This window comes from Oncorhynchus mykiss, chromosome 13 (assembly GCF_013265735.2).
Source record: "Oncorhynchus mykiss isolate Arlee chromosome 13, USDA_OmykA_1.1, whole genome shotgun sequence".
Classification (NCBI taxonomy): Eukaryota; Metazoa; Chordata; class Actinopteri; order Salmoniformes; family Salmonidae; genus Oncorhynchus; species Oncorhynchus mykiss.
Genome location: NC_048577.1, coordinates 42329639 through 42466799, shown reverse-complemented (window position 1 = coordinate 42466799; position 137161 = coordinate 42329639). Strand labels below are relative to the sequence as shown.

The 137161-nt window shown below is 43.4% G+C and overlaps 5 protein-coding genes and 1 long non-coding RNA gene across 19 annotated transcripts; 4 read left to right on the top strand and 2 right to left on the bottom strand.

Moving 5' to 3' along the window:
• Positions 1–9804: 9804 nt before the first annotated feature.
• Positions 9805–13706, top strand: LOC110486413 (RING-box protein 1). Its single transcript, XM_021558006.2, has 5 exons — positions 9805–9962; positions 10649–10727; positions 10804–10874; positions 13169–13254; positions 13481–13706. The coding sequence occupies exons 1-5, from the start codon at positions 9885–9887 to the stop codon at positions 13491–13493; spliced, it is 327 nt and encodes a 108-aa protein (XP_021413681.1). The 5' UTR covers positions 9805–9884; the 3' UTR covers positions 13494–13706.
• Positions 13707–24756: 11050 nt separating this feature from the next.
• LOC110486412 (hsc70-interacting protein) lies at positions 24757–31555 on the bottom strand. Of its 2 annotated transcripts, XM_021558003.2 has the most exons (13): positions 31364–31555; positions 30917–31051; positions 30432–30480; positions 30256–30340; positions 28181–28254; positions 27883–27949; positions 27681–27765; positions 27478–27588; positions 26519–26621; positions 26298–26414; positions 26161–26212; positions 25738–25940; positions 24757–25632 (listed from the first exon to the last, which is right to left on the bottom strand). In XM_021558003.2, the coding sequence occupies exons 2-13, from the start codon at positions 31024–31026 to the stop codon at positions 25501–25503; spliced, it is 1188 nt and encodes a 395-aa protein (XP_021413678.2). In that variant the 5' UTR covers positions 31027–31051; positions 31364–31555; the 3' UTR covers positions 24757–25500. The 2 variants fall into 2 exon arrangements, with proteins under 2 accessions (XP_021413678.2, XP_036798357.1); XM_036942462.1 differs by lacking the exon at positions 30917–31051 and having other exon boundaries at positions 31364–31544.
• Positions 31556–31638: 83 nt separating this feature from the next.
• On the top strand, positions 31639–40424 carry LOC110486411 (xaa-Pro aminopeptidase 3). Of its 2 annotated transcripts, XM_021557999.2 has the most exons (10): positions 31639–31967; positions 32493–32615; positions 32822–33229; positions 33455–33639; positions 33715–33777; positions 33897–34010; positions 34189–34274; positions 34384–34567; positions 39281–39401; positions 39804–40424. In XM_021557999.2, exons 1-10 carry the CDS (start codon positions 31895–31897, stop codon positions 39968–39970), a joined length of 1524 nt encoding a protein of 507 aa, XP_021413674.2. In that variant the 5' UTR covers positions 31639–31894; the 3' UTR covers positions 39971–40424. The 2 variants fall into 2 exon arrangements, with proteins under 2 accessions (XP_021413674.2, XP_036798348.1); XM_036942453.1 differs by having other exon boundaries at positions 33455–33777.
• Positions 40425–41891: 1467 nt separating this feature from the next.
• Positions 41892–70998, top strand: LOC110486410 (histone acetyltransferase p300). 10 transcript variants are annotated; one of them, XM_036942418.1, is made up of 29 exons: positions 41892–44169; positions 47585–48174; positions 49496–49672; positions 50229–50526; positions 50848–50961; positions 51137–51361; positions 51552–51645; positions 52121–52243; positions 52460–52577; positions 52731–52914; positions 54695–54772; positions 54904–54989; positions 55159–55308; positions 55417–55911; positions 56165–56395; positions 56560–56752; positions 57043–57194; positions 59489–59728; positions 59917–60005; positions 61522–61632; positions 62178–62234; positions 62509–62586; positions 62868–62944; positions 64417–64567; positions 65212–65472; positions 65696–65861; positions 65995–66168; positions 66405–66569; positions 66667–70998. In XM_036942418.1, exons 1-29 carry the CDS (start codon positions 44076–44078, stop codon positions 69838–69840), a joined length of 8145 nt encoding a protein of 2714 aa, XP_036798313.1. In that variant the 5' UTR covers positions 41892–44075; the 3' UTR covers positions 69841–70998. The 10 variants fall into 10 exon arrangements, with proteins under 10 accessions (XP_036798313.1, XP_036798316.1, XP_036798314.1 ...); XM_036942421.1 differs by having other exon boundaries at positions 52451–52577; positions 61552–61632; XM_036942419.1 differs by having other exon boundaries at positions 52451–52577; positions 62868–62935.
• A 62-nt stretch (positions 70999–71060) lies between these two features.
• Positions 71061–89506, bottom strand: LOC110486408. 3 transcript variants are annotated; one of them, XM_021557994.2, is made up of 6 exons: positions 88971–89506; positions 87832–87875; positions 84869–84934; positions 84712–84778; positions 73314–73644; positions 71061–73202 (listed from the first exon to the last, which is right to left on the bottom strand). In XM_021557994.2, the coding sequence occupies exons 1-6, from the start codon at positions 89037–89039 to the stop codon at positions 72529–72531; spliced, it is 1251 nt and encodes a 416-aa protein (XP_021413669.2). In that variant the 5' UTR covers positions 89040–89506; the 3' UTR covers positions 71061–72528. The 3 variants fall into 3 exon arrangements, with proteins under 3 accessions (XP_021413669.2, XP_021413670.2, XP_036798352.1); XM_021557995.2 differs by having other exon boundaries at positions 73314–73626; positions 88971–89505; XM_036942457.1 differs by having other exon boundaries at positions 73332–73644; positions 88971–89503.
• Positions 89507–109554: 20048 nt separating this feature from the next.
• On the top strand, positions 109555–116272 carry LOC118938459. The gene is made up of 3 exons (XR_005035740.1): positions 109555–109637; positions 109730–109908; positions 115469–116272. It is a non-coding gene; the product is annotated as an uncharacterized LOC118938459 (long non-coding RNA).
• The last annotated feature ends 20889 nt before the right edge of the window (positions 116273–137161 follow it).

The window sequence follows — 137161 nt, the reverse complement described above, 5'->3', positions numbered from 1 at the left end:
ACAAAAGTAAAAGATGCAAAAACAAAACTTAAGAACGGGAAGCATAGAAATAACACACATAGAACAGATCTACTCAAGATAGACCACTGCTTGGTGTTTACAAAGGGAGCAAATTCATCATAGAGGGCAGAACAAGCAACATGATGGGCAAAGCCATCATAGTGAGATCCTATTGGCATATTTTAGCATGTATTTGCATATTTCCGTTAAGGAACACCTACTCTGTGAAGTGTGTGTGTGCAACAACTCAATTCACCTTTGCACTCCTTCTGAATAACACAATTGTTTTGAAACTTTGGCAAAGTAAAGTCTACAAAATTTAGTCCACTCTGTTTGTAACATATTCTAGTTTTCTATACAAAAAAAATTGAGATCAAATGTTTAATCTATGAGAAAATTCTAAGAATGTTGACCAAAATCCATCTCGCATCATCTTCTCCCACTGCAGGCCACTAGGCTTCCTCTCATCATCACATTTGCTAGTGAGTGGAAATGTCAACCGGTTGCTTCACATTTGTACATCTGGTGAAATATCTGGCTCATTGTTCTATCTGATGATCTACCGCTTCTTAGACTTGTTTTCAAATGAGAATTACAGATCTATAACTGCATTTCACTGTTAATTTGATCATCACCCCAAATTTTGCCATCATCTGTTTTCATGACTTTTTACGATATAGTCAATTATGACATTGTGGCTGAACTATCTAGTGGAAATGTCATCAATGGGTTGCATGGTGCATTCTGGGTGATTGTTGGACAAGGAGAGTTCTCCTTCAGTAAGTGAATAGATGCTAATTGGGCGATAGCTAAAACAAAAAAACATTAGGATGAATTTCGTCAACAAGAAGTACAACATTGCAAATATTTTCCTAGATGTGAGATAATTCACTTGTTCTCTGTAATATCATATAGCTTTGGAATCGTGACATTATGTACTTCCTAGGAAAATAGACAGGTTTCTCAACTCTTGGTGCTTTTAAGACAACTGGAAACTCTGGGGGAAAAAACCTTGGTCAAATCATGACGTCAGTGATTACCTCTTTGGACTGTCGGAGCTCTAGAAAGATGCCTGAGTTTCCTCAAATCAAATTTTTATTGGTCACATACACATGGTTAGCAGATGTTAATGCGAGGGTAGCGAAATGCTTGTGCTTCTAGTTCCAACTATGCAGTAATATCTAACAAGTAATCTATCAAATTCACAACAACTACCTTATACACATAAATGTAAAGGGATGAATAGAATAAATACATATAAATATATGGATGAGCGATGGCATGCGGCATAGGCAAGATGCAGTAGATGGTATAGAATACAGTATATACTGTACATATGGGATGAGTAATGTAGGAAATGTAAACATTATTAAAGTGCCGTTATTTAAAGTGACTAGTGATACCTTTATTAAGTCAATTTATTAAAGTGGTCAGAGATTTGAGTCTGTATGACGGCAGCAGCCTCGCTATGTTACTAATGGCTGTTTGAGAGTCTGATGGCCTTGAGATAGAAGCTGTTTTTCAGTCTCTCGGTCCCAGCTTTGATGCACCTGTACTGACCTCGCCTTCTGGATGATAGCGGGGTGAACAGGCCGTGGCTTGGGTGGTTGTTGTCCTTTATCATATTTTTGGCCTTTCTGTGACATCGGGTGCTGTAGATGTCCTGGAGGGCAGATAGTTTGCCCCCGGTGATGCGTTGTGCAAGACCGCACCACCCTCTGGAGAGCCTAGCAGTTGAGGGCAGTGCAATTGCCGTACCACGTACCACGTATACAGCCCGACAGGATGCTCTCGATTGTGCATCTGTAAAAGTTTGTGAGTGTTTTAGGTGACAAGCCAAATTTCTTCAGCCTCCTGAGGTTGAAGAGGGGCTGTTGCTTTTGCGCCTTCTTCACCACGCTGTCTGTGTGGGTTGTCGTGACGTTGTATCAGTTAATGTGACGACTGTTGCTCATCGAATGATTAAAGGTTTCTAATTGCATGATTAACTGAATCAAGCAATTATTAACTCATTAACCTGGGGCACCATGGGAAAATTTGTTTTATTGAGTTTCTATTTCCCAAATTAACTCAAAGAATATCAGAATATCGATTTTACAACAGCCGCTAATTAATCAGTTTCCTCTACAGTCTCGTTCTGAACGTCGCATAATCCGGGAATCTGCACAGACCCGGGTCTCACCAATGAGTTCGTACCACACCAATCTTAGTTGAGTATTTATTTACTAGAAAGCTAAAATGATGATAAAAGATACATATACACAGAAACACTCTAGGCTATTGATTAGAACTTAGTGTAACGGGTCAACACACCATGGTGCGTGTTACCCAAAATGGGGATTTAAAAGAGAGAGATAAAGAAAGTACACGAGAGAAATATACATTTGGGTGAATTTGTCAGCTATGCTTATTCTAACCCTAGCCTTGCCCCAAACTGCCGCTCTTATGGGTCAGAATATAATGATGTAATTACGTGTGGAAGGTCTCCGTGGACTCCTCGCGTGGACCGTTTAGGCTGCTCAATGACGCACTTCTCCGGCGCAACTCTCTGGTTGTCCTCACGATGTCAGTGTCCTTTTGGCTTAGGGGTCTGTTCCCTCGCTCTTGCTCTGGAAGGGCTCTTCTGAGGACAGACAGCTCTGTAGCTCAGAGCTCACAGCATAGGAATTAAACAGTGTAGATACCACGATTCGATGTGGAGTGGAGGCTAGGTGGTCCGACTTGAATTCACCCGCTTAGACACAGCTACTCATCCGTAGCTTGGGTAGAAAAATATTTCTTTGTCTTCAAACTTGTGTTGCGTTTTGGGTTTGTTTACTTTTTTAGACCTCGGCTGCAGCTTGGGTGACTTAGTCTGATCTGTTAATTCTTCACTCACAGGTTTTATACCCTCGGGTCAGAAGTGACCGCCTTTAGGGCAATTCTCTGGGCGTACCAAGTTAAGGGCAAGGTCTAGATTTGACTCAAATCCAATTTTAGACAACTAACTTCACATTTCATCTTTACCAAAACATTCTCTTTGATTTGTACATTTTCCACACAACGTACAATGTATAAACATCAAACATATACTAGGAAAACTCTTAACGTTACAATGTTTTCGTAATAACGTCATCTATTAACCTTTAATAACAAAACAAAAATGACATACATTTTCATATTCCATTTATCGTCATGACCACCATTGTGGCTGACGGAAACCATTGTTCCGAAGTCCCTTTATTGCATGTTTAATGTTCTGAGGGTGGTTCTCCATATTGAGGGGACACAGGAATGTTGTGTGGCCTAAGATTTACCAGGGGCGTGAGGTGTCATAAAACCCCCACATCTTCAGACCCCTAGATCTCTCCTCCTCTGTTGGGGTTGAGACATAATCTGTAGGGTTGTGGTCTCCTGTAACCTGACCTGATCAGGACAGTCATGACAGGGTTGACCATTTCAGTTTGTCCGTGATGTGTACACCGAGGAACTTTAAACTTTCCACCTTCTCCACTACTGTCCCTTCGATGTGGATGGGGGGTGCTCCCTCTGCTGTTTCCTGTAGTCCACGATCATCTCCTTTGTATTATTGACGTTGAGTGAGAGGTTATTTTCCTGACACCACACTCCGAGGTCCCTCACCTCCTCCCTGTAAGCCATCTCGTCGTTGTTGGTAATCAGGCCTACCACTAGTTTCGTCTGCAAACTTGATGATTGAGTTGGAAGCGTGTATGGCCACGCAGTCATGAGTGAACAGGGAGTACAGGAGAGGGCTGAGAATGCACCCTTGTGGAGCCCCAGTGTTGAGGATCAGCGGGGTGGAGAAGTTGTTTCCTATCTTCACCACCTGGGGGCGGCCCGTCAGGAAGTCCAGGATCCAGTTGCACAGGGCGGTGTCGAGACCCAGGGTATCGAGCTTAATGACGGGTTTGGAGGGTACAATGGTGTTAAATGCTTAGCTGTAGCCAATGAACAGCATTCTTACATAGGTATTCCTCTTGTCCAGATGGGATAGGGAAGTGTGCAGTATGATGGCGATTGCGTCATCTGTGGACCTATTGGGGCGGTAAGAAAATTGGAGTGGGTCTAGGGTATCAGGTAGGGTGGAGGTGATATGATCCTTGACCAGTCTCTCAAAGCACTTCATGATGAAGTGGGGCGATAGTCATTTAGTTCAGTTACCTTAGCTTTCTTGGGAACTGGAACAATGGTGGCCATCTTGAAGCATCTGGGGACAACAGACTGGGATAGGGATTGGTTGAATATGTCCGTCAACACACCAGCCAGCTGGTCTGCGCATGCACTGAGGATGCGGCTAGGGATGCCGTCTGGGCCAGCAGCCTTGCGTGGGTTAACAGGTTTAAATGTCTTACTCACGTTGACCACGGAGAAGGAGAGCCCGTAGGCTTTGGCAGCGGGCCATGTCAGTGGCACTGTATAGTTCTCAAAATGGGTAACTATGACACAATGGACACAATGATCACTTGGCTACATAGCTGATGCCTGCTGGACTGTCCATTAATCACGGTACTCCATTCTGTTTATTTCTGTTTTATCTGTCGGCCCCAGCCGCGAACTCAGGCTCTGTGTGTAGTTAATCCGACCCGCTCTGCCTAGTCATCGCCATTTTACCTGCTGTTGTTGTGTTAGCTGACTAGCTGTTGTTGTCTCACCTGTTGTTTTAGCTAGCTCTCCCAATCAAGACCTGCGATAACGTTATGCCTTGCTGTATGTCTCTCTCAAATATCAATATGCCTTGTATACTGTTGTTCAGGTTAGTTATCATTGTTTTAGTTTACAATGGAGCCCTAAGTTCCACTCCTCATACCTCTGATACCTCCTTTGTCCCACCTCCCACACATGCGGTGACCTCACCCATTATAACCAGCATGTCCAGAGATACAACCTCTCTTATCATCACCCAGTGCCTGGGCTTACCTTCGCTGTACCCGCACCCCACCATACCCTTGTCTGCACATTATGCCCTGAATATATTCTACCACGCCCATAAATCTGCTCCTTTTATTCCTTGTCCCCAACGCTCTAGGCGACCAGTTTTGATAGCCTTTAGCCGCACCCTCATCCTACTCCTTCTCTGTTCCTCGGGTGATATGGAGGTAAACCCAGGCCCTGCATGTCCCCAGGCACCCTCATTTGTTGACTTCTGTGATCGAAAAAGCCTTGGTTTCATGCATGTCAACATCAGAAGCCTCCTCCCTAAGTTTGTTTTACTCACTGCTTTAGCACACTCTGCCAACCCTGATGTCCTTGCTGTGTCTGAATCCTGGCTTAGGAAGGCCACCAAAAATTCTGAGATTTCCATACCCAACTGTAACACTTTCCGTCAAGATAGAACTGCCAAAGGGGGAGGAGTTGCAATCTACTGCAGAGATAGCCTGCAAAGTTCTGTCATACTTTCCAGGTCTATGCCCAAACAGTTTGAACTTCTAATTTTAAAAATGAATCTCTCCAGAAATTAGTCTCTCACTGTTGCCACCTGCTACTGACCCCCCTCAGCTCCCAGCTGTGCCCTGGACACCATCTGTGAATTGATCGCCCCCCATCTAGCTTCTGTTAGGTGACCTAAACTGGGATATGCTTAACACCCCGGCAGTCCTACAATCTAAGCTAGATGCCCTCAATCTCACACAAATCATCAAGGAACCCACCAGGTACAACCCTAAATCCGTAAACATGGGCACCCTAATAGACATTATCCTGACCAACTTGCCCTCCAAACACACCTCTGCTGTCTTCAATCAGGATCTCAGCGATCACTGCCTCATTGCCTGTATCCGCTATGGGTCCGCGGTCAAACGACCACCACTCATCACTGTCAAACGCTCCCTAAAACACTTCTGCGAGCAGGCCTTTCTAATCGACCTGGCCCGGGTATCCTGGAAGGATATTGACCTCATCCCGTCAATTGAGGATGCCTGGTCATTCTTTAAAGGTAACTTCCTCACCATCTTAGACAAGCATGCTCCGTTAAAAAAATGCAGAACTAGATATAGCCCTTGGTTCACTCCAGACCTGACTGCCCTCAACCAGCACAAAAACATCCCGTGGCGGACTGCAATAGCATCGAATAGTCCCCGCGATATGCAACTGTTCAGGGAAGTCAGGAACCAATATACGCAGTCAGTCAGGAAAGCAAAGGCCAGAATTTTTCAAGCAGAAATTTGCATCCTGTCGCTCTAACTCCAAAAGGTTCTGGGACACTGTAAAGTCCATGGAGAACAAGAGCACCTCCTCCCAGCTGCCCACTGCACTGAGGCTAGGTAACACGATCACCACCGATAAATCCGTGATAATCGAAAACTTCAACAAGCATTTCTCAACGGCTGGCCATACCTTCCTCCTGGCTACTCCAACCTCGGCCAACAGCTCCGCCCCCCCCGCAGCTACTCGACCAAGCCTCCCTAGCTTCTCCTTTACCCAAATCCAGATAGCAGATGTTCTGAAAGAGCTGCAAAACCTGGACCTATACAAATCAGCTGGGCTTGACAATCTGGACCCTCTATTTCTGAAACTGTCCGCCGCCATTGTCGCAACCCCTATTACCAGCATGTTCAACCTCTCGTTCGTATCATCTGAGATTCCCAAGGATTGGAAAGCTGCCGCGGTCATCCCCCTCTTCAAAGGGGGAGACACCCTGGACCCAAACTGTTACAGACCTACAGTGCCTTGCGAAAGTATTCGGCCCCCTTGAACTTTGCGACCTTTTGCCACATTTCAGGCTTCAAACATAAAGATATAAAACTGTATTTTTTTGTGAAGAATCAACAACAAGTGGGACACAATCATGAAGTGGAACGACATTTATTGGATATTTCAAACTTTTTTAACAAATCAAAAACTGAAAAATTGGGCGTGCAAAATTATTCAGCCCCCTTAAGTTAATACTTTGTAGCGCCACCTTTTGCTGCGTTTACAGCTGTAAGTCGCTTGGGGTATGTCTCTATCAGTTTTGCACATCGAGAGACTGAAATTTTTTCCCATTCCTTCTTGCAAAACAGCTCGAGCTCAGTGAGGTTGGATGGAGAGCATTTGTGAACAGCAGTTTTCAGTTCTTTCCACAGATTCTCGATTGGATTCAGGTCTGGACGTTGACTTGGCCATTCTAACACCTGGATATGTTTATTTTTGAACCATTCCATTGTAGATTTTGCTTTATGTTTTGGATCATTGTCTTGTTGGAAGACAAATCTCCGTCCCAGTCTCAGGTCTTTTGCAGACTCCATCAGGTTTTCTTCCAGAATGGTCCTGTATTTGGCTCCATCCATCTTCCCATCAATTTTAACCATCTTCCCTGTCCCTGCTGAAGAAAAGCAGGCCCAAACCATGATGCTGCCACCACCATGTTTGACAGTGGGGATGGTGTGTTCAGGGTGATGAGCTGTGTTGCTTTTACGCCAAACATAACGTTTTGCATTGTTGCCAAAAAGTTCAATTTTGGTTTCATCTGACCAGAGCACCTTCTTCCACATGTTTGTTGTGTCTCCTAGGTGGCTTGTGGCAAACTTTAAACGACACTTTTTATGGATATCTTTAAGAAATGGCTTTCTTCTTGCCACTCTTCCATAAAGGCCAGATTTGTGCAATATACGACTGATTGTTGTCCTATGGACAGAGTCTCCCACCTCAGCTGTAGATCTCTGCAGTTCATCCAGAGTGATCATGGGCCTCTTGGCTGCATCTCTGATCAGCCTTGTATGAGCTGAAAGTTTAGAGGGACGGCCAGGTCTTGGTAGATTTGCAGTGGTCTGTTACTCCTTCCATTTCAATATTATTGCTTGCACAGTGCTCCTTGGGATGTTTAAAGCTTGGGAAATCTTTTTGTATCCAAATCCAGCTTTAAACTTCTTCACAACAGTATCTCGGACCTGCCTGGTGTGTTCCTTGTTCTTCATGATGCTCTCTGCGCTTTTGACGGACCTCTGAGACTATCACAGTGCAGGTGCATTTATACGGTGACTTGATTACACACAGGTGGATTGTATTTATCATCATTAGTCATTTAGGTCAACATTGGATCATTCAGAGATCCTCACTGAACTTCTGGAGAGAGTTTGCTGCACTGAAAGTAAAGGGGCTGAATAATTTGCACGCCCAATTTTTCAGTTTTTGATTTGTTAAAAAAGTTTGAAATATCCAATCAATGTCTTCATCCTCTTCATGATTGTGTCCCACTTGTTGTTGATTCTTCACAAAAAAATTAAGTTTTATATCTTTATGTTTGAAGCCTGAAATGTGGCAAAAGGTCGCAAAGTTCAAGGGGGCCGAATACTTTCGCAAGGCACTGTACGTCTAGTGTTTGAGCCGTTGAATTCCGACTCTACTTTGTCTCTTTACTGACGTTTTGCTTGTTTGATTGCCTCGCGCATTCAATATGATGATATAATTTCGGGAGAATTGATCTTAGGTTTGCTTTGTTAAAATCCCCAGTTACAATAAATGCAGCCTCAGGATGTATGGTTTCCAGTTTACAAAGAGTCCAGTGAAGTTGTTTCAGGGCCGTCGAGGTATCTGCTTGGGGGGGATATACATGGCTGTGACTATAATCAAAGAGAATTCTCTTGGAAGATAATGTGGTCGGGCATTTGATTGTAAGGAATTATAGGTCAGGTGAACAAAAGGAATTGAGTTCCTGTAATGTTGTTGTGATTACACCATGAGTCGTTAATCATAAGGCATACACCCCCGCCCTTCTTCTTACCAGAGAGATGTTTGTTTCTGTCGGCGCGATTGCATGAAGGAACCGGGTGGCTGTACTGACTCTGACAACATATCCCGAGTGAGCCATGTTTCTGTGAAACAGAGAAGGTTACAATCTCTGATGGCATGGGAACTCGTGCCCTAATTTCATTCACTTTGTTATCTAGAAATTGGACATTGGTGAGTCTGACCAGTAGGCCTTCTGAGTCTGACCAGTGGGCCGCTCCGTTTGCCTCTCCTGCGGCTACTGCGTTGTTTTGGGTCGGCCTCTGGGATAAGATCGCATGTCCAGAGTGGAGGCCCGAACAAAGGATCCTTTTCGGGAATGACGTATTCCTGGTCGTAATGATGGTAAATTGACATCACTTTTATATCCAATAGTTCTTCCCAGCTGTATGTAATAACACCCTAGATTTTCTGGGCTAACAATGTAAGAAATAGTACATAAAAAACGAATAACTGCATAGTTTTCTAAGAACCTGAAGCAAGGCGACCATCTCTCTCGTCACCATCTTGCAAAGGGACTTGGAATCCCGAGTTGGATGACCCTTCAGAATGATTTTCCATAGTTGGAGTTCGTTTTTTCCGAGTTCCCAGTTGTCTTGAACGCACTGAAGTCGCAACTCAGATGTTTCTGGTTCCCATTTGTTTTGAACAAGGCATTCCAACTCGGGAACTCGGGCCTCTTGCCCCGTTCACAACAATTGGAACTCGGTAATCTCAGAATTCAGCGCATTTTAAACAATTGGGAACTCGGAAAAAATGAACTCAGACTGGGAAAAATGTATTTCAATGGTAATCCAACTCGGAATTCCACTCGGGCCTCTTTCTAGAGCTCCAATTTCCGACATGAAGATCACTGACGTCATGATTTGACCTCTATTTTTCCAAGTTCCCATGTCATGTTCAAAACAACTGGAACTTGGAAAAATACAAAGCCAAATCATGACGTCAGGGATCTTCAGTTCTGAAATTCGTAGCTCTACAAAGGTTCCCGGTACCCCGATTTTGAGAAGGGATTACGTGACGATTAATTTAGCTACTGTGTGACGCAGCATGACAACGTCAGCACGATTGGTCGACATTCTGCTGGGTGGGACGTTACGTCAATCTAGTCATATACCAATGGGATGTCTATCTTCTTCTTTCTCTAATATCTCTGTTCACACGAAAGTTCGATTGTCAACATGGCGGCAGCGATGGATGTTGATACCCCAAGCGCCACGAATAGTGGAGCAAGCAAGAAACGTTTTGAAGTGAAGAAGGTATTTATTTTTCAAATAAATCATAGCAAAATGTTAGACATACTGTAAGGTTCGATATTATCATATGGTTAATACGGGTTTGGGTACAATCTCCGCGCGATTAGTTAGCATAACTTGCTACCTCGCGAGCTAGCTGAAACTAGACAGAGTCCCTGTTTGGCTGTATTTAATTTTGGGGAGTGAGTTTGCGTTTCACTTGTAGGGCTGATCGCTACCTAATCAGTTAACTAATCTCACTGTTTGTGGTAATAGTAGCTAGCCAACCACTACTAAGTTCAGCTTTAGATGCATTGACATTACGAAATCAATGACTAGCTAATTTGCTCAACTGGCTAAAGTTAACGTTAGCTTCCTAGTTAGCTTGCTAAAATGACAGGGCCCAGTTGCACTTGTGAGGTTGTCTATTTATTGACACTGAATGAGTGAAAAACTATGAATCAAACACTAACAATTTCACCCTGGCATTGTTTGTGATCAATGTGGATAGTAAAATAGGCCTAACTTGTCTGATCAAATGCAATAGTGATTTGGATGACAAAATGTCTCCTGACACCAGATTAACATGAATAAATTGTGAATAACAATATGCTCCTTTTTTAATACATATTTGAAACAACATCAATATCAAGCAAATACTAACTGCCAGTGATATGATCATAATTTCATGTGACTCTTCTTCTTTACAGTGGAATGCAGTGGCACTTTGGGCCTGGGACATTGTCGTGGACAACTGTGCCATCTGTAGGAATCACATTATGGATCTCTGTGAGTATGCCATTAACATTATTTGACTACTGGGTTAATAAAGGTGTGTGTTACACATTTCTCTTGTCCTCCATAGGCATAGAGTGCCAGGCTAACCAGGCCTCTGCCACATCAGAGGAGTGCACCGTAGCCTGGGGAGTCTGCAATGTGAGTCAGACTTATTTGCTTTTGTATATTTTTCCTACATCCTGATCAGTTAGATTGTAAAGTTCAGTTTGAGAGTATTGAAAGAACAACCGCATGATCTAAACTAATCTGCATTATATTGAACTACCCAAAAAGTATAGGATTTTTGAATGTATGTTTTGAGCTGTGTTCGAATACTCATACTAACCCACTAACCATACTATTGGTGACATAAATTGTGTATGTAGTATGCTTATTGGTCATAGTATGGATATAATTCCTGGATGTCGTACTACATTTGCAAAAATACAAATTATACAAGCAGTGGACACTCTTTCTGTGCTTTTTTGGCCCTACGGCAATTCTTCAGAAAATGGGCGTGGCTTCACAGTGTTTTCAGATTTGAAGAAAATGGCAGGAAAATATGCAGCCGAAGTTCGAGAGCGTATATACAAGTTCCTTGCTTTAACTAATTATCACAAATGTTGAGCAATGTAATAAAGTCATGACTTTTCAAAAAAGTTACGTGTTCCTATTTCGCAACAAAGCCTCCACTCACGCTGCCAACATACTCTCGTAAAACTGACTATCCTACCGATCCTCGACTTCGGCGATGTCATTTACAAAATAGCCTCCAACACTCTACTCAGCAAATTGGATGCAGTCTATCACAGTGCCATCCGTTTTGTCACCACAGCCCCATATACCACCCACCACTGCGACCTGTTTGCTCTCGTTGGCTGGCCGTCACTACATATTTGTCACCAGACCCCCTGGCTCCGGGTCATCTATAAGTCTTTGCTAGGTAAAGCCCCGCCTTATCTCAGCTCACTGGTCACGATAACAACACCCACCTGTAGTTCGCGCTCCAGCAGGTATATCTTACTGGTCATCCCTAAAGGCAACACCTCCTTTGGCTGCCTTTCCATCCAGTTCTCTGCTGCCAATGACTGGAATGAATTGCAAAAATTGCTGTAGTTGGAGACTTTTATATCTCACTCACTAACTTTAAACTTCAGCTATCTGAGCTGCTCACTGATCTCTGTAGCTGTACACAGCCCATCTGTAAATAGCCAATCCAACTACTTACCTCATCCCCATATTGTTTTTGTTTACTTTCTTTGCTCTTTTGCACAACAGTATTTCTACTTGCACATCTATCACTCCAGTGTTAATTTGGTCATTTATAATTACTTCGCTGCTATGGTCTATTTTTTTGCATTACCTCCCTACTCCATTTGCACACACTGTATATAGACTTTTTCTGTTATTGACTGTACTTTTGTTTATCCCATGTGTAACTCTGTTTTTTGTCGCACTGCTTTGCTTTATCTTGGCAGGTTGGTTAAATAATGGTGAAATAAAAAATTTTTGTCTGACAATTTTTTAGCTACACTATACTTAGGCACAGCATAGCATTACAGCAGTATGTAATGGTATGTTAGCTAGTTGGCTACTAATACATCGATCTTGCCAAGCAGTATATTAACTATAATCTAACGAACTACACAATATTTGACTTGATTATTCACGTAATTCTTAGCTAAGTGTTATAGTCGTTGTGCGTTCTCAATGGACATGGTTAATTCTGGCTATCTTCTCCTATTTCAGAGCACTCTGAGTGTGCCAGAGCGCAGAATAACTGATGAATTTACAAATGCTCAACACCTGGTGAATATATGGCCAGTGTCAGTAAACGTCCGGGGGAAAAAAGCGTAATTAAATTGTTGCCAGCAGCACATTTAGTCACCAACGCCTTGGATAACATGAAAACAGCCTAACCAGCTCTGCTATGCCGAGTAACATGGTCAGTGAGGTGTTCTCTCATTTGTGTCTGGAAATGGCTCACAAGCTAGCCACCGTTTTCCAATCAGCTTGTGTGCTTGACTGCCGTTGTGAGTTCAGAAGGCTCGGATCAACCCTATTCCTCTGCCAGAGCGTCCAGTGACACGCTCCGAGAGCGAAACGCTCTGAATTTATGAGCGGACAATCTGACAACGCTCTGATTTTTCGAACACCCAGAGGGCACTCTGGCACTCCAGATTGAATTCACGAACACACATGAAATTGTAAAATGTCAAGCTAGTCATTTGTTATGCTAACAAGCTAGCGAGAGGTGGCATAGCAACTGCATCAACTTCCGAGTAGAGAGGCGAAGCGCGAGTACGCTCAACTGAAAGAATAGCGTTCGTTTACAGTCTACTAAAATGAACTAATAGTGTATGTGCTCATTAAGTATGTAGTATACAGTATGTGTATTCAAACACAACTGTTGTCTTGGTTTGCTGTTATGTTAATAATATCTTCTCTCCCAGCATGCATTCCATTTCCACTGTATCTCTCGTTGGTTGAAGACCAGGCAGGTGTGCCCCCTAGACAACAGGGAGTGGGAGTTTCAGAAGTGAGTGTCAATTTGATTCATAACACTTATTCAAAACACTACTCCATGGTCCTAGTGAAAATGCTATCTATCAGAGCTGCAGTATGCTTGCCTTTTTGGGAAATAGATGGATGATTAAAAACAACAGCCATGTGTCCATGTTACTGGTGCTAATGCATTATTCATTGTAGATGAGTTGTGTATGTCAAACAGTTAATAACTAGCACTCCCTTTCCCTCTCTTACAGATATGGACACTAGGTGCAATACTCTGGACCATTACTTGGGCTTCTGCAAGTTTCATGCTTTCTGTTGCTTTCTCCTTCTTCGTATGATAGACTCCACTTTGAGTACATTGCAAATACTGAGGACATCTACCCCCACATCTCATTGTTTTAGGCTTGCTGGAAAACAGTATTTTTTTAAGTTGAATTTGCAATGTTGTAAATTATAAATAAACAATGTTCTGTGTAACTGCCTCGATTTGGAATTGAGAACTAGACATGGAAATACAATTTTAGAAATACCATGTAGGCCATCATTGTAAATAAGAATTTGTTCTTAACTGACTTACCAAGTTAAATAGGTTAAATTAAGGGATTTTTCTAATGATTAGATAAAAATCATTAAAAAAATTGTGTTTGAAGTTACAGATCATTGGCTGAAAGACCAAATTAACTAAACATTTTTGTAAGATGAAATTATTCATAACTTAAAGTTGCACTATGCACAAATCGCTCTGCGTTTCCTGGTTGCTAAACCCCTAATAGTTTGCTTAATTTCAGTTAGTGGAAAAACAAGTTAATATACTGTAGATAAATATTGTACCTTCTAAATCGCTGTGAAATATTTTCCATAAGCAAAAATAGTTTCAGTTGTGTGAAGCTAGTGTACAAAATTGAAAGTAAGACACAACTTAAGAACGGGAAGCATAGAAATAGCACACATGGAACATATCTACAGCTTCTTAGACTTGCTTTCAAGTAGAATAAAACATCTATAACTCACATTTCTTCGAATTTGGTCAGGCCACCCAAAAAGTTACATATTGCCACTTTAACACAAATGACCACATCCAGCACTAGCTTGCAGTCCCATTTTCTATTTGCTATGTTTCTTTATTGTGAATGACAGTCATAATGCCACATTGATTATACTTTAGCTGCTGAGACTATAGTAGTGGTCGATGTGGTTTGTTATCGGACTGGATGGAGGGTAGACCTTTCCAGAACCTCTCATCCCCAAAATGGAGCCATTTATTGCGGGAGGCAATTTTGAAGAAGATATTTCATGGAGTGAGCATGCACTGTGTGAGGAGCTGACCCACTATTGGTCACTAATAATCACCGGCAGAAGTTGACCTTGTGAGACCGGGCTCACAAGATCTTGCACACTAATGAGATGCTATTGAGCCCAGACTACTACACTGTCTGAGCCAAGCACTAGATGCTTTCTGGTAAGTTTTGATTACAATACTGGGTGGGGTGAATATATTTTATATGACATACATTATTTTTTGTTAACTAGTAAATAGTAGCCTACCTGAGTGTTAATTCATTCAATGTTTTCATACATGTTTCATTTTAAAACATTTATCTTACGAAGTTGTTTAATCCAACTGCTTAACTATTTATCTGTACATGGAATTGTATTTTTTTAAATTTAAATTAGCTCCCTTTTTTCTGATCTTCACAGGAAAATGCCATGGGCACTATCTGATGTGTGGAGACATTTCACTGCAGCTAATGTAGAAGGAAAAGCTGTGTACATTTGCAAGTACTGTGCCAAATCATATGTGAAGAATACAACAAAGATGCAGAATCGTCTGGCCATGTGCATAAAGTTCGCTCAGCGCTCACAACAAGCAACCTCTGACAAAAGTCCCTCTACTTCTATTCAAGGTGAAAATTATGAATCAGACACCTTATCGATAGCAATGGCTCATGGTCCTCCTGGAATCAGACACCTTATCGATAGCAACAGCTCATGGTCCTCCTGGAATCAGACGTTTTTTTCTACTCAATGTAGGAACGTAGTCAGAGAAATGCTGATGAATGTCTTGCTCGAGCTGTGTATGCAACTGGTTCACGTCTGATGCTCACAGGCAATGTGTATTGGAAGAGATTTCTGAATGTTCTTCGCCCAGCATACACCCCTCCAACCAGACATGCTTTATCTACTAATTTGCTGGATGCAGAGTTCAACAGAGTTCAAGTGAAGGTCAAGCAAATCATAGAGAAAGCAGACTGTATAGTAATCATCTCTGATGGGTGGTCGGATGTTCGTGGGCAAGGAATAATTAACTACAATCTCCACCCCTCAACCAGTATTCTACAAGAGCGCGCAGACACAAGGGACAACAGACACCAGTCTCTACATTGCAGATGAGCTGAAGACAGTCATCAATGACCTTGGACCACAGAAGGTATTTGCACTGGTGACAGACAATGCTGCGAACATGAAGGCTGCTTGGTCTAAAGTGGAGGAGTCCTACCCTCACATCAAACCCATTGGCTGTGCTGCTCATGCATTGAATCTGCTCCTCAAGGACATCATGGCACTGAAAACAATGGATACACTACAAGACAGACAATGAAATGGTTAGGTATGTGAAGGGTCATCAAGTTATAGCAGCAATCTACCTCACAAACAAAGTGAGAAGAATAAGAGCACCACATTGAAGCTGCCCAGCAACACCTGTAGGGGTGGTGTTGTCATCATGTTTGACAGTCTCCTGGAGGGGAAGGGGTCTCCAAGAAATGGCCATATCACAGTCTGCCGATATGGACAGCCCCATCAAGAGGATCCTTGATGGGGCTGTCACCATAGCAGCACCCACCTGTAGCACACGCTCCAGCAGGTATAGCTCACTGGTCACCCCCAAAGCCAATTCCTCCTTTGGCCGCCTTTCCTTCCAGTTCTCTGCTGCCAATGACTGGAACGAACTGCAAAAATCACTGAAGCTGGAGACACATATCTCCCTCACTAGCTTTAAGCACCAAGACAAAGTTTCTTACTTCTAAATTCCTTGAAGGATGAAACTACGAGTTTTCATAGCTTAATATTATATTACACCATGATGACAAACCCAGTTGGTCAGATTATCATCATTTTTCTCTGAATGATGCAAAGCACACATTGAGCAGTCTTCATTTGCATTGAAGACTGTAAACAAAAGAGGACCACATTTTTATGCATTGTTGACACATTTAAAGACACTTTCTGGAACCATTAGTTCTAATGGTTGTGCTTCAAAGACTAAATCTGTCCCTCACAGTTGCACGCTACATTGTTCTCTCGCTGTCTGTGCTTTGCCCCCTCCCCACGCCCTGTAGCAAACGGTTCCCCAAAGATCGTTTTTCTGCTTTACACAACCGATTGGAGCCAGAAGTTTACCTGAAAACACATAGTCAACTTGGTTGTAAGCTACTGTAAGTCTGAGAATTTCCCTCCTTTTTTCTGTGTTTCCTGTTAGCCTAATAAAGAATTGAAATAACACCTCCCCTAATGGCTAAGACATAAAAACAGCAAGGTTCCATGAGATCACCATGTGGGATTTAGAAATATATGTAACATGAATTACAACAACCACAGTAGGTATATCAAACCTACATCAAAGTACATTAAACCTCCCAAAATGTATTTTCCAGTATCAGTATTTCCTTTTTCGGGCATTTTTTCCTGAGGTAATAGATTACACTGTTCAACACTTACAGCCAAATGTTTTATACCCCTGTTATTCTCAGAACACATTCTGGAAAGGCTATAGATACACTGGTCACTTTATTAGGTACAACCCCCTTTGCGTCTGGAACAGCGTGAATTCAAAACTGTTGATTAAACTGAGTAAGGAGATAGACTGTTCAAATTTTTAAGTCCAGTTGGAGTTTACTACAGTCAGTACAAGTTGAGTGTTGGAATTATAAAAAATAAAAAAACTTTTTCTGAGTTACATAAGACCATCACAGACTGTGCTGTCATTTTGCACACTCTAAAGTTCAAACAAACAGTAACAGATTATCTGAATACTTCTCTGCATGCTTTATTGTCTAGCAAGCCAAGACCACTGGACTTGGTGTGTGTAGGAGCAATGTATTTTTGTGAATAGGGTGGTGATCCTAATAAAGTGGCAACTGAGTGTAGATATCACAAACAAATCATTTTGAGCAGTGTGTGTCTGTTATACGTTAGATCAATGGGTATAATTGTAAATCTGATCCCCAAGGTCCTCATTGGCTCACTTGGATATATAGAGTTGAAGGTAAAGAAATAATTATATTCAACAAGGACATTAAAACACTGACAGAATTCTTTCATCCACATCCAGTCGCATAAATATGTATTTTAAAGTATAAATACCCTTCTAAGACCACTGTCTTTCTGGACGTTTTAAAAGGTTTGCAAATAGTTCTTTCTGCAAGGAACGTGAATTGAAAGGGATTTGGTAAAAGCTATGTAGGTAACGTAGTTTCTACACTGGTATAATGGGTATAATGTGTGGCAGTTGCACACCTCCCTGCTGAATTATGTAGAGCTGATTTGGGCCAGTTGATTATTTTGTTTTCATGATCTTTTGTGAAAAACCTAATTTTCACTTAGGCTTTGTACTAGCAGTTTAAGAGAGCAAATAGCATAGGGACAGCCTGGTTGAAGTCCTAGTTTTTAATGGTTAGTTTCAGTAGATTGCAGAGGGGTTCACATACAGTTCAGAGGCAAATAATAATGTATACATCTTATCCACCCGCGGGTATCTTTCAATACCCATGCTGAAATAATACAGTGGGGCAAAAAAGTATTTAGTCAGCCACCAATTGTGCATGTTCTCCCACTTAAAAAGATGAGAGAAGCCTTTAATTTTCATCATAGGTACACTTCAACTATGACAGACAAAATGAGAAAAAGAATCCAGAAAATCACATTGTAGGATTTTTAATGAATTTATTTGCAAATTATGGTGGAAAATAAGTATTTGGTCAATAACAAAAGTTTATCTCAACACTTTGTTATATACCCTTTGTTGGCAATGACAGAGGTCAAACGTTTTCTGTAAGTCTTCACAAGGTTTTCACACACTGTTGCTGGTATTTTGGCCCATTCCTCCATGCAGGTCTCCTCCAGAGCAGTGATGTTTTGGGGCTGTTGCTGGGCAACACGGACTTTCAACTCCCTCCAAATATTTTCTATGGGGTTGAGATCTGGAGACTGGCTAGGCCACTCCAGGACTTTGAAATGCTTCTTACGAAGCCACTCCTTCGTTGCCCGGGAGGTGTGTTTGGGATCATTGTCATGCTGAAAGACCCAGCCACGTTTCATCTTCAATGCCCTTGCTGATGGAAGGAGGTTTTCACTCAAAATCTCACGATACATGGCCTCATTAATTCTTTCCTTTACACGGATCAGTCGTCCTGGTCCCTTTGCAGAAAAACAGCCCCAAAGCATGATGTTTCCACCCCCATGCTTCACAGTAGGTATGGTGTTCTTTGGATGCAACTTTGTCCTCCAAACACGACAAGTTTAGTTTTTACCAAAAAGTTATATTTTGGTTTCATCTGACCATATGACATTCTCCCAATCTTCTTCTGGATCATCCAAATGCTCTCTAGCATAACTTCAGACGGGCCTGGACATGTACTGACTTAAGCAGGGGGACACGTCTGGCACTGCAGGATTTGAGTCCCTGGCGGCGTAGTGTGTTACTGATGGTAGGCTTTGTTACTTTGGTCCCAGCTCTCACCAGACATCACCAGCAACAACGTTGCCTATGGGCACAAACCCACCGTCGCTTGACCAGACCGGACTGGCAAAAAGTGCTCTTCACTGACGAGTCACTGTTTTGTCTCACCAGGGGTGATGGTCGGATTCGCGTTTATCATCGAAGGAATGAGCGTTACACCAAGCGGGATCAATTTGGAGGTGGAGGGTCCATCATAGTCTGGGTCGATGTGTCACAGCATCATCGGCCTGAGCTTGTTGTCATTGCAGGCAACCTCAACGCTGTGCGTTACAGGGAAGATATCCTCCTTCCCATGTGGTTCCCTTCCTGCAGGCTCATTCTGACATGACCCTCCAGCATGACAATGCCACCAGACAATGAACCTTCCTGTCTCAGCCTCCGGTATTTGTGCTGCAATAGTTTATGTGCCGGGGGGCTAGGGTCAGTCTGATATATCTGGAGTATTTCTCCTGTCTTACCCGGTGTCCTGTGTGAATTTAAGAATGCTCTCTCTAATTCTCTCTCTTTCTCTCTCTCGGAAGACCTGAGCCCTAAGACCATGCCTCAGGACTACCTGGCCTGATGACTCCTTGCTGTCCCCAGTCCACCTGGTCGTGATGCTGCTCCAGTTTTAACTGTTCTGCCTACGGCTATGGAACCCTGACCTGTTTACCGGAAATGCTACCTGTCCCAGACCTACTGTTTTCAACTCTCTCGACACAGCATGAGCGGTAGAGATACTCTGAATGATCGGCTATGAAAAGCCAACTGACATTTACTCCTGAGGTTCTGACCTGTTGCACCCTCTTCAACCATTGTGATTATTATTATTTGACCCTGCTGGTCATCTATGAACATTTGAACATCTTGGCCATGTTCTGTTATAATCTCCACCCGGCACAGCCAGAAGAGGACTGGCCACCCCTCATAGCCTGGTTCCTCGCTAGGTTTCTTCCTAGTTTCTGGCCTTTCTATGTAGTTTTTCCAAGCCACTGTGCTTCTACACCTGCATTGCTTGCTGTTTGGGGTTTTAGACTGAGTTTCTGTACAGCTCTTTGTGACATCAGCTGATGTAAGAAGGGCTTTATAAATACATTTGATTGATTGACCAGTCATACTGCTCATTCTGTGTGTGATTTCCTGCAAGACAGGAATGTCAGTGTTCTGCCATGGCCAGCGAAGAGCCCGGATCTCCATCCCATTGAGCACGTCTGGGACCTGTTGGATTGGAGGATGAGGGCTAGGGCCATTCCCCCCAGAAATGTCCTGGAACTTGCAGGTGTCTTGGTGGAAGAGTGGGGTAACATCTCACAGCAAGAACTGGCAAATCTGGTGCAGTCCATGAGGAAGAGATGCACTGTAGTACTTAATGCAGCAGGTGGCCACACCAGAGACTGACTGTTACTTTTGATTTTGACCCCCCCTTTGTTCAGGGACAGATTATTCAATTTCTGTTCATCACATGTCTGTGGAACTTGTTCAGTTTATGTCTCAGTTGTTGAATCTTATGTTCATACAAATATTTACACATGTTAAGTTTGCTGAAAATAAACGCACTTGACAGTGAGAGGACATTTATTTTTTTGCTGAGTTTAGTAGAACTCGGCTAGGCGAGGACAACATCTGTGCCTCGCATACTCCCTGTGTAGTGCTAGGGCAAAAAACAAAACGCTTGGAACCCCGGGGACAGAGTTTGGGAAATCCTGGTCTATACTATTGGATAGAGAGCAATCACTGCAGCTGTTCAAGCCATGTTAGTGGCCAAATGAACATCTTCAAATCAAAACCCAACCTTAATTTATCCGTTGTGAGACACAGATGTTCTAAAATCCGCTTTAGATGAGACTGACTTTGTTACCAAAATGATTTTATTTACACGTTGTAGTCAATTTGGACACTAGAATAACTGTTTCTGACTCAACTCGATGCAACATAGGCCGTTTTCAAATGGATTCGTTGCTTTTCAAAAGGCAGTCCTTTAAAAAAAAATGAAGTGGCAATATTACTGTGTCCCTCTTGCGATGACATAGCAACAACATAGTTTCCTCAAAATAGTTAATCTAAACTAAATCAGGAAATCTGTAATTCGTTTAGATGTTTTGCCGACGAGGTCTGAGAAGCGAAATTGTACATCTAACTAAGATGTTTGGTGCAGTATTTCTCAAATGGAAAAATGTGCACGAAAACTCGTCTTCTCATTGAATGAATTACAAGAAACAGTTCATTAAAGAATCCTGTACATATTTCCCACTGAGGGAGTTATATTACTCTGACCCAGGTTGAACCGGGCAATGGCCTGTCACGTCATTGGTGCGGAAAAAGGGAGGGACTGGGCACTTTTTAAATCAAACAGTAATCTGCGCCCGCTCGGTCATATTGTCAACAAGGCAGCATGGTGCATCTTCCAGAAACATACATCTCTTTTACATAAAATACATTTTGCATTTTCAAACTACTTTTCATTGGGATGGCAGATTAAAGCGTTTTTTTCATGTAAAAACACAGAATCCTACTCATCACTCAATGTGCTTAATTAAGTCACTTTTGTTTTGAGACGATTTTGCTGTCAGCCAGAGTGGGCACCTGGCTCACGCCCAGGAGGCAAACCCGTTCCAAAACGAATGCAATCACTTTTCCTACTCAGAGTAGTTTAAACCGGAAAATTATGAGTAGTTTAAACCGGGTGAAAAGTGATTGCGTTCGTACTCCTACTCGGAGTAGTACTATTGACCAGTCACCGAGGAAGCGGGTAGATTTCAGCTATCGAACTTCGTTTTGCATCAACAACAAACAAAAAAGTGTGTGCACGAACAGCCGACAAAAAAACAGAAAAATGAACAGAAACGTCACAAAATGTTGTCTTAATATTTTTTGCGAACTGTTCCGACTGGGAATCATGCAACAGGCTTTAGACACTGGTTCCACGTGACACAAGATTGTAATCCACAACAGGAAGACAAATAGCCAGGGGAAATTAGTTTTGGTGGCCTTAACTTCATGTTGTTTTGCAATTATAATATTGACAAAGTTCCAGTGAAACTTTCTGCTTTTCATCGGCAGGTTTTCTTGTCATGGTCCTTAATTTATAAACACAATTTTCTCCACACAGATATTATATATGGAATAATCGGGATATATTGTATAAAAATACCTATCTGTTTTTAGAATATTGGTTCCGAAATAATATCCTATTGGTGAGCCAACTGGTAAATGCAGAGGGTCGTTCACTCAGTTATAAAGAATTCTTATCACTTTACAAGGTCCCTGTAACACCTAAAGATTTTGCAGTTGTTTTAGATGCCATTCCCTCAGGTATTACTATGTTATTCAGGAATGTGTCAAGACCTGACCCTCAGAGCCTACCTTCTATTGACCCTGTTGACTCATCAGTAGGAAAGATTTGTTTCTCTTGTGGCCCGGCCCATTCAACAACAGAGCGATACGATCCTTGTTTCAGCAGGATGTTGTATACCTTATGTCATGCCTTATTGGAATGGATTTATTGATAATATCTGTTGGAAAAAAGTTTGGATGTTGCCACACACATACATACTTGTTAACAAAATTAAGGAAGTTTCCTTTAAAATTATTCATAAATATTATCCTGCCAACCACTATATGAAGAAGTTTAAGGAAAACATCAACTCAAATTGCTCCTTTTGTAATGACCACCCAGAAACAGTGTTGCATCTTTTTTGGCATTGTATGCGTGTAAGAAAACTGTGGCAAGACATCAGTAGGTTTATAATTGAACACATTTATGAAGATTTTACACTATTGTGGAGAGATGTACTGTTTGGATTCTTTACATACAATAGAAATAAGCTGAAACATTTTTATGTAATTCATTTCATTATTCTTCTGGCCAAATTTCATATACACAAATGTAAATTTACAAACAGAAAACCACATTTCCGTACCCTACAAAAAGAAATTGAACTGTATTTTAAGACGGTTAAATGCTCTACTAACAAAAAAGCTGTTTGAATTGTAAGTATATGCATGTCCCTTAAGGTCTTTGTGTAATTGTAATGTGATATTGTACCCCCTAGCTCGATTGTCCATTGTTTGTAATCTATGTATGCTTGTGTTCCCTCATGTGCTTTATGTATTGCTTTGTTGTTAATAAAAAATAATAATAAAAAAAAAACAGTGAAAATTATCACAGCAGCCTGTGGTACAGGCTGGAGGCCACAAGGCCCAATTAGTCAGTGGCTAGGTTTCCATCCAATTGACTACAGATATTCATGTTTATATTCTAAAATCAGCATAAAGAAAATATGCGCATTTTCCCACCAGCAACAAGGTTTCCATACAACTTTTTTTTTATGTGAGTAAAGTCTAATGATAGGCCTGATGGAAACTGAAAATGTTACGTTAAACTGTCCAAATGTCGACAAAAAATATGGGATATTTTTCTGTTGGTAAAATTAATTGTGCGAGAAATGTCGGTGGAAACGCTTTTATGTACAAATATTAATGAAGTAAACTTGGAATCACGTGATGACATGTTGTGTGGTCCTCCAACTATGACTCGCCGGGAAAGCATGCAGTTGATTAGGCTACAGATTAAATAAAGTATGTAGCTAATAGCCTACATAATTTGACTATTATGGATAAGAGTAATACTATTTTATTTAGTAAATAGCAGTCAAGCATCGATCATCATCTCACCAGAATCAGAACCTCAATATTTATTGGAAAGGAGTATGAATATCACCGTGCACATTCAGCACCCTTTGAAGTTCATCATAAATTATTTCATTTTATCCTAATAAACTGCATGGTTTATTGGGTCGTAGTGGGAGGACCACACACCGGATCATCGTGTTTCCACGTTTACTTTGATGGTTTTTATATCATTTTTTGCGCATAAAGGCGTTTCAATCGCCACTAGCAATTTATCGGTAGCATTTTTACAATTATACCGAAACCTGTTTCCATCAGAGCGGTCTTTTCTTCATTTTTTTTTTAATACATAAAACTGTGGATGGAAACATGTTATAGAGCATCAAAACTGTGATCTATCATGGGTGAATTGGGACCGACTGACTTATCTACAAACAATATTAAATAGTTATTTATGATGCAAGGTGATTTGTTAATGAGTCAGTCACGCCTTGCTTTTAAAATCGTCTGCAATGACGAACGCGCCCAGTGATTGCCACTGCCTTTCGAAGCATTATGGAGATAACAATTGTCTGACTTGCGCCTGCCTACATGTTTGTTAGGGCGGAGGCAAGCCATCTATCTAATCATTATATACAGTATCCCTGCAAGTTTCTGCAGTTGCTCTTCAACAACTTCATTCTGCAGCCATCGCCTGCATTGTGGGAGGTTCTACTGTCAACCAATATGTTAGGGTGTTTGTTTGACCCACGTGACCAAATGCATGACTGAAATGGGAACCAACGCGATTCATACAGTGGTTATCAGTGGAGGCTGGTGAAGGGAGGACGGTTCATAGTAATGGCTGGAATGGAATCAAACACTCCATCCACAAATTACATTTCATCTACTCCATTCCAGCTACTACAGCCATCCTCTACTCACCAGCCTCCACTGGTGGATATATACAAATAAATGTGATATGCATTCTGATTGTAGACAAAAATGTACACGCCTTGTGCCTCTTGACAAGTAGATTAATGATACATTATTGGGAATTAATTGACAAATGCACCAAGGGCATTCAGAACTGGTGAAATGAAACAACGTTTTCCTAATGCCATGATCCGTGTTCACTATGGGGAATAATGGGAACTTACATTTGAATAACCAACTCATCTGATTAAAACAACCATGACAAAATAATTTGCAACAACCAAATATTTATTGATTTGAATTGATATTTCCATTACGGTTTCAAAATCAAACAAAAGAGTAATATACTTGTTTTTTGCATTTGGAAGGAGAGTCAGACATGAAAAAAAATGTACGTTACAGTGAAAGTGAGTAAAACAGAAAACCTGAGGGAAATAGTTTTACCACATCCACTCTTGATAGAAAACAAATATCCATAGTTTTGATTGGCTCAGTAGAGAACACAGAAGATGATAACTCCATATAATAATGTCTCTAAAATGTTCCTCAGAGCTGGTGTCTAATGTGTGAGTCCTGTTTGACTATTCCAGATTCAGGTAAAAAACAACAAGGGATGGGGTGGGTGGCAATAGAAGTCAATGGGAATTCTAAATGAGAAGGCTCTTTTGATTCCCCATTATTAACCAGTAGTGTTCCCATCAGTGTCCATGAGTTTGCTTGAGGAACCACTAAGAGCTAACAGCCCCAAATAGGTGGGCTCCCTTTAAGAACATACAGTATAAGAGTTGCTGTTGAGCACCCCTCCACAAACCCTTGTCTAGTGTAAAACTTGCTGCATGCCTCTAGTCTCCTCTTTACCCATCTGCCCATCAACATTACCCATTTGATCCATACACAGTGGAATAATCTCAAGTAAGCTTTTTAGCTCTCCCAACACCTGACAACATCCATTTGCTACTCTCCCGCCACTCGTTCTTCTTCCCGCTCCCCTCTTTTTTCTTCACCTCTCCTCTAGGGCGAAGGGCTCCCGAACTTGGCACTCAGCTTGGTGATGAGGGCCATGACCTTGGGGTTACCCTGGTACTTGGCGATGTTAGCTGGGTTCTGAGCCACATCCTGGAAAGCTGCCATCACCTCAGGGTCCTTGAGAAAAAAACACAGGAGAGATGGGATTAGATATGGATACTGACATGGAATCCAAGCGCTAACTGTAAGACTGCAAACACTTCAATTTAAGGAGCGTCGTACCTTCATGGCGTTGAGCACCTCCGGGTCGTTAAAGAGCTCTCCCAGACCAGGCATGCCGAAAGGAGAGCCTCCAGCCCCCCCTGGGAAAGCGCCAGCACCCCCTGGGAAACCGCCAGCACCCCCTGGGAAACCGCCAGCACCCCCTGGGAAACCGCCAGCACCCCCTGGGAAACCACCAGCACCCCCTGGGAAACCACCAGCACCTACAGCATGAGACAAGGAACCCAGGATTAATGCGATTACAGGGCTCCAATGGACCCTTGGGCGATGGTCAGATAATGTAGATCAGTGGTCACTAGCCCAGGTACTGGAGAATTACAGGGCCAGGGATTACAGGCCTTTGTTCAAGCCCTGCACTAACAAACCTGATTGAGCTAATCGACTTATCGTCAAGACATTTCATGAACCCATATTCCCTATTACCTGGGAAACCTGGGAAGCCACCTCCTCCTGCTGCTTGTCGAGCCTCCTCCTCCTATGCAGAGTTTAAAAAAATGTTTATGTTGACACATTATTTTGAAATTCTTATTCTCCTCTCTGTTCTTGCACCAAACACTCACCCTCTGAGCTTTCTCATGTTCTTCCCTCGCTTTCTTTACCCTCTCCTTCCTGTCCTTGATTTCTTGCTCCTCCCTCTTGCGCTCATACTTGCGCCGGTGCTCAATGATTTTGTTAGCCTGAGTAGAGAAATAGCATGAGTTGAAAGTCAGACCAGAACACACTGATTGACCAGACAACCTTGAAACTGCTCTGGTTTAAAAGACAGTTAGTGGCTGGGTACCTTGGGCTGGACCTCTTTCAGCATGGCACTGGCGTCCTCGTCGTAGTCCAGTTTGCAGGCAGTGGCCAGGTCCTTCGCTGCCTCCTCCCAGTGCCCCAGCAACCTGACACACAAAGAGGAAAGAGACTCAAAGTATTGTATTATGGGTGTGCCAAAATGGCCATACTCGTAATCGTATCTGTAAATTGACAGTTGATAGTCGGATCGGATGATACCCGTGACCGGAAAAAATAGAAGTGTTTAAATATTTTATTTACCTATGGACTTATTAGATGTTGACAAAATACCTCCTTACACATTCACTGCAAAATAAAGCTGCAGATTAGGAGCAGCACACGGAGGTGTGTCTGTCCCCAACTTGCAGCGGGGAGCCAAGTTTGCTGACACTCAGTCAGAATGCCCATCAGCGTTTCATATTTCCCCCTACCCATGCCTCGCATGTTAGATATTATGCACATAGATAGCTTGATAGCAAACGTCCTCGCCATGTGATTTATCATAGCAGGAAGCAGCAATCTAAATTATCAGACCGAAAAATATGCAAGGAAAACTGATCTTTATCAGAACGAAAAATATGCAAGGAACACTGATCTGGTGAAATGATGACGTGAGTGGACAGAAAAATACAGCTTCACTCTATCCAATCAGAGCAGCATGATCAACGTACAGCCATCTCTTTTCTTTAGACAGACAGCCAGTTGAGCTATTTAGACCATGTAGAACCTTGCACATTACTGACTAACTTGAGAAAGATGTGTGTTGACCCTCAAATTGATTTTTTTCCGATCACAGATTATAACAAAATACTCCGATCACAATCGTATCCAGAAAATTGCCCATATCCCTTACTATCCTCATTTTGTCCGAATACTCGGCACCCCCCTATATTGTATTACTTATAAATCATATACAACTGCATTGTGTCGGAGTTTGAATATGCAGCCTATCTAGCAGCATACTTGTGAGCTTTCCCCCTCCACTTGTAGGGCTGGGCAGAATCTGGGTTGATGTCAATGGCTCTGTCGCAGTCCCGCTTAGCTGCATTGGGTTTCTGCATCCGGATGTAGACGCTGGCAAAGAACATACTGTATGAATACTACGTGATCATGTACTAGAGCACATCATGTGGTATGGCATTGTTAAGTCTAGCAGTGGGACTCACCTAGCCCTCTTGGCATACATGATAGCTACCCGTGGATTGAGTTTGATGGCTTCAGTGAAGAGGTCCAGGGCTTTCTGCAAGTCACCTGTATTTGACAGCACCAAAAAGTGATACTTATAACCACTGGTCATTAAAATGTCTTCCCGATTTACTACAAGGTCAGTGCAATGTCAATGCAAGAACCTTAGAACAAACAACGCACCTTCTCCTAACGCTTCGATAGCTCCCATCTTCTTCTCGTTGGCCTGGTCCATCATTTCATCTGTCACCTAAAGGAACAAGAACACACTATTTATCTGCAAGACATATGAGATGCCAAGAGGTCTTCTGCTTTTTCTGGTAAATTTCAAGCAGTCTTCTTCAGGGCTTGCATGCTCACTAGATGCATTTCTCATTAGTTCTCATCTGCAGAAACTCCCCAAATGAAAAGCACTTCATGCACTCTCCCATCCTTATGTTATATTTATAACGGATGTCTTCAGTAGAGTAAATATTCTCACCTCCAGATTTTCTAAGTCTCCCATCTCCTGAGGTTCGTCTGTGTCTGGCTCAATCACCCCATCTTGGTCAATCTCTGAAGAAGCAAAGGGATCCACCAAGGACTTCAGAATTTTAGCAGATATGAGAGACTTGCGCCTCTAAAGCTTGCGCCTCTAATTCCGTTATTGTATGTTGTATACAGTGGCAACCCGTCATTCAGGAGGGGAGGGACAGAGCCCCACCTATTTTAATCCCCACATTTTTTTGTGGGCTTGCCTGTTTTGCATGTTATTTTGGCATTAATACGAGTCACATATCAGTTTGCAAACAATGTCAAATAAATATATATATATATATATAATTGAGTTAATAAAGCCACATACAAATATGGTCTTTCAGCCTAGCTCAGTGCTTTCTGTGGCGGTGGGGCAAGCCAAAAAAATAGGAGCGTTGCGCCGTGATTGTCTCAGTGTTCTGTCACTCATGGGGACACTAAGTCACACCCAAGTAGTAAGAGTAGACATCGAAAATTCAAGCCCTTTGGCTCCTGCTAATTACATTAGTAGTGCCCTTCCAAGAAGGCTCAAGGTCATTGGCCACAGATAAAATCACGTCAAATCATGACATGTACAGTAGCTTTGATTGGACTGATCATGTCAACATCTTACTTTCAAAATCTTATCTAGCAGTCATCAATTAGACAATCTACAGGCAAATCCTTTTTAATCCTTGTCATATGAAAATAAATAATGGAGAAATTATAGTTAAATGTATTTTTTTTAAATGTAAACTTAATTTAATAGATAAAATGCATCGGTGCTCATTGGAAATCGCAAATTCAACAATGAGTGGTTTGGAAGGAATTTGTGACAGTGGCTAACTGCAAGAATTGCAACTGGGAAGTCGGGAATAAATGAGCTCAGACTGGGAATATACGTTTTGAACGGTCATCCAAATCCAACTCGGAAATGTAAATCTGGCCCCTGTCTTTTTTTGATGACAAAATGTTCCTGCGAAGGACCTTCCTGTTCAAGTGAGCACATCACAAGTCCAAAAATGTCTTATATGCTGCTGCATAAATTATGTAATATGCCAGGGAGATATGTATACTGTAACTAGGAAAGTAATACTAAGTATATGTTGCGTAGTAAACTGTTAGTAGACCATGTGCCTCACCCTAATAATTTGGTCTATTTTCACCTCTTAATTTCACCTAACTTTACTGTTCTGACTCAGTGGTGCACATGTAGCCTATAACCTGTTTGAGAAATGTCATCATTGAATATTGTAAGAGCTTTCATTGTGTGCTTATATGCCCCCTTTATTTATCCTATGGTTCTGATTTGGTATACAGGGAAAACACTAAGAACAGCCCATGTTCTGAATTATGTCGCTATACATTTCAAAAGTGCAGAACAAATAGTTATATTGACTACATCCGTCCTGGTTCGCTCATTAATGTCTTAATCGAAATTATAGATGACCTCTTATCCGCTTGTCGTCCCCTTATGCCATAGTTTGTACATCTCAATTGTCAGTAGAAACCACATTTGTTTAAGCAAGTCAGTCATGTCATCTGTTTATTTTTATTTTTAAAAGGCAGTAAACGAGGCTGAATGAACTGTTTCGCTGCCAGACAAGGCTCCGCTAGTGGCCAAGTATAGCAGTGGTAAGGTGTTGGAACTGCTGTAGGGACAGCTTTATGTAGGTCTTAACAGTTTGTGGGCACCGTGTCACCGTTATAGTGTAATTAATTTATCGTTTAGTGGTGCAATTATATATTTTTTTCCCCACCAAGATTTACATGCTATAATCGCCACTCTTTGTATAAGCACTGCTCAAGAGCTTAGCAATCAGTTTATAAGGCAGCATTACAAACTGTGTGGTCATGCAAAGTATTGTTTGTTATTCACTGTATCACTGAATGTATTAGATGGAATGGAACTGTAAATGTCTGGGTGATGATTTATTGGTATGGTGTGTGAGTCGAAAAAATAATTTCCTTTTGGCCTGTGTACCCATTTTCTTTACGAACTCAATGGGTGACTGTGGGAAAATGTGTGGGCCAGGTGTGAGAAAGCTGCCATGGACATACCTAATTCACTCTCCTCACTCTCAGAGGGGGCATGGGGCTCAGGAGCAGAGGCATGGGGAGGAGCTCCAGCACATGGACACCCACCCTGAAATGAATTAGTTTTATTGGCTGAACTGTACTGGTAGGCAGTCAAATATAGCAACTGGAAGGATATATGAAACAAGTCATACTTATACCTTGCATGAAGAGTCATTTTGGGGGGCTTGTGGAATTGTTGCTCCCATTCTGAAAAAAAGATCATCTTCTTTCAAATTTGAATTCTCTCCAATATGAGCCTTTAAATTTTGCCAACTGCTGCCAGTTCATGTTGGTGTATTACTTAGTACAGTAGGAATTCCTATATTTTATTCAATTAATAAAGTACTTTGTACTGACTTATATCAGACAGAGAGAAATATGCCTGATATTTAGCAACAGTGAGTGGGTGTGACTGCGGCGTTCCCGTTCAGGGTAGTTGGGGAATTGGCAACAAAAATCACACGAAATTGCATTAACAATGACTTCATTCAATTAATTCTAATACTATTGATATCCGGGGAATAAACCGGGTTCTTAACATGGGTTGATCTGACTCCTAACAGATAGTGGCCCGCTACTTTTGACGATAAAGAGCAACTGCACGCTTGACGCTGTGCGATAAACAGAAGGATTATCAACTGACCCTTGTAACCAGGCCCGGAGGAAGCCGAGCTCGGGAAGGTGCAATATGGAGGGATTTTCGTCGCACAACTTCACGAAGGCCTTCAACTCATGCACTTTCCGCGGGTCCATTCTCACTTCACAGTTCCAGCACACGCTACACAACAAGAAAGTGCGAGGAAGTAAAAATGAAACTGCTAACTAAGTATGAGCATTGATAGCATACACATGTGCTGCACAGCCTCATTTAGTATTATTAGTAAACTATCTAACTCCTTTATCTCAGAAAACAGTTTGTCCCAGGGCACGTGCAGAAATGTAGCATGGATTGTGAGGATAGAATATTCTGGAATTTTGTCGAGTTAGTCATGCCGTGGGGATTATATGAATGCATGATAAAATCAGGGAAAACAAACCAGAAAGGTGAATTATTTCCAATAAAACAACGTATGAGGGTTAGATTAGCTACCTGTATGACCAGACAGATCTTCAACGAGTGGTAGCTTCGAGTAGAGGGATGCAACCAAGCCGCCACAACAATCGCTATAAATTACTAGTCGATGGTGTATGTTGTTCCGTAGATGTTTTTAACGCAGGCATTAATTAGATAGAAACATATGACAAACAAAACAAGCGATGAGGTCCTGCGTAAAGGGATCAAGTCGCAAACAAAAGAGGTCATATAATTGCTATCCAATCAAAAAACCTAATATTGTACTTCCACCAATGGTAACGATTGTCTTACAGGGGAGGCTGAAACTTGTCACCTTACAAGCACGGCAGACAGACGCATTTATCGACATGATAGTCACAAATTCCTACATGTTGGCTGTCGTATGAAGAGGTAGTCGTTTTATATAGTTTACGTTTGATGTTTAGTCTGCTAAAGTATTTATATTTTATGTAATTGTGTATACCGCAATACAATTTAGCGCCACCACTTATGGACATCATGATGATGGGAGTTAACTGTCGCTGATAGTCTGACCGACTTGCAACAATGTTGCCCTCACTTAACATTTTGACCAGATCCACTACCCAATTGGTGTCACACTCAAAGTTTTGGAGTCAATGTGAGTGGTGAAATATTTGGTTATTTTTATTACAATGGTAGATTGTCATTTTTATATCTGGCCACTGTCCAGACAAATGAGTTTATCTAACTACTGTAGTCAGGGTCAAGATCACAATTGTGTACGCATTGACGTCCTTTACTCAAATCCTATTGGAGGAGAAGGTCCGAGGGGCGGGACCTCTTGCTTTCTCATCCAATGAGTTTTAAAAGAGGACGCGTGGAGAATGCAATTGAGATCTTCCCTATGATTTATGCAAGCTAATTTCACATTGTATGTTTGTATAACACAAATGCTTGCCTCAGCAAGATGGAAGGTATATATATGCATGTTATTCCCCAATGCATGTTATTCCCCAATGATAATGTCATACTTTTATTATAGGATCAACTTATAATGTCATGTATAAATCTTAAATCATGTAGATTTGTATGGCCAGCTGATTGTGGAAGATTCTGTAAGACCTAGGTGAAAAATAACTGAATTTATTAGCAAACTTTTCCCTCACTGGTAACCTCTCTGCAGGTCATCTGTGGTGCCCATGCCGGAATGTCTCCGTTATACCAGGAGGGTGGAAACCACGGAAGGTTCCACCAAGATACCTCGGCCAGCTAAGCCCCTTCACTCATCCACACTTCATAAAAAATGGTGAATGTACTCATGGGCATACAGCTATGTCCCATTTCTGCCAATCAGTTACTCTACATAATTTACCCGATATCAAAGCTCATTGTTATCTTATTCACAGCAGCAAACTATGGGTATGAATACTGTTGTGTAGTACAGTGCAGTCGCTTCAGGGAGTTTTGAATGGTGGGTTTATAGCTTCTTCCCCTTCTTGCTCTCTGTCACAGGTGAGGTGACCCCTGGCTTAACCCAAACAGAGTTTGATCTCCGTCGGCAAAGACTGGCCTCTCTCATCGAGGTTCAGGCAGATCGGCTGGGACCCACTGCTTCGTCCAACAAACACCTCGTCATTGTCCTGTCCCACCCAATCTGCTACATGACCAATGACATCCCCTACCCCTTCCACCAGAACCAGGACTTCCTCTACCTCACAGGCATCCTTGAACCAGACAGCGCCCTGGTTCTGTGTGGTACTGGCCGCCCGGACCAGGCCATCCTCTTTGTACCCCGCAGGGACCCGGCCAGTGAGCTGTGGGACGGGCCCAGGTCAGGGAAGGATGGGGCGGCAGCGTTGACCGGGGTCGAGAGGGTCCATTGCACAGAAGAGTTGGGACTTGTACTCAAAAGCCTTAAAGGTCGGGGGTAACTAGGGGAAAGTCATTCGAACATACATATTTTAGAGTAAATGTTACTCTTTGGATGAAAAATTAGGGATTAGAAGCCTGAGCAACGTAGCTCCAAATTGTGGATCAAATTTTAATTCCAAAAACAAATGCAACTGTTTGAACCATTTCAAAGTGATGTAAAGAAATTAGACAAACTATATCACTAACAATTCTACTTTGATTGTTCCTTCTCAGGTAGCACTGTGTGGTATGATGGCTCCAAGCCCTGCCACCCTGGGCTCCACCAAACCCATGTTCGGCCTCTGCTGGAAGGGGGCCCCATGGTGCGCTCTCTCAGACCCCTTACACACTCCCTCAGGGTCCTCAAGAGCCCAGCCGAGGTGGCTCTCATGAAGGAGGCTGGTCGCATCACAGCACAGGTGAGTCACCTCACACACGCCATGAGTGAAGCACTCTCAACTGTTCACATAAACCCTCTGCATCCCCTCTTTCAGGCATTCAAGAAGACTATGAGTATGTCTCAAGGGGATATTGATGAAGCTCTACTGTATGCTAAGGTGTGTTACAGGTCTTTAGACACATAATTATGGTGTGTTGTCATTGAAAATATGGTTTAACACCTATGGTAGCAACGATAATGATGAAATGTTAATGTGAATCTCTTTCTCAATCCCAGTTTGATTTTGAGTGCCGTGCCCATGGAGCCAATTTCTTGGCCTATCCTCCTGTGGTTGCTGGTGGAAACCGAGCCAATACACTTCATTACATAAACAACAACCAGATTGTCAAGGTGAAGGGACATATGCAATGTTGCTGCTGAATGTGGGCCCATAATTCTGAGGTCAGAAGATTTAGAATTCTTAACACCCCAGCATTGCCACAATGGCACATACTACATCTACCAGTAACTCTGTCTGTGTCCAGACAAATAAGACTTTGCCCAATTCCTTGTCTTTTCTTTCTCTCAGAATGGGGAGATGGTGCTACTTGATGGAGGGTGTGAATACTTTTGTTATGTCAGTGATATTACCCGCACCTGGCCGGTGAACGGAAAGTAAGTTGCATCAACAGAGATACCATTTTGGATGTTCGCTCCTTCTCTCCTCTCTCCCTCCTTTTAATGAAGTCTCCTTTTCTACCCCTCTCTTGCATGGTGAGCCCAGGTTCAGCCCTGCCCAGGCAGAGTTGTATGAGGGGGTGTTGGAGGTGCAGAAGGCCTGTCTGTCTCTGTGCTCCCCAGGAGCCAGTCTGGACCACATCTACAGCACCATGTTGGCTCTGCTGGGACGCCAACTCAAACAGCTGGGTATCGTGAAGGGCTCCACCAGTGATGCTGATACACTTAAGGTACGTTCAGTGTCGCTGTGTCCTTCTGCTCAAAGTAGTTCCATGGTTGGAGAAAATAACTCCAGGTCCAGGTTAACTGATAATGATATCAAATGCATGCATAGATAACTGAAGGGTGTTTAGCATCAATGTAAATGAGATCGCTTACTTACTCAAATGTTTTAATAGTAATATTTAATTGAAAGTAATAGGTTATATTTTGTGGCTTAAGGGGACCATGGAGACTCAATGGCTAGGAAAGGGTATTAGAGGTTAATGCTGTGTATCAAAAAACCTATTGGATAACTAATACTAATAACGATCAGTAATAAACCATATAGGTCCTTTATAATCCTAAATTATTACATTTATGTGTAGAAACTTCAGACCATTGACCTTTTTAATTCAGATTGGTAAGAAATGTCAGGACCTGAGTTAGATTGCACATTTCCTGACAGTAAAAGGGCTCCCGAGTGGCACAGTGGTCTAAGTGCCAGAGGTGTCACTACAGACCCTGGTTTGATTTCCGGCTGTATCACAACTGGTCGTGATTGGGAGTACCATAGGGTGGCGCACAATTGGCCCAGCGTCATCTGGGTTAGGGTTTAGCCGGGGTAGGCCGTCATTTTAAATAAGAATTTGTTCTTAACTGACTTGCCTAGTTAAATAAATATTTTAAAAATCAGCAAAAATAATGTCAAGTCTAGATCGGGTTTTACATTTTGATTCAGACAGTACAAGAATCAGTCTTTAACGCCACTGATTTCAAAATGCGTACAGTCCAGAGACATGGTTAATTACCGACAGAACAATCTAGACATGTAAACGCAAGCGTGCAGTTTCTTCCGTGTCGAATGTGAAAAACAGGAAGCGTTCTCTAGTGCAATACCCAGGAAAGCGTATACAGTGCCTTGCGAAAGTATTCGGCCCCCTTGAACTTTGCGACCTTTTGCCACATTTCAGGCTTCAAACATAAAGATATAAAACTGTATTTTTTTGTGAAGAATCAACAACAAGTGGGATACAATCATGAAGTGGAACGACATTTATTGGATATTTCAAACTTTTTTAACAAATCAAAAACTGAAAAATTGGGCATGCAAAATTATTCAGCCCCTTTACTTTCAGTGCAGCAAACTCTCTCCAGAAGTTCAGTGAGGATCTCTGAATGATCCAATGTTGACCTAAATGACTAATGATGATAAATACAATCCACCTGTGTGTAATCAAGTCTCTGTATAAATGCACCTGCACTGTGATAGTCTCAGAGGTCCGTTAAAAGCGCAGGGAGCATCATGAAGAACAAGGAACACACCAGGCAGGTCCGAGATACTGTTGTGAAGAAGTTTAAAGCCGGATTTGGATACAAAAAGATTTCCCAAGCTTTAAACATCCCAAGGAGCACTGTGCAAGCGGTAATATTGAAATGGAAGGATTATCAGACCACTGCAAATCTACCAAGACCTGGCCGTCCCTCTAAACTTTCAGCTCATACAAGGAGAAGACTGATCAGAGATGCAGCCAAGAGGCCCATGATCACTCTGGATGAACTGCAGAGATCTACAGCTGAGGTGGGAGACTCTGTCCATAGGACAACAATCAGTCGTATATTGCACAAATCTGGCCTTTATGGAAGAGTGGCAAGAAGAAAGCCATTTCTTAAAGATATCCATAAAAAGTGTTGTTTAAAGTTTGCCACAAGCCACCTGGGAGACACACCAAACATGTGGAAGAAGGTGCTCTGGTCAGATGAAACCAAAATTGAACTTTTTGGCAACAATGCAAAACGTTATGTTTGGCGTAAAAGCAACACAGCTGAACACACCATCCCCACTGTCAAACATGGTGGTGGCAGCATCATGGTTGGGCCTGCTTTTCTTCAGCAGGGACAGGGAAGATGGTTAAAATTGATGGGAAGATGGATGGAGCCAAATACAGGACCATTCTGGAAGAAAACCTGATGGAGTCTGCAAAAGACCTGAGACTGGGACGGAGATTTGTCTTCCAACAAGACAATGATCCAAAACATAAAGCAAAATCTACAATGGAATGGTTAAAAAATAAACATATCCAGGTGTTAGAATGGCCAAGTCAAAGTCCAGACCTGAATCCAATCGAGAATCTGTGGAAAGAACTGAAAACTGCTGTTCACAAATGCTCTCCATCCAACCTCACTGAGCTCGAGCTGTTTTGCAAGGAGGAATGGGAAAGAATTTCAGTCTCTCGATGTGCAAAACTGATAGAGACATACCCCAAGCGACTTACAGCTGTAATCGCAGCAAAAGGTGGCGCTACAAAGTATTAACTTAAGGGGGCTGAATAATTTTGCACGCCCAATTTTTCAGTTTTTGATTTGTTAAAAAAGTTTGAAATATGCAATAAATGTCGTTCCACTTCATGATTGTGTCCCACTTGTTGTTGATTCTTCACAAAAAAATACAGTTTTATATCTTTATGTTTGAAGCCTGAAATGTGGCAAAAGGTCACAAAGTTCAAGGGGGCCAAATACTTTCGCAAGGCACTGTAGTTTCTCCCAGGATGCAACATGGTAAAAACACTAAAATCTCTCCGTGTTTATGGGGCATCGGTCCCTAAATTCATCATCCTCAGTGTAAGAGTCTAGGGTAGACAATGGCAACATGTTCGTTTGTAGCTTAACGATCAATGTGAGAAATAGCCATACTATTTTCTAAGACTCCGATTAAAAATATTAGGCCTATGAGGTTGCACAATAATCAGGCCTTGATGGTAGTTGGGAGAAGACAGAAAGGTCGGGGCCAAGGGTTGCAGCACGCCACAGGAGTAGCCTAGGTATCACACCGGCTTGTGTTGGGAGGCTGGGTAGGAGAGAAGGCAATCAGCAAGACCGGCGTGTGGTGGAGGAGCTTTCAACAATGGCACCGGAGCGATTGATATCGGTTTGCTTTCTCGATTTATAGTTATTTTATAAATGTTTAGTGACCAGTGTAATTTCTCACCAAAAGATGGACATGCCATTGCCATGTTAGGCATTCTAGCAGTACCAGATGGTCTCAAAATGGCCTAGAATAGGGGTTCTTAAACTTTTTTGGTCTGGGACCCCATTTGGATAAAAAAAAATGAAAATAAATAGTGACCCCACCATGTAAAAAAAATAAATAAAAGTGATGTAATCAACGGCCAATGTTTACTTTAAAAAGTTTTGGCTCAGTCTATTACAAATCACTCTGACAGTATTTTTGACAGTATTTCAATCGGTATGGTTTGAAATGCATCAGAAAGGTATTGGGAAATTCAGAAGATTATCACGCAATAATGTTGTATGATCTTCTGTGTAGAAAAGAACATCACGCCAAGTCTGATTTAGTGCCTAATCTTGTCCACTCGGTTGTAGTAAGAAAACAGAAACCGCTCTGTTCATTACTGCATTTAGCATCAGTTACTGATGCATCAATTACTGATGTAACCCCAGTTCTATGAACTAAATGCAAATTCTCTCGTGACCCCACTACAAATCAGGTAACCAGGGGTCGCAACCCCTAGTTTGGGAAAACCTGGCTTAGAACATGTTAAAGTTAAAAGAACACAACACAGGATGTTTAAGGAAATATATTGAACATTTTATTCCAAAACCATCACACTGTTGTAGTAGTGTGATGTACTAATGTTTGAGTAATGATTAATAAATGGTGAGCAAACTGTTTAAATGCCTTGTAAATGGTTTGTTACTGACCGTTATTATAAAGTGTTAAGCCTACCCATGATGGCAGTTAGCCTAGCGATCAGAGCGTTAGGCCAGTAACTGAAAGGTCGCTGGTTCAAATAAATGAGATGACAAGGTGAAAAATCTGACTGCCCTTGAGCAAGGCACTTAACCCTAATTTACTCCAGGGGTGCTGTATTACTATGACTGACCCTGTAAAACAACACATTTCACTGCACCCATCCGGTGTATGTGACAATAAATATATGTCAAAATGAAAGGCAGACACAGAACTGAAAGAAGGGACCCTATAAGTCACAGTTAAAATATTTTCTGGGCAAAGAATCCTGGAACTTTGGATATTTTATGTTTGTGCTCTCTCGAATGGTCTGTGGTCAGGAAATGACATTAACGTCTTCTGGCCCATTTTAAACTGTAAAGTAGTGACCTAATTACACCCTTCGCAGAGCACAATATCCCTGTGTACTACCTATAATCGAGGCATCACTTTTCTGTAGCAATTCAACTCGGGGGGAGAAATCAAGCCAAACCAAAGTTTAATATACATTTGATTGAGCAGCTGTGCTCTTTCAAAAGTTTTAGATTGCGAATTAAAGTGTAATAAATTACTGAAATATTTACTAACAATCCTGACTAGCAAATGCCTCAATATTGAGATTAATAGTGTACTCCAATCCAAATGTTGTCCAGTTAAGCAGGTATATTTAGAATATATGCTCATTGAATAAGAAAGCTGTGGTAATTTTGGTAGATACATTTTTATTTGTACTTATGGGACCAACACAGTCCTTCCCTCCTGAAATACAAATTTTAGATGTCATTGATAGATAAAAGTAGATGAATACCAGCAGTAATAAATTAACTTACATTTCTCAAACTGAAACTTGACCATAGATAAACCTAGATTTGTAATGGAAGGTAACTTTATCACCACATAGAATGCATTTTCCGTGAGATATTGGAACATTGAGTGCAGAGCTTGAGCATGCAGTGTACTTTGTTGCTTCGGTGACCTGTATTGCTGCTTCTAGGCGGCGCGGCGCTACTGCCCCCACCATGTTGGTCACTACCTGGGCATGGATGTGCACGATACCCCTGAGCTTTCCCGCTCTCAGCCCCTCCAGCCTGGAATGGCAATCACAATAGAGCCAGGTACTGTATACATGAGCAAGGGTACAATCTCTCTCTCACTCACACAGTTCAGTTCTTCATATTAGTCATATTCAACTGATTGACAAACTGAGAAACTGTGCACTTTTTAGGCTGGATTAACACTCCACTAGGGGTATTCTGCCTTAGAGGCAACACTTTATTACTGCACCACTCACCACACGCACAGTGGGCTCCACATAGTTTACATGGTAGAATGTAACTTTACACAAGTATCATTTATGTTTAGCTAAGGAGAATGTTGTGTAGTGTAAACCCAGCCTTCCCAGTGAAACAGCCAGAGATTCCTATACAAACACTGAAGCACTACTGTTCCAGTGTTTAATGTATGTGTGTGCATGAATGCATCAAGTGACTACACTCCAGTCCATCTCTCTCTTTAAGGGCTGTACATATGTGAGGATGATGACCAGGTTCCAGAGCGATTCCGTGGACTTGGGGTGAGAATAGAGGACGACGTTGTGATTCAAGACGAGATAAACCCCTTGATCCTGTCCTCTGACACACCCAAAACCATTGCTGATGTTGAAAGAGCCTGTGCACAGAGTTAGGGCTGAGAGAGACCAGACATGGGGAGGGTATATACCTTGCTCCCAACTGGAGTGTGACTGTATACACTCCTCAAAATGCTGAGTGTGAGCAAGAGTGAGTGTTCATCCCTCTCGAGTGACTGGTCACATTTCAGTGGGTTCTTCTTCGGTATTGGCGATTGCACAATTTAATGTGCATCCTGCCAGCTACTGTGCGGGATGGAAACAGGGTTTCCCCAAAAAGCGTAACTACCAACAAAAAATGAACAAACTACCAAAAAGAAAATATCAAAACAACTTCACTGTTAAAAAATAAACTGATCTGATCCCTACACAGGCTCAGGGGGAGCCTGGGAGGGCGGGCTGTCTTCCGGCGCCAATATCCCTTCGAAGTGCTTCAGATGTATACTAAACAAAAATATAAAGTGTTGGTCCCATGTTTCATGAGCTGAAATAAAAGATCCCCGAAATGTTCCATAGATGCAAAATGCTTATTACTCTCAAATTTTGTGCACAAATGTGTTTACATCTGTTAGTGAGCGTTTCTCCTTTGCAAAGATAATCAATCCACCTGACAGGTGTGGCATATCAAGAAGCTGATTAAACAGCATGATCATTAAACTGGTGCACTTTGTGATGGAGACAATAAAAGGCCACTCTAAAATGTGCAGTATTGTCACACAACACAATGCCACAGATGTCTCAAGTTTTTAGGGAGCGTGCAATTGGCATGCTGACTGCAGGAATGTCCAAACAGAGCTGTTGCCAGAGAATTTACTGTTAATTTCTCTACCATAAGCCGCCTCCGACATCGTTTTAGAGAATTTGGCAGTACATCTGACCGGCCTCACAACCGCAGACCATGTTTAACAATGCCAGCCCAGGACCTCCACATCTGGTTTCTTCTCACTGGGGGATTGTCTGTAATAAAGCCCTTTTGTGGGGGAAAACTCATTCTGATGGGCTGGGTCTGGCTCCCAAGTGGGTGGGCTTATGCCCACCTATGGCTGTGCCCCTGCCCAGTCATGTGAAATCCATAGATTAGGGCCTAATTAATTTATTTCAATTGACTGATTTCTTTCTATGAACTGTAACTCAGTGAAATATTTGAAATTGTTGCATTTTTGCGTTGATATTTTTGTGCAGTATAAAATCCTTAAATCCCCAAAACGTTTCTGCTGCCGCCACAATCTCCAGTTTCTTAGACTTCTTTGAGAGTTGAGCCGCAGTTTATAACTGTGGCAATGAACACCACAAAATCTTAACACATTTTAACACAGGCTATCTTTTGACTGGCAGAAAACATTTACCACAGGCTGTGGTACATCCACTACCATGTATTCACTAGCATCACTTGTTTTCCCAATTATTTATATGGGTTTCTGGAGGACTGCTTGATTATTCCTCATGGATCTGAATGTGGTAATGTTTTCATTGTCTTTTCTACTATAAAAATAGAAAATGTCTGTTCTCACAAACTAATACAATTCACAGGTTCCTTGCAGGATAGGAGAGCATTAGATAATGGCTCTATTGTGCAAGAATCATCTCATTTATTAGGAATATTGGGATTTGAGATGAGTTTATTGAAGACAAATGTATATATGTGTGTGTTAGTTTTTATACATAGTCATGTCTAATTAAATGCTGTTAACAGAATATTCAGTTATATTATTTCTAACAGTTGGTCATAAATCTACTTAAATGAGACACCTGATATAGCCTATATGAGCATCGTTTGCCGCAATGATAATCTTATTTGTATCGAGAAGTGAAGCGCCCTCTTAAATATATTCTGATATGTTGGTGGAACACGACTGCCCCCTACAGATGATAACACTAGTATTGCCACTCCGAAAAAATACGAAATGATTTTCCGGGCAATCCCGAGTACCAACCCCCTTCACGCCTAATATTGCTGTACCTCAACCATCCCCCGTGTCAGAGGAGTAGAAACAACAAGCCGCCATTTTGTTTGTGCGGACAGACCGAAAGAGGCAGGAGATACCGAGAAAGAAAGCGACTTCAGCGCGGATAATAGCGACTCCGAGACCCGCCGGTGAAAGAGTGGCGATGTCGTGTCGGTGCGAAAAGAGGGATAAAAGTAAAAACAAAAGATAAGGCAGAAGAAGAATGAGGGAGTGAAAAAAGGATATTATTTGAAAATCCAAGGAAGGGGTGTTTTTACGGAGCGGAGAGGAGAGGCGGAAGAAGGCAATATATTTAACGAAGAAAAAAACCTGCGAGCGAAAGAAAAAATAAAACACGAAAAAAAAATCATAATTTACCCATCGCCACAGATGAAAAAAATGCCCGCATAGACAAATATACCGATAAATGTATATTGGGTATTTGAGGGGGTGTAAAAGGCAGGTTTAAAGGAAAATATAAATTAGGATAATCGTGAAGGGGGGGCATTTACCACCACAAAGACTCAATGAAAGGATTTTGTGGACCACAAATATGTTTGGGGGTGTTGCTATCATTATCTTATGGACGAAGCTTGACACTTTTCTAAAATAGCCATAATATTGTTGCGACCCCCCCTCGCTTTATCAGATTTTCGCTCATCGCTGTATTCTCTTGTTCTTGGTCGGGATTTTTTTCGTCACTTGCATTGCAACCTAAATCAGCATACGCAGTGACCGATGATTTCTTGCAATATTTATCAACCAATTTAATCTTTCTAATCAATGTTGATCTTATTGCAGTGGGTTATATGATTACATTTTGAAGACCTTTCTTGGGTAAGCTTTAAATCGCAAACACTTGGGCAAGTAAACCAAACGTCCTCTGCAAAATAAAACTAGGACTAATTGAATCAATCTGATAGGACATGAATTGGCACATTCTGGGCTAGAACTAAGCGATTTTTTGCCTTAATTAGCCTAAATTATTTTTCAGGACAAACTAATTGCTCAAAATTGTATTGCTTCAATTTAACCTCATTGCATGTAATTGGCATAATCGCGCAAAGGGGTGCAACATCCAAATGTGCATTCAGTGTCCGTTATTTTTTCCAATTTAGTGCCGTGCATTGACAAACTAACAAAATAATGACACGATGTAGATGTTAAGGGAAATGTATTAAGTGCATCGAAATAATTGATCGAATAGGAGCCCATAGGTGTAGTACAGCCTATCCTATTGGAGAACGGAACTTGATCAGTCAGCTTCACTGTATTTTTTTTCAGATCTGAATTGCACCCCTATACAATTGTATTTATCTAAAAGACAATGCGAATTGTTTTCAGTGTTGAATTCGAGGTTTTTAACCGATGCTTTAAATGCCTCTTAAACCACTATCACTCATTGGGACTGGGTATCCCGGTTTCATAGCCCAAAATATAGATAAGCCTATCAAGTTATTGTTTCTTGACGATCCCAATTTACGTATGGGGATGATTTTGATATTCTGTCACTGTGGGACACATTAATCTGTGGTTTTTTTATTAGACTAAGGACCTAACGCCATAATTGTATTATTTGACAACTCATTACTTTGTGGTAATGTTGGGATCAAATTGCATTAACTGCAATGGCAAATCAGACAAAGTGGAAGATTTCTCCGTTTTCGGGTCCCTCATAACTGTTGCATGAGACGAGGCCCCCCCAAAGCTACCACTGGGGTACGGTTCGCTTGTGTTTATCGCGTTTCCCATTTTGCTTCCCTGGACACGACCCCTCAGCAGAGTGCTCTAGAATTAAACACTCGATTTCGCCGGCGACTATGGCGGAAAAGACTGATGCTGCTATGGAGGACAGGTCTTGGGACAATTTTTCCGACTCAAAAGAGGCTAAATGAGATTGTCGAAGGCCTACTTGCTTGTCTTTTTCATCGACTCCACCTTCCCTCCTCCTTCTAAACTCGGAGAAATCTGTAAAGGAACAACATCTCTGACAGGGGAGGGGGATTGATAGCGACGGATAAGCATAGATCGAGAGTTGGAACGCTGAAAGGAGGAAGAGTGTATCGCAATTTCCTCTTTTCCCCCTACCGTCCCTAAACGGTGGGGGAAGAATCACAAACATTTACAGAAGGGAAGTTTGAAAGAACTCGGACGCAAACAAGGGAATAAGCCAATCCTTTGTGGATATATAGCTATTTTTTAATTCGTGAAAAAATATGGCCGATAATGTTCTGGAGTCAGGCCCGCCTTCAGCCAAGAGGCCTAAACTATCATCCCCTGCTCTCTCAGTCTCCACCAGTGATGGAAACGGTAAACATTTTAAATGCTATAACAGTCCTGCCTAGCTGTTCAGGGATGTTATACTACCTAGCAAGTTAACCAGCTTGTTTTACTAAGTTCCCATGAATGAGCCACATCCATCATCAGCCAAGTTGTGATGCCAACGTTAGCTACCAATTAGGTGGTAGTAGTAAAGGTTTGCTTGCTACCCAACTGGTCAAAGTAAAGTTGACTGGCTAATTGCCCTCCCAGTGTGATGGTCTGAAGTGAAAGTTTGAAGTTATTTGCCCGCTTGAAACAATGGGATAGTCCACGTAGAGCAAGTTGTGAACTCACAGTATTGGAATGTATTAGGTAGCTAGTTAGCCAATTTAGCTAGCTAAAGTTACTATAATTTAACTATCTGAAGATTGCTACCATTTATGGATAGCCAGCTAGTTAGCTAACGTTAGATATTTAACTTAAGCGTTGCAAGCAATAAAGATGCATGCTTTTGATGTTTGGGTCTTGCTGAACGTTAGCTCTTATCAATCTTAGGTAAGGTGGCATAGCTAGCTTATCAGATAGGTGACACCATGTACATTATCAGTATTGGATTGGTGTAGGGGTTTATTTATTTGAACCTGTTCAGACAACTTCGCTGTAACATGGTGTCTGAAGTGTTATTATACTTACGGCAGTTAGTTAGCGTTGTGACCGAGCCATCACCACTTCTGTGTGTTGTGTACTGCTGCATTGTTGTCTAGTGGCTACACTTGCTAGCGAGAGTCAAGTTGCTCGTGAGCAGACGAAAGTTGTAGTGCCTTTTGTCGCCACATATGTAGCAGCGTAGTGTTATTTTATGCGTTTGTATGCATGTGTCCAGCTTTTTCATACCCTTTGTTTTAAAGTCTGAATTGTTTGGACTGACGTTATTCCTACCATTGAGTTCTCTCGTCGTATTTTGCCCCTAATTTGCAAGACTGCTACAATGTGAACTTCTTTGAATACTTTGATAACATGGTACAAGTTAAATGTCAAGTTTAAATTATTATAGGCCAGATTGAAAAACAAATCAGATTTCCTAATTGTGCAGACCCCACTCCCTGACGAATGCAATTCATATTTATTCAATGGGTAGGCTAAATTAGCTGCCTTGGCTGGTAGTTGGCACTCACGATTCCCCATTTTGTTTGTTTCTCCATGTTATGTCTGTCATCAGGATGCTTTTATTCACAAATTAAACAATTCAGGATTGCCCAAATACGTTTTAGCTTTCGTTTCAATGCAATTTCTCACATGACACAAAGTCTAGATGTAACTTTTTTTGGAGCACTATGGCTACAATTCGGCAAAAGATCAGAATCTGTACTCTACTAGCTCAACCAAGTCGCCATTTCACTTGAAGCATATGCCTTGTACAAGCATGTTCTCTCTTAACTTACAGCCCTGATTTAAGTCTCATCCAAGTTCTGTTGTACCAAGCAAGTCATGACTGGAATTCTAAGAAAGGCTCTGCACAGGTTTAACAAACCACTCTGTGGTGAAAAGTTGATTCTGTTGGAAGGGAAGAGCAAATGCAACATGCAACCCCCCTCCTTTTCTAAAAAAAAATATACTTTTCACCCTGTGAAGGATCAATAGGTTGGGCTGTGAAAATGGTGGATGTCAAAGAAGTCAGTCCAGTAAACCTCTGCTGTCTGTTGCCTCCCATTGTGATGGGAGTCTGAGGCATCTTGTGGACCAGGTGTAGCTCACAGTAGCATTTGCACAACCAAGCATTTGCAAAATCACTGCTTTAGAGGTAGCTACTGACATCATCCCCCAGTCATAACACAGACACAAGTGTACACAGCTTACCATGTGTTTCATTGGACATGGTGGGGGGTGTATTAGCTTAGATCTTCATTTTAATAAGTCAGGGGATATAGGAGGTAAATTGAGAAGGCTCTCTTGTTTATGAGACTGACGGGTACAGCTCTTCTGTCTTAAACTACATGTACGGATGTTGTATCCATGCGGTGCAGAAGAACAATTTGAGTGTTCCCTGTGCTATAGTCACTGCAACTTGGGGGATAGTGTAGAAATATTAACACACCCACCTGTTTCTCTAAAAGTGAATCAAGCTTGACTGAGGATGCATGCTTGCATATTTTGAGTGGATCAGCTCTTGTGGGTTTCATGGAAGATCCCCCCCCCCCTTCTAAGATTGCTGCAGTCTACTGCTGCTCTAAGCTAGAGATTGCAAGAGGTGAGACTGAGATGCTTGGCGTTTCAAGTCTCTGCCAAGTACTTCCTCAACCTGGTGTCATAAATGTACCACTTGCCCCCCGTTTCTGAAGTTCTATATCCAGAGGTGTTTGTTTGCCAAATGATGGTCATAAAGTACATAAAGGTTTGCCTTAGTTTGATATCCACCGTGCACTGTAAGTGAATGCACGTGTCTCAGCCAGGGGCAATTCAAGTAGATCTTGCAACTTAGCAGGTATGTCTGTGCACTTGCTATTTCCCTTTCTCTATGAAGAGGCAGAGAAATGTCCTCTATACACACACATCCACCTGCTACTCAGTCAGTGTTTACTTCTGTGGCTTCGCACTCTGACCCTACCCTGTCCACCTGTTTGGCACCCCTTCAAACCACAAACTGGCTCAGGAGAGGAAGCTCTTGGGTGGGAGGCTGTAGCCAGCCACTGCACTGACTTAGGGTCCAGAAAGGGGAGGGATTCATTTAGTTGGTTGCAGCCAGCCGCTGCACTGACTTAAGGCATCCGCTTGCTTCCCACCCGAAACAGTTTGTGCATATATTATGACATTTTGTGATGTTTTTGTGTTCGGCAAGGTTTTTTTTTAGCTGTTTGTGCACACCACATTTTTTTCATGAGGCAAGCTGAAGTCCTGTAACCTAAGTCTACGCCCCTTTGTCGGTAATTGGTCAACAGTACAGATTCTTCAATAAAGTGTTTGTCATTCAACGAGAGACGACTTGTTTTCATGCATGTTTTTTCACTTGCAAAATAATGCAACAAACATCTTAGTTAGATGTGAAATTGCATGACTAAGACCACCTTGGCAAAAACATCAAAGGGAATTATAGATTTCTTGAGTTATCTTAAATTAATTCAGACCATTTTGAGGAGGTGTATACTGGCTAAGGTCTTTTTAAAGGATTATGCTAGGCACAGACCTTCACCTAGCCAGGTTTTGCTAGGAGCAAACGGAACGTAGTATGCAGTCGCCGTTGGGATCCAGAAAGAGGAGGGAGTAATTTAGTTGGTTCTTTTTAGATGGAGTTATTTCTCTTTCCAGAATGAATTATTGCTGCACGTACATTTTGAAGGAGGTTAGAGCTTTGTTAGTGAGCTTGCAATGTCAAGGGGTACAAGTGCATTTATTTGCTACTGCTCTCAATGTACACCTCAGGATATCCCACTTACCCTGCCCTCTCTTTCCTCTTACTCCCTCCCAGATTTCAGTTCACTCTTTGACCTGGAGCACGACCTCCCCGACGAGCTCATCAACTCGTCGGAGCTGGGCCTGGTCAACGGAGGGGACCTCAGCCAGCTGCACACCAGCCTGGTAGGAGGAATGGGAGGAGGCCAGGACGCTGCTGCCAAACACAAACAGCTCTCGGAGCTTCTCCGGGCTGGAGCGCTGCCACCCTCGGGTCAACAGGGAGCCACCAACAGCACCGGTGGCTCCATGGGACTCCTGGGCAGCATGAATGCCTCCCCTGGGCCCCAGAGTATGGGCCCCCAGGGGCAGCACACCTCACCCCAGCAGGCTGGCATGATGCAGCAGGCGGGCATGGTGGGTGGACTGAACAGGGCCATGATGGGGGCCCAGAAGGGCAACGGACAGCAGCAAGGGTCCATGCCCCAGGGCATGATGGGAGGCCAGGTGATGAATGGCTCACCCCGAATGGGTTACCAGGTCAACCCAGGCATGGGAAGTAACAGTAACCTGCTGGCAGAAACCCTGCAGCAACAGGGCGGGCAGCAAATGGGGGCAGGGGGTCAGGCTGGGATGAGGCCACAGCAACCTGGAGCACTGAACAAGGTAAGACCTGTTAATTGTTTTGTAGATGGACTTGTGTTCATAAATGTCTATAGGAGCAGGATCCTCTTTTACACATATTGACGTTACTGCACTTTTGCTCTGTGCTGGTCTTGGTGTTCAGTACATCTGGCTATGCTAGCTGTCTTGACAACAGTGAGATGCTATGTTTAATATGTCATTAGATGGTTTCAAGATTGCTCTGAATGAACACCAGAATCGAGAAGAGTATTTAGTGTGTGAACCGTGAAGTGCCTCTTTCTGAACTGATCAAGTATGTCTGACGGCAGCAGAGCAGATTCATCAACCTTTACCCTGTTACTGTGTATCCCAGCTATCATGTTGCCATAGGCTAATTTTAAATACGCACTTCACATTGCTATGAAAATAATTGGATCAGTATGTCGGTGCTTTTCAGTTTAAATGCTTGTTTGTTGGTGCTGTATATATGACAATCCAATCATTTGTCAGAGCTGTTTTCATGAGGGCCGGGGATTGCTGGGTGCAGTGGGATGCTGTCATGTTCAGGCTGATGTTGCTTTGCTTAACACCTCCAGAGCTGTAGACTGGCTGAGGCTAAAAGCACAAACCATCAGTGCATGTTCTCTTTTAGTGTTTGGGCAGCTAAGAACATAGATGTTCATTGTCAGATGGGCAGTGTGTACATGCGTTTCCATAAGGTGTCTAAAACAGTGGGGAGTAAGAAGGGTGCAGACTTACAGCCGTAAAGTTCCATCCAGAACGATCCTGATGGGACCCAGCTGAGCAGTGACCAGCTTATTTATCTGTTGGCCGTATCTGTCTTTTGTTGGAAGTAGTTGATTACATTCCTTTAGGCTGATTATATTTTGTAAGGATAAGGGTTAATTTTTAACAGATGATGGAAAGCTGCTGGAGTAAGAGCTGATTTGACGTTTCTCCCCCTTAGCAAGCAGCTGTTCTGTCATTGTCACCCCTAGATCACTATTGTCTTCAGCAGTGCTTGGTGTTTGTGTGAAAATGCTAGGAAAATTCAAGCTATTTGTGCTTTCTTAACAACCTCTGTGAATAAGACCGGACTGACTACTGCTCAAAGCAATGTAATGCCTAATGGTTCAGAGATTGAACTCTAATGTTATCTGTCAACAAATTATCTCAGGTTGCTAGTGATTTTAAAGTTAATGAAGCTTCATTAGTTTCGTTTAATCTGCTCTAAAAAAAAAAAATCTGGCAATTATTTATTTTGGACCAATAAAGAACCAGGAACATGAGTGTAAACTAGATCTCACTCACCTAGCATTCCCTTAATTTCTCCCCATCTCTTCCTCTGCCCTCTCTCTCTCAGATGAATATGATGGCTAATGCGGGCCCCTATGGTGGTCCGTACGGTCAGTCAGTAGGCCAGGGTCTGGGTGGTGCTGGGCTGGGCCCACAGCACCAGAACAAGGCTGGTCTGGCCAACAGCCTGGCCCAGTTCAACCTGGACAAGAAGACACCTCCTATACAGGGCATGGCTGGGATGGTGAGGGCATGCTCCTTCTGACTTCTGTCTTTTTCTGTTCCTCTTATTTTAGTGAAAAATATAGGACCGGGACAATACCAGTATTGTGATACTTGTTTGTATCGCGGCAAAGGGAAAAAAACACAAAGTGGATTTAACTTCTTTAGGAAAACAGCCCTAATGTTGGAAACAAACATCATTATGTTGTCATCCAGAGTCACATGTATTTATTTTCCAAGCTTTAGCACACAATATTTTACATACAGCAGGTTTTTAAAGAACTAAAGAGTTTGATCTGCTTCGTGTTTTCATTTTTGCCATGGAAAAAACATTGCGATACTGGTATCGTCAGTCCTACTAAAATACTAGATTAAAGACCCTCTGGACTTAAGTGGTAATCAACTCACAACCCACTGCTCTTAGTTCGGCCCATCCCACCTTGTCAACTTGATCTCCCTTTTTAAAGGCCCTCCCTTGTCTTTAATCCTCCATACAGCCCCTCTATCCCAGCCATCTTCCTTCTATATCCCCCTATCCCCTCTGGTTAACTCACTCTCTTTTTGCTCTGTGTCATCAGGCCTCACAGCAGGCCTCGGCAGTAGGGCCAGTGTCGGTGGGTGGAGCGGCGGTTGGAGCCGGGGCCCAGGCTGGCCTTGGTACTGTGGCAACAGGTCCGGGGGCAGCGCCCCCCACGGCCGACCCGGAGAAGCGCAAGCTGATTCAGCAGCAGCTGGTACTCCTGCTCCACGCCCACAAGTGCCAGCGGCGGGAGCAGGCCAACGGGGAGGTGCGCCAGTGCAGCCTGCCCCACTGCCGCACCATGAAGAATGTCCTCAACCACATGACCCACTGCCAGGCTGGCAAGTCCTGCCAGGGTGAGTTCATGGTCCTTTTCAATACTGCTATTTTTGGTTTGTTAATATTCTGAAGTGGTTCCACTCTCTCCTAGAGGAAGTAGAGGAAGCCACTTTAGACTATTGAGATGCATCCTTCCTCTTGGTTTGAGATTTATTGAATTCATGTTTCTGTAGGTTGCTTTTCAGCAATCAGGCCAATCATGCTCTGGGGTTTCCCTTGTTTTTACAGTTAGATTTCCCGCCTTACTGCTGACATTAGGTCTTTACTGGGACACTGTCATTGTGTTACGCTGTCAGTTGTCTCAAGTTCTCTCCTTCTTTCTCTCTCTTCCCCCTCAGTGGCACACTGTGCCTCGTCACGACAGATCATCTCTCACTGGAAGAACTGCACTCGGCACGACTGTCCTGTCTGCCTGCCGCTCAAGAACGCTGGAGACAAAAGGAACCAGCAGTGTGAGTGTGGTTTGTATTGAGCTATGTGTCTGTCCTCTGCATTGTGATGTGTTTGAACCAAGATGGCTACTTGTTCAACATCGGTTCCGTTCAACATCGGTTCCCATCATCGTTCATGGCAATTTGATTATCTCTCCCTCACTACTTTCCCTCTCCTCTCCCTCCTTCTCCACAGCTCTACTAAGCAGTGCTGTGGTTGGCCTGGGCAACTCATTAGGAGCAGTGCCAGGGGGTCAGCCCAGCACCCCTAACCTCACCCCGCCCAGCCAGATCGACCCCAGCTCCATTGAGAGGGCCTACGCTGCCCTGGGCCTCACCTACCAGGGCAACCAGATGCCCCAGCAACCGCCTCAGTCCAACCTGCCCAACCAGCCTGGCATGAGGTCGCTAAACGCCATGGGTGAGTGGGCATTGACTCCTCAAAACAGTGTTGAGGAAGAGTCTAGAAAAATTAGCAACAACCAGGGGCAGTGTAGCAGACTTCTTAGTTTAGTCATTGAATGAGCAGTAGAACATTTTTAAAGTGAATGGTTGTGATTCCGAGGAAAGGAACTGCTTTGAACCTGTCCTCTCTATATCTGCCCCTGTAGGAGGGAACCCCATGGGGATGAATGGAGGGGTGGGGGTGCAGCCCCCCAATCAGCTACCAGACGCCATGCTTCACAACAATATGAATGTGCAAAGGTACAACAACACACTCATACCCTCCCCCTGAAATCAAATATTATTTGTCACTTGCGCCAAATACAGCAGGTGTAGACCTTACCGTGAAATGCTTACTTACAAGCTCTTAACCAACACTGTACTTCAAGAAATGGCGTTAAGAAAATATTTACTAAATTAACTTAAGTAAAAAAGAAAAGGGGGAAAAAAAATAATCTAGTCAATCAAAGTAACACAAGAAATGTACATAACTGTAATGAGGCTAAATACAGGGGGTACCGGTACTGAGTCAATGTGCGGGGGTACAGGTTAATTGAGGTAAGAACCTCCTATTCTTGGAATTCAATACAGATTTTTATGGTCCTGCCAGCTCTAAAGACTCAACATTATTCTACACAGCAACACTCACAAGTTCACAAAGTTACTTAATTGACTACCTTGAGCAAAATTATAGCTTCCAGCTTGTCGTTTCTGTCCCTCTCTCTTCATCTCTCAGTTTGATGAACGACGGCAGCCTAGGCTCCATGCCCATGGCGACCCCTCCCTCAGCCGCGGGCATGAGGAAGAACTGGCACGAGGACATCACCCAGGACCTGCGCAACCACCTCGTCCACAAGCTGTGAGTCTGCCCTGACTGCACCAGAGTCACAGAGGGGGACACGTAGGCCACTGCAGTTTTAACAAAAAAGTGTTCTTCTGCTGTTGCTATTAGACGAGTACTCTGTATATGTGACTCTGGACTGCACCCACACCACACAATTATGGTTCATTGCAGGCTGTCAGTGTCTTTTGGCTTATCTCTCTGTATCTCTTTATCCGTCTGCTGGGTGAGCAGTGTGCAGGCCATCTTCCCCACCCCGGACCCGGCTGCGCTGAAGGACCGGCGGATGGAGAACCTGGTGGCTTACGCTCGTAAAGTAGAGGGGGACATGTACGAGTCGGCCAACAGCAGGGTGAGAACTGACTCCTCGATGTTGTGGGTGAAGACTGGTATTACAGTAGTATACCAGAAAGTTTAAATCACCGTATTCAATAACTGACCACAACAAGTAATGGTGGACTAGAGGGTGTATATAAATATACTGAATTTCCTAAATCGCTACCAGGCGGAGTACTACCACCTCCTGGCTGAGAAGATCTATAAAATCCAGAAGGAACTGGAGGAGAAGCGGCGGACAAGGTTACAGAAGCAGGGCATGATGCCCACGCAACCCGGCATGCCCCCCTCAGGCCTGCCACAGGGACCCCTTGGCATGGGCCAGTCACCTCTGGCCCCCGGACAGCCGTCCAGTGAGTAGACACTTTAAACACACACACACTTGACAACATAGGTGTGATTAGCACTGCTTGATCCCAATTGCATTGCTCTATTTACTTCAATAGCTAGATTTCCATCCAATGGGCTACAGATTAGAAACTAAATTAGCATTCTCCCAGCAGAGGTGTGTGTCCATCAAACTTATTTTATTCCTCGTGTTTTTTTTAGTTGTATTATTTTTTTAAACTCTTTATCATTGGGAAGGGCTTGTAAGCAGTCATTTCACTGTAAGGTCTACACTCGTTGTATTTGGCGCATGTGACATAAAAATTGATGCGTGTGTAATGACAGAGTGCATATAAAAATGTAAAAAATGCGGTTAATTCTCAGGTACTGTATCTAGTAACAGAAGATCAATGTGTTTCAATCACATTTTCAACACTACTGGTTTTGTCACACAAACTGTGACAATTGTGCTGGTAAAGTGGACAGGGTTATATGATATGAATAAGAACAAGATCCTTTTATTTGATAATTGGCAGCCAAGCACTAATCATCATGTCACCAACATTCAAATAATGGCCTACCATAAATTTTTTGGGGGAAATTTGCATGATCACCGTGCACTTAACCACCATGTGAAGTTCATCATAGCTTGTTTAATCTGCCTATAAACTCTTCATGCTTTTCCACGACGTGGTGGTAGGCCTACAATGTAACATATCATTGCGTGACTCCCAAGTTTACTTCGATATGATGGTTATTATTAGAGGTCGACCGATTTAATCGGCATGGCGATTTAGTTGGGGGCGATTTCAAGTTTTCATAACAGTCGGTAATCTGCATTTTTGGACGCTGATTACATTGCATTCCACGAGGAACCTGCATTGCAGGCTTACCACTTGTTACGCAAGTGCAACAAGGAGCGCAAGGTAAGTTACTAGCTAGCATTAAACTTATCTTATAAAAAAACTATCAATCTTCACATTGTCACCAGTTAACTACACATAGTTGATGAAATTACTATGTTAACTAGCTTGTCCTGCAATGCATATAATCAATGCAGTGTCTGTTCAGTTATCACCTAATCACAGCCTACTTCGCCAAACGGGTGACGATTTAACAAAAGTGCATTTGTGAAAAAAGCACAATTGTTGCACGAATGTACCTAACCATAAACCTCTTTTGCTTTTCTTAAAATCAATACAAAGAAATTAATGTCAGTTTCATACTTCCTATAATAACTGCAACCTAATATTTCTTTCTTTACTGGGAATATTGAGCCACCAGCTTTCATGTGTTCTGAGCAAGGAACTTAAACGTTAGCTTTTTTACATGGCACATATTGCACTTTTACTTTCTTCTCCAACACCTGTGTTTTTGCATTATTTAAACCAAATTGAGCATGTTTCATTATTTATTTGAGACTAAATAGATTTTATTTATGTATTATATTAAGTTAAAATAAGTATTCATTGTTCATTCAGTATTGTTGTAATTGTCATTTATTTTCTATCTATATAGAAAATCGGCATGGGCTTTTTTTGGTCCTCCAATAATCAGTATCGGCATTGAAAAATCAATCGGTCGACCTCTAGTTATTATATCAATATTTCTGCCGCAATTGTCGCATAATCAGTTATCCACCCTTGTCTAGCGTATTTTGTTTTTGGACATGAGGACATTTTACCGACACATTTCCTGTTTCCATTAGGCCGTCAGGTAATTCATCCGCATTAAATGATTGGATGGAAACCTGGTTACTGAAGCCATAGATGCAAAGCTAATGAATGCGTTTCTCTTCACTCTCAGATGGTTCTCATGCTGACCCCTCAATGATTCGACCCACCGGACCCAATCAGATGGTGAACAGGATGCAGAACCCTGCAGGTAAGTTGTTCCTACAGTCATGCATGCTCAGCTCAGTTTGCTGCTTGGCACAACCCAAACCAGTCTGAAGGGTGTACATATAATGGTGGCTTAATGTTTGTTACTGGTTTGCTCTCTCTCGTCTGTCTAAGGCATGAATCAGTTTGGACAAATGGCTATGCAGTCATTAGGTCAGAGGTCAACGCCTCCCCTCCCACTTGGTGGACCTCTAAATCAGGTTAGTCGCCCTCTCTCATTCCCAATGTCCAAATGAAGTTGGAAAGAACTGCATTCAATATTGACTGAAATTGATTATATTTCAACATTCCAATCACAGTGACTATAGAAAATAACCATGGTCTCATTAGAACAAAATTGAATCATTTATCTTGTTCGGTCTCACTCAGATGGGTATGGGGCCAACGCGGATGGGGCAGCCCAATGTGGCCCAGCTCCAGAACCAGTACCTCCCTCCTGGTCAGTTCCCTGGGTCCAGTCCTGGCCTCGGGGCTGGCCCAGTCGGCATGAACCATCCAGGGCCACAAGGTGTGACACAGGTAAATAGAAACTGGAACCAATGCTGTAAGTAAAGGGTGACAGTAAAGTAGTTGTTATATTTGATGTTGGGTATAGACTCTAACCATCTCCTCCATGGTGTTTTCCAGCAGGCCCAGATGCCCACGCCGCCCTCGCTCCCGGTCAGCAGCCCTGCACCCCAGCCAGGCTCAGTGGCAGGATCAGGGCCCTCCCAGGGCTCTATGGGGCCAGGCAGTGTAGGTGGAGGCCCTCCTTCCAACCTGCAACTGCCTAACTCCAACTCCTCTCAGCCCAACTCGCACCCGCATTGCCCCCCCATCCGACAGAACTCCCCCTCCCCGGCACCCAGCCTCACGCCAACCCCTCATCAGACGCCGCCTGGTCTGCCAGGTTCGCAAACCCCCCAGCCTCACACGCCCAACCCGCCCCAGGTTGCCGCTCCGCTCCCGCAGCAGCAGCTAGAGTCGTCACAACCAATGGGGCAAGGAATGAACTTGGAGAAACCCAGTCAGCTCCAGCAGCAGACAAACTGTGGTGGAGCTTCTGGAGGCCTCCAGACGGGGCAGGCTCAGTCTGTGCCTACCCAGAATGCCCATGTTCCAACCCAGCTTCCGCAAACTCCAGTGAGTAGTTTTCCCCGTAGTCTCACTAACTCCTCATGGTTGTCAGAAGTGCTGTTCTTTGGATTTCTAAGCTGATCCATACGTCACGTCTCTGAGATTTCCCTCTTTGCCTGGACAGACACCATAGTCATTCTCTTGCTATCCATTCCTTGTTGGTCTACGTCTCTGGCTGTTCACTCTTTTCACAATTTTTTTTGTCTGGATCTGTTATTCATTTTTATTTCCGTTAACGTTTCTCTCTCTGTCCTCCCAGCTGTCTCAGAAGTCTTCTCTGACGGCAGACGGCCAGGCTTCCACTCCGGCCTCGGTGAGCAGCGTGGACCCTAGCTCCCAGCTGACCTCGTCGGACGCCCCTGCCCCAGCTGAGCCCAAGATGGAGGTGAAACAGCAGGACGATGAGGATGCCGAGGACCAGGGAGAGGGGAAGGCCTCTGGGAAGATGGGCAAGGGACAGGCAGACATCAAGTCAGAGGAGAAACCTGAGGTGAGGCTTCCAGTTTTTCTAAGGCAGGGGTCCAAAAGCAAAAGACACAGTGCTCGCTAGCCAGCGGGGTGAAGATTATTTTACACACAGCTAACAGATTTTATTACATTCAGGATGATGTCTGGAAATGTGTATAGGATATTGAACATGATGTCCCCTCTCAGATTAAGAAGGAGAAGCCTTCAGGCGACGGATGCAAGGGCGAGCCTATGGACACATCGTCATCGGCAGCAACGCCGAAGATGGAGGACAGAGACAGGAAGCCAGAGGTGAAGACTGAGCCCAAAGACGAAGAGGAGAGGTCGGGGGCATCGGGTACGCACAGCTCCCCCGCCAGCGCTCAGAACAAGAGGAAAAGTAAGACCCCCACCCCTTACTCTTTCCTCTCTTCTTCAAAGGAGTAATGTACCTGTCCTGATCTTCATATGCAAGCATTCCTCAACATTTGTTTCGGACCTAAGTCAGACATGGTGTATAGATCTAGGCTATGAATCTTTGAAGCTAAGTGTATGTTCACCTGTAAACAGCCTAATCAAAAACAATTTTTCCCATCTTTCTTGATCCTCCTTTTCCACTACTTGCACTGCCAACATCCCCACTTCCTCTCCTCTGTCGCTCCCCCTCTCCTCCTCTTTCCACTAACCCAGTCTTTAAGCCTGAGGAGCTGCGTCAGGCTCTGATGCCCACCCTGGAGGCCTTGTACCGCCAAGACCCTGAGTCTCTGCCCTTCCGCCAACCGGTGGACCCCCAGTTACTGGGAATACCCGTACGTATTCGAACTAGTAACAAAACTAACCTGGTAAGGGACTGCGCTGGCTTCCATTTTGCTTCCCTCTTAAAAACGTTCTTACCGTTCTTTTTAGTTCATTTTTCTCATCTCTTTTTCCTTTTTCTTTCATCCCTCTTCATCCTTACCACTGCCACATGTGTGCAAGAGTGGGGTGAGGGAGTGACTGTTGGCAAGGGAGTTGTAGCGATACTGTGTGTGTGTGTTAGTGAGAGAGAGCTGTCTCAATCCTGAATTTGAGTGTTATGTCTTTGCTCAGGTAGAGTATACTATACATCAACCATAGGTCAGTTGGTTTTTACTCTAGGTTCTTGGGTAGGTGCCTGTGTGTATATGTCAGTGTGTGTGTCAGCTCATGCTTGCTTCTCTCTACTTCTCTTACACCACAAAAAAATGTACATTTTTGAAAAACTTGTTTTGCTTGTTAACCAAGTCAAAAGAAATCAATAAGTCTGTCAGTAATATTTAAGAGATGCAAATTTAAACCTTTCTGCCTGTTGGAATTTAACGAAAATATTTTGGGATTGGTTTCTACCGGTCAGTTTTGATTAAGATCAACACTTGAGAGGTGGTTTGGCCCTGGCCATGAATGTTAGACCCCTGGGCCTTGTTAATGGCGGCTTGTGTTTCTGCCTTTCATCAGACTTCAAAAGGCCGAAAATAAGCTGCCATTTTATCAGTGGCACATCACCGTTCTGCATTTAAAGTAACCTGCCCTTAAAGGGAAATTTACTAGTCAAAAACGTTCATAGCCCATGACTTTCTTTTATTTTTTCAACTGATTTCTTTTAATTGCATTTTTTTAATGCGTTTACAATTCTAATTTGGATATGATTTAGCATTACATTTTTTTCTCCCACATATGCCTATTCATAGTAGAAGCTTTCTAGACAGTTCCTCGCCAGTAATCAGTATTGTTGAAGTTGATTGTGAGTTATGTGAAGAGTTGTGCCAATGCCTGTATGCAGCAGTAGTGTGACTCAGATAATGCTAATAGCTAGCAAATCAAATATCTCAGACCTCCTATTGAACACCTGTGAAGAGATACCCAGGCAATGTCTGGCACTAATTACAATAATTGTTTGTACGCCATTGTACACAGGCAGCCCAATTCGGATATTTTTGCCCAATTATTGGCAGAGGAGCTGATTGGTCATAAGACCAATTAGTAGAAAAAGATCAGCACTATAGGCTGACTGTAAATGCAGCCTGAGGGGGACTTGATATCGTATGGTCCTCACCATAGTTTTAATTCTCCTCAAGCAGTGCTAGGGCACACTTACTCCATTCTCAGAGGTCATTGGCACACTTCTCCTCAGTAACCCTCAATAGCCCCAGTGATGCACCTGACCCCAGAACACCACCTGGGTATTCAACATGGACACTCAACCAGGTTCAGGAACTGCTCAAATAACCAACAAAACCACACTTTTATGAGTGTAAGGATTTATCTATCCACAATGGGATTATCACATCTCAATTTCCAATACACTCATAGAAACAGCACTCATAGTTGTTGTAATTGAGCTCAGATGAATGGAATGCAGCATACTATGTGCCATGTGTTCATGCATCACAGGCTGTTGTGTCCTCTGTTTGTCAAAGTGAAGGGTCTCATTTCCTGTTTGTGTTTCCCTGGAGACGGAGAGAGATCCTTGGCTTTGCCCCTTTGTCTCAGTGCTCTTGGCTTTGACTGTGCCGTGTTGCCAACCTCCATGCTGCCAGTTTACCAGCGTGTGTTGTTACTGCCTGACTGTTACTGCTCTGTTCACCTCAGCTTTGCACCCTGACTCATGCCCTGAAGATGCTCTCCTTTAGGAGAGTCTGTAGAGGAGGAAGCGGTTGCACTGGAACCGTCTCACTGCTTGAAAAACAAACACACATTTACAGTGCACAACAGGTGCTTTTCCTGTAGTTTCTGATATCTGTTGGATGTAACAGTTGGTCTGCCTTCAGAGTTCTAATCTAGCCTTGATTTGAGGAGAAGTTTGAATTTGGGCAGAATGGGAGGGGACAAGCCTGGCCACCCCAGTGTCCTTCCTTGGCCTGTTCCCCATTTTAATGTAGAAATGGTGCAAAGTTTGAGTGGTGAAGGGGAGAAGCTGTCATGTCTCTCTGTGTGCATGTGAACTTCTCTGCAGCCGTCAACATTGTCCACTGCACCCTCTTCTCTCCCCTGCTCTGGTTCCACCTGGATGTTCACCACAACTTCTGCTACTTCATCGATGACCACATCCCTTTTCTCCCCACCTTCCTTTCCGGGCTGAACCGTACCCTCGCTGACACCTGGACTTGGTCCCCTCCAGGACTACTTTGACATTGTAAAGAACCCCATAGACCTGTCGACGATAAAGCGTAAGCTGGACACGGGACAGTACCAGGAGCCCTGGCAATACGTGGATGACATCTGGCTCATGTTTAACAACGCCTGGCTGTACAACCGCAAGACGTCCCGCGTCTATAAGTACTGCTCCAAGCTGGCCGAGGTGTTCGAAGCTGAAATCGACCCGGTCATGCAGGGCCTGGGCTACTGCTGCGGGAGGAAGGTGAGTGGAAGTGTGTGTAAATGGATGTGTGTAACATCAGTCATTGAAGTCAGCACAGCTTTCACCTTTTCTCCTTACCACTGCCTGTTAAACATACTATCGTACAAAATAAAAAAAATAATTGGGTTCCTGGATAAGTATTTTTCAGTTCATAGACTGTCTCTTACTATGTCCTCTTATGTTTGCAGCTTGAGTTTTCCCCTCAAACACTATGCTGCTATGGGAAACAGTTATGCACCATCCCGCGCGACGCTGCTTATTTTAGCTACCAGAACAGGTAAGGGGCGTACAGAAGCACTAACATACTCAGACACTGAAAGGAAACAGGGTCATTCATACCCTCAAGTGTTCTCTCTCTCTCACACACATGCACACAAGTCATGTTTTCTGCATATTTTATATAAATCTATATTTCACAAATCTACTTGAGTGATTGTCTTATTGTGATGTTATTGTGCATGCTGATATTCTCTGCAATATAGCATTGTTCAATCACAGATGAGTTAAGTTTTAATTTGCTTTAAATGGTTACACCCTGCCACCGTTTTCATCTTCATCCTTCACCCAATTAATTTTTACTTTTGACATTTACAAAGTGGGTGCCCTGTTTTGAGATTATTTTGAAATCTACACTTTTCCACTAGTCTACTTAGAATGCATAGAGAAATGTATTGATCAATTACAGGTAACTAATTGAATCAAACTGATAATTGGCAAATGGATAGATAATTCCTTTTGGACACAGTACTTCAGATAAGACGCAGGGCGATATTGCCGCACAGCTGTAGTGAACACTTTGATCTGCAGAACATTTCAGTGAACAAAGCTGTGGAGCTGATTGGCTTGATTCATTTCACCGTGAGGACAGAATCACTATAGTGTAGTTACGTTAGGGCAACATGGTATTAACAACCTCGCTAGATGGAAATGAATTATCATACAACACAAGAAAGGGACCCTCTTTATAAATGGAGCAGAAGGATGATGGGTCGCTGTTGCACTACCACTTGCTTTTCCTCATCCACACTGTTTTTTGATCCCCCCCCCCTTTGTTACTGTGCTAAACTAAAGGGATACTTTGGGATTTTGGCAGATGAACTTGTGGATACCATTTTATGTTTGTCCAGTGTGAAGGAAGTTAGGGAGATTTTCATGAGGTAATGCTAACTAGCATTAGCACAATTACCCACTTTCTTCCAGTCATTGCTCTAACGCTAGTTAGCAATTGCGCTAGTTATCTTCCTTAAAACCGCACTGAGTCATAAAAATGTTATCCACGAGTTCATCGGACTCTGGGGAAGTAGATAAAGGGCCTCACTTCCAAAATCTCGGAGTATCCCTTTAATGATGTTTTTGTCCACGGACTGTCTGTGACACTAATCTGTGCTTTGCATTGGATCTCTGTCCTCGTTGGATGTTATGTTCTCCATGTTCCTCACTCTTCCCATCCTATTCATCCCTCCATCGTCCTCGTCTGACCTGTAACGATTTATTTCACGCTTTTTTAATATTCATTTTGCCCTCCCTTCCCCCATCTCTTCCCTTCTCTCCCTCATGTTTTAACGCTTGTGATGTCTGCATTGGCCTGCTTTGGTGTGACCAATCATCCACTCCAAAATTTAACTGCAAAATCAAAACACCTGCCCACACAAAAACCCTGCATCATGATTGGCTGCTACCTGGCGACGACCTTGCCCTCTGCTCTTCTCCTGGCCTGTCCTGCCCTGCCCTGATTGGTGACTGCTTCCTCGTGCCTTCTCTGTGATTGGCTGTGCGGTTGGCGAACGGTGTAGTTCACCACAATTTGGGCTTCTTGCTGACAGGTACCACTTCTGTGAGAAGTGTTTCAACGAAATCCAGGGCGAGTGCGTGTCCCTGGGGGATGATCCTTCTCAGCCTCAGACGTGAGTACCAGCCCCCCCCCCCCCCATCCTAAACCCCCCACCATGTTAATACTGACATGGTTCTTCTATTGCTCATTTTGATGACATGTAAATATTGTTTGGTTCCTTTTGATTTAGAAATACTCTATCAATGCGATTGAGAAATGTTTAAGCTCTTCAATGGGACTTCTCTTTCTCCCCATCACTGAATACCTTCTCAGTCTCTCCCTTAGTGAAATAGTCAAACTTTTAAAAATCAAATGTATTTCTCTCTCCTCTACCTCTTAAGGCAGCAGTTCACCTCAACTGCCGTCTCCATCCTTTTACTTGATTTCTGCCTCTTCTCAGCTAAAACCCCAACATACTGAGGGCTCCTAATGTTCTGGAAGTGTTAGATGATGTTTTTGAAATGGCTGAGTCCTAGCCTGTATAAAGCCGGAGCCTGCTCTTATTGCTTGTGACTTCTTTATGGCTGTAATATAGTACATTGCATTTCTGGCCCAGTGATTGGCTTGAGTCTGTTCTTACCTCCCACACTCCTGGGCCTCTCTCCCTCCTCTTCACAGGTCCATCAGCAAAGATCAGTTTCAGAGGAAGAAGAATGACACGCTCGACCCAGAATGGTACCTACTCTTTTTCCCCTTTACATTTGATCTGTGCTTGGTGTCAAACCATACATTTTCCATGTGGTACATTTGCATAAACTTTAGATACTGTGAAATATTTGTTAACTAATATTTCATTTTTACTGTGTTTTAGTCAGTTACCCTAGGGCCTGTTTAGGTTATCGTCATGGCCTTTGTGTTTTGAAATGTTCTGCTAATAATGACTATTTTCGTGTGTGACACATGGTATCAATAACCCGTGACTCTCTATCAACCTCTCTCTTTTCTGTAGGCTTGTGGAATGTACCGACTGCGGGCGTAAAATGCACCAAATCTGTGTCCTGCATAATGACACCATATGGCCGGCAGGGTGAGCCAACTTGTGTACACATTCTGTACATCTTACGTTAATGAGACTGTTAGAACTGTGAAACCGCCCACTTTATTCCAAGGTGCAGTTCCAGGTTCAATCTTGCCGTGGTTGTGTTGCCCGTTTGCCATCATGACCCTCAGCAATACCTTACATCATTCATTGCTGCCAACTTCTACAGTAGGGCAAAGAAGTGAAGCTGAAGGCCACTGAGAAATGATAAATAACAAATGCATGTATGATGTATTTGAAGTAAAGCGTGTTCCTTTTCCTCTCCACAGCTTTGTATGTGACAGCTGCCTTAAGAAGGCCAATAAGACGCGGAAAGAGAACAAATACGCGGCCAGAAGTAAGTGGAGTAAGTGACAAACGGGGGGGCGCTCATCTACCGTCATCTTCATCCGGGGTGTCAGTCTGTGTCTCCCCTCCCCTCCCCTCTCCAGTCACTCAGCCGTTTCTTTTCGGTGTTCTCTTTATCCCTCTTCTCCTTTGGTGCTGTTACTGACACATACCGATTTCCTAAACGCACATCCCACAAGTATAACACCATACTTTCATGTGAAGAGCAAACACACAATTTATTTTTTCCCCCCTTCAAATCTTTGTTTAAATTTATGATTTGGTGCACTGTTTTTTCCAAATAATTTTCTTCTTTCCTCTGGTTTAATTCCCTACGCCCTGATACACTACTCGAGAGGACGAGTGTTCCAGTTAACACACATTCTACCTTTTTTCCATGACCCAACCCTTTCGTATCTCCCCCTCCCTCCCCAGTGAAAATGTTATATGTAACCAACCCTATTTTTGTATTTCAGAAGCCAGTCCTCAGACAATAGTTGCCGCTGCCATTCTGCTGCAGCTTTGTGGTTCGATTACACTCTTATCCCAGGCCTGTACACACTGAAGGACATGGCAAAACATGGTCATTTAGGGGTTCTCGGTTTATAGTTTGCTGTTTTTAAGGTTTGTGGGTCACCGGGGCAAAGACTTTTTTTTATCTTGTTGGAGCCTTATTTATGTCATCCTCTCACAAATCTCTTTTTCCTCAGTGGGTGTCCACTGTCCAGAAATCTACTTGAAATCATATTTTGGGTAAATTTTTTTCAGTTTGCAATGGCATCGATACTCGCGCTTTTCCCCCGAACTTTTTGACAGTTGTCGCGTGCCTACAATCCTTCCACGTGTGGAAATTCTTACCTCCCCCATCCCATTCTCCACACCCTCAATGAAGGCAGAGTTTTTAGGGAGCCACAGGTAGGCGAGCAGGCGTGCAAATTAAAAGGACCAACTGGCCTACACTCATACAAGGATCTCAATGAAATATGTATTGAATGGAAGAGGGGGAAATGTCCTTATATGGTGTCAGATCCAGTTTTACACCTTGTCATCTCTTCTGATTTATTGAGTGCTCAGAGCAGAGGATTAGTCCAAGTCTCAGATATGCTGTTAGTTGCCAAATTGACAACGCTATCAGGGCATTTTAGACATTGATTGACAAAGTGCCTCAGACTGACTTCAGAGTCCTCTAGAAGCAGTCAGTGGTTGAGTTTATGCTTCTGACTTGCCTTTTTTTATTAAAAAAATGTTTTAACTGTCAGATTAGAGCCCAGTGGTTCTTCTGTCTCTTAATATCACCAGTGACAATCTCTGCTCTGAGCTACTTATCAGACAACCCCCATACACACCCCCAGACAGGTTGGCTTTAACTGAAACCATGTGACCTTTCCTCTAATTGCCATCACCCATTTCCTTTCTTCCTTCTGTCCTACATTGTTTTATGATTTCTCCCTCCCTCTCACATTCTATTCTTTCCATACATCATTTTCACAGGGCTCCCCCAAACTAAGCTGGGAAGCTTCCTAGAGGGGCGAGTGAATGACTACCTCAGGCGGCAGAACCATCCAGAGTCTGGTGATGTCACTATCCGTGTGGTCCATGTCTCCGACAAGGTGGTGGAAGTCAAGCCAGGCATGAAGTCCAGGTGAGAGTCTTGAGGGCACAGGGGGGTAGTGAATCTTTAATATGGAGTCAAATATAGACTACCAAGGAAGATGTCAAATTGATCCTAGCTTCAATGGACTCAAGGTTCATGTGGGCTTTCAATTAGTCCCATTTGTAGACTAGAGTTGAGACTTATCCTAATGTTATCTGTTCTCATGAGACAGTGCCTACACAGTGTTTGTGTGGATGTGTCTACTTAAGCTCTCCTTTAACTGATACGTGTTTGTGTGGGTGTCTACTTACGCTCTCCTTTAACTGATACAGGTTTGTGTGGGTGTGTCTACTTACGCTCTCCTTTAACTGATACAGGTTTGTGTGGGTGTGTCTACTTACGCTCTCCTTTAACTGATACAGGTTTGTGTGGGTGTGTCTACTTACGCTCTCCTTTAACTGATACAGGTTTGTGTGGGTGTGTCTACTTACGCTCTCCTTTAACTGATACAGGTTTGTGTGGGTGTGTCTACTTACGCTCTCCTTTAACTGATACAGGTTTGTGTGGGTGTGTCTACTTACGCTCTCCTTTAACTGATACAGGTTTGTGTGGGTGTGTCTACTTACGCTCTCCTTTAACTGATACAGGTTTGTGTGGGTGTGTCTACTTACGCTCTCCTTTAACTGATACAGGTTTGTGGACACCGGGGAGATGTCAGAGTCCTTTCCCTACAGGACGAAGGCGCTGTTTGCGTTCGAGGACATAGACGGTGCTGACGTCTGCTTCTTCGGCATGCATGTGCAGGAGTACGGTTCAGACAGCCCTCCGCCCAACCAGAGACGCGTGTATATCTCTTACCTGGACAGCGTGCACTTCTTCCAACCTCGACATCTCCGCACGGGCGTCTACCATGAGATACTCATAGGGTACCTGGAGTACGTCAAGAAGTTGGGGTAAGAGCCAAGGCCCCTTTTTTTTTTTTTTTACTAAGCTCAACCTATTAGTGGGTATAGACTCCTGAGAACACGACTTGACCTCATCACTAAACATAGTGAAATGATATGTACTACATTTCTAAAGTCTCTGTTGCAGATTTCATTCTACTTTACTGTTCTAATAAGATTCACTCTTTCCAGTTGCTGGTCTGATTCTTCAACTATTCCTCTCCCATGGCAGGTTTACAACAGGGCACATCTGGGCTTGTCCCCCAAGTGAAGGGGACGACTACATCTTCCACTGTCATCCTGTGGACCAGAAGATCCCCAAGCCCAAGCGTCTACAGGAGTGGTACAAGAAGATGCTGGACAAGGCCGTAGCTGAGCGCATTGTGCATGACTACAAGGTGACTACAATCAGTTTTGTTTTGTCAGACATTGTGCAGGCTGTGCCAGGCACATCCAACTGCTTTCTTCTATGAGGTAATTGTATGCGTGGAGCCCCCCCCCCCGACACTTCTTATTCATGCTCTGTTTCAGGACGTCTTCAAGCAGGCCACAGAGGACCGTCTCACCAGTGCCAACGAGCTACCATACTTTGAGGGGGACTTCTGGCCCAACGTGCTGGAGGAGAGCATCAAGGAGCTGGAGCAGGAGGAGGAAGAGAGGAAGAGGGAGGAGAACAGCACCTCCAGCGAGAGCGTAGATGTGAGTGTAAGGACTTCAATACAACAGGAGAGAGAGGAGTGTTTTTGTGAATATGTTACAGGATCTGGGATATATCGGTGGTCCTCAATAATAACATGATAGGTTTAGCTGTTGTTAAAAAGTATTGCTTAGAGGATAGATATTGAACCATTGCTAATTGGGTCAATTTCGAGGCTGCTTCAGATTCAGTGCTTAATGGAATGTATTGGAGTCGATTTTAATCTGGTGTTCTCCACACACAGGCCCCGAAAAGTGACAGCAAGAATGCCAAAAAGAAGAACAGTAAGAAGACTAGCAAGAACAAGAACAGCAGCCTGATCCGAGCCAATAAGAAGAAACCAGGGATGCCCAATGTGTCCAATGACCTCTCCCAGAAGCTCTACGCTTGTATGGAGAAACACAAGGAGGTATTTGATGCTGTCGCCATCTTCTAAATAAAGCCACATACACAAACACACATATTCTCAGTCCCAGTGCTCATCCTTTCTTCTCTGCCTCATACAGGTGTTCTTTGTGATCCGTCTCATCGCCGGCCCCACTGCCAACTCCCTGCCCCCCATCACGGATCCGGACCCCCTAATGGCCTGCGATCTGATGGATGGGCGTGACGCCTTCCTGACGCTGGCCCGGGACAAGCACCTGGAGTTCTCCTCCCTGAGGAGAGCCAAGTGGAGTTCCATGTGCATGCTGGTGGAGTTACACAATCAGAGCCAGGACCGCTTCGTCTACACCTGCAACGAGTGCAAGGCCAGCGTGGAGACACGCTTCCACTGCACCGTCTGCGAGGACTACGACCTGTGTATCACCTGCTATAACACTAAGGGCCATGAACACAAGATGGAGAAGCTGGGCCTGGGCCTGGACGACGAGAGCAACAACGCAGCGGCCGCTGCCACTCAGAGCCCCGGGGACTCCCGCCGCCTCAGCATTCAGCGCTGCATCCAGTCCCTGGTCCACGCCTGCCAATGCCGCAATGCCAACTGCTCCCTGCCGTCCTGCCAGAAGATGAAACGTGTGGTGCAGCACACCAAGGGATGCAAGCGCAAGACCAACGGTGGCTGCCCCATCTGCAAGCAACTCATTGCTCTGTGCTGCTACCATGCCAAACACTGCCAGGAGAACAAGTGCCCCGTACCTTTCTGCCTCAACATCAAGCACAAGCTCCGCCAGCAGCAACTCCAGCACCGCCTCCAGCAGGCTCAGATGCTTCGGAGAAGGATGGCCAGCATGCAGAGGGTGGGCCAGCCTGCCTGCGGTGGAGGAGGACCTCCTGGGGGGCTGCCATCACCAGATAACAATGGCACCACAGCCCCCAGTACACCCACATCAGGAGGCACCCAGCCCCCAACACCACAGACACCCACCCAGCCCAACATGCCTTCTGGGCCCCAGCCAGGGATGGGTGGTGGAGGAACTTTGCTGCTGCAGCAGCAAGGTGGGATGCCTCAGCAGCACCACCAGCTTCACCACCAGTTCCAGCAGATGCCAGGAGGAGGTGGGATGATGAACTCCCCCCAGCAACAGCAGATGGTTCCTCAGGTCCAGCAGCAGTCCCAGGCCTCAAACCCCCCACAGCTCCAGCAACACCCCAACAGCCTGTCCCCTTACACCAACAGGCCTCCAGGCTCCTCACCGCACCCTCAGTCCCAAGGCAAACCAGGCCTGGGACCAGCCACACCACCTCAGCAGCAACCACCACAACAGCAGCCCAACCCTGGCCAGCCTTCTATGCCCCAGCAGCAGCAACCTCCTTCAGGGCCTCCTCCAGCGGCTGTGGAGATCGCCATGAAGATTCAACAAGTGGCAGATGCACAAAGGAAGATGGCCCTGCAGAGGCAGGCGGCGCAGGCAGCTGGCATGATGCCTCCGCACCCTCACCACCAACAGCCCCAGGGCCAGATGGGCATGGCCCACCCTGGGGTGGGCATGGTGGGGGCCCAGGGGCTGCCTCCCCAGGCTCAGGCAGCTCAGGCTGCTGCCAGGGCTCACATGGAGCAGCAACAGCAGCAGGGTATGATGGTGGGCCCTGGCCCCATGCAGCAGCAGCCCCAGCAGCCTAACCCCCAGGGCCAGCTGCCTCCACAGGTGCAGCAGCAGAGGGTTGGTCCCCCGCTTCAGATCCCCCAGCAACAGTGGGCCGGCCAGGGAATGCCACCTCAGAGGCAAGCCATGATGGGACATCCAGGCATGGTGGCACCTCAGCAGCAACAACCGCAGCAAGTGCGGCAGCAGGCTCAGGGACCTGGTGGGTTGATTGGTATGGTGCAGCAAGGTGGTACAGCTGGGGGTGGGAACCTCCCGCAGGCTGCCCTTCAGGAACTGCTGCGCACCCTTCGCTCCCCCAGCTCACCCGAGCAGCAACAGCAGGTGCTCAACATCCTCCGCTCAAACCCTCAGCTAATGGCTGCCTTTATCAAGCAGAGAGCCTCCAAGTATAAGGGGGGCCCAGGACCCCCGGGAAACCCTGGCGGGCCAGGTCCAGGCAGAGTTCCAGGAGGTATGGGTGGCCAACAGGTCAATGTGAATGCTGTGGCTGGTCAGCCAGCTATGCACATGGGTCAGGGAGTCAACATGCCCACCATGACCCAGCTACAGCAAGTACAGCAGCTACAGCAGCAACAACAGCAACAACAACCGCAGCAGCAGCAGCGTCCTATGCTTAGTAGTTTGCAGCAGCAACAGGTGGCAGCACTTCAGCAGCATCAACAGCAGCAGCATCAGCAAGGAGGGATGCCAGGCCAGCAGGCACCTAACATGGCCAACATAAACCCCCAGTTCAGAGAGCTCCTTATGAGGAGGCATCTCCAACTACAACAGCAACAACAGCAGCAACAGATTGGGAACCATGCCCAGTTCCAGCAGCAGGGCTACATGGGCCAGCCAGGCATGGCCCCCCAGCAGCCTGGTCAGGGCCAGTCTGGACTGCAGCAGCAGCCTGGAGCCCAGCCAGGGCAGCAGCAGCAGGGTTACCCCAGCACGGTGGCCCAGCAGCAGGCTGCTGCAGTGCTCCAGCAGAGGCTCCAGCATCAGCACCAACTCCAGATGCAACAACAACACCAGAATGCCATGGTGGGCCACCAGACTGCTGAGGGGGGTCCGGGTACTGGAGTAGGCGGCCCCCCTCAGCAGCCCCAGCCCCCGCAGGGCACCCCCCAGCCGCAGTCCTCCCAGGCTCTGCTCCAGCAGGCACTGCACCAGAGGCTGCTTCAACAGCAGCAGCACCTGGGTGGGGGCTCTCCTGCCCAGCACAGCAGCCCCATGAGCCCCCAGCAGCAGATGGCCCAGTCCCCTCACCTGCAGGGCCAGACGCTGTCCACATCCCTCAGCAACCAAGTGCGCTCGCCCCAGCCCTCCCCGCGACCCCAGTCCCAGCCACCACACTCTAGCCCCTCCCCGCGCATGCAGCCCCAGCCTTCCCCTCATCATATCTCCCCACAGACCCAGACGGGCTCCCCGCACCCGGGCCAGCTACCCCAGCACCACCCTGGTATGGTGGTCCCCTCTCAACAGCCGCCTCAGCAGCAGAACTCAATGGACCAGTTTGGGTCAGACCAGAATGCCATGCTGTCTCAACTCAGTGGGATGGGTGGTCTCCATGGGCCTGGAGGACCTGACATGCTGTCTGGGAACAGCCAGGACCTTGGGCAGAACATTAATCATAACACTTTAGACATGTAGCCTCGCCGTGCTTTCGGGACTGCACCTGGGACAGTGTTAGCCTTTTTTTTTACTATTAATATTATTTAATGTTTTCAATAAAAAATACATTGAAGTGAACTTCCTATGGGAGATGCAACTATAAATCAACACGTCGATTAATTAATAAATGAATGGTAAGTTATTGCTGTTAATATATTTTTTGCCAATTGTGTACAAATAGGGGGATGGTATCTCCCTTAGAGAATACGATGCAGGTAATATTTTTGGGGGTTTGGGACTATGGGAGTATTTGCCTTTTTAAGAAATGTTTAAGATTTGAAAAAATTTTAAAAATGTAAGAGCAAATAATTGAATGCAATGGACTTATTGTAATTTCTCCATAAATCAGTCATCAGTTTTAGTGATTTGGATTAATATTATTATAAATCCAAACATCATGCATATCTTTATTTTAAAAGTTTGGGTTTACTTTATTTATTTTCATTTTTTGGCAGTGTGTTGGCATATACCCTAAGACTGCTACAATTCACATAGAATATATTTTTTTTATTGAAATGGGGGTGGGGTTATTTCATTTCACTGATGTCTGGGTTGGGCTTTCAATCTGGAATAAAATGAGTGTTTTTTGTGGTTGAGGGCCTGCTGCAAGTTTCAGTGGCCAATGGAGACTACATTTGAAATGCCGAACCATTGGACATCAGTACTAGAAGGGCCAGCCCTCTCACTGACCACACATGCCCTCCCTCACCCTCAAATGTGTGAGCACTCCTGTAAGACACTTGGTGTGGGGGGGGGGGGGGGCACATACCTATATGCCTGTAAAGTTTAGAGTGTATTGGGGGGGGGGGGGGGGGGGGGGATCCGCCAATGTATAGGACATTACTGTTCTTGTAAAACAGAGGGAATAGATCCAAATGAACTGTGCTGCATAGAACTGAGGAAGGGGAGAGACGTGACCAGTCGCTCTCTGCCTCACCCTTACTTTTCCCTCTGGACTTGAGCCCAATGCACTGGTCTCCTTCTCCTGCCCCAGAATAATTGCTGTCCCTCGTCCCAAACCCAATTTATCTTTCTGCTCAGAACTTTGAGAGTTTAATTTAATATTTTTTACTGTACAAAGAACTGTGGACTCAAACTGTTTTTTTTTTATATATAATAAAATGAAAATGAAAGATGTGCTGAATAATTTTGCTTGTAGCTAGTCAAATTAGTGTATTTTTTTTATTTTTGGGGGGTTGGGGTGGATCGACCTAAGTACATGGTTCCCTGAGGAGACTGACCCCTAGTGGTGGTAAAAGGATGCACAAGTTGCTGCACATGCATTTCCAAAAAAGCTGCTAAAATGGACCAGTGAGGACACTTCTGTTACTGCTAACATGTTTTATTCCATGCTAAAATGGACCAGTGAGGACACTTCTGTTACTGCTAACATGTTTTATTCCATGCTAAAATGTTGAGGTTATATGAATCTCAAGCACAAGTAGATTTGACACTATATATATTTCTAGGCATATGGTATAGAGAAGACATTTGACATGTCATTGTGACCAAAGATACATTTTTCAACACGTGACATTTAATTTAGCTTTTACATGTGACATGCGATAAATACAACCGAGAACATTTGCTTCAGTTTACACCATTGTTGCAGTAGGATATGTGCAAGCTGATATCTCCTCTTCAGAAATGCACAAAGGCTTAGTGAGAGGGGTGGACTATCAATTGGTAATACAAGAATATGCCTTTTTGTTTTACCTGGAAGTAAAAGCAATACTTCAACGTAGCCAGCCTTCATCTTGGAATGCTGAACTTCTATCCTTCCAGGAATTCCTTCTTTCCTTTCTATTTTTGTCATAGAAATAAACATTGAATGAAATGAAGGACAAGGCTGTGCGTGATTGACAGGAGACATGCATAACTTACTGTAAACACTGAGGAAGACAGTCGACTTTATACAAATGCGTTAGAAAAAGGAGTAACTGAAATGAGACTTAAAACACATTTGGGAATGAGTGGTGTAAACTGATATCCCCTCTTTAGAAATGCACAAAGGCTTAGCGAGAGGGGTGGACTATCAAATGGTAATAGAAAACTAGAATCAGGTAGGCTCTTAATTTGAGAAGTAAAATAAAGAAAAACAACAATACTTCAACGCAGCCAGCCTTCATCTTGAAATGCTTAAACTTCTATCCCTCCAGGCATTCCTTCTCTCCTTTCTATTTCTTTGTTATAGAAATCTAACAAATTGAATGGAGGACAAGGGTGTGCATGACATACAGGACATGCACAACTTACTGTTAATACGGAGAAGACGGACGACTTAATACAAAAGCGTTAGAAAAAAGAGCAACCGAAATGAGCCTCCTAGAATAAGAGAAGTTGGAGAAGTAGTAATGTTATAAATATGACATTCAGGAGTCAACTGCTCTCTCCCTCATCCATCTTTCCTCATTCTCTCTTACTACCCATCTTTCCAGAACCAAACACAATGTGAAAATTACCACCCAATTCTCTAAGGTACAATACCTCACCAAAACCCTAGTAATTGGTATCAATTTACTCTCATAGGCTTTGTAAACATCTTTAATGACAAATTATATTGTGGTTGTTTATCTAAACATGTTCCTAAGTGGTAAATTCAACATATGGGCTGCATTTCATGTATAACCTCACATGTTCTCTAATCCTCTCTCAGAACTCTGTCCTTCAGCTCTTAAAAAACCCTTCAGCTGCCAAGGCCTCTTTGAAAGTTACGGTCAAAGAGTTGATAGTCACATAGGTCACAATCACTTTGCCAGGATTCACTTCTGCGCCACTACTGTCTGGACACTGTGTCACAACCTCTTCACCTTGCTGTTTTGTGTCATTCTCCACCACTTCCTCTGCAACCTCAACATCGGTACAGACCACTGAACCATCAGCCATGGTTTCATCTCCAACATCCACCACTGAAGTGCTATCCCTGTCAATCAGAATATGTGTCCCCATCTCTACCCTGTCAATAAAATAATCTGTCCCCAACCCCTCTACCCTCTCAATAGCATTAGCTGTGCCTAACCTTTCTACCCTGTCAATCAAGGTATCTGTCCCCAATTCCACTTCTGTGTCACTGTCCACTAACCTATTGCTAATGTTAAGGTCTTCTGGACCCTCTGCAGAAACACAGCTCTCTGATTGATCAGTCCTATCCATTTGTTCCTGTCCAGTTTCAGAGGTCCCACCCTCTGACCTATACCCTGCCCCTGTCACCCTCAACAAGGCCCCACGCCCCAATGTCTCATCTCCAGAGCCCAGTGTGGAACCACAACTCTCCACTCTGTCAGTCGTCGACTCCACCTCCTGCTCCATCATGGGATAGCTGCACTCTGACCGGCTATGCCCTTAAGAGAGAAAGACACAGGAAATGAGATCAATATACCACGAATAGGACCAATCCTGACCTTCAAACCGAGATAAAAAATAGATGATTAAATGTTTGATAGAAAACAAACTGAATAGACTGTTTTCACGTGTGTCTGTTGTTAACTCTGATTCCGGTCTCTCCTCTGCGCCTTGCCATTCATGCTCCATGGGGTCCTGTATGCGGGTCAGTGGTTGAAGGGAATTGTTGTCAGACACAGGTTTGGACACCCTCTGCTTGTTCTTGCGTCTTGCCAGGCGGGGGTAGACGCTCCCTCCTTCCCCCGCCCTGTATGGCAGACTGCCCTGGTCCAGCTCGGAGCCCATGGAGCGGGTAAGGGAGAGGCGCAGACGAGGGGTATCTGGGACTTTGTGTGCACTACGGAGGTCCATGGCATAGATATTCTGTAGGAGAAGAGAAGACTAAAGCCGATGTCACACGTAGCAATCTGGACGCAATTTCTGTTGATTGCAACAAAGTGGCATCAGTGATGCTCAGTGTGTCACCCCTTAAATTGCCTGCAACATGGTTGAAATCAATCCTATGTCACGCAACTGACTGTATGCAATGTCCAATCAGGGTGCAGAAAAACGTTTACATGAGTGGTCATATCGTTCCGTTCGGAACTCCGACCCAGTACGCTAATGGTCAATCTTCAAAAAGGGCTTTAGTCTTTGAGATACCGCTACCCGAGGTATAACAAAGCACAACCATGTTTGTCCATATCTCTAAGGTCTTCCATACAATTCCTTCGATAAGTATTCAGACCCCTTAACTTCTTCCACATTTTGTTACAGCCTTATTCTAAAATGTATTAAAGAAAGAAAATCCTCAGCAATCTACACACAATACCCAATAATGACAAAGCGAAAACAGGTTTTTAGAAATGTTTGCAAAAAATAAAAACAGAAATACCCTAAGTATTCAGACCCTTTTCTATCTGACTCAAAATTGAGCTCAGGTGCATCCTGTTTCCATTGATCATCCATGAGATGTTTCTGCAACATCATTGGAGTCCACATGTGGTAAATTCAATTGATTTGACTGGCACACACCTGTCTATATAAAAGGTCCCACAGTTGACAGTGCATGTCAGAGCAAAAACCAAGCCATGAGGTCGAAGGAATTGTCCATAGAACTCCGAGACAGGGTTGTGTCGAGCAACAGATCTGGGGAAGGGTACCAAAGGTCCCCAAGAACAGAGTGGCCTCCATTCTTCTTAAATGGAAGAAGTTTAGAACCACCAATACTCTTTCTAGAGCTGGCAACCCAGCCAAACTGAGCAATCGGGGGAGAATGTCCTTGGTCAGAGAGGTGACCAAGAAGCCGATGGTTACTCTGACAGAGCTCCAGAGTTACTCTGTGGAGATGGGAGAACCTTTCGGAAGGACAACAGTAAAAGGCACATGACAGCCCACTTGAAGTTTGCCAAAAGGCACCTAAAGAGTCTTAGACCATGGGAAACAAGATTCTCTGGTCTGATGAAACAAATATTGAACTATTTGGCCTGAATGCCAAGCGTCACATCTGGACAACACCTAGCACGATGAAAACAGAGCGGTCAGGAACCTCAGACTTGGGCGAAGGTTCATCTTCCAACAGGACAACGACCTAAAACACACAGCCAAAACAACCCAGTATTGGCTTCGGGACAAGTCTCAATGTCTCAGCCAGAGCCCGGACTTGAACCAGATCGAACATCTCGGGAGAGACCTGAAAATAGCTGTGTAGCGACGCTCCCCATCCAACCTGACAGAGCTTGCGAGGATCTGCAGAGAAGAATGGGAGAAATTCCCTCAATTTTTAATCTCACCTTTATTTAACCAGGTAGGCCAGCTGAGAGCAAGTTCTCATTTACAACTGGCCAAGATAAAGCAAAGCAGTGTGAATAAACAAACGTACAGTCAATAACACAATAGAAAAGCCTATATACAGTGTGTGCAAATTAAGTAAGATTAGTGAGGTAAGGCAATAAATAGGCCATAGTGGCAAAATAATTACAATATAGCAATTAAACACTGGAGTGATAGATGAGTAGAGGATGAATGTGCAAGAAGAGATATTGGGGTGCAAAGGAGCAAAAAAACTAAAACAATATGGGGATGAGGTAGTTGGGTGGGATATTTACAGATGGGCTATGTACAGGTGCTCTGACAGCTGATGCTTAAAGTTAGTGAGGAGGATATGAGCCTCCAGCTTCAGTGATTTTTCCAATTAGTTCCAGTCATTGGCAGCAGAGAACTGGAAGGAAAGGTGGCCAAAGGAGGAGTTGGCTTTGGGGGTGACCAGTGAAATATACCTGTTGGAGCGCATACTACGGGTGCGTGCGGCTATGGTGACCAGTGAGGTGAGATAGGGTGGGGCTTTACCTAGCAAAGACTTATAGATGACCTGGAGCCAGTGGGTTTGGCGACAAATGTGAAGCGAGGGCCAGCTAACGAGAGCATACAGGTCGCAGTGGTGGGTAGTATATATGGCTTTGGTGACAAAACAGATGGCACTGTGATAGACTGCATCCAATTTGCTGAGTAGAGTGTTGGAGGTTATTTTGTAAATGACATCTCCGAAGTCAAGGATCGGTAGGATAGTCAGTTTTACGAGGGTATGTTTGGCAGCATGAGTGAAAGATGCTTTGTTTTGCGAAATAGGAAGCTAATTCTAGATGCTTGATGTGAGTCTGAAAGGAGAGTTTACAGTCTAACCAGACACCTAGGTATTTGTAGTTGTCCACATATTCTAAGTCAGATCCGTCCAGAGTAGAGATGCTAGACGGGCGGGCAGTTGCTGGCAGCGATCGGTTGAAGAGCATGCATTTAGTTTTACTTGCATTTAAGAGCAGTTGAAGGCCACGGAAGGAGAGTTGTATGGCATTGGAACTCATCTGGAGGTTTGTTAACACAGTGTTCAAAGGGCCAGAAGTATACAGAATGGTGTCATCTGCATGGAAGTGGATCAGAGAATCACCAACAGTAAGAGCGACATCATTGATGTTTTCAGAGAAAAGAGTTGACCCGAGAATTGAATCCTTTGCACCCCCATAGAGACGGCCAGAGGTCCGGACAACAGGCCCTCCGATTTGACACACTGAACTTTGTCTGAGAAGTAGTTGGTGAACCAGAAATACAGGTGTGCCAAGCTTGTTGCGTCATATCCAAGACGAATCACTGCCAAAGGTGCTTCAACAAAGTACTGAGTACAGGGTCTGAATACTATTTTTTTTATTAGCAAAAATGTCTAAAAAAACATTTTTGCTTTGTCATTATGGGGTAATGTGTGTAGATTGATGAGATGGAAAAAACGGTTTAATAAATTTCAGAAAAAGGCTGTAACCTAACAAAATGTGGAAAAAGTCAAGGGGTCTGAATACTTTTTGAAGGCACTGTATATGAAATGGATGGTTGTGTAAAAATATTTTACTGCAAAAGTAGTTACATTTATAGATGTTGGGACACACCCCCTAAACTCAAACAGGACAGAATAATGCCTGGCTGGAGGGATGGTGGGCCACAAGCTTATTTAACCCAATATTGCAAGCTCTGATATTGCTCAAATATGGAATATGAGCAGTCAATTGTCTGCCCTACATACAAAAAAAACCATTAGGACATTTGACTCCAAATCCATTTTCAAACACATTCATCCACAAAGACCATTGAGGTTTTCCAATGCCTCGCAAAGAAGGGCACCTATTGGTAGATGGGTAAACATCGTGGATGGTGTTTCATCACACCGAGTCACTACAAATATAGAGTAGTCCTTCCTAACTCAGTTGCCGAAGAGGAAGGAAACCGCTCAGGGATTTCATCATGAGGCCAATGGTGACTTTAAAAGAGTTTGAGTTTTACTTAATCTTGAAATCGAGTTCTTACTATGCTATAAGTAGTAAGACAAAATAATAATTTTTAACTATGAAACCACCCAAGTCCCGTCTTGGCCACTGCAGGCAGTGATTGGCCCCTCCCCAGAGGGTATAATACGCACTGCCCTGCCGGAGAGTGTTACTCTTGCCTTATTCAGCAACTGCTGTTTATCAAAGCCACCATTCGTATCATCTGTAAATTCATCTATACTTATTTTTCGTCTAAACTGCTCAATTTCAGACGGCCTACAACTTCGACCGAGCGGCGAAAAACATACAGTACCAGTCAAAAGTTTGGACAAACCTACTCATATGGAATCATATAGTAAACAAAAAAGTGTTAAACAAATTTAAATATATTTGAGATTCTTCAAAGTAGCCACTATTTGCCTTGATGACATCTTTGCACACTCAGGGCATTCTCTCAACCAGCTTCATGAGGTAGTCACCGGGAATGCATTTAAATTAACAGGTGTGCCTTGTTAAAAGTTAATTTATGGAATTTCGTTCCAATCAGTTGTGTTGTGACAGGGTAGGGTGGTATACATAAGATTTGCTAAAAATTTGCTAAAAATCAAAGTCCCTTTTATGTCAAGAACAGCTCAAATAAGCAAGCAGAAATGACAGTCCATCATTACTTTAAGACATGAAGGTCAGTCAGTGCAGACAATTTCAAGAACTTTGAAAGTTTCTTCAAGTGCAATTGCAAAAACCATCAAGTGCTATGATGAAACTGGCTCTCATGAGGACCGCCACACAAAAGGAAGACCCAGAATTACCCCTGCTGCAGAGGATAAGTTCATTAGAGTTAACTGCACCTCAGATGGCAGCCCAAATAAATGATTCAAATAACAGACACATCTCAACATCAACTGCTCAGAAGAGACTGCTTGAATCAGGCCTTCGTCGGTGAATTGCTGCAAAGAAACAACTACTAAAGGACACCAATAAGAAGAAGAGAATATTTTGGGTCAAAAAACACTAGCAATGGACATTAGACCAGTGGAAATCTGTCCTTTGGACTGATGAGTACACATTTGAGATTTTTGTTCCAATTGCTGTGGCTTTGTGAGACGCAGAGTAGGTGAATGTGTGGTGCATGTGTGGTGCCCACTGTGAAGCACGGAGGAGGTGGTGTGATGGTGCTTTGCTGGTGACACTGTCTGTGATTTATTTAGAATTCAAGGCACACTTAACCAGCATGGCTATCACAGCATTCTGCAGCGATACACCATCCCATCTGGTTTGCGCTTAGTGGGACTATCATTTGTTTTTCAACAGGACAATGACCCAACACACCTCCAGACTGTATAAGGGCTATTTGACCAAGAAGGAGAGTGATGGAGAGCTGCATCAGATGACCTGGCCTCCACAATTACCCGACCTCAACCCAATTGAGATGGTTTGGGATGAGTTGGACTGCAGTGACGGAAAAGCAGCCAACAAGTGCTCAGCATATGTGGGACCTCCTTCAAGATTGTTGGAAAAGCATTCCAGGTGAAGCTGGTGGAGAGAATGCCAAGAGTGTGCAAAGCTGTCATCAAGGCAAAGGGTGGCTACTTTTAAGAATCAAAAATGTATTTTGATTTGTTAAACACTTTTTTGGTTACTACATGATTCCATATGTGTTATTTCATAGTTTGATGTCTTCACTATTATTCTACAATGTAAAAAATAGTCAAAACAAAGAAAAACCCTTGAATGAGTCGGTGTGTTCAAACTTTTGACTGGTACTGTATATTTTGTTATTTTCTTTAGATTCCTTCAACATCGGTCCGTTTAGTAGCCTGAGTCAGCTAGCTTGCTAGCCACTCTTAGCTAGTGGTCCTTCTAGCTAGCTAGCTAATGCGTCACACTTGCAGGAGACCAAAGATTCTGGGGTCATTATTTAATAATGGCCTCCCCAATCACACTCAAAGAGTGTTCTTAAGCTTTGAGTAAAGGTACCAGACGGATTCCATTAGGTTTTTCTGAGTTTGAATGATTTTTCTCCTCAGGCCGAGATGACGTTCTCTGCCAGGATAAAATAGTAATTCAAGTGCAAGGCACACATGTCGGGGAGGGACGGTCACAGAGACTACGCCCGATGGCTTGGAACAGAGCACGGAGGTGGCTCTTACAGACCCCTTCTTCTGTATCCACTGCTCCGGGGTTCCCCTGCCTTCCCTCCACCACCCAGCTCCCGGGAGCCTACGGACGAGTGGGTGAGGAGCAGCTCTCCAATACTCGACAGAGCCTCCACACCTCTGCCCTTCCCCAACCTGCTGCTTATTTCGAGGATGCAGCACACCTGGAGCTGAGAGACTTCCATGCCAGTCAGTGGGATGCCTATGGAGATCCTGGCTCAGATGAAAGGGCTCAGATTGAGGGTGACGATCTCTGACAAGGACCCTTACAACAAGGAGTTCATGGAGGTCCTGGGCAGGGCTGTGACTAAGCTAGGCCTGTCTTGGCCAGATCCACAACCAGCCCCTGAAACCATACTGGCAGGGGCTTACTTCCCACCGTCAGTCACCCAGTCTCTGGCATGATAGCCAGCCCCGCCCTAGACCCCTCCCCCTGTTCTCAGATGTCAGGAATGAGGTGAGGCAATCCTGGGAGAATCCACAACAGACAAGCTCTCCCAACCAGAGCTTCGACACAGAGCCTCAGCTGGGATATATATCCATGCCCCTGCTCAAAGAAACCATAGCCTCACACCTCTCAGCAGTCTCTGCGGCAGTGAAGCCGCAGCTATCATCCAGTCTTACAAGGCAGCCGGCCAAGTCAGCAGCCACGTTAAACACCATGGCCATCGTCCAGGCCTACCAGGCCCGGGACAGGGAACAGCAGGCTACTGCAGAGATGTACGTTGAGCTCAGGAAGGCGACAGACTTCGCTCTACACATGACAAGGTGTGCTGCCCAGGACACGGGCAGAATCCTGGGATTCTCGGTCGTGGTACAATGTCACTTGTGGCTCAACCTCACCCAAATGTCAGAAAGGGAGAAGAACGTGCTGCTAAATGCTCCTGTCACAGTATCTGGGCTCTTCGGGCCTATCAAAAATATAAATCGTCAAACTGCACAGCAGCCTCTGCCTGTAGCCCAGTTAGCTATTCCAAATCAAATGACAGCCCTGCCCTCTCTAATAGAAAGAGCAGACCTGTCCAGCAGACTGAGTGTATGGAAACATGCATGCGCAGCTCCCCCTTGTGTACTGAATACAATTTGGAAGGGTTACGCGTTGCAGTTCGCTGGTGTCACACCCACGACAGTTTCAGCTCAAGTGGCCCCTATTCTAGAACAGGAAATAACCTCCCTTGGAGGAAAAGGAGCTATTCGCCCAGTTATGGAAGCAGACAAAAACACGGGTCATTATCAGAGATATTTTCGAGTGCCAAAGAAAGGCAGTGGCATGAGACTGATCTTAGATTTGAGGGTGTTGAACAAATCATTACGAAAACTACCTTTTCGCATGTTAACACACCGCTGTCTATTCAAAGTAGTCAGACAGACAGGATACGGATATTGTGCTATCTAGACGACTGTCTTATAATAGCGAAGTCGAGAGAATTGGTCGAGACACACACCAGGATAGTGATAAATCATGTCCATAATCTGGGTTTCCTGATAAACTGTGAAAATAGTTGTCTCACTCTTCGCCAATCACTGCCTGCTAGGGCCAAGACAGGACTTGGTTTCAAAGCAGAAAATTATTCAGTGGTGCTGTCTAGTGACAGCTTATAGCAAAGTCAGAACTCCCGTTCTTCATTCATAAAACCAGGGTTGTAGTACAACCCAAATATTCCAAAACATACAACCTGTTTGCAATAAGGCACTAAAGTAACCCTGCACAATTTTGGGCAATGAAATGTACTTTATGTCCAGTCTACTTTCCAATAGACACTGGGAGACAAATGCACCTTTCAGCAGGAGAATAACCTAAAACACACGGCCAAATATACACTGGAGTTGCTTACCAATAAAACACTGAATGTTCCTCAGTGGCATAGTTACAGTTTTGTCTTAAATCGGCTTGAAAATCTATGGCAAAACTTGAAAATGGCTGTCTAGCATTATTCAACAACCAACTTGACAGAGCTTGAAGAACTAAACAAACAAAAGAAAAGTGCTAATCCAGGTGTGCAAAGCTCTTAAAGACTCACAGCTGTAATCACTGCCAAAAGAGATTCTAACATGTATTGACTGTGTCAATACTTATGTAAATGAGATATTTCTGTATTTTTCCCCCAATATATTTGCAACAATTTCAAAAAACATGTTTTCACATTGTCATTATGGGGTAGATATGTGAGAGAAAAAAAAAATATTTAATCCATTTTGAATTCAGGTTGTAACACAACAAAATGTTGAATAAGTCAAGGGGTATGAATACTTTCTGAAGCCACTGTATAAAAAGGCAGCAGACTGCTTGGGATGGCAACACCACAAGCCTATGAGTGTCAATGAGGCAACTGGGAGGCTCCAATGAAAGAGAATCATCCAACCCTGGACTCCTCACTGTACTATAACTTGCACCTCCAGGATTGGGCTCTTAAGTCACATCCTTATAATGTAGAAGTGAGCTTTGATTCATTGCTAGTACAATACGTCTGCCTGAATCGAACATGACCTTCCTCTGGCTCACTGCATTTGTGATGCACATTGGGATCTTTCCTGTGCACTCTTATACTGTTCAGGGTGAGCTGGCACATTGCTTCATCCAGATCATGTCTGCCCGGGAGTTGCTGTATATGTTGACTTGGTGACATTATGGTGTATGGGGAGAATACAACCACACATGACAAGTGCATAAGGTATTCACTACAATAAACCAACACAATCTGACACTCATTGACAAGAAATGCCATCAACTTAGTGGGCATGTCATAGGAATTGCAGTGATAGGCCCACTCCACCACCAGTCCTCTCCTCAGGCAGTTACTAGAGACAGAGACACCATGGAACTGGACTGCCACATGTCAGGAGGCCATTGGAAATTGATGGCATGCATTGCCCTCATACATATTTTGCTACCAACCATGGCTGACCAGCCCATGTGACACCTTAAATGGGCTGCATTGTAAAGAATGAGCTCTCATGCTGGGGTGACATATGCATTGGTCTGGAAAACTGTGCAGTAATTCCAACATACAGTTGAAGTCAGAAGTATACATACACCTTAGCCAAATACATTTAAACTCAGTTTTTCACAATTCCTGACATTTAATCCTAGTAAAAATGATCTGTCTTAGGTCAGTTAGGATCACCACTTTATTTTTAAAATGTGAAATGTCAGAATAATAGTAGAGGGAATGATTTATTTATTTAATCGCATTCCCAGTGGGTCAGAAGTTTACATACACTCAATTAATATTTGGTAGCATTGTCTTTTAATTTGTTTAACTTGGGTCAAACGTTTCGGGTAGCCTTCCACAAGCTTCCCACAATAAGTTGGGTGAATTTTGACCCATTCCTCCTGACAGAGCTGGTGTAACTGAGTCAGGTTTTTAGGCCTTCTTTTTTCAGTTCTGCCCACAAAGTTTCGATAGGATTGAGGTCAGGGCTTTGTGATGGCCACTCCAACACCTTGACTTCGTTGTCCTTAAGTGACAACTTTGGAAGTATGCTTGGGGTCATTGTCCATTTGGAAGACCCATTTGCGACCAAGCTTAAACTTCCTGACTGATGTCTTGAGATGTTGCTTCAATTTATCCACATCATTTTTCTGCCTCATGATGTTATCTACTTTGTGACGGGCACCAGTCCCTCCTGCAGCAAAGCACCCCCACAACATGATGCTGCCATCCCCGTGCTTCACGGTTGGGATGGTGTTCTTCGGCTTGCAAGCCTCCCCCTTTTTCCTCCAAACATAACGATGGTTATTATGGCCAAACAGTTCTATTTTTGTTTCATCAGACCAGAGGACATTTCTCCAAAAAGTACAATCTTTGTCCCCATGTGCAGTTGCAAACTGGCTTTTTTATGGCAGTTTTGGACCAGTGGCTTCTTCATTGCTGAGCAGCGTTTCAGGTTATGTCGATATAGGACTCGTTTTACTGTGGATATAGATACCTTTGTACCTGTTTCCTCCAGCATCTTCACAAGGTCCTTTCCTGTTGTTCTAGGATTGATTTGTACTTTTCGCACCAAAGTACGTTCATCTCTAGGAGACAGAATGCGTCTCCTTCCTGAGCGGTATGACGGCTGCGTGGTCCCATGGTGTTTACTTGCGTACTATTGTTTGTACAGATGAACATGCATTTGGAAATTGCTCCCAAGGATGAACCAGACTTGTGGAGGTCTACAATTTTTTTTCTGAGGTATTGGATGATTTCTTTTGATTTTCCCATGATGTCAAGCAAAGAGGCACTGAGTTTGAAGGTAGGCCTTGAAATAAATACACCTCCAATTGACTCAAATTATGTCAATTAGCCTATCAGAAGCTTGGTTGACATCATTTTCGAGTCTTCTAGGGTATGATGCTACAAGTTTGGCACACCTGTATTTGGGGAGTTTCTCCCACTCTTCACTGCAGATCCTCTCAAGCTCTGTCAGGTTGGATGGAGAGCATCGCTGCACAGCTATTTTCTGAGTAGTGGCTTCCATCTGGCCACTCTACCATAAATGCCTGATTGGAAGAGTGCTGCAGAGATGGTTGTCCTTCTGGAAGGTTCTCCCATCTCCACAGAGGAACTCTGGAGCTCTGTCAGAGTGACCATCGGCTTCTTGGTCACCTCCCTGACCAAGGCCCTTCTCCCCCGATTGCTCAGTTTGGCCAGGCGGCCAGCTCTAGGAAGAGTCTTGGTAGTTCCAAACTTCTTCCATTTAAGAATAATGGAAGCCACTGTGTTCTTGGGGACCTTGAATGCTGCAGACATTTTTTTGTGTACCCTTCCCCAGAACTGTGCCTCGACACAATCCTGTCTTTGAGTTCTACGGACAATTCCTTTGACCTCATGGCTTGGATTTTTCTCTGACATGCACTGTCAACTGTGGGAACTCATATAAACAGGTGTGTGCCTTTCCAAATCATATCCAATCAATTGAATTTACCACAAGTGGACTCCAATCAAGTTGTAGAAACATCTCACAGATGATCAATGGAATCAGGATGCACCTGAGAAAAATGTCTAGTCTCATAGCAAAGGTTCTGAAAACGTAGGTAAATAAGGTATCTGTTTTTTATTTTTAATACATTTGCAAACATTTCTAAAAACCTGTTTTCGCTTTGTCATTATGGGGTATGTGTGTAGATTGATTAGGAAATGTTTTTATTTCATCCATTTTAGAATAAGGTTGTGACGTAACAAAATGTTGAAAAAGTCAAGGGATCTGAATGCTTTCCGAATGCACTGTATATCGATGTTCTTACAATTAGCAAACATTTGGATTATCAAATAATTTATGTAACTGTGATGTTTCACAAGATTGGACGTTGCATGCAATTTCAATTGCGTTTGAATTGCTTCATGTCTCAGCAAAGTTGCTTGAGATGACACATAAATTGCTTCGTGTGATGCAGGCTTAAGATAATAGTATATTAAATTAAGTATTGTCATTTGTGTAATTGCTATGTTAATGTAAGGGACATAGAAATGTATTAAGAAAGTGGATGTTCTGAACAAGGAGAAAGGTAAGCGCTGTACCCGCAAGACGAGTCTCCGTGGTCTGAGTCCTTTCCTGCGGTATGCCAGGGCTCGGTCCTTCTCCTCCCTGATAAGACACAGAGAATATGAACTTGCAATGGCTAGAGAAGAAGTAGTATGCAGTATTCATACTAACAGCCCTCTCAGTACTACTCACTTCTCTTCATAAGCCAGCACCAGGCGTGGGTCCAGTATGTGGTCCTCTGGTTCCCAGGTGCTGTACCTGTAAAACAATCACACTCTATAAGCACTGTTTATGCAGGTTCATCATGGCATGATCCCCTTGAATAAGGCAAGGAGGTACAATGACAGGAGTTGTTATAGAATCATATGGGAACTTTCAATGAATTTATGTATAGAGACTGCAAGCGGTTATTCCTTACCTTTTAAAACCCTGGCATATTGTAAATTGTCAATAGATATCATTACAAATACACCAAATCAATCACCAGACACTTTTAAATGTCAACCTCTATTGCGCAAGTGAGTCGTTCTGGAATTTGTTATGTTTTTCCCACTTGTCTTGACTCCTGAGGGGTATACTACGTAGCGGGATAGAGGAGTTAGCAAGCTAACTTTGGTCAATTCTGAGTTCAACTCTGGATAAATGTTGACACGAAGGTGGCTCACCTTTTAGCCAGGTAAATTTGTATGGCAACAAATACTTTAGCTCTAACCTGCTCTGGGGCAGGCTAAATTCACTTTATCCTAAATGAAGTGCTTGAGCTGAGAGTTGAGGACCAATCAAATCAGATCCCCTCCCTCTCGCAAAAAGCGCGTCATCATCCCCTTCATTCTCTGAAACCACTTAAGACGGCTGGTTAAATATTTTATTGTGTTAATAATATTCAAATACCCTACAGTATCGCACTACACATTTACTAATGTGTAGTGAGAATTTGAAACGTCACACACAGTACAATTTTCATATGACTTAATACAATAATTTTATCGATAGGTGTGTGTGGGGGGGGAAGGTGCTCGTGCACACAAAGACAGTCTTAACAATTGTGTAATAAAAAGACACCACTTCTAATAACCCATTTCACACCATAGCCTGCTGAATTTGCAGGATAAGTTATTTCATTTCAGCAAAAAACTAAAATGTGGCACAGACTTGCTGGATTGCTGTTTCAGCATTTTATCAATGAAGATTTCTGCATTCGACTAGCCATGTGCGACATGCAAGCGCAGTTACAAACCTGGCTGGAGTTAGCGGCAGCTGAAGAATCTAAATGCATGGTCGTAACATGGATGAAGCCTGAGCTGGAATATGAAGCTTAGTGAAGCTAGCTAGCTTTAGAAAATCCTGAGTAGATCTAGCTAGCGTCGTAGTATACCCCTCTATTTCTATTGAAAGTGTTGGTAAACAAGGGTACCCTTCAGTTTTAGATGCGTGCGGAATCGGATTAACGCTGGATCTGGACGGACTCTTCACATTACGAAAATGCACCAAATGGCGTACGGTGGTTGCCAGTTCTCCTGTCAGTGTACTTCCTTGATTAAGGAAATCGGAATTAGGGGTGTTAAATATAAGAGGCACTTTAACCAATGATATGAGGTTTTTACTAAGACATCAGAAGCAGAGGGAACATTACAGTGTCTTCAGAAAGTATTCCCACCCCTTGACTTATTCCACATTTTGTTGTGTTACAGCCTTATTCAAAACGGATTAAACATATTTTCTCACCCATCTACACACAATACCCCACAATGACAAAGCGAAAACATGTTTTAGACATTTTGCCAATTTATTGAAAATTAACTACAGAAATATCTCATTTACATAAGTATTCAACCCCCGGATTTAATACATGTTAGAATCAGCTTTTGCATCGATTTCAGCTGTGAGTCTTTCTGGGTAAGTCTCTAAGAGCTTTCCACACCTGGATTGTGAAGAATTTGCACATGATTGTTTTCAAAATTCTTCAAGTTCTGTCAAATTGGTTGTTGATCATTGCTAGACAACCATTTTCAGATCTTGCTATAGATTTAAGTCACAACTGTAACTCTGCCACTCACCGTCTTCTTGGTAAGCAACTCCAGTGTAGATTTGGCCTTGTGTTTTAGGTTATTGTCTTGCTGAAAGGTGAATTCATCTCCCAGTGTCTGGTGGAAAGCAGACTGAACCAGGTTTTCCTCTAGGATTTTACATGTGCTTAGTAGCTCCATTCCGTTTATTTTTTAATCCTGAAAAACTCCCCAGTCCTTAACGATTACAAGCATACACATAACATGATGCAGCCACCCCTATGTTTGGAAATATGGAGAGTGGTACTCATTAATGTGTTGTATTGGATTTTCCCCAAACATAACATTTTGTATTCCGGACAAAAAGTTAATTGCTTTGCCACATTTTTTTGCAGTATTTTACTCTGTACAGGCTTCCTTCTTTTAACTCTGTCAATTAGGTTAGTATTGTGGAGTAACTACAATGTTGTGGATCTATCCTTAGTTTTCTCCTATCACAGCCATTAAAATGTTTTAAAGTCACCATTGGTATCATGGTGAAATCCCCCAGCGATTTCCTTACTCTCCAGCAACTGAGTTAGGAAGGACACCTACATTTTGTTTTACCCATCTACCAATAGGCCTCTTGGCGAGGCATTGGAAAACCTCCCTGGTCTTTGTGGTTTAATGTGTTTGACATTCACTGCTCAACTGAGGGACCTTACAGATAGTTGTATGTGTAGGGTACAAAGATGAGGTAGTCATAAAAAAATCATGTTCAACACTATTATTGCACACAGAGTGAGTCCAAGCAACTTATTATGTGACTTGTTAAGCAAATGTTTACTCCTTACCTTATTTAGGCTTACTATAACAAAAGGGTTGAATACTTATTGACACAAGACATTTCTGCTTTTCATTTGTAATTCATTTGTAAATATTTCAAAAAATATAATTCTACTTTGACATTATGGGGTATTGTGTGTAGTAGGCCAGTGACCAAACAAATCTACATTTAATCAATATTAAATTCAGGCTGTAACACAACAAAATATGGAAAACGTCAATGGGTGGAAATCATTTCTGAAGGCACTATATGTACCCAGGTCATACATACATGACTCATACAGATTTGTATTGCATTCACTAATTAATAAGAAGAGTACTTACTTTGGTGGCCATCCCTGCCACTTCAATAAGTATTCCACATTACCCTAAGAAGCAAAAGAGAAAGGCACATTTAGCAAGAGAGCAAATAACACAATTAGTACTCTTTGTACGGTAGTTCAAGGAGCATAAAAAGATGACTGTCGCTTTAAAGGGTCGGTGTCGAGCTCATTGGGGTAATTTTATTTTCAAATGGAGATTGTACGAGATGACGTCAATGTAAAGGCCTCGAACTCTACTATTGTGATGACGTGATCGCACATGGATGGGTTTTATGCAAAATAATTTTCTTGAGCGTCAAAAAGCGATGGAAATAGGTAGGACTTTACATGTAAACAACTCGTATTGCGCAACGTGCTGCACAGCGAAGGTCTCCGCTTTGGACCACCCATTGATAATATAATTGTATGGTGTGCGTGTATAGAATACTCAATACATAGAATGAAACATTACTGTATTATAATCTTCCATTTTCAAACCAACTTTACAAAATAAAGCATAAGTAAATGCATAGTAAGATTCACACCATACAAAACAAAAACATAGGCTCATTGTGATGATCATACTACAGCAACATAATAGGACAATATTGAATGGATCATGCGAGGTGTAACATTACACAGCAGTTTTTTTTCACCCAGATACCCCAATCCATCTTCCCGTCCTCTGTTCTCCTCCTGTTGGCGTAACGTACAAATAAACTGCGTAGCTCACACACATTGGCCGCGCGGACAATCCCACCAGTGATACCCCACGATGAGACCCGATTTTGCTAAACACACCCCTTTTATATTTTACTACTTGAGGTAGTAGTCTGTATCCAGAACATACAACATACACAAACCAAGGAAAACGAAAAGATTCCACAATCTCTTTATTGAAAATTATGCAGCCTATAGGCAACATTATGTGCAGAAAAAATATATTTTAAACTTTTTGCGTGTTAGAATTAGCAGCTTTCACCGAGCAGAATGACAATATTAATGTCTAGCGTAAACTACGGAAAGTGCGTAGCAATACTTTTGTGTAATGGCTGATATATACTCTGTAAGAGTACAGGTAGTACATTGGCTGTTAAAACCATAAGACACCAATGATAGGTAGACTACATTTCTATTCGGAAGCACGGCTACATTGCTTACCTTTCTGACTCTCTTCTTGGTTATTGATTCAACTGCAAACACTTGTTCGCCTATAGATGACAGTTCCATCGCTCCTAGGCTGCTTGTCGCACGCTCAAAACAGGGAACGCGAAATGTTTCTCGTTCTTTCCAAGAAAAATACCCCCCAAATCCCCAAAACTCCCTGCAGCGGCTAAAACAAGCTTTTTGCCTACTCTACAACCCTTTTCTATTATCGGAGTCTTTGTCACTTGCTCACATGCACGTATTAGATAGTTGAGCGGTATTTTAGGTTATCTTTCTGAGTTTTAAAAATCTGCGACACATCACTGCCTGGCGCGTGCTTTAGTCAAGCGCGCTCCCTCTGACTCTGGTACGATGCGCCGAGCCCCCAATAATGGGCAGAGAAGAGGCTAAGCGAGAGGGTTTACTTCGCCCAAAATCTGTCCCACGAAAATAGGATCACGAACTGAGTAATTTTTGCTAATTTGCTACGTGATGATTATTTGATAGAATAGAACTTTCGTAATGTTTAGGTTGTTGCGAATGCACTGATATAAGTGGACACGTGGTATTTCGTCAACTGAAAAAACCTACTTTATATTGGAGTTGACACGCGTATCTGCCCTCTCATTGGTTAGAATGGTCCCACCTGATCGCGCCTTCTCTCGCTGCCTTCCATATTTGAGGACATGTATTTCCATTGTTAGAATGGCCACTCGACTATCTTGTCAATATAATTGATCATCTTTGGCATGCCCGGGTCTTTCACTATTACGAAACACATTATTTCAAGAATATGTGTATTATTCTATAATCACTGCGTTTTATGGGTTGTTTTCTTTAAATACTATTGAGGAACATCTGTCCTATTTTTGGCACATGACTGTTTTCCATATTGTTAAAATATCCAGGATAATTATCTAATGTCAACACAATTCCAGGTCCCATGTGATGCTAGGCTATCTGCTATCAAGCTACGTACATGCCTCTATCCCGAATTAATAGGAAAGATAGGCACCGTCTCATTTCATAATTTTAGTACCTATTTTATTTCCCTATTCATATGGAATTGATGCATAAACTGTAACTTGATCCACACAACAGATGGCATGAAACAGGCTCATCTCAACATTGAACCAACAGAGAACGTGCTTTAAATCTCTTTAAACAATTGGGGATCTGATATCCAGAAGATGTCTGTGCACCTATTTGTGTGATGGTTAGGAAATTATATAGTATATTGCAAGAATCTGGGACTGGGACAGTGTAGTTTTATGTAACAGTTGAATGGACAGGAAAGATCTGAATTGGAAATGAAAGCCTTCTGCAGTTTGGTTGGGGAATGTCTACACCTCCATCTGTGTGCATAAATGGTTCCAAATATGGCACTCCGGCCATTAATTACACAGCAAGGGGCTTCTAAAATAACTAAAAGAAGACATATTTCTTCTACAGTACATGTAACCAAAAACCAAACAAGATAAGTACAAGATTGGAAAAACGACAATGGTTTCTAAAGGAAATAGGATTATGTTTTTCAACCAAAATATGTAGAGCCTTATTTAATAATAATTTGATTGATAACACAAATAATTTTCTTACACAGACTTGCCCCAACCACACTCTTATCGTAGGGTAATTTGATAGAATGTTTATTTCATTTCTCCATGTGCAACACACAGTGGTGACCCGCCATATCGGGCTGGCCCACCAGTTTTTTGTGTGTGCCTGTTTTGCATGTTATTTTGGCCTCAATATGTGTCACATATCAGTTTGCAAACAATGTTAAAAAAAACTAAAAAAACAAAAAACAATATAATTGAGTTAATAAAGCCACATACAAACATGGTCTTTTTTTTTGCTTTTTTGAATAAGGCAGCTCCAAAATGCAGGTGTTTCAGCCTAACTCAGTGCTTTCTGTGGTGGTGGGGCAGCCAGCGAAAATACAGAGCGTAGGGGTTGGTAATGTTCTCTAGTTGCACCATGATTGGCTCAGGTCATTGGCCACAGTTACAATTACGTCAAATCACGTCATATCTGCAGTAGCTTTGATTGGACTGATAATGTTTACATCATATTTCAAAATCTTAGCTAGCAAGCTAGCAGTCATCATCATGAATCAAGTTGACAATCTACTGGTAAATCCTTTTCAATCCTTGTCATATGAAGAGAAATTATAGATAACACGTATTGGTGCTCATCGGCCATTGGACATAAACATTACACAACAAGTTGGAAATCGCAAATTCAACCATGAGTGGTTTGGAAGGAATCCGTGGCTAACTGGAAGCATTGCAAAGCAATCACTAGCATGCTATTCAGTGGAGTGAACGGTCATCCAACTCGGAACTCCAAGTCGGAAACTCGGACCTCTTTCTAGAGCTCCGCCCTGAAGATCACTAACGTCATGATTAGACCTTGCTTTTTCCGAGTTCCCAGTTGTCTTGAAAGCACCATAAATCCAGAGAATGCCAGACTTTGATGACAAAACACCAGTCTCAATGTCAACAGTGAAGAGGCGACTCCAGGATGCTGGCCTTCTAGGCAGTTCAACAAGCTGCACCTTTGAAAGCATCTTGACTGGCTGTATCACCGCTTGTTACGGCAACTGTAAGGCAGCCGACCGCAAGGCGCTACAGAAGGTGGTAAGTACGGCCCAGTACATCACTGGTACCAAGCTCCCTGCAATCTAGGACCTCTATACTAGGTGGTGTCAGAGGAAGGCCCAAATTTTTTTAAATAATTCCCAATCCATAGACTGTTCTCTCTGCTACCGCATGGCAAGCGGTACCAGTGCACCAAGTCTGGAAGCAGCAGGATCCTAAACAGCTTCTACCCCAAGCCATAAGAATGCTAAATAAGACTGATAAATACAAATACAAATAAATCAAATGGATAACCAGAGTACTGCATTGACCATTTCTTACACTAACTCTCTTGCACTGATTATGCACACACACTGGACCACACAGTCACACATACACACACTACATACGCCCACACATGCATACTGACTACACACACACACACACAACTGTCTTATCTATCCTGTTGCCTAGTCACTTTATAGCTACCTCAATTACCTTGTTCCCCTGCACATCAACTCGGTAGCGGTACTCCCTGTATATAGCCATGTTATTTTTTACTCACTGCATATTTATTCCTTGTGTCACTATTTCTATTTGTTATTTTTTTAAATTGATCTTTAACTCTGCATTGTTGGAAAAGGACCAGTAAGTAAGCATTTCACTGTTAGTCTAAACCTGTTGTTTATGAAGCATGTGACAAATACAATTAGATTTGATTTGAATCTCTATTGGGGAAGCCCCAAGCTGTATCCACTTTTGTCCCAGGCTTTGCCCCATTGTTGAAAAGCCTACATACCCCTCCCACAGCATCCTCTCTGCACCTGGGTCTTTTGCATAATCGACAATCTCCAGATGTCATGGAAACTGTTTCCAAGGTGACCAATGAAAAGCAAAAGGAGGTGTTGTTAGATCAACCTCTCTACTTTAACCTTTGACCTTTGCTAGAGTATAACAAAACTATTGTTTTTATCATTCCAAAATGGATAATACATGGTACATTGATTGCTCTACTGGACTGAACATGTAAATGAAAACAGGCAGGATATGACTCATGCAAGCACAAGCGAATGCGTGCGCACACACAAACACAGTGCACCCCTATTAAAATCTATAAATATTCCTTTTGTGATATAGTATAACACTGATATACAGCATTGTTCAATCACAGGTTCCAATATGACTTATGGTCTGGCTGTGGACAGTCTCTTTTCAAGAGTGTGTAAATTTACTTTGCAAATCCTTAAGTGGTCTAAACAGTTCAGGCAAACAGAGCCGATGGAGTCTGTTTGCATCACTCTCTACGTAGTCTATGTACATTTGTGTCTGCCTTTTTGGAACGTGATGCAAACGGACCTTGGTCGGATCCATTTGCGTAGACTGTGTAGAGCCCTTTACAGTGGGTATCATAAGTATTCACTTAAGAGACTGTCCCCAGTCCACCTGGTCGTGCTGCTGCTCCAGTTTCAACTGTCCTGCCTGTGGCTATGGAACCCGGACCTGTTCACCGGACGTGCTAACTTGTCCCAGACCTGCTGTTTTCGACTCTCTATCTCTACCGCACCTACTGTCTCTAACTCTGAATGATCGGCTATGAAAAGCCAACTGACATTTACTCCTGAGGTGCTGACCTGTTGCACCCTCTACAACCACTGTGATTATTATTATTTGACCCTGCTGGTCATCTATGGACGTTTGAACATCTTGGCCATATACTGTTATAATCTCCACCCGGCACAGCCAGAAGAGGACTGGCCACCCCTCAGAGCCTGGTTCCTCTCTAGGTTTCTTCCTAGGTTCCTGCCTTTCTAGGGAGTTGAGTTTTCCCTAGCCACCGTGCTTCTACATCTGCATTGCTTGCTGTTTGGGGTTTTAGGCTGGGTTTCTGTATAGCTCTTTGTGACATCGGCTGATGTAAAAAGGGCTTGATAAATACATTTCATTGATTAATTCACCCTCCTTTTTTCACCCTCGTTGAGTTACAAATTATGATTGAAATATTTCATTGTGTGATGTTTTTTTGTCATTGATCTACACAAAATAATTGAACATTTCAAAGTGAAAAGGAAATTAAAATGTACAACAATTAAATAACTAAAATATAGTCATTGCATAAGTATTCACCCCCCTTGTTTAGGCAAGCCTAAATTAGTACAAGAGTAAAATGTACATGGACTCACTCTGTGTGAAATAATAGGGGTTGACGTGATTTTTGAATGACTAACCTTTCCTCTGTCCCCCATACTGTACATACAACATCTGTAAGGTCCCTCGGGCAAGTATTGAATTTCAAGCACAGATTCAACTACAAAGACCAGTGAGCTTTTCGAACACCTCTTAAAGAAGGGCAGTGATTGGTAGATGGGTAACAACAACAACAAATCAGACATTGAATATCTCTTTAAGCATGCTGTGGATTGTACTGTATATTAAACCACACAGAAACAGTCGTCCTTCTGAACTGAGCTGCAGGACAGTAAGGAAACTGATCAGGGACGTCACCATGAGGCCATTGGTAATTTTAAAACAGCTACAGAGTTCAATGGCTGTGATGGAAGAAAACTGAGGATGGATCAACAACATTGTAGTGTCTCCACAAAAATGACCTAAATGACAGAGTGAAAAGAAGAATACAAATATACAGAATACAAATGTTCCAAAACATCCATCCTGTAAGCATTGCTAAAGTAGGGCAAAGGAATACAATTTTGGCCTAAATGCAAAGCCTTATGTTTGTGGCAAATCCAACACATCACTGAGTAACTGCCTCCTTATTTTCAAGCATGGTCGTGGCTGCATCATGGTATGGGTATGCTTGACATAGGCAAAGATTGGGGAGTTGCTTCAGTCTGCTTTACACCAGACACTGGGAGAGTAATGTACCTTTCAACAGGACAATAACCTAAAACACAAGGACAAATAACCCAGACAGGAAGACCACGGCACTTTGACAATACAGGGTATATTGTGTAGATCGTTGACAAACAAATTACAATTAAATCCATTTTAATTCCAATTTGTAACACAATAAAATGTGAAGAAATTCAAGGGGGTGAATACTTATGATAGGCGCTGTATGTGACATCAACCTTCACACTTATTTAGTGGGTAAACCTGTGGGTGAACAAAGTGGGAGTGAACTACAAGTTCCTGATGGATCATAACCGAATATGTAGAGGGTTTTGTTATGCCAACCAAAAGTATACAAATGTAAAAATAGTTTTATATGAGACACTTGTTAGAACCCTTAACTCACCTGTCAAACCTTGTGAAGTCTCGAAATGCAATCAATGTTGGTTTTGCTGTCCAATTCCATGATTGATGTCCACAACACTGCAATCACTATGCCCTTGGATCTGAAGCTTGAAGACTCAAGTGCAACAATAATACACACAGAAATATGGGTGTATTGTATTTACTCGCTTTAGACTTGGTGGAGGACAATCACATCGCCCCCAACTAACCTTTGCACTATGAGGACAAATGAAGATGCTGATGCACTTTCACCTAATAATAGCTAGCCCATTACTAAAGGCTGCCTTGATTTTGGTTGGGGTAAGTCTTACATGTTGATGGTGTTTGAAGGGCTAAGACTTCGTGAACTTTGTCATGAGTGTAGAAAGGTACGATGTTGTTCAAGTAAACAAACAGGCTAAAAGCAGCAAAATGAGATTCAGCACCATGGACAGCGGCAGGAATAGTAAATCCGAAAATCGGCTCCCGGACAGTGGAGAGCGACTGTCTCGCGCAATGGTCACTCCCCAGTCCACACTGGGTGAATCCCATTTAATAGGCTAGAAAGACAATTGATAATGTTCAGATGCGAGGAGCTGTAGTTGGGGATTTGATAGAGAATACCATGGCAATGCTTTTTTTTTTATAAGAGAGACATTCTACCACAGAACCTCTACAGTGCTATATGGACGCATGGAGGCGCTGATGCACTACCATGCCCATGAGATGCCAATCTGCAATTTTATGGGGGACAACGGTCTCTGGCAGCCAGGGTACTTGTAGATTGTAATCAGACATAAATATCTAACGTCATAAATACAACGTTCAGGTAATTTAGCTGATAATATAATCTCGTGACATTTTTCAGTAGACAAGCAACCTTGCAAAACCAGCAGTCAGTAGAAAGGCAAGACAGCTAACGTTACTGTTAGCGTAGCTAGCTAACAAACACATATTTGGGGCTTTAACGTAATGGATAAAAATGACACAACATACAGTGTACAACTGTGTATATATACGAGCTGTCAAGAGGAGTGGCTCGCAATCTCAGCCCCATCATGTTAGGTAAGTGAAGCTCAGAAACGACAAATTCCCCAGATAATGAAGCTGTGTAGCTATAGTAGCTAGCTGCCGGTTGAGATTGATTGAGCACGTCGGCAAGCCTTTGATCCAGTTGATGGCTAGCTAGCTGGGCTGGCCAACATTACTCTTGCAATGCATCATTTTTTGTTTGTTATTAACTTGCTAGCTAGTTCCATACAACCTGCCAATTGAAGTACGTTTGAGCTTGGTTTATACAGTATATAGTCGAGCTATTCAAAGGCTTATTCTTCAGAATTTCAGCTCAACAATATTGCAACGTTTACGTTAGCTAAAATGCTAGCTACACACAAGACAAGGGTGAAACAGGTGTGTGCGAGCTTGATTGACATGCATGCTAATCAGCATCAAGCCTCGGTCACACACATACAGTTGAAGTCGGAAGCTTACATACACTTAGGTTGGAGTCCTTAACTCGTTTTTCAACCACTCCACACATTTCTTGTTAACAAACTATAGTTTTGGCAAGTCGGTTAGGACATCTACTTTGCGCATGACACAAGTAATTTTTCCAACAATTGTTTACAGACAGATTATTTCACTTGTAATTCACTGTATCACAATTCCATTGGGTCAGATGTTTACATACACTAAATTGACTGTGCCTTTAAACAGCTTGGAAAATTCCAGAAAATGATGTCATGGCTTTAGAAACTTCTGATAGGCTAATTGACATCATTTGAGTCAATTGGTCTACCTGTGGATTTATTTCAAGGCCTACCTTTAGTCTGGTTCATCCTTGGGAGCAATTTCCAAACGCCTGAAGGTACCACATTCATCTGTACAAACAATAGTACGCAAGTATAAACACCATGGGACCACGCAGCCGTCATACCACTCAGGAAGGAGACAATCCCAGAACAACAGCAAAGGACCTTGTGAAGATGCTGGAGGAAACGGGTACAAAAGTATCTATATCCACAGTAAAACGAATACTATATCATCGACATAACCTGAAAGGCCGCTCAGCAAGGAAGAAGCCACTGCTCCAAAACCGCCATAAAAAAGCCAAACTACGGTTTGCATCTGCACATTGGGACAAAGATCGCACTTTTTGGAGAAATGTCCTCTGGTCTGCTGGAACACAAATAGAACTGTTTGACCATAATGACCAACGTTATGTTTGGAAGGCTTGCAAGCTGAAGAACACCATCCCAACTGTGAAGCATGGGGGTGGAAGCATCATGTTGTGGGGGTGCTTTGTTGCAGGAGGGACTGGTGCACTTCACAAAATAGATGGCAAACAGCAAGCCAAACAGCAAGCAATGCAGATGTAGAAGCACGGTGGCTATGGAAAACTCAACTCCCTAGAAAGGCAGGAACCTAGGAAGAAACCTAGAGAGGAACCAGGCTCTGAGGGGTGGCCAGTCCTCTTCTGGCTGTGCCGGGTGGAGATTATAACAGAACATGGCCAAGATGTTCAAATGTTCATAAATGACCAGCATGGTCAAATAATAATAATCACAGGCAGAACAGTTGAAACTGGAGCAGCAGCATGGCCAGGTGGACTGGGGACAGCAAGGAGTCATGTCAGGTAGTCCTGAGGCATGGTCCTAGGGCTCAGGTCCTCTGAGAGAGAGAGAGAGAGAGAGAGAGAGAGAGAGAGAGAGAGAGAGAGAAAGAAAGAAAGAATTAGAGAGAGCATACTTAAATTCACACAGGACACCGGATAGGACAGGAGAAGTACTCCAGATATAACAAACTGACCCTAGCCCCCCGACACAAACTACTGCAGCATAAATACTGGAGGCTGAGACACCTTATTGCCTCTAATGGTATGATCCTGATCTGAGGGAAAGTTGCACAACATTAACTTTCTCACAGATCCTCCAATATCATCAATATGATTTATAAGAAGGTTGGCGTGTATCTCAAGTCAGGGTTTCAGCATGACTTCCAATGGACTACTCCACCTTCCACCAGATGGTGTGTGCTTTAATATACACCTCCATGCCTTCACCTCTCTCACCTTAGTGTTAATGATGCTGATAGTGTGATATGAATGCTGAAGTGCACAAAATCTACATTAGTTCTCTGGATGAAGAAACAGACCATGCGTATCTTGTATGTGTTTGACATCATCTCAGAAATGTGATTTATTATGAAAAAGTTTGTACAATTTTGGGGTCAAGTTTGGCGTCAAATCATACATATTCTTGTATAATTTTCAGTGGGAGCAATAACTCTTCACATATCTATACTTATTAGACTAGGCATTTCATATAAGTCCTCTTATTAAATGCATGTATTCACTGCAACTCCTAGCACTGGTTAACTATAGCGTCATTCAGTAGAACAGTACAGTAAACTGTATGTTCTGTAGAAGACAGCACCTCTGGTATCGCATAAGACAGGTAATTACAGCATAGCATGTCTCAAATGCCACGGTGACACTATCTCTTCATAAAAGAATGACTCCACCAATAGGTGCTTGTATCTTTTAGTGAAGGAGACAAGGCCCTTCACCTTGGTATGTTGCTCACATAACCACCTTCAACAATCAACCTGACCAATGAAATGTATTGTACACCTCATCCCTATGTGTAGTTTTATTTATTTCAGAATCAGTTGCTGGCTGCTAAATGTAATGATACATTTAAGTTAATAAATATGAATACAATATTAGTTAGGTATGGATGATATTGTTTTTGCACATTGTTTGCTTGTTGTTTTGTAATTGTATTTCTAAATAAAGCCATTCACTCCAAATGTTACTATGTGCGCAGTTCTGCGAATGTGTCTGTGTTACTTTTCCAGTGTTAGGCATGCAAAGTATTGGTCCCTCAAGCTGAATTTGAAACACGTTTTTGATCCATTAAAGGAACTACAGTTCATTAGATAAATGGTCTCCATATTATATCTAAAGAACAACTTTAGACTGACTGCTTCCTGTTTTGATGTTGATTAGATGTTGCAGTTCACACGGCTGTTGTCAGCAGGACCAACCCCATCACTAGTAATCATGTGACGGATAAATTGTCCAAACAAACTTCAGTGTACTTGCAGTGACCTTGACTGAAGCATCATTTGCTCAGGCTACTGTCACAGTGTGTTAGAGGACAAAGTCTTCAGTCATACTTTTTGCATGCTTGTTGTGTTTGTGTCATAACATAATAGTTGTTCTGTTGTCATGGCCCTGTCTCTAAGTGTTAGTCATATAAAGTTTGAAAGTACAGCTGTCAACAAGATTGCGTTTATCTGCTTCTTATCTGAACCTAGAAATCCACAGTTTATTGGAATAACAAAGCATTAATGGATTTTATTTTCATGCAGAATATGGATGATAGTATGTAGAAAATGTTGTTGGGGAAACTACCCCTTATTACCTCATTGCTCCATCCTTGTAAGAGCTGAAGACGCACAACGCACCCATGGATAATTCAAGCGCATGTGAAGAGAGAGCACTTGGGCTATGCTTGGGTGATAGACCTGTCAAGACAAATAACACCATGTTTGCATTTTGGGAACACAAAAGTAGGTATGAGGCTTGGTGCTGTTCTGGGGAAGGCTACCTTGAGGTGCTATGGCTGTTTATCTTCACCTCAATCCCCCCATCTCTGCTCTCTACACCAACTTCTTAGACTTGTGTCGGAAATGTTGAGGGGGCAAAGTTGTTAACATGATACTACCTCCGTGAGAGAGACTCTGAGTCACACTCGCCCTCCCCAGTGACAAACCGTTATATGACAGACCTTTTTTATTTCTTTCCTTTAATGTGACTCAAAGGGGTCATGGACGAGTATCCAAAGGGATGGAAGTTGGTGACAGAGGCAACTCTAGGTAAACACCACCTACAGTGGTTGGAGTTGGAGTTCTGGTCATGAATCCCAGGAGGAGCCACTGTATTAGGAACTTGACTTGGACTGCTACGTTTGCATAAGTACATGTAGGTGTTGCTAGTTAATATTCTGTGTGTGAGGACAGACGCTGGGAGACGAGAAGCAAGTACAGGGAGTGAATATTTAATAAATGACAGACATGAAACAAAACACGGACCGCATCTGAACAAGGGAAACATAACGACATTAATGTTGACACTGGGATCAAACTGAGGAATAGACAGATAAAGAGGAGGCAATCAATAAGTGATGGAGTCCAGGTGAGTTCAATGAAGTGCTGATGCGCGTAATGATGGTGACAGGTGTGTGTAATGATGGGCAAACTGGCGCCTCTCGAACACCTGAGAGGGGCAGGTGTCACACTGTGTGGTAATAACAAAATAAGGATTCATAATTAAAACCTCAGGTCAAGTAATTTGAGTTTGCAGATTGCTCTAATACATTTAGGATTAATTAACTCAAACCAAAGGTTAGGATTTTACTTGAATGTACACACACACACACACACACACACACACACTACTCCTAAAATACTGCTTGTTCCTGCAGCTATGAATTTCACATTGAAGGATTAAAAAACAGATACAATTACACTGTTGCACAATACTACAGTATAGTACAGAGTACATGGCACTCTCTCCTGTATAACTTTGAATTTATACAAATTGTAATTGGCCACGTCCAAGCACCCCATCACGCAAGTGCTCCACCATGTAGCAATCACATTTAGTTTGATATGTAGATATGCACATTTAGTTTGTAATGTTTATACTGTCCAATCAAGCTTGTTTAAACATCTCTTCATCTATCTTACGTGTCAGTTTGCATGACTGCCACTTTTGTCACTCCATCCTCTCTCCAACATCCAGGGATTTCCGTTCTCCCCTCCCCCTCAGCAACATTGAGATTCCTTATGTAATGAAACATACTATATAAAATACATATACATTATTATTATTAACCATTTGTGTCCTCTAAAAATCCAACATTCAATTTACACTTTGTTTGTCTCAATGTTTGAGAGTTAAATTTAGTCTCAAAGAAATTTTGCTTTTATCATGACAAAACAAATGCTAATTGTTTAAATAGGAAGAACCTTGACTCTCCACTTCCTCTCTCTAACTTTCCACCTCAGGAAACGCCCAGCTGTCAGGGTCACCATATGGGAGATCCCATGAGAAACAGACCTACCTGACCTCAGAGTTTGAGTCACGGCAGATACTCTAAACTCCCATGCATCTGCATACATACATAAATATAAGCATCTTTGTCCTCTCCTCCTTCTGGTGGGTCCATCACTGAGCCATTTCCTGAAATGCCCTTGGGTTGTCCCATCCGGAGAATGTGTGTGTTTGTGCATGTTTGTGTGCATGTATATGAGAGTGAATGAATACTCTATAATGGGAGCTCTGTGCAACCTTGCTAATGCCTTTAATAGTTTTGTTCATCAGATCATAAACGTTCTACCCTCTGGCAACTACCTGCCAGTATAAATATTGTAATGGCTTGCTGCACATTTCGTACATATACCCAAGCATGAATGTATGCACACAGGCGATCAAGCACACACACTACAAATGTACCAGCCCTTTGAGATTTGTGCTGTTATTGTTTTTTTCTTGGACAATATCCTGCTCAGAGGACACGATTGGAAAGCATTGCATCAAAATGAGCTGGATTCAGGAAATTGCCTTTTTCCCCCATCCGCACTTACAGTACACAGGGTCGTTCCACCAATTAGGTGCCTTTTGTTATAAAGAGCACATATTCAACTTAATAAAACATTGTTTTTCCCATCTCAAGAGGTTTAAAAAAAATACTATAGTAAATGTCTATTAAGTGCCAAATAAAGTAACAGGGTTGACCGTAACAGTGTTGTGTGTGTGATTTCATCTTAAAATCAGCCATAAATCCTCTTGTGACAGGGGGAATGGAAGCTTGTTGTGTGTAACATGGAGGGGCAGTTGACAAAAATAATCATTGTGAAAACAATTATAGCCTGTCTATCTATGGGTAACAGGGTTGTCGTGTTATGCTCGTTTTCCACCACAAAACACAAAACAATTCCCCAAAAACCTGCTTTTACACTATTACTTGACTATTAGATGTTCAATGTTTCTTTATAAACACGAAGGTTGACCTTGAATAGCTTCACCATGTTTAAACAACAGGGTTGACCTTAAAATGAGGGAAATTATTATTATTATTTTTTTTACAAAAAATTGGAAACAAAAATATAAAAGATAAATAATAATCTTCAGAAATGGCTTTGTCAAAGAAACAAAATGACTAGGTCTTTACAGAGGATACACAGAGGGACATGTTCAAATGCTGACTTTTGGCACATTAGCACTTTAGTCTTTATTCAAATAAAAAAAATCTATCAGATTTACTGAAGTTTCCATGTGGTCTATATTAACAGGCTTTTAAAATATTTGAGCACAATTTCTACTTAAAATATAAAAGGTACGCAAAAGGTACTCATTTCGTGAAACGACCCAACAGCAGTGGCAAATCGATCTACAGCTATCCGCTTCGGCCGCTATCGCAATAACACAGAGCTTTACTCTGTATGACATGCCAAATCCAGAGAGGTTACATACGATATCGACAAAATGGAAGGCTCATGGTACTTCACATGGAAAGCTCTGTCGATGCCTCTGCTCATGTCACAAAGAGCTGAAAGGCAATAGGTTCTGTAAGGCAGTGGTTCCGTAACAGTTTTTTAAGGAACTCAGTCCAGCTTTCAACTTACTCTTGAAAGTTGTAATAGTAGAATGCACAAGGTGCAATTCCGAAATTGGGTAGTGCATCATTAGTTTCCTCTTGTCATGTCAGTCCTTAGAGAGCTACAGTGCATTCGGAAAGTATTCAGACCCCTTGACTTTTTCCACATTTTGTTACATTACAGCCTTATTCTAAAATTGCTAAAAACATTTCCCCCCCACCCTACCCTCATCAGTCTACCCACAATACCCGATAATGACAAATCAAAAACTGAAACATCACATTTACATAAGTATTCAGACCCTTTAATACAAACTTTGTTGAAGCACCTTTGGCAGTGATTACAGCCTCACACCAGTTTCTCCCATTCTTCTCTGCAGATCCTCTCAAGCTCTGTCAGGTTGGATGGGGAGCGCCGCTGCACAGCTATTTTCCCGTCTCTCCAGAGATGTTCGATCAGGTTCAAGCCTTGGCTCTGGCTGTGGCTGTGTGCTTAGGGTCATTGTCCTGTTGGAAGGTGAACCGAGGTCCTGTGCATTCTGGAGCAGATTTTCATCAAGGATCTCTCTGTACTTTGCTATGTTCATCTTTCCCTCGATCCTGATTAGTCTCCCAGTCCCTGCCACTGAAAAACATCCCCACAGCATGATGCTGCCACAGCCATGCTTCACCGTTGGGATGGTGCCAGATTTCCTTCAGACGTGACGCTTGGCATTCAGGCCAAAGAGTTCAATCTTGGTTTCATCAGACTAGAGAATCTTGTTTCTCATGGTCTGAGAGCCCTTTAGGTGCATTTTGGCAAATTCCAAGCAGACTGTCATGTGCCTTTTGCTGAGGAGTGGCTTCCGTCTGGCCACTCTACCATAAAGGCCTGATTGGTGAAGTGCTGCAGAGATGGTTGTCCTTCTGGTAGGTTTCCCCATCTCTACAGAGGAACTTTAGAGCTCTGTCAGAGTGACCATCAGGTTGTTGGTCACCTCCCTGACCAAGGCCCTTCTCCCCCGATTGCTCACTTTGGCCAGAGTTGGCCAGCTCTAGGAAGAGTCTTGGTGGTTCCAAACTTCTTCCATTTAAGAATGATAGAGGCCAATGTTTTCTTGGGGACCTTCAATGCTGCAGAAATGTTTTGGTACCCTTCCCCAGACCTGTGCCTCGACACAATTCGGTCTCTGAGCTCTATGGACAATTCCTTCGACCTCATGGCTTGGTTTTTGCTCTGACATACACTGTCAACTGTGGGACCTTATATAGACAGGTGTGTGCCTTTCCAAATGATGTCCAATCAATTGAATTTACCACAGATGGACTCCAATCAAGTTGTAGAAACATCTGAATGATGATCAATAGAAACAGGATGTACCTGAGCTCAATATCGAGTCTCATAGCAAAGGGTCTGAATACTTATGCAAATATGGTATTTGCAAAAATGTGGGGTATTGTGTGTAGATTGCTGAGGGAATTTTTTTTATTTAATCCATTTTAGAATAAGACTGTAATGTAACAAAATGTGGAAAAAGTCAAGGGGTCTGAATACATTCCAAAGGCCCTGTATGTATAACTTGTCAGAAATGTCCAGATCAACTAGCCCATGTCAGCTAACGTGTCAGCTAATGTTTTGTAGCTAGGTTTTTTAGCCTATAGATTTTGTAGTAATGTTCCCCAATACTGGAGGGTATTGAAAAGTTTGGGAACCCCTGCACAAGACACATTACAAAACTAACACAGACCCTCTCTCTCGCTCTCTCTCTCTCTCTGGCAGAACTAACATTCGGAAGGTATTGTATGCTTAATGGTGATGTGATTGACACACCAGCCTGTGTTTGCTTGTGTATGTGAACAACTTAGTGTGTGGAATTTCCCCCTTGTTGCCATGGCTAAAACCCTAGTCTTGAAAACCTGACCCTAGGCAACACAGTGACTAGGGTCTGGTTTCAATGATGAACTCTTTCCCGTCAATAAAATACAAAATAGTAGCTAGGAAGTTGGAGGTTATTTTTAATGAGTGTATTCAATTCACATCTACTTTCTTAACTTAAACCACTGCAAAGCAAAAAAGGTTTTGCTTGGAAACTTTGGCATGTCTGCCTCTTGATTTGTTGGGAGAGTTCCTGGGACATTTTTCCCTTTATCGACTTAGGCAGTGACGTAGTTCCTCTATCCAAAAAGAGTCCATCATTGAAACCAGACCCTAGTCACTGTGTTGCCTAGGTTAGAGTTTGTAAGACTACTAAAACCCCTCCGTTCTCAAAGCCCCCCCCCACCGCTTCCCCTTCAAGTTAAGTGAAGGAAATGCAACGAAGGCCCATTAATTCCACCCATTAAGAGAGGTCTGCATAGTGCACACAGAGATGCCATGTGTCAGCCTAAAGGGAGCTGCTCTGGTCCCCAAAGTCCCACTTGCCTCTGGACTGGAGGCACCGCTTAGAGGGCAGCTCTAATTACCCATGGGGCCCTGGGTCAGAAAGAGGGAAACCAAGAGCTCCATCATCAGCACTCTGGATTTTTCCCAGTGTTTTATTATTTATTCACATTTCATCAGGCATTAGTGAAACACCAGCTTTCCTTTCCCTCCTGAGCTGCCTTACAAGTGACTCTGTGACCTGCACTCAAGGACACCGCCAATCTCCACTCTATTAGAGAACCAGCTAGTTGAAATATGGCTGTTTAAAATCCCACTATGACATGCCATTTAGAGAATACGATGAGTATGCTTGGCTGCCACTGGGTGGCGCTAGCTGAGAGCAGTTGCAATGGGGGAGCCACTGATGAGGCTCTTTAATAGAGCGATCTCAAGACTATTGGATCTGAGTTTGATACATGTAGTCCAGAATGACATAACACTCTTTATGGTTGCTATAGTGTTACTTAAGTTCATGCTTTCCATTGCAACGAGAGACCCATCTCTCTTACTTTAATTTGAATGGAGGGAGAAGTGACATACTTTGTGAAGTGATTACATTCACCCTTGTTTAATGGGTTGTGAGAGACACACAGGTTACAGAATATATTGATACACACAGTACATCATGGATCCGACATCAATTCATGTTCTCAACTTAGCGAATGTAATGTTAGCATCTGTAATAACCTTCCCTTTGTTCTGTTTTTGGGCAGATTGATGATGAGAGTTCCCTCGATGTTTCTTAAACGTTTCCCCCTGCATTGAATGTGAAGAGTATCAACACTGGGTTGCAGAACTGGTTCCTGACATGTCTTTCTCTCCCTGCATGACGGTGACACGGGAACCCAAGAGCAGCTGCTGACCTCTGAATCAACAACATTGTGCTTTCAGACACAAGAAACACTACAGCTGAAAAGTATTTCATTAATTCAACACCCTCTCTCTCAACTTTAAAAAACATAAGCTGATGGGATGGGATGAGATGGTGACAGTCACTCCATAGTGGTACCAATACCATTCCTGCTTTCTCTGTGGAGCGCTACAGGGTTTAACCACACCTACAATCTGTGAGAATTGTTGATGAACTCGTTGACTGCAGTTCTCTATGACCTGAAGGACTTACCTGCAGAGGAGTTCTTTCTGATGAAGAAGGCAACTTCTGGCGGATCCAGCTGTGGCAGGGTCAGATTGTGTCCTCAGCCAGGTCATCGGGTCAGCATTTGTATGGGCTGATGGGTAGCGGAGCAGCGCGGTGCGTCTCAGTGTGGGAGAGGGGCATGACCCATAAAGGGAGGCTGACAGATGCCCGCTGTAAATAGGACATTAACTGGGGTGACCTGAGAGAATGGGGGGTAAGGAAGAGGAACTAGACGAGAAGAAAACAGAGTGATTGGGAGAGAAAGAAATGCTTAGTGGGCAATTTCATGGAGCTTATAACTGAGGGGAAACAATCCCATAGTCTCTGCGCAAAAACTCAACCAAAACATGTATTAACTATCTGTGTGTCAGTGGACACCTGCAGGCTGTCCATAGTCAATCATTGTTAAAGGTTTTCTTGAGGTACTGGATATGCTTTACTGGTGTTGAGTTTCTCTATGCTCGATGAAAGGCTTTTGGCAGAGGACATAGATCTGAAGGAATCCAGGATTTTAAATAAACTGTGAATTAAAAAAAGATATTAGCAAGATATTTAATCTCCACCATTATTTAGCTCATAATCATAGCTTGAATGTGCTGAAACAAAACAGAGGTATGAGAAGTCAATAGCTGAACTAGAAAAGCAAGGCAGGGGTAGTGTCATGATACAACATGTTTAACTATTTTGATTACTCCAAATGAGTAGCCTTTAGCCAAAATGTGACAACAGAGAGCAAAAGAGAGTGAGAGAGAGAGAGAGAGAGTGAGAGATAGAGAGGAGATGAGGAATACGTATTGGGCCTTCAGACTTCAGGACGTCACTACCACTGAAGATACTACTGTTGTCAAATGTTGTTGTTTAATTGGATCCAACCATTAAAAGAAAACATGCTAACATGTTTGCAGGGAGGGAGGCAGGGACTGAGAGAGAGAGAGAGAAAGAGAGAGAGAGAGAGAGACAGTCAGTCAGAATTAGTTGTTCCACTTTTCATAGGAGCCTGAGCCGCAGTGTGTGGCCCTCGTTAGCTCTCCAGGGCCCCGGCAGCAGTGCTGGAATGGATGGATATATGGAGGGATAGATGGCGATGGGCTTGTTTTGTTGCTCTGTGCCCAGAGCTCTGTGGGCGCTCTGAGTGAACGGGAGGGCCCCCGAGCAAAGAGTGTACCAGAGACAGATCGTAATGCACGGCCTCGCACTCATCAGCCTCACCACAACATCAACCCTTCATTCTCCACTCCCAACCACCAAACATCTCAGCTCATCTCTACTAAAATACCATTTCACATCTCAGCCCTGACATACATTCACATTATACTGGATCTTATTCACTAATTAGACACTCTTATCTACACTAAAGCCACTTCTAGCACTGTACCTTTTCCTACACTTAATGACCAAAAGCGCCCTCTTTGATTGACCTCATGGGTGGAATGTTATTAATATTTTTATGTTATTAAAATCCGGTGTTTTTATGTCAAAAGGTTTTGTTATATTTCAGTCTTCCGTGATGTATGTAAGAGAAATATTGGGATGCAAACTCAAAATTGAATACATTTTAACTCTATATCTGACATGGTACAGTTGTCTTCTTCAACAACTTTGGATGAAATGTGAAGCCACAATCCAAAGATTCCTGACTGAACATGACTCCTACTGCTAATCTCCATTCCGCACCCTTTGCTTCCCTTCATTGAATGGGGCTCCGTTGTTTCATTTAAAAATATATATATTTAACTAAGCAAGTCAGTTAAGAACAAATTATTATTTACAATGACAGCCTACTCCGGCCAAACCCTGACGGCACTGGGCCAATTGTGCGCCGCCCTATAGGACTCCCAAACATGTCTGGATGTGATACAGCCTGGATTTGAACCAGGTACTATAGTGACACCTCTTGCACTGAGACACAGTGCCCTAGACCGATGCACCACTCGGGAGCCCAACCAATGCGTTCAAAGGATAAAAAACGAGACTGAAAAGCCGTGAAAAGCCCTTGACCAATGAATGCTTCCTTCAGGATGCACAGCCACCAGCTACGGTTTGCATGCCCTGGCGAAGGATGCTGTCATGCAAATTAGGTGATTGGAGTTCAATGGTCCCCAATGGTAAGTATACCGGTAGCTAGACCATACACTACTGGTTTTATACAGTGCATTCGGAAAGTGTTCAGACCCCTTCCCCTTTTCAACATTTTGATACGTTACAGCTTTATTCTAAAATTTATTAATTCATGTTTCCCCTCATCAATCTACACACAATAGCCATAATGACAAAGTGATTATTTTTGCAAATGTATAAAAAATACAAAACAGAAATACCATATTTACATAAGTATTCGTACACTTTGCTATGAGACTCGAAATTTGCTCAGCTCAGCTGCATCCTGTTTCCATTGATCATCCTTGAGCTGTTTCTACAACTTGATTGGAGTCCACCTGTGGTATATTAAATTGATTGGACATGATTTGGAATGGCACACACCTGTCTATATAAGGCCCCACAGATGACAGTGCATGTCAGAGCAAAAACCAAGCCATGAGGTCGAAGGAATTGTCCATAGAGTTCAGACACAGGATTGTGTCGAGGCACAGATCTGGGGAAGGGTACCAAAACATTTCTGCAGCATTGAAGGTCCCCAAGAACACAGTGGCCTCCATCATTCTTATTAAATGGAAGAAGTTTGGAACCACCAAGACCCTTCCTAGAACTGGCCGCCCGGCCAAACTGACCAATCGGGGGAGAAGGGCCTTGGTCAGGAAGGTGACCAAGAACCTGAAGGTCACTGACAGAGCTCCAGAGTTCCTCTGTGGAGATGGGAGAACCTTCCAGAATGACAACCATCTCTGCAACACTCCACCAATCAGGCCTTTATGGTAGTGGCCAGACGGAAGCCAGCCCTCAGTAAAAGGCACATGACAGCCTGCTTGGAGTTTGCCAAAAGGCACCTAAAGGACTCTCAGACCATGAGAAACAAGATTCTCTGGTCTGATGAAACCAAGATTGAACTCTTTGGCCTGAATGCCAAGCATCATGTCTGGAGGAACCCCGGCACTTCCCTACGGTGAAGCATGGTGATGACGGCATCATACTGTGGGGATGTTTTTCAGTGGCAGGGACTGGGAGACTAGTCAGGATCGAGGGAAAGATGAACAGAGCAAAGTACAGAAATCCTTGATGAAAACCTGCTCCAGAGTGCTCAGAACCTCAGACTGGGGCGAAGGTTCACCTTCCAACAGGACAACGTCCCTAAACACAGCCAAGACAACACAGGAGTGGCTTCGGGACAAGTCTCTGAATGTTCTTGAGTGGCCCAGTCAGAGCCAAGACTTGAACCTGATCGAGCATCTCTGCAGAAACGTGAAAATAGCTATTAACTAGCAGCATCAAACTCAAACCAACCCAGTGCCATAGTAAAACACGTCACAGTTTGTTGTATAGTGTAACGCCTTCACCGGCCTGAATCTAATCCAATCTGGAGCCAGTCAGTCTACCTACGTAAAGCATAGCATTAGCTTCCAAACAAGGTGATGTTATTTCTCAAGCTATGTTTATAATTGAGGGATGTTGTTGCTGTTTTTCTGTTAGACAAAATGCACAGCTGGGTGCCAAACGGATCCCCTGGTCATGAACGGAGGCCGAGACCTACCAGAAGGAGCAAAGGTGGGTGTCATAACATGTCCAGCAATGTGGTTGCAATGGTTGACCGACCTCAAAAAATAATTGTATTCACTGTTCACTTGTTACTTTCACAGCTTGTCAGGCAAGACCTCAGAATAAAACCGTGTCATGCGACAAGTACCCTTGTGACATCTCCTAAATTGTTGCCAGTGTCTCCCTTGACTCCCATGAAAAGTACACGCCATCATGGCGCTTCTGATAGTGACCCGAGTTACTGCCCTGATGACACAGACGGCTTCATCAACAACGACAGGTAATGTGTGTTATGTAAAAAGTTGTATTAAAAAATACCCAGCTTGATAATATTAGGTTAATTCCTCACCCAATCAGAGTCATTTGTGCATTAGCCAAAAGCTTTGTCCTTTCTTTAGAACAAAATGCAATTTACCACTTGGCTATTTATTGCATCAGCCTTTCTCTAACTTTTTGTGCCAGGGACCAGCAAGACATGGCCTTCTTGTTCTGGGGACTGCTTTGGGGAAAAAAAATGTTGGCACTTGCTTTTTCTTTATAAAAAAGACTGATTTCATTCATTTCTTTTGTCACACGAAATGTATGAATTCTGTGGGCTGTCTTCAGGGGATGTCTGTTTGCCTGTCTATTTGATGGGCTGTCTTCAGGGGATGTCTGTTTGCCTGTCTATTTGATGGGCTGTCTTCAGGGGATGTCTGTCTGTAAATGACAAACAATACAAACATTAATTAGTCATTATACATGATCACATGACCTGAGCTGTCAATAAAAACAATGTAACAACTGAATCTATAATTATTTCTATATACGTTATTAAAAACATGAAATTGTACAAGATGATTGACACCCGAGTGGCACAGTGGTCTAAGGCACTGCATCTCAGATCTAGAGGCGTCACTACTGACCCTGGTTCGATCCTGGGCTGTATGATGGGGAGTCCCATAGGGTGGTGCACAATTGGCCCAGTGTCGTCTGGTTTAGGGGAGGGTTTGGCTGGTGTAGGCCGTCATTGTAAATAAGAATTTATTCTTAACTGGTGTGGCTGTCTCTTGGACACCAACACGATGGAGAGGGACACCCAAGGTGTTTTCAACAGCCAGTCTGCTGCAACATTTAGATTTTGTTGCAGCAAGAGAGGAGAAGCTGGTACATCTTAAGAATGTAGAATGAAAGGGGATGAAGGTATTCACTGCCATCTCGCTGAGTTGCGGGTATTCTCCATTGCTCAACAGCCAGACCATGGACAGGCACATCTCATTAAAGCAAAGCTTGGTCACAGGACAGTTCCAATAGTTTATCCTCAAGAACCGGTGACAATCTGAGTCTCTTCAGTGCTGGTTAACGGATTACGCATCCACTGCTTTCCTGGGAGTGGATCAGATTGTGAGGGAAAGTAATCCTAGAATTTATGCTGAGTTTGGCTCAGATGTGATCCATTTCTACATCACTCTTGTCAGCCTCTATCCACTTTGTCTCTCCAGACTAGAAGTTGACCGATTTATGATTTTTCAATACCGATACTGATTGGAGGACCAAAAAAAGCAGATACCGATTAATCGGCCAACTTTTTTTTTTCATTTGTAATAATGACAATTACAATACTGAATGAACACTTATTTTAACTTAATATAATACATCTTTAAAATCAATTGAGCCTCAAATAAATAATGAAACATGTTAAATTTGGTTTAAATAATGCAAAAACAAAGTGCTGGAGAAGAAAGTAAAAGTGCAATATGTGCCATGTAAGAAAGCTAACGTTTAAGTTCCTTGCTCAGAACATGAGAACATATGAAAGCTGGTGGTTCATTTTAACATGAGTCTTCAATATTCCCAGGTAAGAAGTTTCAGGTTGTAGTTATTATAGGACTATTTCTCTCTATACGATTTTTATCGCATATACCTTTGACTATTGGATGTTCTTATAGGCACTTTATTGCCAGTGTAACAGTATAGCTTCCATCCCTCTCCTCGCTCCTACCTGGGCTCAAACCAGGAACACATCGACAACAGCCACCCTCGAAGCAGCGTTACCCATGCAGAGCAAGGGGAACAACTACTCCAAGTCTCAGAGCGAGTGACGTTTGAAACGCTATTAGCGCACACCCCACTAACTAGCTAGCCATTTCACATCGGTTACACAAGCCTAATCTCGGGAGTTGATAGGCTTGAAGTCATAAACAGCTCAATGCTTGAAGCACAGCGAAGAGCTGCTGGCAAAACGCACAAAAGTGCCTTTTGAATGAATGCTTACGAGCCTGCTGCTGCCTACCACCTACCGCTCTATCAAATCATAGACTTAGTTATAATATAATAACACACAGAAATACGAGCCTTGGGTCATTAATATGGTCGAATCCGGAAACTATCATCTCGTAAACAAGACGTTTATTCTTTCAGGGAAATACGGAACCGTTCTGGATTTTATCTAACGGGTGGCATCCCTAAGTCTAAATATTCCTGTTACATTGCACAACCTTCAATGTCATAATTACGTAAGATTCTGGCAAATTAGTTCGCAACGAGCCGGTCGGCCCAAACTGTGCTTGCAATGAACGCAAGAGAAGTGACACAATTTCACCTGGTTAATATTGCCTGCTAACCTGGATTTATTTTAGCTAAATATGCAGGTTTAAAAATATATATTTCTGTGTATTGATTTTAAGAAAGGCATTGATGTTTATGGTTAGGTACACGTTGGAGCAACGACAGTCCTTTTTCGCGAATATGCACAGCATCGATTATATGCAACGCAGGACACGCTAGATAAACTAGTAATATCATCAACCATGTGTAGTTAACTAGTGATTATGATTGATTGTTTTTTTTAAGATAAGTTTAATGCTAGTGTTACGAATCCCTTTTGGCCCGACAGTCTAGGGGGGATGGTAATGAGACCCGTAACATAACTGCAAACATAACTGCAAATTATAATAGTGACAAAGTAAAAGTGTGAACGAAATAACCAGGACAACTGAAATCTACCGTCAAACTCAAGGTTTATTTGAAAACACACGGTAATGGGGGGAGCAGGAAAAGGGGCTGAGCTGGACCCAAGGAAAGAAACCATAAGTATTCAAAACACCCCTAAGCTAGACTAGCCTACTTTAACAACAGCTAACTAACTAACCAAAAATACAGTGGGTGGTCCGCCCAGTTCTAACTAGTGTTTTTAACAAAGTTCACCTACGGGTAGTGTATGCCCATGGGCGACTTGTCTCGGTTTCCCCTTTTCCCACCAGCAAAGAAACAAACACCATAACCAAAACAATACTCACAGGAGATGACAAAGTGCTAAGGAGGTGCTCAAACAAAAGAGAGGTTAATACACAGAGAGCGTGAGACACAGAGACGGCATTTACAGAGAGATTGAACTCGAGAGCAAACAACTGATGGGGTTTTTAAACCAAGGGAAAGGAACTGTGATTGGGTAGGAAACAGGAGGAGGTGTGTCTTCTGATTGATGATTGGATTGGTGACTGATTGGGGAGTGATGATTTTCACCTGTGAGGGGAGAAGGAGAGAAAACAACACAGGATACACACACACACACACACACACAGGATACCTGTATCCGTAACAGCTAGCTAGCAACTTACCTTGTCTTCTTACTGCATTCGTGTAACAGGCAGGCTCCTCATGGAGTGCAATGTAGTTAGAGCGTTGGACTAGTTAACTGTAAGGTTGCAAGATTGAATCCCTGAGCTGACAAGGTAAAAATCTGTCGTTCTGCCCTGAACAAGGCAGTTAACCCACTGTACCTAGGCAGTCATTGAAAATAAGAATGTGTTCTTAACTGACTTGCCTAGTTAAATAAAGGTGTAAAAAAAATCAGCCAACTCGGCGTCCAAAAATAACGATTTCCGATTGTTATGAAAACTTGAAATCGGCCTTAATTAATCGGTCGACCTCTACTCCAGACGCCCAAACACGTTGAGTGTTCCCCTCCTCCATCCCTCTGACGTTTAACCTGTTGGTGTCCAAGAGACAGGCACACCAGTTAAGAACAAATTCTTATTTACAATAACGTCCTACCCCGACCAAACCATCCCCTAACCCGGACAACACTGGGCCAATTGTGCACCGCCCTATGGGAATCCTGATTCAACAGCCTGGGATCAAACCAGGGTCTGTAGTGAAGCCTCTAGCACTGAGATGCAGTGCCTTAGACCGCTGCCCCACTTGGGTGAGTCAAACATATTGTACTATTTAACGTTTTTAATAACATACTGTATATAGAAATTATTATAACAATTCAGTTGTTACATTGTTTTTATTGACAGCACAGGTCATGTGATTGTGTATAATGACTAAATAATGTTTTTATTGTTTTGTCTATGAAATCTACTATTTTTTTGTTTGAGCTGAGTTTGGAAAATGACACGTGCTCATCCCTGCATGGATAGGCTGAGCAGCAGTCTCATCCGTACAGATCCATAATACAACTGCCCCATCATATTCCATACCCCGTTATGTACTCGTTCAGAAGACAGGATATGTCACCTGCGGTTGTATTCTGAGGCAACACTTTGCAACAAATAAATTATTAATGTACTGTATGTATCGAATATATACAAGATGCGGACATTTATAATGTCAGTCGTTTCATCTAATAGGATTGCAAACCAATTTGATGTGCGAGTTCTTTTTAAAACCTGTGATTTCATCATCTGCCATATCCTGGATCCTATGTGTCATTAGAAAGTGTGATGATGCTGATCTTCGTAGCTGCAGTTGGGCCTAAAACCTCTCAGCAAGTATCCACGACTGAGGCTATGAACAGCTTTTCAACTATGGTGAAAGGAGCCTGGCACTTGGAAAATGCTATGAGAGAGTATGAAGCCTTCAGTAAATTCTCTTAGTCTGTGAAATTATTGTGCAGCATTTTTGTTTGGTATGTCATCCTTTTTTTTTTTGTAAAACAAAAACCGTCTGGTTTATCCTTGAGACGTGGATGGTTTGTTTATACATTTCTGTGTATTTTCGATGGCTTCATAGCATCATTGCTGAGGCAAGTCTGACATATCACACAGACTGGTTTTGGCAGGCAGCTGTCATTTGAAACAAATCCAGGGAGACTGAGAGCGTGCAGCCTGCTCAGCAGGGCTAGCTTGTGTGTGTGTTTGGTGTAGCTATACTTAGTCATGGCAACACAATTTGTTTACTGCAGCATGCATAGTTCAGTGCATTGTGCAAGTAGGCCTACAGCAAGCATTTATTTGATGTAAATACATGTATTTATTTATGACGTGGACCAAAAAACTCCCCAATCATATTCAAGACAAATACACTGCGGACCAGCAATGTCACGACTTCCGCAGATGTCGGCTCCTCCCCTTGTTCGGGTGGCGTTCGGCGGTCGACGTCACCGGCCTACTAGCCATCGCCGCTCCATTTTTTTCATTGATCCATTTGTTTTGTCTTGTTTTGCACACCTGGTTTGCATTTCCCAACCACACTGCATGCATTTATTCCTCTGTTCCCCCTCATGTCTTTGTGTGATATTGCTTGTGTTACGTGTCATGTTTGACGCGCCAGACTGGTGTTCGTATTATTCCGTGTTTTGTCACGTGGTATGTTTATTTGTTTGAACATAATTATTATGACTGTTTGCACGTTTTGCACTTTTGCCAATTGGCTGGAGGTTTCGACGCCGCGGCGTCCGTCTGTTGGTTTCTCCTGCCTCAAAAAAGTGTGCGCCTGTTCACAACTCTCTGCTCTCCTGCACCTGACTCCGCTACCAGTACGCACACCATTGACAGGCAAGCATACTGCCACAGACCAGCACCAGTCTACAGACCATGGTTTGAGAAAGGCTTTATTATATCACCCTGTTACAGGCCCTCCCAGTCAACATTACCTCATACGATTGCCTGCTGCAGTTGTTCGAGAGATGTCCAGCTTGCAGCCGAACATGCAGCATAGAGAAGACCTGCAAACGGGGCCCTCATCAGCATCATGCAGACATGCCCTCGCTGTGAGCATACCTATGAATATAACGGTCAGCCACATGTTGGCAAGTGTCCAGCCAGCAACCTTCACCTCTCAGTGGCAACAGCTTTCACAGTATAATCATTTGTACAAATACAGAAGGTAACCCACTTCATTACTTTGATACATTTGATAGCCCAATTATAAAACATAATATGTAAACTGACATTATTTGTTGCTTATTTTCTACTTATTAGGTGCATATAATAATAGCCGGATCAACTCTATTTCAAAGGAGATGTTGTACTGCATGAAGAAGCTCATGCACTATGACACATCTCCTTTGCATGGAGTTCATCCGGCTGGTGGAATGTTGTCCCACTCCTCAGCTTCCTCACACCAGATACTGACAGTTTTTTTTTTTAATCCACGCCCCAGCCCTTACTTTTTTTAAGATACAGTATCTGTGACCAACAGGTGCATATCTGTATTCTCAGTCTTGCGCAAATCCATTAGAGCATAATTAATTTACTGTATTTCAGTTGGCTGATTTCCTTTATGAACTGTAACTCTGTAAAATCTTTGAAACTGTCGCATGTTGCGTTTATATTTGTGTTCAGTGTATATATACAGTGCCTTTGGGAAGTATTCAGACACCTTGACTGTTTCCAATCTTGTTAGGTTACAGGCTTATTTTAAAATTGATAGACACAATACCCCATAATGACAAAGCTAATTTATTACAAATTAAACTGAAATATCACATTTACAGAAGTATTCAGACCCTTTACTCAGTACTTTGTTGAAGCACCTTTGGCAGTGATTACAGCCTCAAATCTTTTTGGGTATGATGCTACAAGCTTGGCACACCTGTATTTGGGGAGTTTCTCCCACTCTTCACTGCAGATCCTCTCAAGCTCTGTTAGATTGGATGGGGAGCATTACTGCACAGTTATTTTCACGTCTCTCCAGAGATGCTCGATTGGGTTCAAACCCGGGCTCTGGCTTGGCCACTCAAGGACATTCAGAGACTTGTCCCGAATCCACCATTTTTTGGTATCCTTCTCCAGATCTGTTCCTCGACACAATTCTGTCTCAGAGCGCTGTGGACAATTCCTTCGACCTCATAGCTTGGTTTTTGCTTTGACATGCACTGTCAACTGTAGGACCTTATATAGACAGGTGTGTACCTTTCCAAATCATGTCCAATCAATTGAATTTACCACAGGTGGACTCCAATCAAGATGTAGAAACATCTCAAGGATGCTCAATGGAAACAGGATGACCCTGAGCTCAATTTCAGTCTCATAGCAAAGGGTCTGAATACTTATGTAAAAATGGTATTTCTGTTTTTAATACATTTGCAAAAATGTCAACTTTTTTCACTTTCTCATTATGGGGTTTGGTGTGTAGATTGATGAGATGTTTTATTTATTTAATCCATTTTAGAATAAGGCTGTGACGTAACAAAATGTAGAAAAAGTCTTGGGGATATGAGTACTTTCTGAATGCACTGTATATATTTTTCAAGATTTTTGGAAATTCTCCACGACCCAATTTTCATATCAGGTGACTCCACATTGGGTCGCGACCCCTAGTTTGGGAACCGCTGCCCTAGAAGCCCCAATCAGGTCAAGAGAAAATATCTGGATCTCCCCAAAGAATTCAGAGCCGTGGTCAGGAATTCTGTCCACAATGATATGGGACATTTAGGCTATGAGAGGACTCTTGATCTAGCCCATGCTTGGTTCTACTAGCCCTTCAGGTCCAGAGACATTGAGTTTCACTGCAGGTCATGTGCATGGTGTGTGCAGTGGAAGACACTGCCCACTAGATTAGCAGGTTTAGTGAACATAACCACTATGGTCCCCCTAGAGTTGGAGTGTATAGACTTCCTCTCTCTGGAGAATGACACGAAGAACATCAGTAACATCCTCGTAGTGACAGATCGCTGGTTGGGTTGTGTATCGGAGGACGCATAACTTTCAACCTTCATCTCTCCCGAGCCCGTACGGGAGTTGTAGCGATGAGACAAGATAGTAGCTACTACAACAATTGGATAACACGAAATTGGGGAGAAAAAGGGGTAAAAATATATATTTTTTTTAATTATTATTTTCGGGGCGCCACATGGTTTTTATTGTTTGTAAAATTTTAGATTAGAGCTATAAAAGGTTTTTTAAGTTTGCTATCTTTTAAGACTATTTCTACCAGTTTTGAACTAGCTTCAATTTCTAGGGTTCTAGAAAGTAATGTTAGCTACAGTACTTGTTCTCCAACCTTCACCTGTTTACAGGGTTTCCTCCATATTTTATATATGGTTGTATATTTGCAATACTGTTGATTTTTTTTGTGTTCATTGTCCTTTGTGATAATTGCTATATCCTTACATTTTTTGCTTTTACATTCTAAATTCTCTTTGACCATTATCTTTAGTTTGAATAAATTCCACTAACATGGAGGAAAAGGGTAATTGTGTTTGCTATTGTGTGGGTGTATCACATAGTTTCACAATAACCCAGTTATAACCTTTAACGTGTTTATTAGGTGAATCCACCGCATTATTCTATACATGGTACATATACGTCTAATGGTATATATTCTGGTATATCTTCCCTCTGTATCGTTCACGGGCATACTGACTCATGGTAATACACAGTGTCCCGTAGGCCTACATGATACCTATAAACACCACCTAGTCTATTACTGCTACTCACCTATATAGGCCCCACCTGATAGAACCTAGGTCTTATCTTTATAAGAGTACTAGCGTAGTTAAAGTCATAACGAAACTGCTTGAAGAAACAGGGGTCACATACAGTACAGCACAAATGTCCAGTAATAGCAACCCCCTTTTCATTCCATGTGTCAATGATGAACTCTGCCTCAACTCTGCCTATTTCTACAGATGGACTGTAGATGATTTTGCCAGATGGCAACCTCACTCAATTGATGTGGAGACCATAATTGGGTAGGTTTTATCTGATCAGTTCAAACTTCAACATAGTAACTGTTTGTGTGTCAGATCGACCTATCCTGACATTGGTAATAGAACAGTGACAATGTGTGTGTATGTGTTCACATAAACATGTATGGAGCCAGCACATAGAGACTTGCAAGATGATGTTGTGAAGTCCAGACTGACAGACACTCTTGATGCTGATGTCTCTGTGTAACGGTTTTCTATATGAGAAGGAGAGTCGGACCAAAATGCAGCGTGTAGATTGCGATCCATGTTTTAATGAACAAACGTAAAACACGAATCAATGCAAACACTACAAAATAAAGAACGTGATGAACGTAACGAAAACCTAAAACAGCCTATCTGGTGAAAAACACATAGACAGGAACAATCACCCACAAACACACAGTGAAACCCAGGCTACCTAAATATGGTTCCCAATCAGAGACAATGACGAACACCTGCCTCTGATTGAGAACCATATCAGGCCGAACATAGAACTAGACAAACTAGACATGTAACATAGAATGCCCACTCAGATCACACCCTGACCAATCAAAACATAGAAAATACAAAGTAAACTATGGTCAGGGCGTGACAGTACCCCCCCCCCCCCAAGGTGCGGACTCCGGCCGCAAAACCTGAACCTATAGGGGAGGGTCTGGGTGGGCATCTGTCCGCGGTGGCGGCTCTGGCGCTGGACGTGGACCCCACTCCATGACAGTTTTAATCCCCCTCCTAAACGTCCCTAAATAGGTTACACACCACAATGATAACATGGGACAGAGGGACAGCTCGGGACAGAGGTAACTCGGAACAGATGGGTAGCTCAGCACTGAGAGGAAGCTCAGCACTGAGAAGAAGCTCAGCACTGAGAAGAAGCCCAGGCAGGTAGTAGAAACTACCAGAACCTGGCTGGCTGGCGGTTTCAGCAGATCCTGGTTGACTAGCAGATCTGGGAGAATCTGGTCGACTGGCAGAATCTGGACGACTGGCAGATCTGAGAGAGTCTGGTCGACTGGCAGATCTGGAAGAGTCTGGTCGACTGGCAGATCTGGAAGAGTCTGGTCGACTGGCAGATCTGGAAGAGTCTGGTCGACTGGCAGATCTGGAAGAGTCTGGTCGACTGGCAGATCTGGAAGAGTCTGGTCGACTGGCAGATCTGGAAGAGTCTGGTCGACTGGCAGATCTGGAAGAGTCTGGTCGACTGGCAGATCTGGAAGAGTCTGGTCGACTGGCAGATCTGGAAGAGTCTGGTCGACTGGCAGATCTGGAAGAGTCTGGTCGACTGGCAGATCTGGAAGAGTCTGGTCGACTGGCAGATCTGGAAGAGTCTGGTCGACTGGCAGATCTGGAAGAGTCTGGTCGACTGGCAGATCTGGAAGAGTCTGGTCGACTGGCAGATCTGGAAGAGTCTGGTCGACTGGCAGATCTGGAAGAGTCTGGTCGACTGGCAGATCTGGAAGAGTCTGGTCGACTGGCAGATCTGGAAGAGTCTGGTCGACTGGCAGATCTGGAAGAGTCTGGTCGACTGGCAGATCTGGAAGAGTCTGGTCGACTGGCAGATCTGGAAGAGTCTGGTCGACTGGCAGATCTGGAAGAGTCTGGTCGACTGGCAGATCTGGAAGAGTCTGGTCGACTGGCAGATCTGGAAGAGTCTGGTCGACTGGCAGATCTGGAAGAGTCTGGTCGACTGGCAGATCTGGAAGAGTCTGGTCGACTGGCAGATCTGGAAGAGTCTGGTCGACTGGCAGATCTGGAAGAGTCTGGTCGACTGGCAGATCTGGAAGAGTCTGGTCGACTGGCAGATCTGGAAGAGTCTGGTCGACTGGCAGATCTGGAAGAGTCTGGTCGACTGGCAGATCTGGAAGAGTCTGGTCGACTGGCAGATCTGGAAGAGTCTGGTCGACTGGCAGATCTGGAAGAGTCTGGTCGACTGGCAGATCTGGAAGAGTCTGGTCGACTGGCAGATCTGGAAGAGTCTGGACGACTGGCAGATCTGGAAGAGTCTGGACGACTGGCAGATCTGGAAGAGTCTGGACGACTGGCAGATCTGGAAGAGTCTGGACGACTGGCAGATCTGGAAGAGTCTGGACGACTGGCAGATCTGGAAGAGTCTGGACGACTGGCAGATCTGGAAGAGTCTGGTCGACTGGCAGATCTGGAAGAGTCTGGTCGACTGGCAGATCTGGGAGAGTCTGGTCGACTGGCAGCTCTGGCTGCTCCATGCTGACTGGCTGCTCCATGATGACTGGCAGCTCTGGCTGCTCCATGCTGACTGGCTGCTCCATGCTGACTGGCAGCTCTGGCTGCTCCATGCTGACTGGCTGCTCCATGCTGACTGGCAGCTCCATGCTGACTGGCTGCTCTGGCTGCTCCATGCTGACTGGCTGCTCCATGCTGACTGGCTGCTCCATGCTGACTGGCGGCCCTGGCTGCTCCATGCTGACTGGCGGCCCTGGCTGCTCCATGCTGACTGGCGGCCCTGGCTGCTCCATGCTGACTGGCTGCTCCATGCTGACTGGCAGCTCTGGCTGCTCCATGCTGACTGGCTGCTCTGGCTGCTCCATGCTGACTGGCTGCTCCATGCTGACTGGCGGCCCTGGCTGCTCCATGCTGACTGGCGGCCCTGGCTGCTCCATGCTGACTGGCAGCTCTGGCGGCTCCTTGCAGACTGGCAGCTCTGGCGGCTCCTTGCAGACTGGCAGCTCTGGCGGCTCCTTGCAGACTGGCAGCTCTGGCGGCTCCTTGCAGACTGGCAGCTCTGGCGGCTCCTTGCAGACTGGCAGCTCCTTGCAGACTGGCAGCTCTATGCAGACTGGCAGCTCCTTGCAGACTGGCAGCTCCTTGCAGACTGGCAGCTCCTTGCAGACTGGCAGCTCCTTGCAGACTGGCAGCTCCTTGCTAACTGGCAGCTCTATGCTAACTGGCAGCTCTATGCTAACTGGCAGCTCTTTGCAAACTGGCAGTTCTGAACAGGCGGGAGACTCCGGCAGCGCTGTAGAGAAGGAAGGCTCTAACAGCGCTAAACAGGCGGGAGACTCCGACAACGCTGGAGAGGAGGAGGGCTCCGACAGCGCTGGACAGGCGAGGCGCACTGTAGGCCTGATGCGTGGTGCTGGCACTGGTGGTACTGGGCCGAGGACACGCACAGGAAGCCTGGTGCGGGGAGCTGCTACCGGAGGGCTGGGGTGTGGAGGTGGTACTGGAAAAACCGGACCGTGCAGGCGCACTGGAGCTCTTGAGCACCGAGCCTGCCCAACCTTACCTGGTTGAATGCTCACGGTCGCCCTGCCAGTGCAGCGAGGTGGAATAGCCCACACTGGACTATGCAGGCGAACCGGAGACACCGAGCGCAAGGCTGGTGCCATGTAAACCGGCCCAAGGAGACGCACTGGGGACCAGCTGCGTAGAGCCGGCTTCATGGCATTAGGCTCGACGCTCAATCTAGCCCGGCAGACACGCGGAGCTGGAATATACCGCACCGGGCTATGCACCCGCACTGGAGACACCGTGCGCACCACTGCATAACACGGTGCCTGTCCGGTCTCTCCAGCCCCCCGGTAAGCACAGGGAGTCTGCCCAGGTCTCCTACCTGGCATAGCCATACTCCCTGTTAGCCCCCCCCCAAGAAATTTTTGGGGCTGCCTCTCAGGCTTCCATCCGCGTCGCCGTGCTGCCTTCTCATACCAGCGCCTCTCTGCTTTCACCGCCTCCATTCTACGGTAACCCTCCTCGCATTGCTCCAGCGAATCCCAGGCGGGCTCCGGCACTCTCCCTGGGTCGGCCGCCCACCTGTCGATCTCCTCCCAAGTAGTATACTCCATACTGTACTCCTCCTTGGGCTGTTCCTGTTGTTTCTTCTCCCGCTGCACCTTAGTGCGGCTACACTCCCCTGGTTTAGCCCAGGGTCCTCTCCCGTCGAGGATTTCCTCCCATGTCCAGAAATCCTTATTGCGCTTCTCCTCGCGCTGCTCCTGCCTGTTGACACGCTGCTTGGTCCTTTTGTGGTGGGTGATTCTGTAACGGTTTTCTATATGAGAAGGAGAGTCGGACCAAAATGCAGCGTGTAGATTGCGATCCATGTTTTAATGAACAAACGTAAAACACGAATCAATGCAAACACTACAAAATAAAGAACGTGATGAACGTAACGAAAACCTAAAACAGCCTATCTGGTGAAAAACACATAGACAGGAACAATCACCCACAAACACACAGTGAAACCCAGGCTACCTAAATATGGTTCCCAATCAGAGACAATGACGAACACCTGCCTCTGATTGAGAACCATATCAGGCCGAACATAGAACTAGACAAACTAGACATGTAACATAGAATGCCCACTCAGATCACACCCTGACCAATCAAAACATAGAAAATACAAAGTAAACTATGGTCAGGGCGTGACACTCTGAATGGAGAGAGACCTGGCACTCGGAATTGACATTTTACTAGAGACAACTTTTACATGTATTGTCTTCTTTAATGATTGAATGTAATGGCATCAGTCAATATGGGGAGGGAGAAACCTTGTGTATTCTGCACCAGGATCAGGGAATTCCTGTTGTATACGGGACACCACACAGGAAGGTATAACCACACTGACATGTTTGCCAAAGTGGCCACATTACCACCAGACAAAATAGGCACGGTATCTGTGTTGGCTGGGAATGACAATGAAAGATGAAATGTGCATATTGTTATATTAGCAGAACACTGCTTCAATGGTACTATATCAAGAATTGTTTATTCTACGTGGACCGGTTACTAAATTTGAAAGTTTTAAAAACACTTACTCTGTAGGCTACTGACCTATTCAAAGCTTCCTTCATCTCACCATTCTTCTGCCTGTAGTTATTGAACTCAACCTGCAGGAGGTTTGTTTGTTGGGGTTGAGTGGGGGGGAACAGCTGCGGCAAAGTCCTGACAGATGGGTGTGTCTTGGTGGTGGAAAGGAGACACGGAAGAAACACCCACATCAAACCACACCCCCAAACCAACTCACGTTTGACTTCTGTCATGACCGCCAACATTTCTTGAGGAGCAAGGCAAAAAACAAGGCCAAATCAGTGGGTGCAGTTCCCCTTTAAGTCAATGTATTTAAGTTGAAGTTTTACCCCAATTTCAATGCTTAGATGAAATCAGTACAGGATGATTATTTTTTTCAAATCCAAAGTATTTTCCACGTTGATTCCGTATCACAATACATTGACAAACTACATTGAAACAACACTGATTCTACCAGTATGTGTCCATGGAATATGATGTACAGGATGACATAAAGACATGACATGGTATGTCGATCCATTAAAAGTCATGTTATGTTGATCTGTATTTCAATAACACATGTTAAATTGTATTTTAAAAGACACATGCTGAAGGTGTGGCAAGCTGAACATGTCCATTGTGGGAGATTGTTTGGACATTTCTAATTTAAAAAATTATGAACTCAATGAAACCCCAGCAAGTGCTGACCTTTAAAGAAATTATGCATTTCCACTATGGGATCCCTGCTTGTAGCGTCTGTTTAAGTATTGTTTACTGAAGAAAATAAGTTATGAGTTAATGCCCAATCCATGTCACGGATCCCTCCGGAACTGTGTCTTTACGCACACCTGGTCCCCATTTCCTTGATTAGTATTGTATAAGTGTGCCCTTTGTTCACCATGGTCTTGTCGATAATTGTTACAATGTCCGTTGGTCGTGTGAGTACCTGTGCTTTGTTGTATTGAGTGGATGATTCCAGGTCTCGTATTTATTTGAGGTACTCCTCGCTCTTTTGTTTGGGTCTCAACCCTGTGTTTTGTATACGTGTTTTGTATGGTCTTCGTCCCCGTGTCTTTACATGGCACGCTATAATTTGGGTCAAATAAAAAAAAAACTATTACGCATTCCTGCGCCTGTCTCCCGACACCTTATACCAACGTGACAATCCACCCCCATCGATCATAACATATGTTAGACCTTACCAGATGATGGACATTGCAATGTAGAAAGAAATAACTCACTGGTCACAGACATAACCCGACATGCCCTCCAGTGTCAATGACTAAAAACCAAACCTAAAAAAAGTGCAGGATAACTCACCATCTAGAGGGCTCTTTGGCAGCCATTGACTGGTTATGTAAGAAAACCCTTTTATAGTACAGCTCCTAGGTTACATTAAGGTTATGCAACGCTTATGACACCCAACTGTGGATGTGATACAACATTGTTAATTAACAAAAGGTTGATGTGAAAAAAACTAAATCAAGAATTCACCTACCCACTTACACACAATGGGTAAGCAAATGGCGCAGTAAGATGATGGATGATTCATTTGTAGCGCTCTGAAAGTGAGTCACTGGAGGGTGACGATGTTTGGGCGACAACTGTGGGGAACAGCACAAAGCAGAGCAGAGCATACACACACGCCGGCAGTGTACACACACAAAGACTTATGTATGGGCCTATTAGATGGGCCTTCAAGACTATGTCGTGTCTTTGGCTATGCCGGATTCAGTAATATGACGTGCTATTCTATGAAATAATTTCTCTGTAATTAATATTACCTGATTAAGCTAATCAGGTAAATAATTAACTAGAAAGTTGGGGCACCACGAAAGAATGTTTAAAGAGCTGTTATCTTCAGAATGAACTCTTAAAGACCTAGTAATCTTTTACATCAATAGCAGTCAATATTTAATCGTTCCCTTATTTAGTCTCATCTGAAAGTTGAAAATTCTGCTGCTAATTTCGTTAGGTTATTATCTGAGCCCTTTTAACGTAGAACCATTGTCCTAATGTCCTCGGAACAGAAAGTTACAATTTCGTAAAGGGGTTTATATAGGGTTGGGAGAGAGGGCCATGTTTCATAGTTTACAACCACTATCTGTTCACATGGGCAGGGCCACTGAGTTGGCAGAGTTTACTCTGTGACAAACTGTTATCTCATTAAGAAGCTAAAATTACATTTAATCTTTCCACAAATAGTTTCACATTTAAACATTTAAATTGCACAACAATTCCATGTGAATCTGATAACTATAATGTGTAGACTTTCCAAGATACAGTTTATGTCGTCCTATCATCAGTAATCATGTCTCAGACGCCAACTGAACTGACATCATATTCCAACGCATGTTTTCAACTGGTTGGATTACCGAAATATGGTTCCGTTTCCCATCTTCTGATGTCACCAGACTCTCCATGTTAACAAAGGGATTTTCAATAGTCACATCGGTAGAGATGAGAGAAACCTCCCCCATCAGGCCAACGTCATGGCAACTAGCTGACAGGCTCTAGAATACTACATGCGGGTGTTTAGATATCAAGATAAAAATATATACTGTGTAGGCATTTAAGACCAATATTCATTCATTGTGAATAGATATCACAGCTATAGAGAGATGATACCCTCACAAGTATTACACAATCACCATTGACTAAAGCTATCGAAGCCCACGCTGAGTCCTGTACGACTACATTATTCTTAAAAGTATACCAGTGCTCACTAGTGTAAGTGTACTCATACAGACACACATACAGTAGGGTGAAAGGTGTGGCTGTAGTCTGGTTGGGTTTGAAATCCGTATTGCCTGAGCCCTGTGAATAAAACTCTCAGAGGACTGACCTGCTAGAGGAGACACCTGATTAACTCAGTGACATGAAACATGGAAAAGAGGGCTGAGCTGTCAGCTTCTTTAGCCCTCTCCGTCTCCACAGTATCTCCCCCTCCATCCCTCCCTCTCTCTCTCATCACACTATCTTGCTAACTCTCCTCCCTTCCCTCCCCTTTCCTCTCAGTTCCTCAGCTACCCTCTCCCATTCTATTGCTCTACTTTCCATCTTTCACTCTCTCTCCAACTAGCTCTCTATCTAACTCTCTAGCTCCTTACCACTTCAGGTGACATGCTCACACACACTGCATGCACAAGTTCTTACACAACCACTGTGTCTCCCTGTATGTAAATTCACACTCGCATACACACACTTACTAAATCCAGCCCCAGAGCTTCTCAGCACCACGAGGCCGGGCCGAGACAACACGCCGTGAAGCAGCCAAAAGTGGATCTCCAGGAGCTTTGATGCGATTGGGTGGAATCGGTGGGGGGCCTCAAAGCCCCTCTGAGAGTGACGTCAATGCACGCCAGTGTGTCTACAACAGACACACGCACACACAGGGAGGAGCTGGGACGCTGCAGCTGGAGTTGACATGTGGGCCTTCATGTTCCTTATGGGGGTGACATAGACAGCGTTGATGTTCTGCTTTGTTGTAGCGTGTGCAAGCTGTCGTTATTTCTGACTAGAAATATGCCACCTCCGCTGATGATGATGAGAGTGTGAAATGTAATCTGGGCGAGAAAGGGGTTTAAAGATTATTTTTGTTGTGCTGAATCTGTTCAAGTCCCTTTTGGGAGAATGACAGGCAGACAGCCTCAGGGTCAATATCATCTGGCTTAAAATGACAGAAACAGTTTGAAGTGGCAAATATCATTCTGAAATATCCCTGCAATTCCGGAGCGAAGCCTACTCTGTTCTAAAGCTTATACCTAATTCTCATATCCAGCTTGAGATGTATGGATTGATGGGAACTGAAGAAGAAACTGCATGCCGAAACATTGGTTAGGTGTACCCATTGAATTGTTGGGAGCATATTTAGAGTGTGCTACTTTATTTTTATTGATATGAACTGATTAAAATGTGCTGCTACAGACTGGTTAAATTCTCCCCCCTACACCAATTGAGAGAACAACTCTACTATCCCCACCACAGATACAAATTCGCCATCATCTTGCCTCCTCGAAACTACTAGAGTGTATTGTGTTACTGTCTTCAAAGATACTGACAGTACATGCAATGTAAATGCTGACGCCATGTCACTTCAATTCCACGCAGAGAGAGAAAGAGAGAGAGAGAACGAGGGGACAGTGGTAGAAGGAAGAGAGATAACGTGTGAGGTGGAGTGGGGTGGGGGGTAGATGGGTTGGGAGAGGAAGGTGGAATGGGGAAGACAGGGGGGCAGGAACATTTTAATTCCACCTCGACCTGACTGCAGTGCCTGACGGGCTGACGGCATTGTTAACGTGACAGACAGAGGAAACGAAAATAGCCCCGGCCCATTATGACCTCCACTAACCTGGCTGTCTCTCTGGCTTCTAATTACTGCTGAGAGTCAGCAGGAATGACACATTCATAGGTGGGCTGTGTGTTTATGTTTCTGCAAGTCTCTACAGATGTAGGATCTTAACTTGAGTCAGTTTCTACAGCAGGGAAATAATCCTGCAGCAACAGGAAATGTGAATTATTATGTGGATTATAATCAATGGGCATTTTTGTAGAGGTTGATACAAGGGAAAATCAAGTCTGACATCAAAGTGGAAATTACAAACTTCAGAAGACTTTAAAACCTCAAATACACTGCACGTTTCGCATTTCAGGCATTGCAGGAATGTTCTCTTGCAACAGAGTGATCAAATGAAGATCCTACATCTGTGTTGGTATGTATGTGTGTGTCTCTCTGTATATGTGTGTATGTGTGCTGAGATTATAACTCATACATTAAACCGCCCAAAAGAGCAGGAGCCTGGTGAGAGGGCTTACAGAGCATCTAATCCACAGTCTTAATACGACGGGTGGATTTCTCTGAAACTGGCATCATTATTAAACTGTTGAGCATGTCTGAGATTTGCAAGTGTGTACTTGAATGTGTGTGTGTGTCTGCCTAAGCAGCCACTGAGAGCAATGTAGGTCAGGCGCTCTGCAATTTGTGAGTCTGTTCTCTTACTTTTGCCTGAAACACAATATTAACAGTGTTGACATACATGCAAGTTTCACACACACACATGCACGCACATACACGCACACACACACTCACGCACACGCCTGTAAGGCCCAATCGTATCTAGGTCAGTCTTACGGTGGAGACAGCACTGACCTTTAGACACACAAATAGGATCAGTCAGAGTGCCGCCTGGTTCTGAGGGTGTGTGGCTATCAGGGCGTGTGACAAACAGGAGCTATGCCCAGGTCTGTCTCTGTCTACCTGTGACTCTCTGCCAGGATGAGTATGACTTCTCTCTTATTCATGATTAACTACTGCTTTACTACTGTCTTATACCTTCCTATAAAGATCCTCGAAATCATCAATAACATTAACTTCCCAACCATCTAAATTACCTTCATTGTGATGACATTACATATATCTTGTTATTCCCTGTAACAAACTAGAGTGATGCTCTAGGATGAAGTTGTGTGTGAGAGCTTACTTAAGGGCGTATTTACAGTTAGTTTTTCTTTCAGTGCTTTGTAATATGACTGTGTCCTGCTAAGCCTATAAGCTAAGTTAATGTGAGAGTACATGACCCCTAACGAACAGGGTGCTACGATCCACAACACATATCACATGTGGTGGTGGACACAAACCTGCAACTTTGCTTCATCTCCATCCTTTCCTTTCAAACATTGGATTTAACATATTTCGTTTAATGTTGCTCTTTGCATACTTTGACATTTTGAACTTTTGTGTCTTTTTAGAATTTTTTGAACTGTACTTTCTTATTTTAGCCTTTGTTACTATAATCTTACTTGCGATGTTTGTGACATGAGGTTGTTTCACCTCCCTTGGTTGAATGCTCTTAATGTAAGTCGCTCTGGTTAAGAGTTCCTGCTGCATTAAGTAACTAAAATGTAAATTGTGAATGTACAGTACATGGAAATACACTCACAAGTAAGATACAGAGAGTTGTTAGCTATCAAGGGGGTGTGATACAGAAAATGATATTCTAACAATACACAGAGTGATATAAGGGAACGAGATGGAGGAAGAGAAATATAATGATATATACATATATATATATATATACAGTGCCTTGCGAAAGTATTCGGCCCCCGTGAACTTTGCGACCTTTTGCCACATTTCAGGCTTCAAACATAAAGATATAAACCTGTATTTTTTTGTGAAGAATCAACAACAATTGGGACACAATCATGAAGTGGAACGACATTTATTGGATATTTCAAACTTTTTTAACAAATCAAAAACTGAAAAATTGGGCGTGCAAAATTATTCAGCCCCTTTACTTTCAGTGCAGCAAACTCTCTCCAGAAGTTCAGTGAGGATCTCTGAATGATCCAATGTTGACCTAAATGACTAATGATGATAAATACAATCCACCTGTGTGTAATCAAGTCACCGTATAAATGCACCTGCACTGTGATAGTCTCAGAGGTCCGTTAAAAGCGCAGAGAGCATCATGAAGAACAAGGAACACACCAGGCAGGTCCGAGATACTGTTGTGAAGAAGTTTAAAGCTGGATTTGGATACAAAAAGATTTCCCAAGCTTTAAACATCCCAAGGAGCACTGTGCAAACGATAATATTGAAATGGAAGGAGTATCAGACCACTGCAAATCTACCAAGACCTGGCCGTCCCTCTAAACTTTCAGCTCATACAAGGAGAAGACTGATCAGAGATGCAGCCAAGAGGCCCATGATCACTCTGGATGAACTGCAGAGATCTACAGCTGAGGTGGGAGACTCTGTCCATAGGACAACAATCAGTCGTATATTGCACAAATCTGGCCTTTATGGAAGAGTGGCAAGAAGAAAGCCATTTCTTAAAGATATCCATAAAAAGTGTTGTTTAAAGTTTGCCACAAGCCACCTGGGAGACACACCAAACATGTGGAAGAAGGTGCTCTGGTCAGATGAAACCAAAATTGAACTTCTTGGCAACAATGCAAAACGTTATGTTTGGCGTAAAAGCAACACAGTTGAACACACCATCCCCACTGTCAAACATGGTGGTGGCAGCATCATGGTTTGGGCCTGCTTTTCTTCAGCAGGGACAGGGAAGATGGTTAAAATTGATGGGAAGATGGATGGAGCCAAATACAGGACCATTCTGGAAGAAAACCTGATGGAGTCTGCAAAAGACCTGAGACTGGGACGGAGATTTGTCTTCCAACAAGACAATGATCCAAAACATAAAGCAAAATCTACAATGGAATGGTTCAAAAATAAACATATCCAGGTGTTAGAATGGCCAAGTCAAAGTCCAGACCTGAATCCAATCGAGAATCTGTGGAAAGAACTGAAAACTGCTGTTCACAAATGCTCTCCATCCAACCTCACTGAGCTCGAGCTGTTTTGCAAGGAGGAATGGGAAAAAAATGTCAGTCTCTCGATGTGCAAAACTGATAGAGACATACCCCAAGCGACTTACAGCTGTAATCGCAGCAAAAGGTGGCGCTACAAAGTATTAACTTAAGGGGGCTGAATAATTTTGCACGCCCAATTTTTCAGTTTTTGATTTGTTAAAAAAGTTTGAAATATCCAATAAATGTTGTTCCACTTCATGATTGTGTCCCACTTGTTGTTGATTCTTCACAAAAAAATACAGTTTTATATCTTTATGTTTGAAGCCTGAAATGTGGCAAAAGGTCGCAAAGTTCAAGGGGGCCGAATACTTTCGCAAGGCACTGTATATATATATATATATATATATATATATATATGTATGTATATACATACATACATACATACATATATGTGTATATGTATGTGTATATATGTGTATATATATGTGTATATATATGTATATATATATATATATATATATGTATATATATGTGTATATGTATATATATGAATGAGAGAGAATGCCTTAATGTCTTCACCATCAATCTCTCCCCATCCTTGGTAAACAGCAGAGGCAGCATCATATGCTGGATGTCTCCCTGAATTCCCTCAGCTCAGCAAAAAGACCCAGCTCCGCCCCCTCTACAGACCCGCCCCCCCTAGAGAGACACACACATACACAATGCTCCACATTCAGCCTCTGATATCTATGTCTGTTGGTCTCAATCTATCTTTCTATCTCTCTCTACACAGATATTTTCCTCTGAAAAACACACATTTTTGCTCATTGGACTCCTAAAGTGTTTGATGTGGAATAATGCCGATCCTTTTCATTCCATTAAATCTCTTGACCTCATATTTGATCAATCTTTCCAGTGAGAATCATGCTAGAGACCCCCATTAAGTCATGCGACGTCATAGATAATCCAGGTGTACCTCCACTCAGCCAGATAACTGATGTCCACTCTGGCTCCCATAGGATCCTGGCAGAGGGCTGTGGGATTAGTGATGGCGTGGGAAGCGGAAGTCCCACTTGACATGTGAAGCACTGTGTAGAAGTTGTGCTCCCTCCAGCTCTCTACGTTAGTAGGGCGCTCCTGCAGCTAAACTCAGACCACGGCTAACTGAAACCCCACAACATGACAGCATTGTCAAGTGTGGAAGCACAGATGTTCAACAGAGAAATGCTTTTAAGATGGCTCCCTGTTTGCATACCGTCCCATTTTTTTAAGCAAATATGCCACTCTGGGCATCATCAAGCTCTTGTTGAGACTTATTAAAGCTGAATGTGGAACAGAGAAGGCAGATTACTGTCAATCAGAATTTGGACCCTCTAAAACAATTTATGTGCCGGGAGTTAAAGATACACTTACAGTTTTCAGAGTGACAGAAGTAGTAAATGATTGTTCATGTCTGCCTGTCTAGATACACAATAACAGGAACACATACAGTGTATGTACAAGGTATGGTGTGTACTGTCTGGCTATATGTGGAAGCGTGTGGACCTTATTATGTGTGTGTGTTGGGTGGGAGGGGGTTGGGGGGTTGGGGGGTTGGGGGGAGGTACATGGGAGGTCCACCCCTCTCTTTCTCACTCCTTCTACACATTCCTTCATTTCCTCCCTTTTCCTCTCACAACCTTTTCCTCTCAGACCCACAATTTCAATTTCTAATATTTTTTCACAGGCCAGAGAGGAGCCTCTCAAGTGTTGCCAAAAGCTAAGAGACAATGTGACTGAGTAGTGATGCCTGCTGCCGAACACGCACAGGAAATCACTACGGCAAGGAGCCTTTCCACTTCACCCATTTCACTATCCTCTCCCTCCGTCATGATTGGACTCACACCTCTTCTCTCTCCACCTCTTCTCTCTCCACCTCCTCTCTCCACCTCTTCTCTCTCCACCTCTTCTCTCTCCACCTCCTCTCTCTCCACCTTCTTTCTTCCCTTCTTTCTCTCTCCATCTATTTTCTCCCCCTCCACACCCCCTCCATTAACAGCACCCCCAACCCGTAAAACACAATTAACACCCCCTTGTTTTTTTCTCTCTCCATCTCCCTTAATGTATCCATTATTCTCTTTATAGTTCCTGAGCACAACAGATGCACTTGCTCCAAGGCACTGGAGGCAGGTTCACACACACAGCAAAATCCCTCAGTCTTAGAGACTGGCACAGCACACAAGCACACAGCACACCTATTGCCAGAGAGCAAAAAAGATGGAGGGAAAGACAGTAATAGGAAGACAAATAGAAATGGGTAAAGAGAGCGGTATTAATAGTAAGATGGAAGGAGAGGGGACAGTCTGAGGAAGCCTGGAGAAAGTGAGTGACATACAGTATAGGGAGTGAGAGAGAGATACAGAGTGACATACAGTATAGGGAGTGAGAGAGAGATACAGAGTGACATACAGTATAGGGAGTGAGAGAGAGATACAGAGTGACATACAGTATAGGGAGTAAGAGAGAGATACAGAGTGACATACAGTATAGGGAGTGAGGGAGAGATACAGAGTGACATACAGTATAGGGAGTGAGGGAGAGATACAGAGTGACATACAGTATAGGGAGTGAGAGAGAGATACAGAGTGACATACAGTATAGGGAGTGAGAGAGAGATACAGAGTGACATACAGTATAGGGAGTGAGGGAGAGATACAGAGTGACATACAGTATAGGGAGTGAGGGAGAGATACAGAGTGACATACAGTATAGGGAGTGAGAGAGAGATACAGAGTGACATACAGTATAGGGAGTGAGAGAGAGATACAGAGTGACATACAGTATAGGGAGCGAGGGAGAGATACAGAGTGACATACAGTATAGGGAGTGAGGGAGAGATACAGAGTGACATACAGTATAGGGAGTGAGGGAGAGATACAGTGACATACAGTATAGGGAGTAAGAGAGAGATACAGAGTGACATACAGTATAGGGAGCGAGGGAGAGATACAGAGTGACATACAGTATAGGGAGTGAGGGAGAGATACAGAGTGACATACAGTATAGGGAGTGAGAGAGAGATACAGAGTGACATACAGTATAGGGAGTGAGAGAGAGATACAGAGTGATAAAGGCCATGCTATTTAGAGCCTTTTAAAACGTAACAACGAAAAACATCTTACGACTCAGACTCTCTCTCATTGACCCCACCGCTGAAACCCTCATTCACGCCTTTGTTTTAGCATGCCTGGACTACTGCAACGCCGTTCTCTACCGACTCCCCGCCAAAACACTGGGCACATACACAAAATTCACATACTCAAAACTGCATGAGTACTCACACACACCAGACCTTGGGACCACATCACCCCCACTCTTGTCAAACTCCACTGGCTCCCAGTTCAATACAGGATCATCTTCAAATTACTCATGCTCACCTACAAAGCACTCAATGGACTGGCGCCCACATACCTTACTGACCTCATGCACCCCTACACTCCCACCTGTTCACTGCACTCCTCTGACACTGGCCTCCTCACCGTCTCTCCTACCAGGCTCCGCTCCATGGGAAAACAGGCTTTTAGCAGTACAGCGCCCCAACTCTGGAACTCCCTCCCTGTCAGAACCTTTGGGAGTCGTGAAAAGCACTTAACATTTATTATGACTATTTTTGTTATTATTAATATTATGTCTACATGGGGAGGCCATGACATGCGTTCTCAGGACTAACATGGCACAGGGCTTTATTGTTGCCAGCCTGTGTGCGAGAGAGAGAGGCCCTGTGTGGAGTGGCACTGTGCGGCTCTAAAACCTCCACGCTGCTACCCTCTCACCACCTCTAATGTACTCTGGGTACCGATGATGAAGACTAGGGAAAACTCGCTGAGACACCAGCCAGGTGTGGGCCGTCCTCACCAGCACCACAGTAATTGGGGAGACATCCCAACCGGGAGGGCCGATGGGGGGCCCGGCGTCCTCCAAGAGCTCATCTCTCACAGCTCAGCAAATCCTTTCATGGTACAGGTGGCACGACGGAACTGAAAAACACAACTAGAATTCAAAGCATGATTGTGACTGTTGCAGCATTGTCAGGGTGTTGATACTGTATCTTACTACGGCAGCTCTGGGCGCTAGCATGAGCTAATTGAAATCAATAATTGTGGATATTGGTGATGGAGGATAATGGATACAGTTACATATCGGGATATTATTGTTGACGATGTTTCATGTCGTAGTGTTTTGACAGTATTTCTCAGCCCTAGTGGATATAATTACCTTTTAAGATACTGGTGGTTGCGGTTGCAATAAGAATCAGTAACTCGTTGCTTGAAAATAAATGATCTCAATTAAGACACAGGGAAGCGTTGATCTTGTTATCACTGGTGTGACTGTTAACTCTGTTTTAAGGCGGAAATTACATTTGAACGATTTCTTATGTGTTACACTGGCCTTTTCAAATCCCTCTTCAACAATAGCACTTAATCCCATCTGACATCATAGATATGACCGTCGTCACAGACATAAGACGAAAGACCCCTTTAAATCCTTTCGCTTTGCATAGAGATAAGAAAGGAAGCTCTGTGAGAGAAGTTCATTTTAGCGGGAAGAGTATCAGCAGTCTTAGTCGCACTGTACTCAAACGGCACGGGAAGTGTTACGTCTTCGCCATAGCTAATGTTAAGACGGAGCATGGCAGTGGAATCGCTTATCAACAGATTGAATAAGACATTATTAAAACAAGAACCTAAACCACAGGGAGTATTTCATTACATCTTTATATTACAGGAAACATACTAATTGTTTTGATCAAGTCACGGATAAAGCGAATCACCTGACTTAACCCATTGTAGATAGTCAGCATCCTGAACGTGGGCCTGCATCCATTCATTCAATGTCAATTAACTTTTTATTGAAAAACACTGAGCCAATGTCATGTCAGCAAAGTTTCCAGAATAACACTCAAGTAAGAGGTCACAAGATCAGTAGGGTCATTGAACAAACATGTATAGGTAAAACAATAACGACTAATGTCTGCATGCTAATTATGCATTTTCCTTTCCAGGGAGTTGCAGTAACAGGGATATTACAGAGGCTTGTTGGTGGCTTGCATGCACATCATTTATTTCCAATATATGCTTCAGCAGACCAGGCTCTTTGTGCCAACTCACTGGTACTTGCTGTCCACAACAAGTAAACACATATGCCAACCAATCAGTACACAAAACATGCAGCCTTGGATACTGTTATGCAGGTGTTCTACTGACCATGCCTTTAGAAGATAGAAAGACACGGTTACTGCACACTGAGTCAATATACACCAGCAATCTACAGCCATTACATTTAGAGAATGAATGGACTAGTGAGTCAAACATAATACGTAAACAAAATGACACATATACTGAATGTACAAAACATTAAAAACACCTTCTTAATATTGAGTTACAACCCCCCCCCCCCCCCCCCCCCCCCTTTTAGCCCTCAGAACAGCAGTGGCATGGACTCTAGAAGGTGTCAAAAGCGTTCGACAGGGATGCTGGTCCATGTTGACTCTCATGCTTCCCACAGTTGGCTGGATGTCCTTTGGGTGGTGGACCATTCTTGATACACACGGGAAACCCAGCAGTGCTGCATTTCTTCCTACTACCAATCCCCCGTTCAAAGGCACTTCAATCATTTGTCTTGACCATTCACCCTCAGAATGGTACACATACACAATCCATGTCTCAATTGTCTCAAGGTTAAAAATCTTTCTGTAACCTGTCTCCTCCCCTTCATCTAGACTGATTGAAGGGGATCTAACAAGTGACATCAAAAAGGAATCATAACTTTCCCCTGAATTCAACTGGTCAGTCTATGTCATGGAAAGAGCAGGTGTTCCTAATGTTTTGTATACTCAGTGTAGATACGAATGGTAAATGTTATGGTTAATAAACGATTTCAAACTCATTTATAAGCAGTTAATGAGTGTTCCCCAGAGCACACAGGAAACCAGAAATAACTCAACACATCCACAGCCCCAGCCTACCAAAGCATAAACCAACAATCCAGCCCATATACACTACATGTTATGTGGAGAACAGAACAGAACAAAGAACAGCGCTGAACATTCTGACTCTCGGTCCTCTGATCCTCGTGTGAGTGGAGCAGTGGGTTCCCTTCCCAGCAACCTCCTGGCGGCGATAAGACTGCCGTTTTCCATGCGTCTCTCCCATGGCGCAGGCCGTTTGAAGTCACAAACACTGGCGGCTCACTCAGCTATCACCTCCACGCTTGTTATTCTGATTATTACCACAGCATCAAAATATAATGCTCTAAACTGCAGCTTTGGTATTTTAAGCAGGAAGGTTAGGGTGGGTGAAGGAGCAAGGGTGGTTTGGTGGGGAAGGAAAAGAGAAGGAGATGGAGAGTGGGGTGTCTTTGTATTGTGGAATTGAAGATCACAAAAGAAGATACAGGCAGGAGATGGTGGTGTGGTGGCGAACCAACATAGCCAAGCAACCATATAAACTCAGCAAAAAAAGAAACGTCCCTTTTTCAGGACCCTGTCTTTCAAAGATAATTAGTAAAAATCCAAATA

What these genes read in the sequence shown, in the direction of transcription:
- LOC110486413 (XM_021558006.2), top strand. Translation starts at nt 9,885, where the DNA reads ATGGCGGCAGCGATGGATGTTGATACCCCAAGCGCCACGAATAGTGGA. An exon ending in AACGTTTTGAAGTGAAGAAG is followed by an intron (nt 9,963 to 10,648) that starts GTATTTATTTTT and finishes TCTTCTTTACAG; the next exon opens with TGGAATGCAGTGGCACTTTG. An exon ending in GAATCACATTATGGATCTCT is followed by an intron (nt 10,728 to 10,803) that starts GTGAGTATGCCA and finishes TGTCCTCCATAG; the next exon opens with GCATAGAGTGCCAGGCTAAC.
- LOC110486412 (XM_021558003.2), bottom strand. Translation starts at nt 31,026, where the DNA reads ATGGACCCGCGGAAAGTGCATGAGTTGAAGGCCTTCGTGAAGTTGTGC. An exon ending in TGGAGGGGGAAAGCTCACAA is followed by an intron (nt 26,622 to 27,477) that starts GTATGCTGCTAG and finishes TTTGTGTGTCAG; the next exon opens with GTTGCTGGGGCACTGGGAGG. An exon ending in TGAAAGAGGTCCAGCCCAAG is followed by an intron (nt 26,415 to 26,518) that starts GTACCCAGCCAC and finishes TTCTCTACTCAG; the next exon opens with GCTAACAAAATCATTGAGCA.
- LOC110486411 (XM_036942453.1), top strand. Translation starts at nt 31,895, where the DNA reads ATGTTGCCCTCACTTAACATTTTGACCAGATCCACTACCCAATTGGTG. An exon ending in CTCAAAGTTTTGGAGTCAAT is followed by an intron (nt 31,968 to 32,492) that starts GTGAGTGGTGAA and finishes ACCTCTCTGCAG; the next exon opens with GTCATCTGTGGTGCCCATGC. An exon ending in TGTACTCAAAAGCCTTAAAG is followed by an intron (nt 33,230 to 33,454) that starts GTCGGGGGTAAC and finishes GTTCCTTCTCAG; the next exon opens with GTAGCACTGTGTGGTATGAT.
- LOC110486410 (XM_036942416.1), top strand. Translation starts at nt 44,076, where the DNA reads ATGGCCGATAATGTTCTGGAGTCAGGCCCGCCTTCAGCCAAGAGGCCT. An exon ending in TTGGTGGACCTCTAAATCAG is followed by an intron (nt 54,990 to 55,158) that starts GTTAGTCGCCCT and finishes GGTCTCACTCAG; the next exon opens with ATGGGTATGGGGCCAACGCG. An exon ending in AGTCAGAGGAGAAACCTGAG is followed by an intron (nt 56,396 to 56,559) that starts GTGAGGCTTCCA and finishes GTCCCCTCTCAG; the next exon opens with ATTAAGAAGGAGAAGCCTTC.
- LOC110486408 (XM_021557994.2), bottom strand. Translation starts at nt 89,039, where the DNA reads ATGGAACTGTCATCTATAGGCGAACAAGTGTTTGCAGTTGAATCAATA. An exon ending in TGGCAGGGATGGCCACCAAA is followed by an intron (nt 84,935 to 87,831) that starts GTAAGTACTCTT and finishes ATTGTTTTACAG; the next exon opens with GTACAGCACCTGGGAACCAG. An exon ending in GTGCTGGCTTATGAAGAGAA is followed by an intron (nt 84,779 to 84,868) that starts GTGAGTAGTACT and finishes GTGTCTTATCAG; the next exon opens with GGAGGAGAAGGACCGAGCCC.